The sequence below is a fragment of the Chenopodium quinoa genome, unplaced genomic scaffold, assembly GCF_001683475.1.
Source record: "Chenopodium quinoa cultivar QQ74 unplaced genomic scaffold, ASM168347v1, whole genome shotgun sequence".
Lineage (NCBI taxonomy): Eukaryota > Viridiplantae > Streptophyta > Magnoliopsida > Caryophyllales > Amaranthaceae > Chenopodium > Chenopodium quinoa.
Genome location: NW_018742733.1, coordinates 1,190,715 through 1,332,735, shown reverse-complemented (window position 1 = coordinate 1,332,735; position 142,021 = coordinate 1,190,715). Strand labels below are relative to the sequence as shown.

General features: G+C 35.4%; 18 protein-coding genes and 1 pseudogene across 20 annotated transcripts; 9 read left to right on the top strand and 10 right to left on the bottom strand.

Moving 5' to 3' along the window:
* Window positions 1-9,500: 9,500 nt before the first annotated feature.
* LOC110723756 (TBC1 domain family member 15-like) lies at window positions 9,501-20,624 on the top strand. The gene is made up of 11 exons (XM_021903124.1): window positions 9,501-10,086; window positions 10,698-10,793; window positions 11,322-11,425; window positions 12,726-12,979; window positions 14,202-14,324; window positions 15,752-15,840; window positions 16,154-16,259; window positions 16,610-16,707; window positions 18,798-19,055; window positions 19,358-19,441; window positions 20,318-20,624. The coding sequence occupies exons 1-11, from the start codon at window positions 9,991-9,993 to the stop codon at window positions 20,330-20,332; spliced, it is 1,323 nt and encodes a 440-aa protein (XP_021758816.1). The 5' UTR covers window positions 9,501-9,990; the 3' UTR covers window positions 20,333-20,624.
* Window positions 20,625-22,558: 1,934 nt separating this feature from the next.
* On the top strand, window positions 22,559-26,340 carry LOC110723754 (COBRA-like protein 10). The gene is made up of 3 exons (XM_021903121.1): window positions 22,559-23,737; window positions 24,213-24,832; window positions 25,093-26,340. Exons 1-3 carry the CDS (start codon window positions 23,080-23,082, stop codon window positions 25,885-25,887), a joined length of 2,073 nt encoding a protein of 690 aa, XP_021758813.1. The 5' UTR covers window positions 22,559-23,079; the 3' UTR covers window positions 25,888-26,340.
* Window positions 26,341-26,514: 174 nt separating this feature from the next.
* On the bottom strand, window positions 26,515-31,434 carry LOC110723755 (DDRGK domain-containing protein 1-like). 3 transcript variants are annotated; one of them, XR_002511756.1, is made up of 10 exons: window positions 31,250-31,434; window positions 30,890-31,025; window positions 30,549-30,651; window positions 30,218-30,321; window positions 29,755-29,856; window positions 29,515-29,673; window positions 29,147-29,203; window positions 28,564-28,600; window positions 27,727-28,008; window positions 26,515-26,953 (listed from the first exon to the last, which is right to left on the bottom strand). XR_002511756.1 is itself a non-coding variant. In XM_021903122.1 (9 exons), the coding sequence occupies exons 2-9, from the start codon at window positions 31,007-31,009 to the stop codon at window positions 27,806-27,808; spliced, it is 885 nt and encodes a 294-aa protein (XP_021758814.1). In that variant the 5' UTR covers window positions 31,010-31,025; window positions 31,250-31,434; the 3' UTR covers window positions 27,483-27,805. The 3 variants fall into 3 exon arrangements, 1 of the variants encoding a protein (XP_021758814.1); XR_002511755.1 differs by lacking the exon at window positions 26,515-26,953 and adding an exon at window positions 27,483-27,651; XM_021903122.1 differs by lacking the exon at window positions 26,515-26,953 and having other exon boundaries at window positions 27,483-28,008.
* A 1,020-nt stretch (window positions 31,435-32,454) lies between these two features.
* LOC110723753 (pectinesterase-like) lies at window positions 32,455-36,330 on the bottom strand. Its single transcript, XM_021903120.1, has 2 exons — window positions 34,974-36,330; window positions 32,455-33,502 (listed from the first exon to the last, which is right to left on the bottom strand). Exons 1-2 carry the CDS (start codon window positions 35,956-35,958, stop codon window positions 32,811-32,813), a joined length of 1,677 nt encoding a protein of 558 aa, XP_021758812.1. The 5' UTR covers window positions 35,959-36,330; the 3' UTR covers window positions 32,455-32,810.
* Window positions 36,331-45,018: 8,688 nt separating this feature from the next.
* Window positions 45,019-47,731, top strand: LOC110723751 (protein translation factor SUI1 homolog). The gene is made up of 4 exons (XM_021903119.1): window positions 45,019-45,172; window positions 46,747-46,849; window positions 46,999-47,258; window positions 47,358-47,731. Exons 2-4 carry the CDS (start codon window positions 46,813-46,815, stop codon window positions 47,400-47,402), a joined length of 342 nt encoding a protein of 113 aa, XP_021758811.1. The 5' UTR covers window positions 45,019-45,172; window positions 46,747-46,812; the 3' UTR covers window positions 47,403-47,731.
* Window positions 47,732-48,925: 1,194 nt separating this feature from the next.
* LOC110723500 lies at window positions 48,926-49,570 on the bottom strand. The gene has a single exon (XM_021902855.1). It carries the CDS (start codon window positions 49,568-49,570, stop codon window positions 48,926-48,928), a length of 645 nt encoding a protein of 214 aa, XP_021758547.1.
* A 3,351-nt stretch (window positions 49,571-52,921) lies between these two features.
* LOC110723750 (thiamine thiazole synthase, chloroplastic-like) lies at window positions 52,922-55,882 on the top strand. Its single transcript, XM_021903118.1, has 2 exons — window positions 52,922-53,914; window positions 55,299-55,882. The coding sequence occupies exons 1-2, from the start codon at window positions 53,006-53,008 to the stop codon at window positions 55,458-55,460; spliced, it is 1,071 nt and encodes a 356-aa protein (XP_021758810.1). The 5' UTR covers window positions 52,922-53,005; the 3' UTR covers window positions 55,461-55,882.
* A 7,929-nt stretch (window positions 55,883-63,811) lies between these two features.
* LOC110723499 lies at window positions 63,812-64,318 on the bottom strand. The gene has a single exon (XM_021902854.1). It carries the CDS (start codon window positions 64,316-64,318, stop codon window positions 63,812-63,814), a length of 507 nt encoding a protein of 168 aa, XP_021758546.1.
* Window positions 64,319-65,815: 1,497 nt separating this feature from the next.
* Window positions 65,816-66,628, top strand: LOC110723555 (2S albumin-like). Its single transcript, XM_021902904.1, has one exon. The coding sequence runs from the start codon at window positions 65,904-65,906 to the stop codon at window positions 66,330-66,332; it is 429 nt and encodes a 142-aa protein (XP_021758596.1). The 5' UTR covers window positions 65,816-65,903; the 3' UTR covers window positions 66,333-66,628.
* Window positions 66,629-68,822: 2,194 nt separating this feature from the next.
* LOC110723498 lies at window positions 68,823-69,263 on the top strand. The gene has a single exon (XM_021902853.1). It carries the CDS (start codon window positions 68,823-68,825, stop codon window positions 69,261-69,263), a length of 441 nt encoding a protein of 146 aa, XP_021758545.1.
* A 1,021-nt stretch (window positions 69,264-70,284) lies between these two features.
* Window positions 70,285-72,296, top strand: LOC110723497 (2S albumin-like). The gene is made up of 2 exons (XM_021902851.1): window positions 70,285-70,682; window positions 72,230-72,296. The coding sequence occupies exons 1-2, from the start codon at window positions 70,285-70,287 to the stop codon at window positions 72,294-72,296; spliced, it is 465 nt and encodes a 154-aa protein (XP_021758543.1).
* An 876-nt stretch (window positions 72,297-73,172) lies between these two features.
* LOC110723496 lies at window positions 73,173-74,075 on the bottom strand. The gene is made up of 3 exons (XM_021902850.1): window positions 73,929-74,075; window positions 73,679-73,763; window positions 73,173-73,420 (listed from the first exon to the last, which is right to left on the bottom strand). Exons 1-3 carry the CDS (start codon window positions 74,073-74,075, stop codon window positions 73,173-73,175), a joined length of 480 nt encoding a protein of 159 aa, XP_021758542.1.
* A 6,591-nt stretch (window positions 74,076-80,666) lies between these two features.
* LOC110723495 (protein SDA1 homolog) lies at window positions 80,667-83,841 on the bottom strand. The gene is made up of 10 exons (XM_021902849.1): window positions 83,529-83,841; window positions 83,296-83,431; window positions 82,992-83,141; window positions 82,828-82,890; window positions 82,514-82,609; window positions 82,373-82,432; window positions 82,169-82,246; window positions 81,877-81,930; window positions 81,513-81,614; window positions 80,667-81,428 (listed from the first exon to the last, which is right to left on the bottom strand). Exons 1-10 carry the CDS (start codon window positions 83,594-83,596, stop codon window positions 80,667-80,669), a joined length of 1,569 nt encoding a protein of 522 aa, XP_021758541.1. The 5' UTR covers window positions 83,597-83,841.
* A 45-nt stretch (window positions 83,842-83,886) lies between these two features.
* On the bottom strand, window positions 83,887-84,961 carry LOC110723749 (protein SDA1 homolog). The gene is made up of 2 exons (XM_021903117.1): window positions 84,244-84,961; window positions 83,887-84,151 (listed from the first exon to the last, which is right to left on the bottom strand). Exons 1-2 carry the CDS (start codon window positions 84,611-84,613, stop codon window positions 84,138-84,140), a joined length of 384 nt encoding a protein of 127 aa, XP_021758809.1. The 5' UTR covers window positions 84,614-84,961; the 3' UTR covers window positions 83,887-84,137.
* Window positions 84,962-88,021: 3,060 nt separating this feature from the next.
* LOC110723748 (putative F-box/kelch-repeat protein At1g15680) lies at window positions 88,022-92,610 on the bottom strand. The gene is made up of 4 exons (XM_021903116.1): window positions 91,008-92,610; window positions 88,955-89,307; window positions 88,733-88,801; window positions 88,022-88,343 (listed from the first exon to the last, which is right to left on the bottom strand). Exons 1-4 carry the CDS (start codon window positions 92,242-92,244, stop codon window positions 88,290-88,292), a joined length of 1,713 nt encoding a protein of 570 aa, XP_021758808.1. The 5' UTR covers window positions 92,245-92,610; the 3' UTR covers window positions 88,022-88,289.
* A 7,540-nt stretch (window positions 92,611-100,150) lies between these two features.
* LOC110723554 lies at window positions 100,151-101,967 on the top strand (annotated as a pseudogene).
* A 21,469-nt stretch (window positions 101,968-123,436) lies between these two features.
* Window positions 123,437-125,846, top strand: LOC110723553. The gene is made up of 2 exons (XM_021902903.1): window positions 123,437-124,775; window positions 125,340-125,846. Exons 1-2 carry the CDS (start codon window positions 123,873-123,875, stop codon window positions 125,598-125,600), a joined length of 1,164 nt encoding a protein of 387 aa, XP_021758595.1. The 5' UTR covers window positions 123,437-123,872; the 3' UTR covers window positions 125,601-125,846.
* A 640-nt stretch (window positions 125,847-126,486) lies between these two features.
* Window positions 126,487-129,701, bottom strand: LOC110723493 (protein FAR1-RELATED SEQUENCE 8-like). Its single transcript, XM_021902848.1, has 9 exons — window positions 129,251-129,701; window positions 128,428-129,208; window positions 128,118-128,288; window positions 127,759-128,033; window positions 127,292-127,615; window positions 127,110-127,210; window positions 126,984-127,019; window positions 126,793-126,942; window positions 126,487-126,582 (listed from the first exon to the last, which is right to left on the bottom strand). The coding sequence occupies exons 1-9, from the start codon at window positions 129,699-129,701 to the stop codon at window positions 126,487-126,489; spliced, it is 2,385 nt and encodes a 794-aa protein (XP_021758540.1).
* Window positions 129,702-133,250: 3,549 nt separating this feature from the next.
* LOC110723747 lies at window positions 133,251-138,547 on the bottom strand. Its single transcript, XM_021903115.1, has 2 exons — window positions 138,312-138,547; window positions 133,251-136,629 (listed from the first exon to the last, which is right to left on the bottom strand). The coding sequence occupies exon 2, from the start codon at window positions 135,878-135,880 to the stop codon at window positions 135,248-135,250; it is 633 nt and encodes a 210-aa protein (XP_021758807.1). The 5' UTR covers window positions 135,881-136,629; window positions 138,312-138,547; the 3' UTR covers window positions 133,251-135,247.
* Window positions 138,548-142,021: the final 3,474 nt, after the last annotated feature.

Sequence of the window (142,021 nt, the reverse complement as noted above, 5' to 3'; positions counted from 1 at the left end):
TAATTTCAACACTTATTCTTGCTCAAATCTAACTAAAAATTCATTTGTTTTTGTCAACAAAGAATTGTGGATATAGTGAGTTACACCACACAATAGCAAGGGAAAAAAAAAGACGACAAAAATAAGGAAATCAAGAAGGCATGGATTCGTGCAGCATGAACTAATAACACGAGCTTGTATTTTTCGATTTTGGATCGAAAATTCGTAACGTAGTGTATAATAAATATGTGTGGAATTGTGTTGTATATTTTAATATCCAATATGTTAATTTTTGGTGATATACAATTTCTATTTGATTTTAATAAGAAGGAAATAAACTTTCAATTATTGATCAAATTAAATCAAAAAACTTTCAGAACTTTACCTTTTAACTCCAAAGTCTACTAAACAACATCTATTCGATCATTTCTACCAAATTGTTTAAGGACCATGGCTACTACTTCCTTGACATTATTTTGTTTATATTGCTATAGTGCAGTACTTATTTAGTTCAATTTACTCATTATCTCAAATATCCGATCGGAGTACTATACACATACCAACTTTTAATTTATAAAATAATGTATAATTGAAAAGTAATTACCTTATAATCTTTATATACTCAATACTTTGCATTTTCAAATTTTGACTATTAAATTATTTTACCTTCATTATTAAATCTGAAAGACTAATTAATCGTGTATGTGATATTGAAAAAAAAAAAAAAAGTTTCTCCGTAATTTAGATTAAGGGCCTGTTCATATTTACTGAACTGAGCTGAACTGAATTGAACTGAACTGAACTGAACTGATTGGAGCTGAACTGAACTGAACTGAACTGAACTGAACTGATTGGAGCTGAACTGAACTGAACTGAACTAAAAATAAGGGCTTGTTCACATTTACTGAACTGAGATGAATCGAACTGAACTGAACTGATTGGAGCTGAACTGAACTGAATTGAGGTGAAATGAATATTTTATGAGAGAGGAAAATTAAGAGCTGAACTGAACTGAACTGATTGGAGCTGAACTGAACTGATTAGAGCTGAACTGAACTGAACTGAACTGAAATTAAGTAAATGTGAACAGGCCCTAAGTAAATATGAACAGGCCCTAACTCAAACATATTGTAAAGTACTAACTTTAGCTTGATCTCATTGGCTTCATGAGCACAATATTTATAATAATACAAAACCCAATTAGTTTCCTAAGCCTACACAACGTGTATGACAGGCTGACAGCCAAGGAAACCAAGATAAAAGATATGGCAATAATATCCTGTAAATATGGAAATAATATCTAGACTAAATATTTACCAGATAAACTAAATAATATTTCCTAAATATATCTTAACACCCCCCCTCAAGTTGGAGCATGAGATTCGAAAATGCCCAACTTGGAAAGAAGATAGTCAAATTGAGCCTTCCCGAGTGCTTTTGTGAATATATCCGCCAATTGTTCCTTAGTAGACACATGTGACGGTGAAATTAAACCTTCATTGATCGCATCACGAACAAAATGACAATCGACCTCTATGTGTTTCGTACGCTCATGAAAGACCGGGTTCTTCGCTATATGCAACGCAGACTGACTATCATAAAACAACTTGATTTCTTTTGGGTGTTGAATGCCCATACTCAACAATAAACCTTTGAGCCACTTTAATTCACAAAAATCTCCAGACATGGACCTGTATTCCGCCTTTGCAGAAGAAAAAGAAACTGTGGGTTGCTGTTTAGTTTTCCAAGAAATCGGAGATTTTCCTAGAAACACTAGCCATCCGGTCAATGAACGTCGTGTGAGGGGACACGCCACCCAATCTGAGTCACACCATCCCTCTAAAGTGAGCTCACTATCTAAACGCAACAAGATTCCTTGACCGGGAGTTCCTTTTAGATAACGAACGACCCTCAAAGCAGCTTCCCAATGTTCTATGCGAGGTGCTTGCATGAACTGTGATAAAATGTGAACAGAGTAAGCAAGGTCGGGTCGAGTAACCGCAAGGTATATGAGTCGTCCCACAAGATGGCGATATGCTTCGGGATTATGCAACAATTCGCCACTAGCATGAGCAAGTCTATGATTTTGTTCCATGGGAAACCCACTTGGCTTTGCTCCCAATAGACCTGTTTCAGAAATAATATCCAAAACATACTTTCGTTAGCACAAAAATAACCCGGATGTGCTACGAGCCACCTTAATGCCCAAAAATTATTTAAGAGAACCAAGATCTTTCATTTTAAAACAATCACTAAGATATGCCTTGAAAACCTTTAGTGCAGCGGAATCGTTCCCAGAAATAATAATATCATCCACATAAACTAAGACATTTATTTGAGTTTTGCCATTAGTATATGTGAATAAAGAGTAATCAGAGTAGGCTTGGAGAAAATCATACCGTTTCAAAGCCGACGCTAATTTTGCATACCAACACCTAGGAGCTTGTTTCAAGCCATATAAAGACTTGCGCAACCTACACACCAATGAAGGATCCGGGCTTTCAAACCCGGGGGGAAGCTTCATGTAAACTTCTTCTTTTAGGTCACCATGTAGAAAGGCGTTCTGAACATCCATTTGATGTAGTTCCCAATTTTTGCAAGCCGCTATTGCGAGAAAGGCACGGACAGTAGTCATTTTGGCAACCAGAGCAAAAGTTTCTTCATAGTCAATACCGACTTGTTGATGATTACCAAACACCACTAATCTTGATTTGAGTCTCTCAATATCACCATTGGACAAATATTTGGTCTTATAGACCCACTGACTGCCGAGTGCACGCTTCCCGGGAGGAAGACGTTCTAAAGTCCATGTACCATTATCTTCTAGAGCACGAATTTCTTCCTTCATAGATTGTCGCCACCCATCGTGTTTCATTGCTTCCTTGAAGGATTTTGGATCGTTACCCTTGATAATAGCTTCAAGAAATTTTTGATAATTGCTAGAAAAATTGTCACAATTTATGTAATGTGCTAAAGGATAAAGAGTACCTGAGGAGCGATCGAAAGAGGGGAGAGCGGACTATTAGCAAAAACCGTATGTGTCACAAAATCACGATGCTTAACATTTGGAAACTTTTGTCGAAATCCACGACCCATTTGTGGAGTATTAGAGCCGTCCAAATTCACCTGCACATCTTCAATAATTGGGGAAGTGGGCTGCCCAACAAGAGATGGCCCAGCGAACGATGGATTACCATCGTCCTCACCAGTAGCAGCGGTGGGCTCGTGGGGTGAATGCCCAGCAGGCGTTGGGTTTCCAATAACCTCATCAGAAGCCGAATTGGGCTCAAGGAGGGAGATGGGCTCGTGTGTTGGGCTGCATTGTTCATCAAAACCATCTCCAACATCTACTTCCTCTTCATAAATAATAGCAGAAAAATGCTCATGAATATTTTGAGCATCAAACTCATGATGTGAAATGTTCACAGCTTTGGGACTCTCAAACGGAAAGACCTCTTCAATAAATTTCACATCCCTTGAAACAAAAAATTCTTTTGTAGTCAAAACAAACAACCTCCACCCCTTTTTTCCAAACGGATATCCCATGAACACACACTTTCTACTACGTCTGGAAAACTTGTCTCCCTTAGTTTTCTGATTATGATCAAAGCATAGACACCCAAAGGTACGAATAGCATCAAAAGAGGGCGGTTTATCAAAGAGAATTTCAAAAAGTGTTTTACTGTGCAAGAGAGGAGTTGGAGTACGGTTTATCAAATGAGCGGCAGTGAGAACACATTCACCCCAAAAATAAATGGGCAATTTTTCTTGAAACCTTAAAGCTCGACTAACATTCAAAATATGTTTGTGTTTCCTCTCAACACGACCATTTTGTCGTGGGGTACCAACACAAGATGTTTGAAATAAAATTCCAGTGGCTCTAAAATACTCAAGTAAACAATTAAACTCAGTCCCATTATCACTTTGGATCACTTTAATTGTTTGAGAAAATTGTCGTTCAACCATTGCAACAAACGCCATAAACATTTGAAAAACTTCTAATTTATCAACCAACAAATAAAGCCAAACAACTCTTGAATAATCATCAACAATTGTTAAAAAATAACGAGCTCCACAAGACGAAAAATGTCGATATGGACCCCACAAATCACAATGAACTTTCTCAAATATGCGAGAAGCTTTATTATCACTTAAAGGAAATTTATCTCTCGGATGTTTAGCATGCATACACACTTCACACCCTATATTTAAATGATCTTTACTACTACTAACATGAGGAATTAACTTAACTACTTTTTCAGAAGGATGTCCGAGCCGACGATGCCACAACTCTAACTTTGATGTAGCTTCCACAGTAGACACAAATTCCGATTTGCTAAAATAATATAGTCCGTCCCTCCTAATTCCCGTTCCAATCTGCTCATTTGCTTGGTCCTGTATAGCACAAACATGTGAATCAAATTGGACAATAGAGTTAGAATCATCATTAAGTTGAGAGACAGAGAGCAAATTGAAATTCAAATTCGGTACATAAAGAACTCCGGTGAGAGTAATTTTATCCGACAATAAAACAGATCCCATCAAAGTAGCAATTACTTTTGCACCATTCGGCAAACCAACAGACAATTCAATTTTTTGAGTATCGAAAAGCCAAGAACTTTCTCCCATGACATGATGGGTTGCACCGGTATCAATGATCCAAGATGAGACATCAAACTTACCGGTCAATCTATTTTCAGGAATTTGAGCATTACCAACAACCCCCGCAATAGCCTTCCACTGTTCCAGGGTAAATAATTGCCCCAAAGCTGAAACAGTAGAAGAATTAGGTGAAGATGTACTACCAGTGGTTGCTGCATTGGCACGTGGTTGGCCACGACCTTGCTCCTGGCTTCTACTTCCCGGCCTTCCCACAAGGTCAAAACAGTGGCTCTCGGGGTGGCCTTTCTTTTTACAGTAGCCGCAAATAGTATCTCCCCAACAATTGGATGCTTCGTGACCTGTCTTGCGGCACCTAGTGCATATAGGTTTATCATTACCTCGACCCCGACCACGCAACACACCTGACGCATCTGTTCCTGCGCGCACAACAAACTCAATGGGCTCGGTTGGTGTGGACTCTACTGTTTGCTTTGATGATCGAACACGCTCCTCTTGAGTCACCAATTGGTAAGCTCTATCAAGACTCGGAAGCGGATCCTGAGATAAAATTTGTGTACGCAAGGCAGAGTAATAATCTGGGAATAAACCCATTAAACAATTGTGTAACCGGGCTTGTGCTCGTCGCGCTTCATGCAATTTTCCGGCTGTACACGAAGCACAACAGGAACAGGAAATCAAAGGCTCATGTCTATTTAATTCCTGCCACAAAGTATGTAATTTTCCATAATACACAGAGACCGGCATTAACTTAGTTTGTTCACACTTTGCAATCGAGGAACACAATTGTTGAATGCAAGGTCCGTTTGTCTGAGAAAAACGTTGTTTAAGATGATCCTAAAAGGATTTTGCTTCTCTAAATTTGTCAGGGTTGTTCTTAAATCAGGGTCAATTGTATTAGAAATCCAAGAAACAAGCATTGCATTTATCGTCGTCCAATCGGATTGCGTGTAAGGAGCAAATGGTGTAGTGATCGTGCCATCCAAGAACTCAAATTTCCTCCGAGCTTCTAGCGCCGTTTGAATGTCGGCAACCCAAGAGTCATAATTATCTATTGTGAGGCGTGTAGGTGTAATATAGTCCCCCGGTCGATCTTGTGATCCGAGGTAGTATAGAGAATTAGGCTCAATTTTGGCAGGAGGTGGTGGTGGGGAATCGTCACCGCCAGCCATTGTAATTTAGAGAAGAAAAAAAACTTTTGGCCTGATACCATGTAAAGTAATAACTTTAGCTTGATCTCATTAGCTTCATGAGCACAATCTAATATATATATATATATATATATATATATATATATATATATATATATATATATATATATATATATATATATATATATATATATATATATAAAGGGGAGTTTTTTCCCGAGTTTTTAGAGAGCCACGTAAGATTTAATTTTTTCAGCGCACCACGTAGGATAATAAATTTTAGTGGTAGCCAATTAAATACTTCGTATGAGATTATTAATTTCTTTTAGAATTAAATAATTTAACTGACACGTAAGCAAAATTGGTGAATCAGATAATCCAGTTTAAATTAATTAAATATAAAATATGAGTGTATTCCCGAGTTTTTAGAGAGCCACGTAGGATTTAATTTTTTCAGCGCGCCACGTAGGATAATAAATTTTAGTGGTAGACAATTAAATGTGAGATTATTAATTTATTTTAGAATTAAATAATTTAACTGACACGTAAGCAAAATAGGTGAATCAGATAATCCAGTTTAAATTAATTAAATATAAAATATTATCTTTTAATATCAGGAATTTTATCTAAACATTTAACAATTTTTAGCACATAAATATATATGTAAAAATATTATTTTAAAAAATTCAAACAAAAGCTTCATCTAGTATTTGTAATAATACAAAACCCAATTAGTTTCCTAAGCCTACACAACGTGTATGACAGCCAAGGAAACCAAGATAAAAGATATGGCAATAATATCCTATAAATATGGAAATAATATCTAGACTAAATATTTACCAAATAAACTGAATAATATTTCCTAAATATATCTTAACACATATCCATCCTCACAACCTAACTAACTGCCTACGAAGTAGTAACTACCAACGGATAACGCTTTCAAATAAAATATCTACAAGCCAACAATAGTCAACGGTCAATACTAGGATTAAACTCCCAAATTCTAACAAACCAATAATCCATTATTCTACTGACCACTACTACTATATATATACTCCTCTCCTCTTTAGTTAAACACAACTAACTAAACCAAATTAAAGCACCAAAATTTTGTGCATTCTTACAAGTTAAAACTCAAGCTTTAATTCTCAATCTTTGTTGATTATTTTTTCCAAGAAAGAACCCTTGAACATCATAAAAATGTACAACGCAAACGATCCCAAAAAACCGCCAATGTCGAATGACCAAACGGGCCGTAAGAGAGATACTCCGGAGGATAATCCGATGATTACACACGAAAGGCCGTCGAAGGTAATACGTCGTCGAGAACATCATACAGCACCATTCGAACACGATGGCTCGGCCTCGGCAACACTACCGTTATTTGGAAGTGGCTCACCAATAACATTTGGTAATAATGATGGGTCCGCAACATCAGGAAGTAATAATGGCTCAAGAGGCTTGCCTTCGATTGATCTTAATGAACCGATTGATATTAATGCCGCGGTGTTTGGGAATTATGACTTGTCTAATGTTGGACGACAACTTGACCCCGTGGTGCTATGAAATAATCTTGATTCGTCGCCACCCGTTGAACGTTACGCCTCGGCATCGTCATATGGACAGCTTGACACACATGGAGATCTTGGGTCATCGATTGATCTTAATGAAGTTGCCTCGGACACACATGGACATCATCTTGGGTCGGCATCGTCATTTAGACAGCTAATTGCCACGGAATCGAATGGGCATCATCTTGGGTCGGGGATGTACGAAAATCTTGGGTCATCGAGCTTTGAAAATGTTGTTTCGTCGTCGTCGTCGGCTAATGCTAGACATCTTGGGTCGGGAATGTACGAGAATCTTGGGTCATCGTCCTTTGAAAATATTGTGTCATCATCGATTGAACGTTTTGGGTATGGGATTGGATATGGCGAGGCAAGAAGGAGTACTGCTGAAGCTTATTTTCAGGGAATGATGGAGCATCTCAACACATACTTGAGCACCCTAAGAAAGCACTAAGCTAGTTTACACACTTTATGTCTACCGTTTTAATCTTCTTTAGTAAGTTTAGTTTTTTTACAAATAATAAGATTAGAGATTCTTCTATGTAATATGCTCATTCGGGTATGGTGGTCTCATAAATTTGTTCGTTCGTTGTAGTATTTCATTCATTCGTATTAATAAATAAATTACTATTGAATTTAGTATCATACATTTATACATTTTAATATCTGTTTGTCATAACAAAAGTAACAATAACCCTCCTTAACAAAAATTGTCAAATTAGCCTTATAATTTCAATTTATTGTGTATTAATTAAATTTTTTTGGTGCAAATGTATTAATCAAAGTTAAACTTATTGAAAAATGGGTTAGGTTAGTTGTTTGTTTGATAGATGTTAAAATTGGCTTATGGTGTGATTTTAACTATTTATTGCAATTCAATGTTGATTGTATAACAAAGGTCATGCAATTTAAGTCAAATCACAGTCTTTCTAAGAGCTAATTAATCTTGGCTAACTCGGCTTGCTTAGGTAGAGTTTGAGCAATCAATTTCCAAACTAAACTAGCTCGACTTGATATGCTAAGTGATCAATCTATGTGAATTGAGTGCGGGACATGTTTATGGTTTGACCTAAGCTAAATGCAATATTTGGATTTATTTTAAACTTTTCTTGTCCCATCACCCCTTTATTGGGCTAGTTTGGACAATCGAACCAAACAAAAAACAATTAGGGTTTGTGAGCCCTAATTTCGAACAAATTTAATGCAATTTGCAAGAAAATTAATTGATTGAAAAAGAAATTGAAGCCGAAAAATTCTCGAACAAACAATAAAATGCGGAATTAAATCAAGAACTAACCAAGATTGGAAAAAAAATATCTAATAATTAGAAAGGTCTGATACCATGTTAAACTCAAGGAAATATGGAGAAAAATGACTTAAGCTTTGTATTGATATTAAACACATATATATACACAATACATTAGGAAACCTAGTAAGCCTAAAACTCCTAATAAGAAAAACTTGACATAAATACAATAATATTAACATAAACAAACCAAACCGACTCTAATAGACAACGTAATTTTAAATAGTTGAATCAAGCTAAAACATGCTACATACTACATACCTTTATTGACGCATGAGTGACTCAACCTACTTATGAACATACAATTTACTCTTTACCAATGGTCAATTCAACTTATTTAAGCAATCATTTGCTTATCATATTATTAATTATCAACTTATTTTAATCAATTTATTTTTGTTTAAGTTCATACTTCGTATTTGATAAATTATGAAATTTTCAATTTTTTGTTATACCCAATAGTGCGAAATAATGATAACTCAGTTGATACGAGTAATATTTTATATAGCGTACAATTACGGTTACAACTTAATTAAATATGAAAATCAGAGCTAATAAACCAAACATAACCTTACGAGTTAGAGTAATTTAGAATTTAGCTAGTGATGTAATGCTAATTATATTGCTAATGCACACAAAAAAAAAAAAAAAAAAAAAAAAAAAAAAAAAAAAAAAAACAAGCAAATCTCCGCGAAAATGGCGAGTCAATGAGGGGTCTTAATATTCTGACGCCCAATGTAATTATCCTTCCTTGTCATCTTCTATAAAAATTAAAAGCAAAATTAGTTATAACCCAAAAAAATTACCATAAATTTGACTAACTCGAAAATCCAATACATAAATAAAAAAATGTAATAATAATAATAATATCTATCTATCAATCAATTAATTAATTAATTAGTAATACAGAGTTTCTGAGGAGAAAGTCACAGAGAAAGAGAGAAGTTGGTTGAGGACATCCTCCCATTTTTGTTTGACGAAGTACAGCCCACCATATCAACCCCTTAACAAGAAACATCCCAGAAATTATACCCAATTTTAAAGAATCATTTTTCCCATTTATAAAAATCAATTTTTTTCCCAAAATATGTAACAAAATTGATTTTCCTTGATTTATTGCCTTGAATTTTGTGATATTACCCAACTCCTGATCTGGGTTCCCCTAATTTTGTGAACCATTTTGTGGGATTTGAAGTTTTTTTTGCTTCTGATTGTTGGGGATTCCAAGCTCAGGGTGTTGTTGGGTTCAATCAAATTTTGTTTCAGCAGAATTTTCTGATTTTGGGTGTAACAGATTATAATTTTCTGGATTTGGGGGTGTTGAAGATCAAATTTTTTTTAATATTAAATCTTGATTTGATTCATGATGATGTGGAGGGATCCCGGGCAACCTGCAGATTCTTACTATGAAGTCAGACCTGAAATTACAGATGCTCCAAAAACCAAGTTTAGGATCAAGGTTTGTTGGGTTTTTTTTATTTCTTATTTATTGGCATTTATTTTCAGTTAATTATTTATTGAAATTGCTGATTTAATGCTGATTTTTTTTCACATGGACATTGCTTTGTGCTGAAAATATGTGATTTTATCAATTGCAATGGTTGCATAGAATGATAGAATTGTGGGTGTTTGGGGAAAATGTAGAATGCTTCTCGTTGGTTTGCTTGGTTGATGTGCTTGGTCATTGAGCCGGTTTTCGGCTTTAAAATCTGTTTTGCTGGAGATATGATGATTGAATTGGTAGGATCTTATATGTACTGACTATTGAATCGGTCAGCTAACATGCTGTTCGTATCCTCCTGAACTTTGATAGTACTCGAATGAGGTTTGTGAATAGTACTCGAAGTCCGAACAAGGTTTGTGAATGGAACTTTGGTAGGCAACAGATGCATTTCAGTTAAATGCAATAGGCATTGTTGATTTTCTTCTTTGAACATGATTTGTGCTTGTGGACTGCTGTCTTTATGGGCTGCAAGGCTGTTTGGTTTAGAAAGAAGTTATGTATCAGGTGGACTTGTTTTTGATAATTGATAAATATGGTCTGTGTTAAATGTCAATTTTCTTTTTCAGGCTGGTAAAACACTGAGTGTAAGGAAATGGCAATCAGCTTTTACTGCAGATGGCGAACTTGATATAAGCAAAACACTTGGTAGGATACATCGCGGGGTAAGTTTGGCTGAAAAGCTTTCATCAACTTTATGTACTCTGCTATTCTACTGTTCTACTCTTAGTTGCATTTTTAGCCCTAAGACTTGAATTGCTTTCAAAGATTGATCTCATTCTAATAAATGACAAGGTCATCTGTAAGTATCTTTGAGGCCTGCTGTCTGTCATTATTGCATATCTTTACAAATTATGTTTCTTCTGAAAGCTAGTATTATGTGTATATCTAAATTAATAAGCCATAACTTGTAATCAAACATTCCCATTTCAATATGAAGAATTTAAAACTTGCAAACTGTTAGTTTCAGTCTAGTCACATGGATCCATACATATCACAAGTTCCCATGGGTTTAAAATGTCTCTTTAACTTGTTGGCAATAATTTATTTAACAGGAATTGAGGAGCCGATTATGATAATGAGACCTAGGTCATCCTATGTTTAGCTCTTTGGTCTTCATTTTTGAAGATTTTTGGTTTTTAGAAACATTAATGTAGATTAGGGAGTCTTATGTTTGAATATCTTCTTATCAGGGGGTACATCCATCAATTAGGGGAGAGGTTTGGGAGTTCTTGCTTGGATGTTTTGACCCAAAGAGCACATTCGATGATCGATCACAAAAACGGCAACGGAGAAGGTAGTCATTCGAACTATGTTTTTAAATTCACTTCTTCTAATTTGAATACTACATCACCGTCTCTTGAAGAAAGTAGGAACTAGCAAATCTGTTGTGGGTAAAGAATTGGTGGTTTAAGAGTTTTGGAAATACAACATTATTAAATTCTACTTTACTAGTGTTGTGGGTAGTGGCCGTGAATATACAGGCTATATTATCTAAGTACAGAAAATTATCAGATGTGATCGGCATGTTGCTCAATCAACTATATCAAATTCAGGCACAAGAATTACAATCTGGTTTTGATACTCTAGATGTGATATGAAACTATGTCATAGTGATTATAATTGATACAAATTGTTATGAATAATGTGTAATCCATTGCACATGCCTGATTTATTGCAATTGGTCCTCCTTATTGTCTGGCCTTGTGGAAACAAGGCTTCACTGTTTGTTTGGTTTTTGGTTCTGTCTTTGGAGTCTTATGATTTGGGCTCTTTTCTGACTGTCCCATGACTCCAGTCAATGCTTTAATTTATTAGTTGCAATGATCTTTCTAAACCTTGTGGAATCTACTTCAAAATTGTTGGCCTATTAGAACTCACTTTTGCTAAAGTCTGTGCTTCTATGATGTCAACAAGTGCTTCAATATCATAATGTGAAAATCTTTATGTATCTTCTAGTGTCTTGCTGCTCATGGCTTCATTACTACAATACTACCGCCTTGTGTGGCTTTGAATATACTGATGCAGCTACTTTTGCAGGCCGCTGAACTTGTAATATGTTTTGGTTTTCAGTTTTTCAGTTTCCAACATGTTATATAATAGTCTAAGCCCTTGATTGGTAGAGAGAGTTTTGGCCAATATTTTAGAGGAATGGGGTACTTTAAGAGATACCTTTAACTGCACGTTTGGTTAGTGGTCATAAATAGCGGGAATGGTAATTGATTTGAAAGTAAATTTGCTAGGAAATCTAATATTCATTACCATATCATTGGAACTCTACCTCCAAATGTGTGTTTTTCTACATAAATTTCCATTAGCACATGATACCACCTGTAAAAAAGATAATGAAATTTTGTGAAGAAAAAGATTTATTTGAGGAGGGACTAGCATTTGGGTATTGGCTTCACAAACTTACTTATAAAATCATTACCATTACCACTGTTAATTACCACCTACCAAACAGGCTGTAATACTTGTGCTACGTAATTGGTTGCATGGAAAGGGTCACTGTGGTCTGTGGATATATATGTCAGATTAGCAAGATATAATTTTGTGGATTTTCTGTTTACTTATCAGCCGATTATGTGCATTTACAGGGTGCAATATGCTCAGTGGAAAGAGGAGTGCCGTCTGATGTTTCCCCTTATTGGCAGTGGTAGATTTATAACAGCTCCCATAATTAATGATCGTGGGGAGCCTATTCAGGATCCTTTGGTTCTCTTAGAAGCAGGTCTAGGAGATGGTGCTGGTGCAGGAGCTTCCAGCAGTCAAGGAACGGACAATGTAACAAAGAATAATGGTCCCATGTCCAAGAAAGAAATTCAGTGGAAGCTCACTTTGCATCAAATAGGTCAGTGTTTGGATAAACTATACTAATTTGTGAGATATATGTCAAATTGTTGGGTCAACTGTCATAGTCACTGGCAGGGTATTTGCTATTCCAATCTTATTCAGAAAACATCCTCTAAGTGGTGTCTGTGGTAACTGCTGTGGGTTTGACGCTTCTAGAAATCTAGAATTACATTTGGATGAGAATTTTAGCTTTAAGTTTTCTCATACCTCATTACCTTGTAATTTCAGTTTATTCAGAGCTTTCTATGTGTTGCAAAATACAGGTTTACTAGTGGCATTGATTATATAGTTCCATGCACTCACCATTACTTGTACCCCTTCTGTTTCATACTAATAGGTAATTAGGCACCCATACCTTTTGAGGTCAAACCTTTCCAAAATATTTTTTGACAGTATGTTGATGAAAGCTTATAATTACAATTTTGATAGTGATCGCTGAACTCTGTTACATGTCTATTGATACAAATAATTTCTATTCTTATGAATATATACTGAGCGAAAAAGTTTTTTTCTTTTCCTTTCTTTTCTCTCTCTCTCTCTCTCTCTCTCTCTCTCTCTTTTGTTGGAGGGGGTAGGGGGGGGGGTGTCTGAAATCTGAATTCAGATGTTGTGTCAACTATTAACTCCATCAATTCTCTTCTGCGAATGATATGCAAGTATAATTTCTGCCTGTTTGATATTCTTAGAAGCATTGGTTGTGGTAATGTCATATGTACCTGAAAGTCATTCAGATTAGAAAGCCTTGCTTACTTTTATTCTAATTGAAAGATTTCTCCCTTGTCATCCTGAAGTTTTGTTACCAGTATTATCTGCATTGCTTTCATCCCTGCTGCGGGTTAGCTCAGATGACATGTTGTGTTCCAAATGAAAAAGATTTTTTTTTCTTTTTCCATTTTCTGCCTTAGCGTTGGAAAAACTTCTCTTTAGCTTGATAAAATTTTAGGGTTCGTTTGGCATCGCTGTGGTTTTCTGTTTTTTGGTTTTTTGTTTTTTAAAAGTATATTATATATGTCACATAATGAATCAAAAAATATTTAGACATATTAAAATCATGATAATTTTGAAAACTGACAACAGAAAAGTGGAAACACCTTTTTCTTGTTTCCTGTTTTTGGTTTTTAGTTTTCAAAAAAAAAGGAAACTGAAAACAAAAAATGATGCCAAACTTTTTTGTTTTTCCTATGATTGTCGTAATTACTGGATAAATATTTTAATGGCAGGTCTTGACGTGAAACGCACTGACAGGGCTCTTGTCTTCTATGAGAAGCAAGAAAATCTAGCTAAACTTTGGGATATATTGGCTATTTATGCCTGGATAGATGGAGATGTTGGGTACTGCCAAGGTCAGTTATCATTTAACCCCCTTTTGTTTGAGCCTTGTTAATTTCAGATTAAGCATTATAGCTTTATGTTAAACTAGGTTCTTGTTAATAGTTTTATGTGGTGGCTAGACCTACATTGAAAAAGCCATTTTTAATCAGAAAGTTGGTTGGTAAAATTGCTTAAGCTGGATGAGTGAGAGAAGGATCTTCTGGATAAGTTGATGGAAAAAAAAATAAAAATAAAAAATAAAAGTTAAAAATAAAAAATCTTTGCATACCCTTTAAAAAATCTTTTTGCATACCTTGGAATGAGTTGTTTCTTATTGCTCCATTGTTTTTGAGATAAATGTCGATGATCTATCCATGAGCAATTGTCATAGTTTGACCTGAAGCTGTGTTATCTGCCATACCTCTTAAAATTATCACTATGGATTCGTGTACACTCATATCCAAGAGACTTATCGTACTCCTACTATTTCCAAATTTATGCATCGCTTATTTCAAATTTGGCCTTTTCTAAATAAGAGCAGCACTTCTACATATGGTATGATCCTACCATACTTTAGCATTTTTATAACCAGTTGCCCACTTTTACATTTTCGTATACTTTTCATGCCCCCATGTGCTCTAATGCCCTCACATTCTATTTTTCATACTCCACCCACAAATTCACATAATATTATGTGTAATACAAGTGATGCATCTATTTAGAATGGCAGTGTGTAGACTGAGTACTATATTGAGGGTTTTGGGGTGTTAGGTTGGTTTGGAATGAGAGCCAATCACATGTATGCTTTATTTATCTTACAGGATTAAATGATACCATCACAGGTAGTAAGAGGGCTGAGAATGATGAGAGGTGCTAAATACTTGTGTATCTTGTATTTGTGTAAAAGGTTTAGTAATTGAAATATATGATTTGGTTTTCTATTTTTGATGTGGAGGTGGGTGGAAAATTTTTATTAATAACCACCGTGTACCTATCAATGGGAAAAACCCTGTCCTGAAACAAAGTAATATACAACTGAAGCAGGGCATACCCTGTGAGCACGACACATAGTACACAACAGACAACACTTATCTTACATAAATTCTTTAAATCTGAGGACTAATAGAGTAACGCTTTGTTTGGATACCAAAGAAGGAAGGAAAGGAAGGGGAGGGAAAAAGGAGGAAGGGAAGGGAAAAGAAAGGGAGGGGGAGGTGAGCTCCATTTTCCCTCCAAATCTCTCCAAATTTGGAGGGATTATGCTTATTAAAGAGAGAGGGAAAATGGATCTCTCCCTCTCCTTTCTCTTCCTTCCCCCAATCCTTTACCCAAACAAGAGAGTTTGTCCCCCTCCCTTTCTCTTCCCTTCTTTTCCTTCCATTTCTTTCTATCCAAACAAAGAGTAATAGTCATGTGCCTGTTAGCTGTTCATTCTGAAGTATTGTTTATCTGAGTGCAGGAATGAGTGATCTTTGCTCTCCAATGATAATTCTCCTTGACAACGAAGCTGATGCCTTTTGGTGCTTTGAACGCCTTATGCGCAGATTGGTACCTTTTCTTCTGCTGTGTAGTGTTTGATCAATTTGTACTTGCTAAAACTGCAGAAAATTATTTTATTCTGACAATATGTCCAATCAGAAATCTGACACTCTAGTGTTCGGAATCTCTGGTTGAATTATCACTCTTTTCTCCTATCTTCCACCACTCCCCACCCCCTCCGCTCAAAAAAAAAAAAAAAAGAAGTTAAAATATTAAGAAAACATTTGTTTTTCATTTTCGAGTCTATGTGTTTTTCATTTCATTTGTCATGATATATTTGGTGCAGTTGCTTACAAATGTTCTGTAATTTGAAATTTTAAAGCGAGGAAATTTCAGATCCACTGGCAGATCTGTTGGGGTAGAGGCACAACTTAGTAACCTAGCAACAATTACGCAAGTTATTGATCCGAAACTTCATCAGCATTTAGGTACTGATTTTTTAAAAATTTTGTTATATTATATCTTCATTCATTAAACCAACACATTTGTTTTTTCTTTTTCAAAGTGGATTGTTTCAATTGTTGCCAAGTTTATATTGACAATATTTATTGTTAGCCCTTCTTCATTTCTCATGTAGAGAAATCTCAATTTATTGAAAATAAGGATGTGTAGAGGAATAACTCCCTAAATTAAAATTATTCAATGTTGTTTTGTTGTTTGAAAGTTTAATTTGCTCTCAGATTTTAAATTATGTTTTTTTTCCATTATAAATGCTTTGATGAAATGATTCCCAATGGTGATTGCGTGACATTAACTCCCTTTTGGTTTTGGAGAACAGAAACACTTGGTGGAGGTGACTATCTTTTTGCCATTCGAATGCTCATGGTTTTGTTTCGACGAGAATTTTCTTTTGGTGACTCTCTGTACCTTTGGGAGGTATGAATGAAACATCTTAAACTCTTTATTTCTTCATGGTCTGAGCTTACTTAGTGGAGTATACTAACCCACTAAATACCTCAAATGTTATGAATTATGATATCTTCACTGGATTCCTAAAGTAAAATCTGTTGTAACTTGTTAATAATATAATATGATGGTTTATTGGTACTTTTCCTTGTGATTGAGCACTTACTTTCTTGATTTCTCACATAAAGATACTAGAGAGAAGATATCATTTCCTTTTACCCATAATATTTTGTGTACATTAGTGGTAAAGAATTTAGTACTTTGTTTCTTCAAACCACACTGTAAACTCTACCTCAAATCTTAAGATATCGAAATTTCCTTTTTTAAGGTCATAATGTATATAAAGTATGAGCATGTTTGTATTTTCTTATACGTAGTATAATAATTCCGCTGTACCAGTGGCACCTAAATGTATGCTCATTATGTTGATGTGATCTGAAATGTTAATACTGAGTGTGAATTTATTCTCCGGAAATTGTTAGATTTTCTTGGTTGTGCTCCTTATGTACATTCCACAAGAAATCAAAACCCCTTTCCATTGCTTTCTAAAAATTTTCCTTGTATCCTTTACTCAATGATCTAATAAGTTGACTCTTTGGAAGCTCCAAATGCTTAGAATCAAGTATGAATTTAGAGCCTCCTTCTTTTCCTTCTCTTCATAGGAACAAGAAACTTTGAGCTATAGGTTATAACAACCAAAAAGAAATTCTGAGTCACTTCTTTATTGAATCAGGTAACTCCTGGATATGAACATGAGAAAAGCATATGAAGTTGTCCATCTTAATACTTGGTCTGACATCCCTCCTGCCCATAAAAGACTTAACTAGCTAAGCTATTTAGTCTATGATTCCCATGTATGTACTTCAAATGGAGTTGATTCTTCTTTGATTGAGTAGGGGAGGTGGATAGTGTATGTATGTGCCATGTTCCAAGCAACAACACTGGGACTCCAGAAAAAACGAGATACAAGTGTTCAGAGGTGTAGGTAGCCCTACCTCAATCCAACACACGCTTTCCACATCCCTTAATAGTCAATAGGAAAGGAGAGAGTAACAAAACACACAAACATATAATAAACTACTGGAAAGTCAATACTTTTCACCAAGCAAAACCCCCAAATGTCTATTGTTCACCTGCAGTTTGATTTTAGTGTTACAGTGATCAAGGCCTTTGAATCCTCCCAACACCATAGAAACAAATATTTGATTCAAAACATGGTAATGCAGACTAGACTTTATGTTGGAGCCTTGGAGGACTGGAATTCTTCGATTATTGTTGTCAAAATTTGACTTAGTAAACAGACGAACAGTTGTTTTAAGAATATATAACCTGCATAATTCTTTTTTTTTTTTTTTTTTTTTTTTTATTACTATTATTATATACACCTGCATAATTCATTTGCATACTGAGGAACCTAGTTCTATCGAATACATGAGTTCTTGCTTGAAAGGAGGAGAATCATATGCAGTTCTCTAATTTTCCAGAGATGTTCCAGTCTTGTATGTACAAGGGCTTTGTAGTTTTTGTCATTTCAGACTCTTGCCTTAACAAGTTAGTGGGAAGGAACAGAGAAACTTGTGGAGAGTGACAATAACATTGGGCTAGCTTCATGTCTTTTTATGTGTTATTTAACCATGAATTATCTTGTTTAGTTTAGGAATTTTTACTCTGATTTTTCAAAAAAAATTATTATATTTTTATTAATGTATATGCACATGTATGTATCCATGTACACGTTGGCTCTCTTTCTTACCAAAAATAATAAAAATCAACGAATCGTTTGTGGGATAAAGTAGAAAACATCGTATAGATTTATTGCACTTATTCACTGCATGCCTGCAGCATTATTACCCCATACTCTTGCAGTTTTGGTCTTGCTTTCTCACTTTATGTTTTCGAAGTCAAAAACTTTGTTATGTACTTTCCTAGTGTAATTATTCAACTGAAGATTAATGCTGCTGTTTTCCCTTTTATTATTTGTTTTAATTTCATATTTTTACATTTTCTTAGTAACTGAAACAGCTCTGATAAATTCAACTTTGTGTGAATTTGGTGGACAGATGATGTGGGCTTTAGAATACGATCCTGATCTTTTCTTAGTTTATGAAGAGCCCGATTCTGCTACTGAAAGTTCTGAGGGATCTAAAGGAAAACCGAAATCCATTCGCCATTACGGAAAGTATGAAAGAGAAATTTTGAGAAGTGGAGCAAAGGAAGACGCACCCCTCCCCATTTCTGTCTTCCTTGTTGCCAGTGTATTGAAAGAGAAGGGCCCAAAACTACTTAAGGAAGCTCGTGGTCTGGATGATGTTGTAAAGGTTTGTCTCAAGTCCTCAGAGTACTTTATGCAGTGGTAACCATTGTTGGCTTTAAGTGTCACTGTAAATTTACCAGCAAAATAAAGAAAGTATATTTTCTTAATTACATTGATAACTTAATATTGGATTATTGTCATTGATATTGGAAAGAAAGTTTCTTTGCAATTGTTTAATTGTTCAAACTGGAAAACATTAAATCATGCAGCAAGTTAGTACAGAAAAGCTGTAAGATGCTGACTCCATTATAGTATATGTGTTTTCAATCGTTCTTCCTGCTCATTTTCTTCGTCTTACATTTTCAGATTTTGAACGACATAGCTGGAGATCTGGATGCCAAGAAAGCTTGTGTCAATGCATTGAAGCTACATAAAAAGTATTTAAAACAGGTAGCTTTATTTCCTTGAAAACTCTTAGGTGTTGGATGGAGTAAAAGATGAAGAAGTATAAGAAAAAAGTGGATAAACTATGAGAGTAAATGGGAAGGTGTAAATACTGTGGGATATGGGCAGGTAAGATGGTTAAAGCCTTAAAGGTGTTCGCCAAAATTAGAACAAAGTAAAATTGGGTAGAACAAAATACGACATTAAAGATATAGTGTGATAACTGATAAGGAAACAAAATTAAAAGATTTGGTTTGGTCTAAAACATTATGGTTTGATTTGATTGTGTTTGCTTCTAAATAATAATGAGTAATATACATTTGAAATGGGATGAAGATTGAAGAGAACGTAAAGCAAACAGTGTTAACTCAGTGTTATGTTGAGATAAGAATCAGTGTTATGAAGAGAACATAAAGCAAACATTATGGTTGTATAGTCAAAGATGGATCAAGAGTCACCTCACAGCCTATCTACTTCAAAAGTTACCGCAATTCAACTAAAAGTCGTCATGTAGCTAGTTAAGTCATCTTTACAATTTCACAGTCACTCCTCAAGCCCAAGATACATCCTAACATACATACACACTTACCCTAGTAGTTCTGCATGAATAACAGCTTTGTAACTGTAAGGGCATGTCAATGTCATTGTTGAGAAATTTGTACCCAACAATGGGGATCTTGGTTGTATTTTTTGGTTTGCGTTCCGTGGAGAGACACTTAGAAAGGCCCTAGGCCAAGAGCTGCTAATTTCACTTTGGATGCATCCATGGCTTAGCAATTTAGTTGAATTCATTTTATAGATTGAGCTCCATCTTTGTATGCTGTTGTTGGAATGAGTTTATGTTGATCAATATATTTATGTATAGTTCTGTGTCATTTTCAGGCAAAGAAGGTATAGCACGAAAAATAGAGAAAGTTTTGTCAGTCGAGATTCAACCAATCAATACGGTGTATATCTTTTTGGGTGTACGGCAAAGAATTGTATCATAGAAATCTCTTGGCCAATTCAGCATTAATCCACATGTAATTTATAAAGGATTGATGCTTGTTGTACATCTTAAACATTCTTTGTACCAATTTTGCAAAATTTATGAATATATACAACCCACTGCTTGTGGGTTGCAACTTTGATTGTAAAAGTTCTTCAATATCGATCAATGGAGTTTTAATTCAAGTTCTTATCTTCTTCCTTTCTTTGTTTTTCTTTCCACTGTACTTCTAGCTGTCACAAATATTCTACATAATTTGCAATTGTTGTACATTTCAGCAATAATTTCATCGTAGAAAAAATATACATTGCATACAAAAAGTAAAATTGTTGCTTGTTTCCAAAAAAAAAATAAAAAAAATAAAAAATAAAATAAAAAAGTAAAATTGTTTCTGGGAGGTATAACATCACATTTATCATTACTTTCACACATTCAACTTATATGTTTATGTCTTGTTTTATTGTTGTTTTTGTTCCATCAATCCTAACACATCCAGCACTACCAAGTGAACTATTACAATGATCAAATTCTTATAATCCATATTAAAATTTTACACTTTTTTTAAAAAAAATATAGAATATTCTTTAGTTTTTACCCTTTTATTTTTATGGGCCAGTTTAAAAAAAAAAAAAAAAGTAAATCAAAGTTGTAAATGCTGTGAGGTAAAAGGGATAAGACGGAAAATGAGGTGTGGCTAGTATAATGCACAATGATAATAACATTATGAAACATATTCAAACTATTATAGCGATCGAGTGATACATGATTTATAAATTAAATTTATTAATTATTAATCCCATTGGAAAAAAAAATCCATTAATTACAAGGTAATTTACCTTGTATCATTGGCCAATTGACCATATTGGTATAAAAGTTAACACCCTTATGACAGATTGGTATAAAAGTTATTGCCGGCGACATATTGGTATAAAAATTAACATGTGGCGACATATTGGTATATAAGTCAACAAATTGCGACATTTACCCCTATTTTCTCGTCGGAGGATATGCGTATGATACACGCGCTTAATTTTAGTGCTAATAACTTTTATTTGACATTTTGTTTTTTGTACTTTTCTCTACTTTTTATATTAATTTAAAAAATTATGAAGTAAAAATCCCAAAAAAAAAAGTTGAAAGCCCAAAAGTGATGAGAAAGAAGCTAGGGGAAACGAATAGGAAAGCTTGAGCAAAGGATATAAGGTTGAATGTATTGAGGGCGATGGTCATTGAAGCATCACAAGGGTAGATTCTTCTTCTTCTTCTTTTTTTTTTTTAAAAAAAAAAACACTCATATATATATTTTTTCTTATTATATTGTTGATTTACAAAATTGTGGGTATAATACAAATGAAGTAATAATGAAAGTTAGCGTTTACTAGTAATTGGTTTTGAAATTAAATAACTAATATTGAGATTTTGTTTATTGTTTATTAGTTCTTTGGGGTTTTATCGTTTGATTGATTCATCAAAGTTATTGTATTGGAAGGGAAGAGGGAAAAATTATTATTTGGTGCTGAATAAGTATATTATGATAATAAATAAGATTGCAAAAGTAATTAAAACAAAATTTTGAAGTATACAACACGCTCTTTCATCCGAAGAAAAAATAGGGGTAAATGTCACAATTTGTTAATTTATTTACCAATATGTCGACACATGTTAATTTTTATACCAATATGTCGCCGGCAATAATTTATATACCAATATGTCATAAGGGTGTTAACTAATATACCAATATGGTCAATTGGCCTTGTATCATTCGTACATGAACAAGATCATATTACTCATATAGTAGGAAATGGAGCAATCCCTAGTGGAGAAACCAAACAGAATAGTGTAACAATATATAATTTTATAATATAGATAGGATTGTATATACTACGTCATATTAAATTATTTTGTACACATCGTGTCAAAATTTGACCTTGTCTTTCTTTTTTCAAGAAATTTTAATTACATATTGTTGATAATCTTAGGGCTCTAACGTAAAAACTTACACTTCAATAAAGTTTTCATATAATATGGAAATTTTTTCACTTCTTTGTAGTGTAGTTTTAGAAAAATTACTTGACTATGAATTGGGAGAGTAATGTACGTTCAAAAATTAGAAAAGTTGCACAAAAGCATGGAATATTTTCAAGACAACAAAGACTACAAGTTGGACTATTTAGAGACCATCAAACGGTCTTTATGATAACTAACAAATTTTCAACTTTATAGCATCATATCCCCTTCTTTCTCTTTACCAAAAAATTATAAACCAATAATAACCAAATTCCCTCCGAAAAGTTAGTTAAAAACTAGAGGAACATAAAAGGCTTAACTAAAATTTGACATTACAAGAATCCCAAGTGTCATATCCCTCCTTTTCTTCCTAGAAAAACCAATTCATCACCTTCATTTGGGGGGTTTCCTTTGAACTCCCCATTTTCACTATTTTCACCTCCCCCTAATTTTCTAACCCTATTTGTCCTTCCGGTGAGGTGTCGGCCTACGGTACACCATTCTCTCTTACTTTTTCCGTTACATTTTCTTTTTCTCTCATTTCATTGACGTCAAGGAATAAAATAATAAGAAATATATAATAGAACGAAAAGAGAAAAAAAAATCTTATATACACCCCCTAGGAGGCTTCATAGGAGGTGATAAGGCGATGAAAACGAGCCTTAGATCTTCCACGAAAATACCATGGAAGATACCATTATTTTTGGCGATTGTTATTATTGTGTTATGTTCATTAGTTGAGGTATGTAGAGCCCAAGACAAAGACGTCGATGAGTTTGGTGACCCTACAACAGGGTCCAATACCTTTGGAGGAGACTCCGGTGGCTCAGGAGGAGCCACCGGACCTCCAAAGATCCCCAAAGAAGTCAAAAGTTGTGATGGAATCTACATCTCCTATGACTTCTTAGGGCGCGAGAAGGAGTACCCCCATGTCAAGAACACAACAGCCCAATCATGGGCATTTAAGTCCCAATTGCAGCTTGTGAACATGGGTAATACCGAGCTTAAAACATGGAAGGTCTTCATCGGGTTTCAACATAGGGAGCTTTTGGTTTCGGTTGATGGAGCTGTTTTGGTGGATGGGGATGAGTTTCCGGCCCAAGTTGGTAACAATGGTACAACTATTGGAGGGTATCCACAAGCCGATCTCAAGACTGCTATTGATACAGCCGGGGATTTAACACAAATCGCGGTTAAGGTTGGCCTTAAGGGTACTCAATTTGGTGTTAAGCCTCCTGGAACACCAATGCCTAAGACAGTTAAGCTTCAAAATGATGGTTTTAAGTGCCCTGCTCCTTCTAAACGAAGTAAGTTACATTATGTTGCATTTTTATTAAATGAGAATGCAATTTTTGCAATATATGTCACATTTTATGAAATCATGTACAACTATACATTAAAATTGCAATGTAAAAGTGCACAACTATACATTGGAAATATATTAGAGGAAATCATACTAGCCCACATATCAATAATTCAATGCATCAAAATATAATTGTCTTATATTTTAAAGCTATTTACCTTAATTTTATAGTCATATTGCTATCCTTATTTCTATATTATTAGTGTATACTATTATATTTTTCTCAAGAATTAATGTTACATGTATAAAATAAGCTAGAAAATCATAGAGCAATAGAATGATAAGTTTGATTTATTTCACCAATAAGGTCTACAATATGAAAGATTACACTTTCCTTCAAAAATAGATGTAAGGCTTTAAAAAATTTCAGTACTTGTTCATGTTATAAACTAATAATGTCTTATAATGTGCTTCTACAGAGAGCAACATTTACTTGTGTTGTCGAAAGGACAAGAAATTCAAGGTAAACAACAAGCTGAAGTACTCAAGAAAGAAAACCGGTGATCTTAACATAATGTACGACGTCTTACAAACCAATGGTAACAACTACTTGGCACAAGTAACAATGGAGAACGATCACCCACTAGGCCGTCTAGACCACTGGAATCTAACATGGGAGTGGATGAGAGGCGAGTTTATCTCCACAATGCGAGGCGCCTTCACCCACCTTAAGGACCCGGCTCAGTGCATCTACGGTCCTGCAGGCCAATACTACCAAGACATGGACTTCACCCAAGTCATGAACTGTGAGAGGAAGCCTATTATGTCTGACTTGCCCGCCGAAAAGAAGGATGATGAGAAGGTTGGGAAACTGCCATTTTGCTGTAGGAATGGCACTGTGTTGCCTAAGACTATGAATGAGAGCGAATCGAAGTCAGTTTTTCAGTTGCAAGTGTTCAAGATTCCTCCTGATATGAACCGTACTGCTCTGTATCCACCACAAAATTGGAAACTCACTGGTGTTCTTAACCCTGACTACAAGTGTGGACCTCCTATGCGCGTCGAACCTTCAGAGTTTCCGGATCCTACTGGATTACAGGTACTTCAATTACAATACAACTGTGTATATCAAAGAAGTGTTATATACCTCCGTTTCTTTTTAGTTGCAACAAAAGAATTTTGTATGTCTCACAAATAATACCTCTCTGTTGCAACTAAAAAGAATCGGAGGTAGTAATAGCTAGAAATTAAAATGTCTTAGCAAGCTGAATGTTTTTAATTGTATCTAAAATTTGCATCCTAAGAAGTTTAATGGACATTGACTCTAATAACATCTCTAATTACTCTAATGTTTTGTAGGCGATGGTTTTGGCAGTAGCAAGCTGGCAAGTGGTATGCAACATAACTCGTCCAAAGGCGAAGCAAAATAGATGTTGTGCGTCATTCTCAACTTACTACAATGACTCAGTAGTGCCATGCAGAACATGCGCCTGTGGATGTAACAATCTTCCAGAAGAGGACCAGTGCAGCACAAAAGCCCCTGCAATGCTCCTTCCACCTGAGGCACTACTTGTGCCCTTTGAAAACCGGAGTGTCAAAGCGGTGGCGTGGTCAAAGATCAAGCACTATCATATCAATGATCCAATGCCCTGCCCCGACAACTGTGGAGTCAGCATCAACTGGCACGTTGATGCTGACTACAAAAACGGGTGGACTGCGCGTATGACCCTCTTCAACTGGGGTAGCAACGCCTTCGAGGATTGGTTTGTGGGGATTCAGATGGGGAAAGCATCAGAAGGGTTCGATAAAGCCTACTCTTTCAACGGAACATTGTTAAAGGACTTAAATAACACCATATTTGTACAAGGATTGAAGGGGTTGAATTACCTTATCGCCGAGACAAATGGGACTAAGCCTCGTGACCCAAGGGTGCCTGGGAAGCAGCAGTCTGTTCTTTCCTTCAACAAGAGACTAACTTGGCATCTGAACATCCCTGAAGGCGACGGGTTCCCGAAAAAGCTGCTCTTCAACGGGGAAGAATGTGCACTGCCTAGTTTCATTCCTGCCAAGAGTGGAGGCATTCGAATAAACTCGAAGAATTCTATCATTACTTTTATCTTCACTTGCATCATCACATTGTTTTTGGTAAGATAACTTCAGATGGGTTTCAATTTACTTCATGGATTGGAACAATTACTCGAAAATGTATGTTGATCGATGTTTGAGTAATATCATTATCCACTTCAACCAAGAGAAAGCTAGCATATACATATGTATATATATGCAGGGGAAAATGTTTTGTGAAGTTGGATTTCTGTAAGTCATACAAGTAATTAAGTGGAGTGGTAAATGTTTTAGGTGAATGAGATTGATAACTCTTTTAATGTTTGTAAGTAATTTGATTTAATTTCTACATGTAACACAAAAATTGCAACAGAAAAAAAATGGAGGAAAAACACATTGCACCTTGAAATTTTTGTAATAAGGGTAGATATATTATGTTACAATTTGCTCCTCTTAGTTACTTTTGTTGCCTTACAGGATGGATTTTGTACATTTTCGCCTGCAGGCTGCAGCTGTAATTGCTTGCATCTAAAATGGACTAGTGTAACCCTTTTTGGTATCAATTAGTAGTTAATTATTATCTTAACTGCTAGTTATAAACACGAAGTATATTCAACCAACAAAGTACTACATTTTAATCGGTACTACATGACTTCTTGTTGGTACCTAGATGAAACTGATTATCGATTAACCTTCAAAAGAAGAATGGTGCAACTATTTAATAACGGAGGAAGTATTATTTATACTAGTTCATCTTGAATACAGATCACTATAGGTATAAGTTTTCCCACCTCTATCAATTCTTTCTTTCTAAGCATGAAAAAATTACAAGTTTCAAAATTAACTCATCCCATAAAACCAAAATTGCGGTTTTGGCTAGAAATCTTTCCTATAAATCTGTTCTATTAATTGCAATGAATTCTTTTCTGGAAAATCGCCAGAATTACTTTATTGGACAATGATTCTAAATATTTCTCTCCTCGTCACGCTGGTCCCTTTTATATCTCTCCCCTCTCCTAGTCTCCTAAGGTAGCGCATATGTATAAAGGTATGTTGTTAACTGAAACCATAGTCTGTCGTACATGTGGAGCAGTTGTTGATGTTTGAGCTGGATGAGTTCAAGAACTTTGAAGTCGCAATCAAAGTAATTTGATATCTGTTGGATAAAAAAAATTTAGAAAAAAAAAGGAAGAAGATAACTCATAGCACCTTGAAAATCGGTAACATAATGATAAACTTGTGTTCCTACCAGTTTTGAAGCTTGAAGATGATTTGTGTGTGTGCGAGAGTGTGTTGGTAGAAAAGGTAACAAAGAGTAAATGATTTAGACGAGATTCAATTTAGGTCTTTTTTTTTTGGATAAGAGCCACAAGGCAATTAATTATCATTGAAGGATAAGCAATACTCTGCTGCAACTACATCAGAAATAGATACAGTACCTTCCCCAACCCACACTCCAGTAGAAAACTCAAGAGGAGCAAGGTGAGCCATTACATGTGCTGCCTTATTAGCCTCTCTAAAAACATGAACAAACTGAACAGAATGAAAGGTAGATACTAAAGCATAAATTTCATTCAGGTCTTTATCAACACTGTAAACACTTATTTTTACCTTCTTTCATTTATTTGTTTTTATGCCCAAAAAAAAAAAATCTAAGAGATTATAAGTAATAACAAGACTTAAAAGAAAGAAGATGGGGCAAGCAGCCAAGCAGTAAGTTTATCAAGCGGTATTATAGTACATTCAAGTGTAAAGTAAGGCTGTTTTTAACTAAAGCCCTTTTCTTTTCTTTTCAAACCTATCACTCCCCTTCCCTCTTCTTTTTCCCAGTGTAAATGTAGCCCAGTTTCATACCTGTGTCATGTGAATCACATAAAAACTACAGACAAGCAAAACTAAACACATAAACGAAGCAAGTTGGTAACGTACTTTCTTTCATATTTCCTGCTGCTCTTCTGCTATCATTGTAAGTCGGGCAATATGATTTTTCCATAAACTAAGTGCATAATCAAACAGCTAAAATCTCATCTACACTGGTGATTTCCTCATACTGGACTTTGGGCTCCAAGTCAATGAACTGGTTGGATTTGCTCGCCAAATGTGAGATGCTAACCCTGCCTTCTCGCTTTATATAATCAGCAACAGCTTTCATTTCTTCAAGTGAGATATATATGTACTTTCCCCTATCGTCCATGACTCCTGAAAGTCTTCCTGCAATTTTAGACCAAAACAACAAAGCACCAATCTTTTCATTTAGAAAATTGCACCACAAAGTAGTATTTCAAATTTCTATAATCCAGCCTATCAAAAAATAAAAAATATAAAATTCTATAATCCAGACAATTCACAATTTCAGAATTATCATATATTTTCCCTGAAGGGTTGAACTAAATGCAGCATAGTACTCCAAGAAACTGCCAGGATCATCTCAGTCAAGAAAAGTATCAGCTGTCAATACTCCAATATTATCTTGACAAACAAAACTATAGTAAAGTCTGATAAAAAGCTTAAAGAAGAGCACTAGCAGGGTAGAAGGGGAGTAGGGGGACCAAAGACCATACATGATGAAATACTACAAAATGGCTCGTATGAAATACTACAAAAGACCAGAGACCATACATGATGAATTACAGGGTAGAAGGGAATAGGGGGACCAAAGACCATACAAAATGATTCAGCCTCCATTCTAATAAACTATTAATCAAATCCCAAAGAAAATCCATATATAAAGCGGAAATAAAAGAAGATAATGATTCTAAGACGTACCCATATTTTCTAGAGCTGTGATACGATTGATACACTCCTGTATTGAACACAAGTGACTGAGTGAGCACATTAGCAAATTGAACATTAAATACCAATAGATACAAACAAATCGAAACTAGATAACAGATGGATACCCTAGTAAAACAAGGAATGCATGTATGAAAGATATAGTATATACTATATAGAACGTAATACTTTGACTCTTTATTTCACCTCAATAACCAGTGTCAAATTCTTAAAACTCCGACATGGATAAGGACACTGGATACTTAATTTTGGACTGGAAAGAAGGAATTTTTTTTAAAAAAAAAAAAAAAAAAAAAAAAGCAGACTCTAACACTTGAACACCTCACGTGTCCCACACAAGTACCCGAATCCAAGTAACATTGATATAGACAATCAAATGGTTACAAAAGGTTTAACTTGTGTTCAAACAATACTTGACTGTTCTAACAACTCTATGCTCGTAACTGAAGGAGTAAGAAACTATTCATAATTTTGTCATTTCAGTTAAGTAGCTGTGTTCTATTTTTGCTACTTTCCTTCTTCCATATGCCTAGAAGTGGAGAGTTGATTGATGTACCTGAGTCCTCAACCTAAACTCTGCAGCCAGGTCTTCCAGGGGTACACACTTCTGCTTCTGTAAAAAGGAACATAATATTAATAATGCTATGAAATGAAAGTATAAATACAGGCATATAGCTGTTAATAATAGATTGCATTCTTACAACACATGTTTTAAGATAACTAAACAAATCAACTGACAATCATTTGTGTAGCAACAAACAGACCATGACATCAAATGTTGCAAAAATGAGAAAACAGAAAAAGGGAAACATGGACAACGCTTAAAAAGGCACCAATTCAGAAATAATTTTCAGAGAGATGGATCTTCAAACTGCAATTAACTAGTCAAAATTTTATTTAGGAACTCAGACCTACAGCACCTACCTTAATGTATTCCACAAAGTCAGAAAGTAGATCCTGGTTCTCTTGAGCCTCATTTTCTGTGGTGCCTTCAGCATCAATTGAGAATGCCCCTTTCCACTTTTCAAACTCTAATGCAGCGGCAGCTTCTTCCTTAGCTTGCCGAGCCTTAGCTTCCTCTTCCTAAAAAAATGTGGAGTCACATTATTCAATAAGTAACCAACTCAGAAACAATCCAAATTGTTCAAGCAAAGCAAAGCATACCATTCGTCGCTCTTCTGCTTCACGTTCCTCATCTTTTCTTCTTCGCGATTCTGCATAACGATCTTGCTTGGCTAGCCTTGAGTCACGTGAAGCTTGTTCAGCCTTCAAGAAAGATAACAGTAAGAAAAAATGAACAAAGCAGAGATGAATGTATCAGTATTTTGATAGATAACTGAACAATACCAGATAATCAACAGATACTACAGTAATTCCTAGCGATCAAGGAAAATTGTCACAACCCTAAAATTCCTCCATTATTTTTAGTTGGTAAGAAAACATCATATTCCAGCAATATAGAGAAACAGACAAAGGTTGTAGCTCATACGAATGATATGTGATTGGTTAGGTAACAAAGGTCATATGTGTACAACAGAAAGCATGTTAGAATAAGAAAATGATTCTGAAGACACGACATATATACCAGTATATACTGATATACATAGTACATGAGGGAGTAAGTCACCTGTCTTTGTGCTTCACGTTCTTGTCGTTTCTTATCTTTTTTCCTTCCTCCCCGAGCTTCATTCTCAACCTCAGCATCTTCATCATCACTCTCATCACCTAATTCTGCGTATAGGTCATATATGAACCACAACATAGGCCATCACAAGTACTTACAATCACAAATAATAGAGTAGCAAATCACAGAAAACTTTTGTTGCACAATATGGAAACTTTACATAAATATAAACAGACTAATTCCTTAAAACTGGCCACATAACCTATTAATAACAAGTCTAACAACATACAAAGTTTAACCATATCACATAAACCTTGATCAGAAGAAAACCAACCTTCAACAGCTGCTGCAGCTGTAGATGTACTAGCCCTGGCTGCTGGCCTACGACGCATACGACGAGCCCCAGTAGCGCGAACCACATTTTCCCTTTGAGGAACCTGAAACATTTGCAATCCACCATCTTATTTTCACAAACATTCCCCCCCCCCCTTTCTCCAACACCCGCTAGACCTCAACTAATTTTAGAACTGCAAATACTTTTATAGTACATAATCACTCCAAATCATATCAAAATCAACTTCGCAGTCTCGCAAAGAGGTAACTTCCATGTTTTTTTTCGGGCGACTAAACATGTTGTATACAATAAAAGGCTCAGAGATTGAATGACCTGATTACCTGAGGCTCTTCTTCATGCCTATCGGCAGCTTTAGAATCCTGACGACGTTTCCATAAAAACAACGGAACTAAACCAAATATAAGTAGCATCGAAAGCACAGCTACCAAAATATCATCCATCTTTCAATTCTACAAACTGCCCAACAAAAATTACAATCACCCCATCAACAATTATTCAATATTTTGCTCAAACAATGCAAAATATCACAAATTCATTACAATATATAAAAGGGTTTATGATTTAACTTATTTTTTCGAGATTTAAGTCATCAATTGTTGAATTGTTCGGATAGATTAGGGGAATTGAATCGTTCGGCAATGATGAAAATTGACAATAATCGGAAATTCAATAGGAATTACCTGGAATTGGATTGAGAACTGGAAAAATTGAGTGATCGAATTACCAATTTGAGAGTCAAAGCCGTTTTCTTCAAAGTGTCGAGCTTATGTGCTTGAGCAGTATTTTTCAGACGGTTGAGGTCCGTGAAAGGCATCAAGCAAAACGACGTTGGGAGCAATTGTTGGGTTGCTACTTGCTAGGCTTGGCATAGTTGATCCAAACCGATTACCCGAACTGATTTACCCAAACCAAGACTAAAAAAAAAACTTGATCCGAATTCCGTTGATATTGACTTGATAGTCAAAATGACCCGAACTAATCCCAGATTATTAGATTAATACAGAGTAACAAAATTATAGTTTTTCATTGACTTTTGGCTTTAGCCTAAAAGCTGGGTTTTAAGCCGAAATAATAAGATGTTTAGAGTTGTTTTTCACTTACTTAAGTTGATAATGAAATCCAACAACTAATTTTACCAAACATATTTTTAAACAAATAAAAGTCAACCAGCCAATTCAGGGGCGGAGCCAAAGGGGGCTAGGGAGGGCCATGGCCTTTCCCTTGGCTCAAGATAAATATTAAATTTTGCTTATACTTGTTGTAGGTTGTAGTGTAGATGAGTTGGTTTTTACCATGTGATTGTGGCCAAGAGGTCAAGAGTTCAAACCTAACAGCTAATATTTTTGTGGTACTTTGTAATCAAAATAATTCAACACACAAATACTTTTGTAAAAAAAAAAAAAAAAAAAGGCTAACCACTCAAGCTAGTCCTCTTTAATCTTTGTTCCCTAAATTTATAATAAGAAGTAGGATGTTAGGCTTTGGGACTCTTTGATATACGCATTTGTTAATCACCTTCAATTCTATTGTGAGTCAATTAAAAATAAATAAATAAATAAATTTTAAAAAAAATATTAAGTTTAGATTATTGTCAAACTAAGCTTGATTTATTGGTAAAAACTACACTTTCAATATGAGATTGGGTCCAATTTCTATTAGGAGCATTTTGAGAATATGGTTCCCTTATCTTTTCTCCTCATGACTTTTAGAGTATCTAGCCTACTGACTTTAAGGTCAAATCATACGAGATTTTGGCTTGATAGAACTATTCTTTATCAATATAATAGTTTACTCAGCGGTAAGCTAATTGTTCTATTTCATTTCATTTATTGTTACTTCATCAAATCAATTCAACGATGCAATAAAAGTTGGAGACAAAATTGAGTGGAAAGTGAAAAAGGAATAAACAACTTCTACTACACAACAATACAAGCTAGCTCTCACATAAGTGATAGAAGTACAGATACAATACATCATAACATGAAGAACTAGTCATTCAGCAACACCCCTAGTAAATCAACTAGCGAGTGGTGGCCACACGGTACACTACAACAAGCATACATAACATCTCAACCAAAACTTATTTCGTACTAATGCTATTAAAATATTATCTCATTCTTTATTTAGTTGTGACATTACTAGTTCAATATAATATAGTACATCTACAAAACTAGAATGTAATTTATTCTAGATCGAGATGATAAAATGCATGTGTTCAACATCATATGTTGCCTTTTCCATTCACAACCCCTCAACATAAGTAACACCAGCTTCATCCAACCACTCTTGTCCTTGAATAAACACCCCAACAGTAAAATTCCTTGCCTCTTTTGGGTCAGTAATAACATTATAACCAGTCCAATTAACTCTCTTACTTGTATCAGCACCCAAACCATAGTTCATGTACTCAGCATAATACAATGTGTCCAATGCAAAATCTCCGTCCCACTCGAACCAACCCCTAGGATCAATATGATCACTAATGTTCGATTGCATAACAACAGTCCTAGAAAAGTTCTTCCAAGGTCGACCCAAGAAGGTTGGGAACTTGGCTTTGACCGGTGCTAGGTCCGAGCTAGCTACAATGTCACAATATTGAATCGAAGTGCCCGTGTTTTGGAATGGATCAGTCCTTCCTTGGGCAGTGACCATGTTTTTTTGGGATGCCATAGGTAGTCGTGCGACTAACTCACAATTTTGGAGCACAACAGCCGCGTTACCAAATATGAAGTCTACCGTGCCTGAAATATAAGAGTACGTGTAGAATTGTCTAAGGGAGTGTGCATAGAGCGTGTCTTGGTAGGCTTCGATTTTGCATCGGTTTATGACCGATTGATCGGCTCCAACGCGAAGGGCGACTGCTTGGTGCTTCTCTGGCCCGGCAGTGTTTCGGATGCATATGTCTTGGAGTATAAATCCATCACCAACGGCAGCTGCAATTGACCATTATATAAATGTGAGACAAATCAATTGGAATTTACATGTGTTAGGGTCTGTTCACATTTATTGAATTGAGCTGAATTGAACTAAACTGAAATGAGGTAAAATGAATATTTTATGAGAGAAGGAAATTAGGAGCTGAACTGAACTGAACTGATTGAAGCTGAACTGAACTGAACTGAAATTAAGTAAATGTGAACGGGCCCTTTGTATATAATATTCATTTCATCAAATAGTTCAATGAACAAACATAAGGTTGAGGAAGTGGAAAGTTAGCTCCAAATTATTAGCTACACCACAATTTGTTCACATAAATCATCATGTTGCCTATATATAAGGACTAAAACGCTATAAATATCTTAATTATGCATAGTATAAAGCATGTAAATATGTTATCATAACAATTATTTGTATTAAAACTTTTTAATGTTTTCATATATTTTAAGGTTGGCAAGTCTTCATCGTAATTAAAAGATGTCTAAAACCAATCAATGTCAATAAAGACATTAGTGAATAGTTTATAGGATGAGGAGACAGCCATTTGAAAATATGGTAAAGGCTAATAATTATAAGGGATAAGGATTAAAGAAATGTGAGGAAATACTCATTCTATTATTGTACAATGTATCAACAAAGTAAGATTTTTTTCTTTTTTAATTAAGGTCTAAATTTAATCATATAGAGCGGCCTAAACATCAGTTTATTTTCTCGTACACATTTTCTTTCTTTTTTTTTTTTGTTGGAGCAAAGTGTATGTATTCATAGTTTAATAATGTATTATGCATCCTTTAATTTTAAACAAAGTGGATGCCCCTTTATTCTGTTAAATTACAATCAAATGCCCTTTCTACCACTCCCACTTGTCCCAATTAAGCATGCTATAGCATGATTAGCATCTAAGTCTCACGATAATGAGAATAATTACCCGACGATTAAAGAAAATAAAGTAGTTCTATCCTATACTTCAAACAGGGGTGCTTGGAATAATAAAATGCCTACAATGGACACCATGTCATGATAAAAAGTGGTAGTTTATCAAATTAAAGTATGAAAAAAGCATCAAATATGAGTATTTATTCCCCTGAAATTCGTGAAAAGAGTAAAGTAAAGCTCACTTAAAAAAATCTAATATTAAATATGCATGTTTCGAGGATAATCTATTATCTCTTGTATTGTATAAGCATACATTGCATTGAGCAAACTAATACTTTTCTTGTAATGCCAAGAAAATTACACAAACATAAATTTGACACATTTGATAAACCTATTTAGGTGTTTGTGACTTTAACTTTGATTATTAGGGAGTCCTGACACCATATATAATAACGACATATTTGTCCTTATATCCTAAATTCCTAATAAAATCGATCAACTTAAGAGTTGAACAAGTGACTTAAGTGATAATATTAAACAAAGTCCAAAATATTTGAAATATAATTAAAGTAAAAGTGGTATTGATCTTACCCAAAGTAGCTGATCTAAAAGTGGTATTGCCATCAACAACATTAAGACTCCCACTAATGACAGTTAAGTTCATGCCATCCCCAACAATCATAACATTCTTCTTCTTCTTCCCTACTTCAACAATCTCTTCATACACCCCTTCCTTCACATATATCACGTACCGCTTCTTCCCCTTATCCGGAGCACTCGCCACCACCTCTGCCACCGTCGTAAAGTTCCCACTCCCATCTTTCGCCACCACCACATTCGCCTTGATTTCGCTCCCCGAAACTCTAAGGAGTTTACTATCACTCCTCCTAACCCATGAAGGGTACATCCTCCTAGTACCACTTCCTAGTAGAATCTCCTTGCTAGCATAAGAATTACTTGTATCTCCTAAAACATTAGCTTGGATTGCCAATATTATCCTTGAACTTGAGATTAATTTCTCTATTATAGACTTTAGCTCTAATAAATGTGAATAATCTTGGAGTTGGTCCAAGCATGTAACATAATTAGTTAACACGGCACTTAACCACGTATTAACATCATTAGTATTAGTTTTTCTTAATTTGTTAGAATTAACCAATACTTGGATAGAATTAGTAACCCGATCACGTGACAAGTCCATAAGCTCTAAGCAATCTTGTACAACCTGACCACCCGTTACAACATTGATACCTCTAGTAGTACCGATAGCCTTGTTAATATGCGATACATGTGCTAGTAACATGTCCACCAGCACGGACACATCCGTGCTGGTGGATGATAACGTCCATTGCAAGGATTTGTTAGAGATTGCCTCAGTGATTAACTCTAGACAATAGTCGCGGTCATGGGATTTATTGCAAATTGACGAGTGGTTATTAGTAAATGAGATTGTGAGGAAACAAAGGTATAATGAGATTAAGGTGATTGAGAGGAAGATGAAGAGTTTTATGTGGCTTGTTTTTTGGGTTGTTTTGGGATGGTTGATAAGAGATTGGTAGTGATTTGAAGTGCCCATTCTTTGGTGGAATATTTTGGTTTGATTGTAATTGGGGTTGATGTTGTGGTTTAAATAGAAATTATAAAATTATTTTTTTAGCCTAGGTGGGTTTAATACTTCGTATATCGTTACTTTTGGAATTTGTGGGGAAAAAAAATTCAAAAGCTAAAGCGTTGGAGGGTTGGTGGTAATTAATTAATGTTTTTTTTTGTGTTCATTTTTTTATTTTAATGCTAAGAGCTGATAACTTGATAACTAATGATTAGTTCTTTTAGTCTTCTTACGGAGTAGTCGTTTAGGTTATTTTTAACTATACATTGAAATTCATGTTTTTTAATAATAAACAAAATGCTTATGTTAATTGAACTGAGATTATTGTGGAGGAGAAAAATAAAAGACCCTGAGATTATTGTGGAAGAGAAAAATAAAAGACCCACATTCCTTAAATAAATCAACAATATGTTTTTTTAATAATAAACAAAATGCTTATGTTAATTGAACATTATCCTTTATTACAAAAACAAACATTTTATACGACTGAACATTTACTTTTATAAGAATGATTACCATACGACATGAAAATGAACATTATATTTTATAAAAATGAACATCATACTGCATGAAAATGAACATGTGATTATTGTGGAATACAAAATTATTGTAAAATATGTCCAGTTAGATATGTTCATTTTTACTATAGTAAATGTTCATTTTGGCAGCGACCTCAACCAGCACTAGCTGAGGTCGACCTCAGCCATTAACAATTGCGGATCTAGCCTACCCTTTTTAGAATAAACATGATAAGTGTAATACCCCATATTTTTATATGTATTTTAATTTAATTAAGTATTTTGTAAAGTATTTAAATAATTCAAAATGAATTATTTATGGCATTTTAATTATTTATTTAATAATTTTGGAAATACTTTATTTTATTATTCAAATTATAGTTTAGGGCATGTGGTTTTATAAAAGGAAATTTTTAAAGTCAAAGTCAAAAACAAGTTTGAATAGGAAAGGGATTAGGAACGGAATTTAAGTTTAAGGGAAATTCTAGAGAAAAGAGGTATAAATATTCAACACATGGCAAAATTGAATTCTGCCTAGAGTGGAGAATACCCAAAGGTAATTTTCTATCTCCCTTCTCTCTTATTTTTCTTTTTTAATTCCCCTTCCCTTTTTTTGTGTAACACACGGCCGGCACCACCACCACGCACTGCCGGTCGACCACCACAGCCACCAGCGCACATGCCAGCAGTCGCAACAACACTAGCGAGCACGACAACAACCCAGTCGCGTGTCGTGGCGTGCGTGGTTGTTGTTGCGTGTGGCTACCGAAATAAAAACTTTCTTGTTGCTTTAATCCTTAATCTAATTATTAATTATGGGTTTTGTGATGATATTCATGATATTTGATTATAAACATTATGCGAATTAATTTTTAGATTTGTTTTTGAATTAAAAAAGCCCCAAATTAAAAAGCCTAGGTTTCTAAATTATTGTATGATGATGGAATTTGATTATGGGTGGTTTAAATCTTTGATTTGGGTGTTTAAAACATATTTATAGCAAGGTTTAATGATTTAACAAAGCTCTAAATTTTATTAGTAAGCCATAATTAAGTTTCTTGAAGGGATCTTTGATTACACATTAACTAGGTTAGTCCCGTGCTATGCACAGTTTTAGCAATAAAATATTTGATCATATATATTACTCCGTAGAAGACATGGTGTTAAATATGCTAATTAAATTCATAATTAGAATAGAATTAAAAAAAATGATAGCATTAGTATTTAGTGGTTAATATAGGAGGAAAAAAGGAAAAATGAAAGAGCTACCACCAATTACGTATATGTAGTAATTTTTTCTGTATAAGAAAATTGTGTTGTTAAATTTAGTAAAAAAAAATTAAGTTTTTATGAAAATGTGTAATTAATTTAGCTTTATCTTGAAAAAAAAAACTTAAAAAGGATTATGTCACTTATAGTTTTGGAGGGATTTTTTTTTTAATAAAAAAGCTGACACATAGATAGCGGTGATGTCAGCGGTTTCTACTTTACTTATAGTTATAGATAGATTGGGATTAAAGTCAGGGGTTTAAAATTAATTTTCAGCTTGTTTTAAATAATTTATAAGTGATTTAAGGACTGCATATATTGCTGGAAATTTGTGTGGAGTAGATATTAATACCTCTTTATGATTTTGGATTGTAGGAGATTTCCATGTGAGTGATTTCGTATAGTCGTCGCGATTTTAAGATAATATTTAGTTCGCGTACTTGGTATTTAATTGATGATGTAGGAACATGCTAAGCTTTGAATAATTAATTCCAAATAGTATCATGATAGATTTTAATTGGAATTTATTATTTTGGTTGATGTTGGTGATTGAATTATAAAACATGGAATATTTGTGATGGATTAAACATTGGAAATAATTATTTTGGCATGTTATATATGAACCACACTTTTATTATTGGCATGATAGTGAACATGTTTAATTAAATAAAATATTTAATTTGGTTTGGAATATTAAAAAGGAATTTTATTGGGATTTTTTTTACTTTTACCACAAAAAAAAATCACAAATTTGTTTTTTACTATCAAAAATTTTAAAAATTTCATTTTACCACCAAAACATTTCTAAACATTGTTTTTTACTAGTAGTCAAGAAAACCGTTAAATTTAACGTTTTAAAAAATCGATTATCGTGCAAAATATGTTGTTCATAGGTTTTTGGGGGCATTTTGGTTCTACGGTTCCATTTTGAAGTCAAAATGGACAAAAAAATGATCGAAAAACCTCGTTTTGCGTGTTTCACACAAACCAAGGTCTATGCGCAAAAAGAAGCATTTCCGATCATTTTTGTCAATTATGACCTTAAATTGGATCCAAAGGACCAAAATGCCCCCAAAATCCCTAAAGATGATGTGTTTGGCACGAAAATCGAAGAATTTAGAATATTCTGTTAGGTTTTTTTACGGCAGGTGGTAAAAAAAATAAATTTTTTTTTGGTGGTAAAATAAAATTTTTAATAGTAAAAAAAAATTTTGCGATTTTTTGTGTGTTGTAAAAGTAAAAAAAAATCATTTTATTACGGTTCATATAATTTTTATTGATGTTATAATCATGAGGAAAGAGCTATTTAAGTGTCTATGTACACAAGGAATAAATTATATATTGATGCCTTAGTGCACTTAAGGTGTTTCTAACACCGAAGGATAGGAATTGTGGCACATTATGCGTTTAAAGTGTCTTTGACACCGAGGTAGATTTAAAAATGGTTCAACATTAAATATCATGTGGTCATTAATTATTCAAGAATTAAATTGGTATGTTAAATTGTTTGAATAATTATCATGGTTGATTGTGTTATGGTTTGAGAGTCATCACCTAGTCTATTAATATGTAAACAACGTAAAGTGAAAGAGATTACGCACCAAAACTCTTGGAACATATATACCTTGAGTATGGACATATGGGGGAGTTATATGGGGTTTTATATTTAACCAGAACTTCTACTAGGAGTACAGGATGCTGTATATTCCTTTTTATTATTATGCGCAAGAATTCCGCCACTTACAAGTGGTTCTTTTATACTGGCACGGTTAGCTCTCGTGTTAGTACCCTTTTATTGGGGACAGTTAGGGGGAAAACCCGTTCGATGCGTAATCAATGCTAAATGAATAAATTAGTTATTTATTTGAGGGTCTTGTTGTATGTTGTGTGCTTGAAAACAACTGCAACAAGAAAAATTGTATGATGATAGGGTGGAAGAATGTTAGTGTGTTTTATGCCAGAAATCTTATATTAGGGGGGCCAATCAAGATCAAATATGAAATGGTTGTTTATGATCCAACGAGAAATGGAAAATTGTATAATTTCTTCATACTACTATTCTACCAGCTAGTCATATAGCTTACGAATTAAATAATATAAAATGATACGTTAAAAAAAAAAAAAAAAACCTAGTATTTGTATTGAATATTACTACTGTACTGTATGTACAATGGGATCTTTTTTTCAAGCAAAAAAAATAATTAGATTCCCAAGATGTAGCAAGCCCCACTAGAAATAATGTAAGGGCTAAAAATAATGCAGCACCAAGAATCGAACTCTAGATGTGCGGATTTCTTAACTCATTTACTTAACCAATTGAGCTCTGAAGCAAAGAAGTGAATGTAAAAAATTATTCTTATACTGAATCAAGGAGGTGGCCATGGCCTACCCCAGCCCCCCTGATTCCGCCCGTGGTACTCGACATTGTTGATTGTGTGTTGTATGTTTGTTTAGCTTGTATTTACTTTGGCCCTACGATGACCCATTTTAAATGGAGAGTAGTGGGGACAAGTAGAGAGGAGCTTTTCATCAGGTGATGAAACATATTCATGGTGGCATGAGTGAAGAGCGAATCATGCTTACTTTAATTTCCATAAGATTATGATGTGATTTATTGCTTTGATTATTTTATTTTATGCTTGTGATACTAACGCAAAGGTTTTAAGTTGTTTGATTTTTAATAAGGGCCTACAATGGTTCTAAGTTGTACGTTTGATAACTTGCTATTTTATGCGGTTTTAGGGCGTATTTGAACCTAGTTTACCTGAACAAATTTGTGTTTTGGTTCACTTTTACCCTATTATTATGCAATTTTTGTGTATCCTATGCTTCACGGGTTGTTAGTGTTTTTGTTGAGATTTTAGGTCCAAAGACGACCAAATGAAGCCCATGGTTACCAAACCGAGGTTAGAAGCAAGGAAATGATGGAAAGAATCCAAGTACAAGAGCATCGTAGAAGAAAACATGAAGAAAAGGGCCCAGAAGACCCTGCACGGCCGTGCAAGATGTTGCACGTCCGTGCAGGAGTGCAGACCTGAAGCCATCTTTCTGCCAAGGCCTGCACGGACGTGCCAAATATTGCACGTCCGTGCAGATGATGCAGCACGGACGTGCTTCCGTGATTATGAGGCAGCACGGCCGTGCAAGATGTTGCACGTCCGTGCAGGAGTGCAGACCTGAAGCCATCTTTCTGCCAAGGCCTGCACGGACGTGCCAAATATTGCACGTCCGTGCATATGATGCAGCACGGACGTGCCAAAGGTGCACGCCCGTGCTGCAGCAGGTCGTCTTAAAACTGAGTTTCTGCCTTGGTCTGCACGGACGTGCCAACTTCAGCACGTCCGTGCAGACCTACAGTTTACCCGTTTCTTGTTTTCACCGTCCTCTTATTTGAGGGGGTAATATAAATAGCCCCTTTGGACCATTTTAGAGGGGTTCCCAATTTTTCCAGATTTTCATACTCCTCTTAGTTTGAAACACAAAAATCCTCAAATTAGCATAGATTTTAGTTCTTGTTTTGAAGTTTTTTCAATCCAATCATTGTAGAAGACAAGTTCCACCATTGTTAGTCAATTATTGAAGCTTCTAGTAATTTTTCTTACTCTTTCTTTCTCTCTTCTATCTTTAATTCTTGCTTTTTATTAATTGTTTGGTTGTTCTTTGCATGTTTAATTGTTAGATTCTACTTAATTCTTAGTTTTAATTTGTTCATGAATTCCTTGAAATCTTTAATTGCTTTAACCTCCATGGATTGTGAGTAGTCTAATTTCTAGGGTTTGGGTGAACCCTCAATGTAATCACCAACACTTGTTGCATGAACTAATTTGTTAATTGTGGGGTGTTAATTAGTTGAGTTTAAGAGGTTTCATTGTTAATTCTTGTAATTGGCCATTGCTTGAATTATTTATCTAGTTTCCTCAACGAAGGATCGAGAGATGAACTTGAGGAAGCTCCCTTATGCTTGATTGACTTGATTTGCCATGAGAATAGGAATTTCTAGTCAAGGGAATTTGCATGTTATCGTGAGGATGTTTTAACACTTGTTTCTTGCCCATAATCACGAGAGTAGGTTATGGTTTTGATGTCAAGTAATCCCTCTAGCTTGAGAGAGTAGTTGGGTGCATTTGATAACTTCCCCTAATTTATCCCCTAAATCACCATTTCTATGCATGCTACTTGTGGTCCGTGATGAAGTTTAGTGGTGAACCCATGCCCTAGGCCTTCTTAATATTGTTAATCACCTCTTAGAATTAGTTGATTTGAATTAGAATAGTGTGACGTAATACCAACTTAAAACCCCCGACTTAATCTAGCTTGTTTAAACAATAACATTTGGTGGTTGATTCAACGCCTCTCATGGGTTCGGCCCTTTCTTGCCCTTGCTACTAGTTGAGTAGGATCGAGTTAGGTCTTATTTCTTGATAGGTTGACGACGTCCTATCAACGTTGACTTCGTTTTATTTTGGTTTGAGTTTATTTTCGTTTGGTTGACTTTTAAAGTTGACTTGTTTTGAATGTTTTTAAAGATAATCTTCCGCTGTGTGTCTTTGATAATTGCCTTAGCCGTTTTCACGGTGGCGGTATTGTCTTAGATTTTCATATTTTGATTTTAAAAAGAGCAAAATAGGTATTTTTAAGGATAAGAATTTCTAGGGTGTTACAATAAGGTCTAGTCTTACCGTCACGGCACATGATGGAATGTGGGCTTGGACCGTGCATGGTCCGACCTTTTAAAAAAATTGACTCGAATCCTAGATAACCCTAAAGCACATGGATTCGGCACGACGCTCAGTTTTGCATGACCAACAACCATCTTTATTCAAAGTTTCATAATTCTATTGTTGCTAACGAACGCCACAAAGGAATAGATAGACATTTAAAATATAATCTAAAGTAGAATTAATTAAAGAATGCATGCCAAAATCACGCATCAACCAGTGTAATTAATATTCATTATAATTAATCAATATTCTAGTTTTAGTTATCCTATCCAACACTTGAGTCATTCATAAGATTTTGCCTTTTATTAATATGTAAGTAGAGACATTAATGTAATGATCAGAGTTATATATGTCTGTCAAATTGTTGTATTTAATCGAAAATGGAGGATAGGTTTTTTTTTTTTTTTGTTTTTTTTTATAACTTAATAAATAGTAATACTTATGTTAGCTACCTTATAGTCATGCAATAAAATAATATAAAGGCATATTTTTCTTACTTTTAATTTTATACCCACCCGGTTCATAATATGAGGTATATTTTACTTAATTCAAGTACAATTTATTACACCTCATAATTGTTTCATTGTATACTTCGTATTTATATTATTATACTACATACATAATTAAAATATCTCATGATACGTTTTAAAAATATATACTTCATTTCATATAAGTAGAACAGAGTAGAAATATTCAATTACAAACACCAAGCGAATGACATAATGAATTCTTCAATAAGATTTGTTTTTTTTTTTATTTTTTTTTTGTGAGAAAGTGTACCAAGCCAAGAACAAGAAAACAAAAGCAATACAAACAGAAAATAAAAAAGTAGAAAAACGAAAACAAACAGCAAGCTAAAACTAAGACACTAACTATGCTACTCATAGCTAAGTCTTTCCAGGCACCATCCTTGGACGAGAAGCACCCCAAATCCTCCAATAAAACGGTCTCAAGATCGTTCGGGACCGTCGAGAAGAAAGTTAGAGGTTGAGACGCTTCGACCCAAAATTGGCCAGCTAATCCGCAACTTTATTTTTTACTAAACATTGCAAAAGTGGGTTACATAATTTTAGTTGAGAACAAAAATGCATTGCATTTCGCTCGAGATTGTATTATTAGGTATATATTTTATGTTTTATTTGAATAAAACAATGAATGCAAAATCTTTATAAAATTTTGTGCCATGAAAATATTATATGATGATGATATTTGTAGTTTGATTATTTGTTTCACTTACTAATTTCCATATAATTGTGTGTTTTTTGTAAGTTGTAATACCCGTTTAAAAAGCATTATTGTATTCCATAGGTCATAACTTTTTCTAGTATATTCATAAGGCCTAATACTCGTTAGCAATCATTGGACATCTAGTCAAAGCTCTAAGTACTCTGTTAAGCTAAGTGAGTTATGATAAAGGTTAAATAACATAGCAAGAAAGAATGGTTAGGTCAATTTAAACATAGGGCAAAGTTTTTGAATGAGTTAGTTGGCTTGCATAAATGAATAGGAGTTTGGGATAACTTATTTATAAGCATCCAAGTCTCTCTATTGCTAAAATCTTTCTATTCTAGAAAATTTCTAATATAATAGAGAGTTCTACACACCTATTCTTCCTTTTTAAAATTGCACCACTACTTTTTTTTTTTTGGAAAGTTGCATATTAATTGCACCATTGTTTTGTATGTTTTTTTAAAACACTTTTCAGTAGTTTTTGACACACAAAATTGAATCATTGGTTTGGTTGAGTATTACATTATAAATATCTTGAAAGGATAAGCTGCTTGAAATGAAATTCACATTATATCGAGAAATTCACGTTATAAATTCACACACAGCTTCACTTTTTAGTTGTTTTCACACACAACCAAACCATCTTTTTGAGTAGATTGAGAACTTAAGATTAAATATCTTGAAATTCACATTATAAATTGTTTGTGCTTCATGCAAGGACATATACATATAGAACCTTAGCAAGGGCCTAACCCATTCCTAACACTTAATACTCCACACAAGTGGTGAGATGGACGAGATTTGAACCAACGATTTTTTTTTGTAACATTAACTCTTATTTCAAGTTAAAAGATCAAATCAACAAAAAAATTCAAGCTGATGGTTGAACCACATAATTGGTTTCACTCTCTATCATCAACTAACATCGATACGTAAAACATATAACTTCAACACCCAATCAACCCATCACATATCCGTATATCACTTCCTCCCTCTTTTCAACTATTTCTCTTTGCCTTCACTTTCTACCTATTTCTTAAATTCACTCGAAAACTCAAAACCCGCCATGTGTTAAGGTGACCCCAAGAACACCTATTGGGCTAATACCCTAGAAGTGTACCTCATCAATATACAACACACAAACAATATATATCAAATTATCAAGAATTGGTTTTTATGATACCCAAAAAATTGACCCATTAATAAGATGGGCTTAAATTAAAGGGCTCATTTTTTTTTTCTCTCTCAATCCATCGCATTCAAGAGAGTCGTGCAAAAACCGACCTAACCCCCCATAAACACCACTCCATATCAACTCATCATCGAATCACATTTCCATAAACATTGTCGGTTTATTAAATCCCCAATTTCTCTCTCCTTAACTTTGCTCAGACTTATCCGATCTAGGGTTCATACTTCTTGTTCCCTCTTTTATCGGATCAGGTACTCTCTCTCTCCTCAGATCTTTCTTTTCTTTCTTTAGCTTAATTCTTTTATTTTTAGTTTTTGTTGTTCTCTTCGATTCTTTTTGCTTTGTTTTCATTTCTTCCCGTTGAATTTGATTCTGTGACGAGGTATTTTGTTGATTTTTTTGGTTTTCTAATTTGAGATTTGATTGGTTTTTCTGGGTTTCGATTGATTTTTTTATGCTGTTTTGTAGATATGTTGTGAATGTTTTTAATTGTAGAGTTGGTCGGTTGTTTTTGACTTTTGAGTTTGAAAGATTAGGGTTTTAAATCATGGATGTCATTTCTTTTGATGTTTATCTTGTATGATTGATTGTATGCTGGTAGATCTTGTTCATTTTGTTGTAGATTGATTGAAATTTGTGTTATTTAATTGTAATTTTCAAATTCATCCGTTAATTCATGGTTTAAGGGTTAAAATTAGCTTTTACGATGGCACAGAAGCTATTTGGTAATAAGATTTGACCCCATTTGTTGATTAATACTCATTTGTGGCGAATTGCTTGGCAAGTATGTTCTTTGCACAAAAATTATTATCAAGCTTGTTTGTATACCTGTATGTTTGTAATTATGAATGTTTAGCTGTTTTTAATCATTTGTGGTTATGGTAGATGGGAAGAGCCATAGAGGGGTAGGAAACTGGGTGGGGGTGTGGGATAGTTTTAATTTGCCCTAGGCCGAGCGCTTCCCTCTTTAGTGAGGGGTGGCGTGGTATTCCACGAGAGAGGTTTTAATTCGTGGCGCACCTTGTGCGATGGGCATACAATAAATATTAATGGACTCCTTGGCCGCTTGACTGTTTTAGTTTCTGCAGTATGAGTGAGGGGATTATCCTACATGTGATTTTTGTTTGTTGGTGAATTGACCTTACTTTTTATCGAGATTGCCGGTGGCTGTCGACAGCCTTATAGTTGGCCTTTGTGCTAACAAAAATGGGAATCCAAATGTTCAGAGGGAGGCTGAACCTGATTGTAGCTGGTCTATACTTGCAATTTTTGTGTTTGGGGGCCTTTAGTGTGCCGTCTGTGTTTTTTAGAGCGTATCATAGTTTCAGAGTTGGTTACAGGATTGAATCTTATTATTGTTTGCCATTTTGTTGCAGTAGTTTTGTAGTATGAGCAAGGTTAATTGCCTGATTTTATCGCTCTATATTATAACTTTGGATCGCTAAATGTAACCATGTCATTAAGGTTTTAATGATGCAGCAGTTGTTTGTTTGGGAATTAAGTACCTTATATATTCTATGAAGTTTCAAGACTTCAATTTTCTTGTCATTTTTAAGTAGTGTTAATCAAAATAAATCATTTTATAACAATAAAATGAACTTGTTTCACTTTCATGTGGTTAGTGTGTGTGTGTGTGAGAAAGATGTGGTCTATACTGATGGCTGATGCTATTTTATATTCTCTCTGGTGAACCATTTCATTCCCTGTTTTCTTATTTGTGTTGCAATTGGTGTAATTTTTTCCTTAAATTATATGGATCTGTTCTGGACTAGTATCACATATTGGCTTTCTTAATTAATTTTTCCCTGTGTTCGCTGGATTGCAGGTCTGAGCATTTTATATCCACATCAACTCTCCGGTTCGCAGATCCTTAATCACAAGCCTAGTTTTCATGTCTGATATCGACGTTCAGATTCCTGCTGCTTTTGGTAAGTAGTCTAATTATTTTTGAATGTTTGGTTTTGATATTAGTCTGATTAGGTGGAAAATGTTTTTAGGAGTATGCACTCTATGTTCTGTGTATTGCATATGCATATGCCTCCATTGTTGACTAATTTTGGTCTATGTTGGTCTTTAGATCCTTTTGCTGATGCAAATGCTGAGAACTCTGGTGCTGGGTCAAAAGATTATGTGCACATCCGTGTACAACAGAGGAATGGTAGAAAGAGCCTGACAACAGTGCAAGGATTGAAGAAAGATTTCAGCTACAACAAGATTCTCAAGGACCTTAAGAAGGAGTTTTGCTGTAATGGTACTGTGGTTCAGGACCCAGAACTAGGCCAGGTTATCCAACTGCAAGGTGATCAACGAAAGAATGTGTCTACCTTCCTTGTTCAGGTACAGTTGATTGTGCAATTATTATTTTGTCACATCTTAGGGTTAAGTGGTGGTATAGATTTCCTAACTTGGGTTCTTTTAACTTTTGTTTGTTTACAGGCTGGAATTGTGAAGAAGGAACACATCAAAATACATGGTTTCTGAGTAACGGCGATCTTAGATCTGTACTTGTTCTTGTGCCTGTTCTGTGTCACGGTTCTATGGTAGCGACATTGTGGAAACCATAATTTTAATAATTCTGGTGACTGGCGTACATGTGTGTAGTAGTGTGTTATAATAACTCTGGTTGTTAGGATATATTTGTGTGGGCAGTGCTTCTGTTTCTGTGTCATGCAGAGCAGCACATGGAATATGAGACGGATGTTAATGTCTTTGACAATAATGGTCTATATTATGATGTAATGATGGAAGGTTTGCTTAATTCTGGTATTTGTCTAATGTAAAGATGTCTGTTCTACTGTTTGCCCGTGTTTCCTGCTGTGTCTTGGTTCTCTTATTGTTTGGTGCTGTTGTCCAATTTCCTTCCATTCCAGCTTGAGGTTTTCTGCACATCTGCCGTGCTCTCTTATTGTTTGCAATTTTTACCAGCTTTGTATTTTGGGTAGTTATTACAAGGACACCTGAGCTGGCTGCCCTTGTGTTGATTGGTACCGGCCTGTGGCCTGTGATGGTTAAGCTTCCCTTGTGTCGTTATTTATTTGCAAAGGCACTTGCCCGGCTTCTGTTGTCTTGATTGGCGCTGGCCCTAGCAGAGGTGCAATTTGCTAAACAAATAATAATAATGGTTATTGATTCACAATCTGACATGACGTATTATGGCATGACTGACATGTGGGCTTGCCCCTTCCATTATTTTAAATATACTCCGTACCATGGGCAAGTATGATGGTTGACAGCGATATTGTCATGTTCAAATTTAAAATCTAGAGTGAAATTTAGAACAATTTGTGCTACTTATTTTTTTATTTGAGGGGAATTTGTGCTACTTATTTGATTCACAAGTTTTGTGATATTTGATGGAGTAAAAGCCAAATACAATATGTCAGATAGACTCAATCGAGTACTATACTTCAAATGGTTATATTCTTGAAAAATAGTGAAATTCAACTGATGATAATTCAAATATGGAACATGATTACAAGAGTACATAAAAATATGAAGGAAATAAATTCTCAAGGGATAACTTTTTTTAATCGTTGAAATTCTTTACTCCGAAGTTCTTTTCACCTTGACTTTTTTGTCTCATAAAAAGATTTCAATTGAAGTAATTGTTATAGCAATTTACAAGATTAGTTGCTTACATATGCACATTGTGTGAATTATGGAAAACTATAGTTTTGTAAATAATACGGAGTACTACTACTATGTATATATAACGCAGTATGTACATATGCAAATACGGAGTATGATAAAAACAATTATTCTCTGTATACTACTATACTTACACATAAGAGGTACTCCTAATTATTTTCTGTAGACAATAACATCAATAAAGAAATGAACATTACACAAAGTCACCAAACATCATAATATCATACTACGTATTATAATTGAATATTATTGCACATTAAAATCATCATAATTTTTTTTTTCCTCACAGGGCTTGCCCCTAATCTGAAACAAAAAAAAAAAAAAAAAAAAAAAAAAAAAAAAAAAAAAATCTATTTCTAGCTTTTAGTAAGAGGAGTTACAATTGTATTGCGAGTGCTAGGGAAGCAAACAAACAGAAAACCACAAACAACTCCAACCACAATAGGAAACATAACAAGTCTTGCGTTAGTTTCTTCAGATGGTAATGGAAACAAACACTTGACAACATTTTGATCCAACAAAACAACGACCATAAATACTAGTATCCCCATCAATGCATGAACAAAATCAAGAACACGAATTCGATACTTGGATCCTTGTTCAGGGCTAAGAGTTAGAATACCATCAACAATCCATAAACCTTTAAACGTTGCGAATCCATAACGAATTTTGCCTCGTTCATCTCTCACACTATCTGTGAAAGACATGATAATACATGTTAAACCAAGGAGCGTTATGAAACATATTGCTAAGAGTTGTGCTTGTAACGTTTCACATTGGCCTTGATTTGTTATAGTGGGAGAAAATATCTCAAATATGAGGACTGATCCTGAGGGAAGGAGGCTAGATAAGCGGGATGTGCCTTTGAATGTCTTTCTGATGGCCTTTTGGGTTCGAGTTTTCGGTTCTTTTGTAGCCTTTGATTCATCTTCCAAAAGAGGTTGTCTTTGTTGTTGCTGTTGAATGTCTTGAAATTCTTCGCTTTCAATCTTGATATTCATGATAAAAACTAATATAGAATATGGTTTTAAAAAAAGGTTTTGAAGGGGCATGAAAATGAATTAGTATAGATTTACATAGTTGATCAAATTTATGTTTTCTTTGTACTATTAATGTTTAAGTGTTTGAATATTGTATATGTATTTGATAAATTAATGCTTAAATTAGAAACTCCCTCCTGGATTAATTAAAGGTTTTCATCACCTTAATGCACTGGGCTTAGTTAATGAGAGTTTTGTTAAATGTTCAAGCTGTCAATCTAGTTATTATGAGGTGTTTGATAGTAAGATATTGTCATTTTTAGACTAAAGTATTCATTTCTGGTTTAACATGACCCTTTTTTTTTTTTTTTTTTTTTCTTGACAAAGAGAATTTTATAATTACTTATGTGTATTATAGTTATGACATGTGAAATATACTAGACAAACGAGTATTAATCTAAACTGTTTATCTTACATAAAAGAAACGCTAAACTGTTCCCATGAAGTTTTAATCTAATTCTAATTTGATGATATAATGAATCACTATAATACATAAGTGAGGATTTGATGAGTTTGGTAAATGCCATTTTATTTTGTACTAATTGCCATCTTATTTTGTACTTTACTCCAATTAAAGAGGTATAGTTCTTCTAGATATAGAAGTAGCAATAAAAAGCAAATTGATGGAAAATGACATTGATATGTATAATAGTAATCGTCATAATGGCCGTCAAAAATCAATAATCACGAGAATTCCGAGCCACCTATTTCAAATATGGCAAAATCACCACTCAAGAAAATGCCAGAAGTGGCTATCAACCTCATTGCGCATATACGCGTTGGAGAGATATTTAATGGAACTTTACGTTGTACCAAAAATTTAAAAAAAAAAAAAATTATATAAATAAAAAAGGCATGATTGCTACGTACATTGCTACAAGTGAGTAGTCAAGTAGTCCATAGTTCCATAGGAGATATCCATCCTGTTTTTTGTAGATGCATTGGAAAAAAAAAAGAAAAAAAAAAGGTGTATCAATTTATTAATCAGTCGTTTTGTTAAATTAAGTATTAGTATAATTTAAAAAAAAACATTTTCTCTTATTTTTGTTTTTATTTTATTTATGGTCTCACTTCAACTTATTTTATTTTATGAGAAGACTAAGTAGCCTAGGTTGACAAGTTTCTAACAATGATAAACGTCCTATTTTGTTAATCCAATGACACTTAAGTAAGGGTCTGTTCACATTTACTGAATTGAGGTAAACTGATTGGAGATGAACTGAACTGATCGAACTAAACCGAATTGAACTGAGCTGAAATGAATATTTTATGAGAGAATTGAAGGAAATTAGGAGCTGAACTGAACTGAAATTAAGCTGAAGTGAATAGGCCCTAAATATTTTGCCTTGAATTTCGTGCATACAATAAGGGCATGTTCTCATTGACTGAACTCAGCTGAACTGAACTGAAATGAAATGAATATTTTATAAGAGAAGGAAATTAGGAGCTGAACTGAACTGATCTGAACTAAACTGAACTGAACTGAATATTTTATAAGAGAAGGAAATTAGGAGCTGAACTCAACTGAGCTGAACTGAACTGAACTGAATTTCAGCGTAAGAGAATAGGCCCTAATATTTCTTCTTTTTGCCGGTTATCCTCGAAGGCTTGTTTTTAATGTTCGTTTTTCCTGTCTAGCTTCTTCTTTCAAAGAAAAGAGAGAATGAGAAGACCCACCCTCTCTCTTTGTCAATGGAGGAATGAACAAAGCCAAAAAAAAGAAAGGAAAACTTTTGGTTTTCTTAATAATGACCCACACAATTCAGTACATATAAATACAATATAAGAGTTTTCATTGCATTAAATTGTGGTTTGGTTTGAATTTTTTTTTGAAACTACACTAAACCACGGTTTGGTCAAATTTGAAAACCGCACCGTAATTTTCAAACCGCACCAAACCGCAAAATTGCGGTAATTTTGCTGTTTGGTGCGGTCTAGACCGCACTCTGCACAACCCTAACCACCACCTCAGCTCCATCAACTCCACTTCAAAAGCATTCTCTCTCCTGTCTCATTAACTTCCACCATTAGACCTACAAGTCCAATCCGCCTCTATACTCAAACAAAAAGGTGGCAGTCTCAAACACAACCATTTAATTTCTGATGGATTTACCACATAATTTCATTAAATGAGAACTCTAAGAAAATAGTGAAACTATAAGGGTATGATTAATCCCTTAAAGATTGGAGTTTCCCTCCTTCACTGTTAATGAAAACAAACTAATGGTGAATATTCTGTTTAATTTTGTAAATTTACAAAATGCCCCTTAACAAAATTGAATGTACATCAATTATTGGTTGAACAATAATAAGTTAATAACACTTTTTTTTTTTTTGTAAAAAATTATAACACCTGTTAAAGTATAGGGAAACCTATTTTATAATAAAATAGGTTACGTTTTTGCAAAATTATATCAAAGTGAATTACATTATCACAAATTAAAGGGAAACCCTAAATTACATAATAATATTACATTGAAACGGTTCAAAATTTAATAGTGTGAACCAAAATTGTCTAAGAACACAACGCGAAATAATAACTCCGAATATCATATTTCAAATATTCAATGTCTCACATCAAAAATGTAGAAATTTATTAAGAATTAAATCAAAATATGAATTATACCATATTACAATAATATGATCTCGAGTATGTAATAAAAAATCAAGTTTAATGAATTATTGACAATTATGTAGAAAACTAAATTGAGATTCAAGTATTTTAATTCATTTACGTTTTAATTTTTCTTATTTATTGGTTTAAAAAATAAGTTGATATATGTTTTTTTTTTTCCAAAATATACATACATAATGATAAATTAAATACTTTAATAGATTTAATTTTTTTTTAAAAAACCCTTTAATTTAATAGATTAAATGATATAGCGTAATATTTTCTTTTAGATATCAACATTCGAAAATGCGGTGAAATAATTAAAATTTTAAAGTAAATTTAAAATAAAAAAAAATCTCGAAAATAAACTATTTTCATATTCACTATTTAAAAAATAATACCAATAATAATTGAAAGAAATATTTTTTATATTCTACATAATGTAAGTCTCTTAAAACAATGTTTGATGTAATAATTAATTCGATAAGGGATGGAAGAAAACCTTTATATCCTCATTCTCACACCACAAATTTTTAAGTGGTTAAAACCGGTCCATTGATTTTAATCAAATTAAATTAGAAAAAAAAATTAAAAATCAGTTAATATTTTTTAGGGTAATCACAGTCACATATGACACAACATCAAAGAAGATATTTTTCCTAATAACAACTTTACATTTCTATAAAATCCATCACTCCCTCACATTCACACTCACTCACTCACTACTAAAAATTTTACACCCAAATTAAAACAACCCTTTCTGTCTTTTGTAGCCCTAAAAAATGGCTTCAATGGCATCAGCTGCCCTTTCTTCCAAGCTAAACAAGCCAGCTTTCCTAGACTCACCCATCTATGGCACCCCTTTAACCACACCCATCAACAAAACCATCTCATACAAGCAACAACCGTCCAAATCTTCCATCTCGATGTCGGCCGCCCCGGCCCCTCCCCCGTACGACCTTAACAACTACAAATTCGACCCGATCCGTGAGTCAATCGTGTCTCGGGAAATGACCCGGCGTTACATGACCGACATGATCACGTACGCCGATACCGACGTGGTCGTGATCGGGGCCGGGTCAGCCGGGCTTAGCTGTGCTTACGAGCTCAGCAAGAACCCGGACATCAACGTCGCCCTTATCGAACAGTCGGTTAGCCCTGGCGGAGGAGCATGGCTCGGTGGCCAGCTCTTCTCCGCCATGGTTGTCCGTAAACCGGCTCATCGTTTCCTCGATGAGCTCGGTATCGAATACGATGAGCAGGACAACTACGTTGTCATCAAACACGCTGCTCTATTCACTTCCACCATCATGTCTAAGCTCTTGGCTAGACCCAATGTCAAGCTCTTCAATGCCGTGGCTGCCGAGGACTTGATCGTGAAATCGGGCCGTGTCGCGGGTGTTGTTACTAACTGGGCCTTAGTGTCCATGAACCACAACACCCAGAGTTGTATGGACCCGAATGTCATGGAGGCTAAAATTGTGGTTAGCTCATGTGGTCACGACGGTCCATTCGGCGCCACGGGTGTGAAAAGGTTACAAGACATTGGTATGATCAAGACTGTTCCTGGGATGAGTGCCTTGGACATGAACTCGGCCGAGGATGCTATTGTGAGATTGACTAGGGAAGTTGTTCCTGGTATGATTGTTACTGGTATGGAGGTTGCTGAGATTGATGGTGCTCCTCGAATGGTAACGCCCTTTGCCCTTTATCTTATTCGTGTCGTCTTTAAATTATATGCCACATTTCTTATTTATCTTATCCAATATACGGAGTATATGTTTTATGTGGTTGATCTTTCATATAAGGGACTTAAATCTAAATAGTTAATAAATCAAGGAAATTATAAATTATTTGAACTTATTTTGGAAATTTTTATTTAATTTGAGGTTATCTTTTGTAAATTGAATGTGTTCTGTTCTATATCTAGGATTAGATAAAACTGCCACATTTTTTTTTTTTGTTTAAGTTTGACTCGTATTATCGGGTTGATTTCTAAAATATAGACTTAAATTTGAACTATTCTACAATATCATCAACAAATTAATTCCTAAATAATGTATCAACGATAGTATATCATGAATTGTATTTTTTTTTTTAACGAATAAATTTTATTTAGTTTGTGATGGGGTAGGATGTTCTTATTTGATTTGGGGTTGTTTTGTGTAAAATGTAAATACAATACTTCAATGCAATTTGTTCTATCTAGAAGTTGGGAATAGAGTAATTGTCTAGTTTTTTGGTCCCTCTTTTACATAAAGTTAATGAAATTGTGAAGAGAGTTTTGCATGTAATTTAATTCGTTACTTATCTTACATACAAATAATGGCAATTCTTTATTATATTTATATAAAAGGAAAGAAATAAAAATCAACAAATCATTATAAACAAATGAAGGATATAAGGTTGAACCTAGATGCTTCTAAAGACATGAAGATTTACTATCTATTTAACATATTGTTAGTGTGATATGATTTTAGTGATTACCATCCATTTCATTTATTGTAATAAAAAAGAGATACCAATAATTACAAAAGATAATCGTGAAATGTCCTTACAAAAAGATGATTGTGAAAGAGATATGATGATAATCACTGTAACCATTAATTTGCTAGAGTATACGGAGTAATTGTAGGGTATATGCGAATATGGATGAAAATCACCCCTTTTTATTTTTATTTTTGAAACTATGAAATATGGATGAGATTAATCCTCATTTTGTAGTATCTTTAAAGAGATCCCCACAAAAGTAAAATGAGAGGTAGAAAACCTTAGTTCTAAAAAATATCTACTCTTCACATGAATGGACAATCATATATTGCTTGTTTGGGAAAATGATTTTGGCACTCTCTTATAGTGTGACAACACAACTTTTCGTGTCATGATCACATGAGTGCCAAATCTTTTTAAATTGTTTGATATTACAGAGTGTTTTTAAAGGTTTTATCAATTACTAAATTGATTAGTACATTTACTTGAAAAATAAAATTAACAATAATCTCAAAACTTTTTTTTTTTTTTTTAAATATTCTTAAAAATGAAAAAAATATTGACATACCAAATAATATTTTGCAGGGTCCAACTTTTGGGGCTATGATGATATCAGGACAAAAGGCAGCCCACTTAGCACTAAGAGCATTGGGCCTAGACAACGCTCTTGATGGGCCAGCAACCGAGAAGCTACAGCCCGAGTTTACATTGGCTTCTGCTGAATCTTCTGATGTTGTTGATGCTTAAAATCTTGAAGCCCAGCCCATTCCGGCCCATATTATGCCTAATGTTATGAGAGGGTGAAATTAAGCCTGTGTAATAATATAGGTGTTGTGAGCCAAGAGCTCTAACTCAACCCCTTTGGTCATTTTGTGTGTTTGGTCAAAATTTGGGTGTGTTGTACATGCAACTTCCTGTAGAACCTTTGGTTATTTCATAAATAGTACTCCGTAGTTTTTGGTTCACTTTAAGACCTAAAGCCGAGCAATCGGTCATGATCTATGCTTTGGTTCAGCTCAACTAGTGTTGCGTGACACACGATGAACTGATCGTGTTGGCAATCCACTGTTTTACCATGTCAATTGTGTACTTACGAAGATTTCTTGTATGTGTACAACATCAATTGTGTACCTACGAAGATTTGTCCTATATATATGCATATTATTTCATCTCACATCACACTCGAACAAATAGGTTAGAGGACGTTAGGCTATGCTAGACGCCTAGGCCATTCTCATGCCGTGCTTAAATCATACTCGGGTACTGGTGATATACCTAACAAACCAACATTATCAATGATCTAGTCAATAGATCCTTGTCATTATCTAATCAGAAAAGGTCGTAATGTTCAATTATTCTAAACTAGTGGTGAACATTGATTAAAATGACGTGCGTAAACATTACATAATTCAAAATGAGACACTTGCAAAAACTCCAAACTTGCAACACTTAAAAAAGCATAACCGACTAAAACAAGTGTAACACATAACACGGGTCCTCTTTGGGCCAAATTTCATGCTTTGGCACACTTTCTTGAGTCAACACAAGAAATCGTACCGTGAGCATGGCATTTGGCCCAACACGTAGTTCGGGTTTGGTTGTGCTTTGGTCCAGCTCATGTTGGGGCTTGGTAATGACATGTAGATATGTTATACAAAAGTACCATAATTTTTTTTTTCAAATGCAATTTTATTTCAATTATGATCCAACTAGCATGACTATTAATATAAACGCAAAAAATATATTTTACGTATATACTACCTCTATTTCTTTTTAGTTGACACGTATTTTATTTAGGAAATTCTTTTTTAGTTGACACGTTTTCTTTTGGGGTAACTTTTTTACCTTGCCGGTTCGAACAGGAGGAGTACGCCATGCTAATGTGCCTTGGATGATCCACATCAGTGGGTCTAAGGCTAATCTTTCTTGTCCGGTAAGCAAGCAAGGGAGCCTCTGGCTTCGCCCCTTCGTCTTGCCACAGCCACTCCACTTGCTTTTTCATTCTCTCTCACTCTCTCTCCTCTCCTTAATATATGTGCCTAAATCAAACGCGTCAACTAAATAGAAACGGAGGAAGTATATAATATATACTTCTTTCGTTTCTTTATTGTTATAACACTTTCCTAAAATGGAATGTCACAATAGTTACAACACACTATAAAAGGAAGATTTTTATAGTGAAAATTGTAATATTACCTTTATTTAAAGCACATGGCACACTTGATTATACTCCTTACAACCTATTAATCCCATTTTAAGTGTATTATATTATGTGAGGCCCACTTTTTTTAAATACCGTAATAAAGTGTGTGTTGTAACTAAAATAACGGAGGAAGTATATTTTAATTAGGAAAATTTGTCAAAAATAACACCACATTTGGGCGGTCTTCCTATAATAGCACCACCTTTTGATTATTCCAGAATAACACCACCTTTCACATGCATTTGCCAAAAATGAAACAAAAAACCGGTAACCTATTTTATAGGTAACCTTGGGACACATGTTCTAATTTGATTGGTCAATTTATTTTTATTTTTGATTTAAAAAAAAAACTAAAAACTAAAAAAAAAAAAACAAACCCCCTTCCCAGCCCTCTGCCCACCCCCTTTCACTGGCATCCACCACCCACACCAAGACCATCCACCTGAAACCACCCTTTCTCCGGCCCCTCCACTTCCCGACCCCATTTCCAGCACCCCTCCCTTTACCGACCCATTTTCGGCCCTTTCCCCTCTTCCCAAGCCATTCAAAAACCACCACAAGAATTTGGGGTTTAATGTTTCGTGTGGTGATTCGAGGGGTGAAGGGGTGGAGACGGTTGTCCTGAAGGGCGAAATTGGTTTGCCAGCATAGTGGAGGTGGTTTGGCGCCGACCGGTGGGGAGAGGAACGTTTTCAAGGGGAGGGAGGAGGATTTTCGAGAAGAATAATGAGGAGGGTTTTAGGAGGGGAGGAAGGTGGTTCAGTGGTTGGAGCTGGTGGTCGGAGTCTGGGTTAGAAGGGGTGCCGCCGACGCCGGAGTTGGGGCTCTGGTCGCCGGTGGTTACAAGGAGGCCTAGCGGTGGGGTTGGCTGCCCGGGAGGGAGAGGTTTTTTTTATTTTATTTTATTAATTTCAGTTTTTTTTAAAGATTTTTTTTTTATTTTAAGGTTTTTTTTTAAACAAAAAATAAAAAATTGACTAATGACATTGTGACACGTGTCATAGTAACCTTTTTAACAAGTTACCAACAGGTTGCGTTTCATTTTTGGCAGATGTGTATCAAATGTCGTTTTATTTTGAAATAACCTAAAGGTCTATCTATTCTTAGAAGACCGGTGAAAGGTGGTGTTATTTTTGACAAATTTTCCTTTTAATTATTATTCAACTAACTTGACTACAATAAAGTGATAGTTTTATTATGAGTGTTGTTATTTGTCGCTCCCATTTTACCGGGTAACGCTCCCTTTTTGTCTTGAAATTCCAATTTTACCACTAATATATAAATACGGTTTTTTCCTTCCCGACCAACATTTCTCACTTTCTTACTTCTCTCTCTAACTCTCTTACTCTCCAACTCTCTTACTCTCTAACTCTCTAAAACACTCTATTTAAAAAAAAAATTCAAAATTTTTTCTTCATTTTAAAAAAAAACAAAAATCATCATAAACACAAAAAAATGGGTGATTCAAGGCGGATTAGGCTGAGATTCGGAGGGAGGAGCTTCGGCAGCGCTGGTGGCAGCGGCGGCGATGGTGGCGAAGAGGTAATTTTTTTTTTTTTTTAATTTCGGATCCCAGGAACTTCCGCCCAAAATTCCGGAAGTTCCATGGACGATCCGCCTGGAAATTCCGGATCCTCCATGGAACATCCGGAATTTTTGGGCCGAAGTGACATCCGCCCAGAAATTCCGGATGTTCCATGGAGGATCCGGAAATTCCAGGCAGATCCTCCATGGAACTTCCGGAATTTTTGGGTGGAAGTTCCAATTTTTTTTTTTTTTTTGCCCGTTAATAAAATTGTTAATTTAATTTTTTTTTTCGGATTTTGTTTTTTTTTTGTTATTTAGAAGTGTTATGGTGATTATTGTTATTATTATTGTTGATATTATTATTATTGTTGTTGTTATTATTATGGTTAGTATATTTTGTAATGTAATTATTTTTAAAAATATGATAATTTTTATTATTTTGTTGATATTAGGTTTTTATTAATAATGTTAAGGTTATTGTTGTTGTTGATAATTTGTTTTTTTTTTTTGGATTTTGTTATTTTTGTTGTTATTTTGAAGTGTTATGGTTAGTATTATTATTATTATTGTTATTATTATTGTTGATATTATTATTATTATTATTATTATTATTATTATTATTGTTATTATTATTATTATTATTATTATTATTATTATTATTATTATTAGTGTTATTATTTTTAAAAATATGATTAGTATTATTATTAAACTAATTTGATATTAGGGTTTTTATGGTTATTGTTGTTGTTTAATTTTTTTTTTTGTTGTTGTTATAATAATATTATTATTATTGTTATTAGTATTATAGTTGTTGATATTAGTGTTATTATTATTGTTATTATGGTTATTGTTGTTGTTGTTAATTTGTATTTGTTGTTGTTGTTGTTGTTGTTGTTAAGTTTATTTGTTGTTGTTAATTTGTATTTGTTGTTGTTGTTGTTGTTGTTGTTGTTGTTGTTATTATTGTTATTATGGTTATTGTTGTTGTTGTTATAATAGTATTATTATTATTATTGTTATTATTATTATTATTACTAAAATCGGATTATTTTTTTATTTTATGTAGATCGAGGGTTCTGGTGCTCGACATGCAATATCACGACGTCTGAATGCGTCTGTTAGGAGACAGACATCTCGATCTTCACCGCTTCAGCCCGAGCAGCAGCAATACGGGTCTACTAGTGGTTGGTCGAGAGACCAACAGTCTGGTAGTAGTCGGCCCTTGTACTCTGCAAGTGAAGCACCCATATCTGACGAGGAAGAAGAATGTTCGGCTAGTCATGCTGGTGACCGGGATGAAGAACAGGACCCTCAGGATTTCCATATGGTATATAGGGGTCAGTCTGGGAGATTTGTTGGTAGTGGATCGAGTCAGCCTACTTCCAGCTTTGCAGAGGCATGGTTAGTGCAGGAACCGATGCCGGGTGGGCCTGAGAATGGGTCAGTTATCCCTAGTTTTGGCGGTCACGTGGCACGGTATATCCGGATGGAGCAGGAGCGTAGTGTTTTGCGCTGTTTGAGTAGGACAAAGTTATGTTCTGACTTGTTCACTTGGCGAGGTCGTCAATCTGTGGAGGACCTTGCGGCGATTGATGCTAGTTGGTTGTCTCACTTGCCCGGCCTGATGTTTAAGAGACTTGATTGGCCGTTGATTTCTGCTTTTGTTGATAGGTGGCAGCCAGATACGAACACCTTTCACATGCCATTTGGGGAGATTACGATCTTGCTGCACGACGTGTACAACATACTTGGGTTACGGGTTGCAGGCAATATGGTGACCACTACTCCTAGCACGGACGTGTTACGGGATGCGTGCTCGGTCACCATGGATATGACTCCAGATGATCTGTCTGAGGTTTGCGGCACAAAGACCATTTGGCAGGGTAGTCGGGTGTTGACTGATAAGATTTTTGAGTCGACATTGGCGGTTGACCGGGATTTTAGTGAGCAGCTTGATGCATACTTGTGGTTAGTGCTTGGAGGTACACTGTTTATAGACAAGAGTGGTAACCGTACGCATCCTTCCTTCCTCCACGAGCTATGTCACACGGATGTCCCTATTAACGAGTATGCTTGGGGAACAGCTGCACTGGCCTACTTGTATCGGCAACTGGGCACGGCATCACGGAAAGGTGCTGATTCGATTGGTGGTTGTCTCACGCTTCTGCAAGCGTGGATTTACGAGTACTTTCCGTGCTTTCGGCCACAGCAGGGTACCTTGACCCGGGACCTTCAAATGCCTCGTGCGTCTGCTTGGGATGTTGGAGCGGGATGTCCTAGCAAGAACCTGGAGCGCCTGTTAGCTTTTCGTACTAGGATTGATGCGCTTACTGACCGTGAGGTGAACTGGCTACCGTACGGAGCTGATCCTGCATTACGAGTGCCCCCCACTTTATTCATTGGCTGCATCCAGTACCGTAACATCATTGAGCCGTACATGCCTGATAGAGTGGTGCGCTAGCTTGGTTTCGTGCAAGGCATTCCCCGAGAGATCATCAGGCCAGAGAAGGCCAAGAGGCCGACTAACTTGATGATGTATTGGGTAGACTTCCCGACTGAGATGACAGCTGTGATGTGGAACAGGTTTGTCCCTGGGGTATCTCAGAGTGTTGTTTTAGGTGCCCTACCCAGGCTTAGTGTCGCAGCTCCTTCGGTTGTGCCTGGTTACATGCAGTGGATGTACAGGTTTTCTCACCCGCGGGTATCTCCAGGTGCAGGAGTTACAAGCAACCTGCATGAGCGGACTAACACTGATTACGTAAGTATTTATGCTTATTATTATATTAACAATGACTTCTATGAATTTTTGTGTTTATAATATGTTATTGTTTGATTTGCAGTGGATGGGTCGGTCCATGGAGATTCACCAAAGAGCACTAGCTGAGTATCCTGAAATGTCGAGTGAGACTCGAACAATGATTGAGCAGCTTGTATTTGATTGGAAGTCAAAAATGGGACTTTATATTATGTTGATTAGATGTTCTGTTAGTGGTTTTAATTATGTTATGAACTTATTTTTAATTTTTTTTAAATGTAATGTATAAACTGGACACTTATTTTATTTTATATTTGATGTTTTGTTGCATATCATGTTAGATTAAAAGCAAATACATTTAAAATTAATTTCATAATTCTAATTTTCTTACAAATGTTCAAAGTTAGTGAATGTACATTACAAACTACCTAACTAATGCATCCCACATGTCCCTTCTCAATTGATATGCTTGATCCCATCCATTGACACTATCCTCGTGGTGTTCCGTCCACCAACCGGCGATCGGCGGGAGTGGTGAATCGGGTACAAGGTCAAGACGGATAAAATGTGATCCACCAACTATAGCAATCACAAACTCTCGAGTCGGTGACCGAACCCCGTTGCGTGCCCTAAGCGGTAAGACTATGATGCATGGGTAGTAGCAAGTTGGTACTAGGCCTACTCCGAGACAAATCACCCTTGCGTTGAACCACGTAGCAATAGGAAATAAATCTTGAATTGTAACCATCCAATGCCGCTCCCCGACAACCCCACCATCCCATCGAATACGTACCACGTTCATCCAAAGTCGCCCAAGCCCGTAAATCCGTTCGTACAAATCAGGATGACCAGCGATCTCGTTCGCTATTGTTTCCCGAGCGTCAAACCACTGATTTTGATCGCCAAAGAAGAAGTCGGCGACACAACGAAAGCCACAGTTCCCATCACCGATGACATCCTTCCAAGACGTAATGTACGGCAACATTGGGGCTGGAAGCAAGTTCAAATACCTGCATTGACTAATGTCACTTGGATCTACAACACAAAATTAAAAGATAAATTATTAGTAAAGCTACAAGTATTAAGTTTACATATTTTTATATTAAATATAGAATTTTAGTATTACCTGGTTCTGGGTCACCACCACGTTGAGTGCGTTGACGGTTCACATGCTCGAAATAGCTACGATCACGCCTAGTGTTATTTCTCTTCGGTCGACCACGAGTGTTAAGGTTGATATGTGGTTTTTCAAGGTGTGAATGATCTGGATGTAGCTCCTCTTCAATGATTCGCGTTACATTTCAACGTACGGCCGGGTCACTTTCCATGACTTCGTCGATTAGGGACCGAAAATGTGCAGCCTCCTCGGTCAAATCATTTACCACTTCAGGAATGTTAACACCATCACCAATAACCAGTATCTTCCAGAAAGAATGAATTTGGCTGCTATACATCCTGTCTGTGCAACTATCGAATCATGTATCTGGCAAGCACATGGAAGACCATGGGTCACACGCATAGCACATCCGCACCGTTCATGGACCTGGTAACTCAAATCCCGCATCCTTTTTGTCTCCTTATCCAGAACTTTCAAGCAATGTTGAGACACTTTGCCATTTATACGTGACAGTGGCAACTGTCTGTACATCTGACCAATTTTACACCTTGATGCCTCCAACTCATTACGAATTTGTATGATGCGATTACCGATATGACAATGGACTCGGGCCCATACGGTATCCAAAGCACCTGCCAATGATTCTAATTAGTAAATTCAAATACAATTACAATTACGTAACAACGAGAACAACTAATAAAATAATACAACTAACCTGTGGATGATTCAAACCAAGTTTTCACTGCTGAATGTTGGCTCTCAACTCTGCAGTTGGTGGTGTTACCAAAATGAAGAATCTGGTTCGTCTAAAATTTCACAAATTTCTCCTTATGACAAAGCCATGTTCTCTGAACATACTGAATCACTTCCGGATATTTTCCCCACCTCACTTGCATGACAGTTAGAGCACGATCATACTCCGCCTGTGTTGTTGCATTCACGATTTTGAACCATCTCCCAGCTCTAAAACTGACACCAACTGTCTTGTTTCCAAACATCTTCGTCACCTTAGCCTCCACATCTCTGTTGATGTGCCATAGACAGAGTAAATGTGACGTCCCTGGAAAGACTTCTCTCAAAGCCGCACATAGCTCAAGATCACGGTCTGAAATAAATACAGATGGCTCTATATCAAACCCAATCAACTCCCTTAATCTCTGCAACACCCACCGATAGCTAGTCGTGCACTCGTCGCGCATGAAAACATATACAACTAGAAAATTCTGGTTTGTCGGTGTCACGCCTACTATCTCAAAGAAAGGCATGTTATATCGATTGGTCTTGTAAGTATAATCCATACCTATGACATGTGGGTATGTGCGGAGTATGTTGACCATGATCGGGTGCACCATAAATGCATGTTGCAAAACGTTGTGATCATCGTTCGTGACCCAGTAAATGTATTTACTCTCTCTCGCCAGATGAAGAAATTGCTGAACAACTCCTCTTCCTTCGGACATCTCCATCCTGAAGTCATTTCGACAATTGTAAATGTGTCAGATGTTTGGATGATCATCAGGAAATTGCTCGGCAATAGTGGACATGATGTTACAGGGAGCAACCTTGGACTTTATCATGTCCCGCACAACCTGTTTTGCACCCTGACTCAATCGGCTCACTTTACGGTGACCCTCTGGGTACACAATCATTGGGTGGTTATGTGTCCCGGTGTGATCATTTTTCGCAATGATCTTCCAACTTTCGGTGCTCACATCATAATATATCTTGATGTAGAATGGACAACCATTAGCTTTGGTTTTGATGTCCTTCCGTATCGCGTTCTCCAAATCTCTCGGCTTGCTCCTTCGTGACCGATCACATCGCAAATACCGATACGGCCGACCATCTCTGGTTTTTTTATAAGACGATTTCACCAATATAAATCCCAATTTTATGGAAACACCATCAGCCCATGTTACTGCATCGCCAAATGTAGGAAAAAACGTATCAGTGACAAAATTCCCACTATAATTCACACCGTCACCGCCTTCCTCAGATTCCATATCCTATACAAATTAAACAAAACATGCTTTATGTCAAAATAATAATAATAATAATAATAATTATTATTATTATAATTATAATAATAATAATAATAATAATAATAATAATAAAAACAATACTAATAATAATAATAATAACAATACTAATAACAATACTAATAATAATAACAACAAATACAAAACAATAACAATATTAATGATAATAAAAAATTATAATAACAACTACAAAACAATTTATAAGACCATAACATTAATTAATTAATAAATAATAATAATAATAATAATATTAAAATTATATTTCTACTAATTAATAATAACAATATCAACAACAACAGCAATAAAAATAACAGTAACAACAACAATAATAATATCAACTACAACAACAACAACAACAATAATATCAACAACAACAACTACGATAATAATAATAATAATAATAATAATAATAATAATAATAATAATAATAATAATAATAATAATATTTTCAATAATAATAATAATAATATAAGTAATAATAATAATAATGAAACAAAAAATAAACATATTACTAATAATCATATTAATACAACAAAATTACATTAATTATCAAATACTAAATCACAACAATAATCACAAGACCACGAAAAAAATACATAAAAAAAACTTAATAAACATAAAAAAAATTAAATAAACGTACTTAACATTTAAAAAAAATATGAATAGGGACATCCGCCTAAAATTTCTGGATGTCCCTTGGTACATCCGCCTAAAATTTCCGGATGTACCATGGAACATCCGGATTTTTTAGGCGGATCCCATCTTCCGCTTGAAATTTCCGGATGTTCCATGGTACATTCGGAAATTTTAGGCGGATGTACCTAGGACATCCGGAAATTTTAGGCGGATGTCCTAATTACCGAAAATAAAAAAAATAAAAAAAAACTTACAGAATGATCCGACGCATTCTCCGGCGTACGTATGTTCCACTCGCCGTCCATGACCCAAGAACCGTCGGAAAATTTCACGATTTTTAAAAATAGAAAATTTAGGTGGTCGTGGGGACCGATTTGGTTGCAAGGCCGTGGGGACCGATTTTAGGAGGCTCGGGACAGTAATGTCGTGAAGTGAGGGGACCGTTTCATGTATTGTGTCCAAATGGGGAACAATGTCCTTTTTATAACACAAATTGCATAAAGGGCATAGTGGTCCATTCAAGTCAAAAAGGGAGCGTTACTTGGTAAATTGGGAGCGACAAATAGCAGTTGAGTTTATTATTGTCAAGATCATGAGATCATATACCACATCAATAATCTTACCATTGTAAATTATTTTATTAAAGCAATTACAAATGGCGACCAACGAACCTTGCATACATTCTCCATGCAAAATAACACCATATGTCGTATAAATCCACATAAAAGCCAAGAAACAAAGCTTTGGTGGCTGTCACTTACTATCTTCACCAACCACGTTATCTCCATTGCATGCAATAACTATCCTTATTCATCTATAAATAATCCAATATTCTTATCCTCAAAACCAACATTCCCACAACAAACAACCAAATCCAAATAAAGAAACACAACTTATTAGTTCTAATAATCAAATGGCAATAACCAAGTTTGTGATACTAGCTGCCGTGATGGCAGCCTTGGTGGTAATGACTCATGCCACCATCATAACCACCGAAGTCGAGATTGAAGACGAGTTTGAGCAAGGGAGGGGGTCATCTAGCCAGTGTCGCCGCCAGCTAAGGTCGCAGTGGCCGAACCACTGCGAGCAGTACATGATGCAAGGGATGAGGAGGTACATGGGTCGTGATGAGGAGGATGATAACCAAGGAAGGGAGCAATACTTAGAGAAGTGTTGTGATGAGTTGAAGATGATGAGGCCACAATGTCAATGTGAAGCCATGAAGATGATGGTGGAAGATAAAGGGATGATGCATCAACAAAGAATGATGGAAAAAGCCATGAATATTCCTAGGATGTGTGGTACCATGCAACGCAAGTGCCGCATGTCTAAAATGGAGTAAGACGTACTAGCTACATCATGATGTGCATGCATGCATGTATGCATGCTAAGGGATGGTCATCATCATCATCATCATCATCATGTATGGTGGATGGTTATGATCATTGTCTTTTAAACGTCTTAGTTAATTAGTTAAGTCTAATTTGCTTAAGAGAGTGTTATAAGGGATAGTTTTAGGGTACATCATCGTGTACCTTGATGTTTTATTTTGGGCTTTGTTGTTCTTGTTTTTGGTTGTTTCCTTTGAGCTATGCACAATAAATAAAAGTTAATTAGCTCGTTCAGTGATATCTCGTATATAAGTTTTACTCCATCTGTTCCTATTTAGATCGATCACTCTTCTTTTTTTATTGTTCTAAGTAATTAGTTTGTCCATTATTGTATTTGGCTATGATATGCCTGTTTTTATGTTTAAATTTCTTATAATTACCATTAGCATGCATTAATCTTTCATGTGTGTTTATACTCTACTATGCACCCTAGCTTTTATTGGAGAAAACTAATATCTTAAGCTAGCCCAGAAATTGTAAACATGTCTTCTATAAAACTCCTTCAACTAACTAACCTAGCTTAGGTCCAAAATAGAGTGTTTTGGTGCATATTTGCTATGAATATTATAAAGGAAATGAAAGAGAAACTAATAAGAAGGATAATAAACTATAAAATAAAGGTTAACCATTATTTGTTTAGTTTACATATGGAAAGGAATCAAGGAGTCCCTTGTATCATCCCTTGTATCAAGTTGAGGATTGAAGATAGAAATATTTTTTATTACTAATGTTGGGAGAGGTAACAAATAAGGGATAATGATTATCTCTAGTATAGGAATCATGTATGTTATAACATTTTATCTGTTATTAGAGAATTTTTTTTTTTTTTTTTTTTTTTTTTTTTTTTTTACAATAATTACTTTTTTATTTGGGTAGTTTTTTTTTTTTTAATAAAATTTGTGATTTATTATATAGTTTCTAACAAAAAAATCGTATAAAAATTAACAAAAACAATACACAAAAAGCAAGAAATTATTGTATATAATCCTATGACCAGTTATTATTAGTTAGTTCTCTCAATTTTTTTTTGTTTATCAAACCATATCTTGCAACCCATCTTTTTCATGAAAGAATTTTCATTGAGGTTCATACGGCTCTGCACCCATTAGATATAAAGAATTTATTGCTTTGAATATAAATTTTAAAAGTTGTCACAATAGTTAAGTATCAACTAGAGTTTAATTTGAAGGTCAAATTTTGCACCCCTCTATTTTTTATTCCAAGATCCGCCATTCTTTCAAATAATGTGTTATTGTGGCATATACTTTAAGAAACTCAAAAGAAAGAATTTTTTATTTATTTTTGGAAATTTTGACAATTACCACCTTCTGTTTAGTCCATTTTAGCAATTACCACCTTGTATTTTTTTTTTTTGAAAATTACCACCTTCTATTTTCAAAAACATCAAAAGTTACCACCTTCTTGCCTCCCAACTACCACATGACGTCATTTTGGTCTCATTCTTTCCCTTTCCTCCCTATTTCCCTCACATTTCTCATTCCTAACTCGATTATCATCCCCCCTTTCACTTTTTTTCCCCCAAACAATCAAAAACACTTCAATTCACTCCTCCAAATCAAGATTGACGAACAATTATTGGTGGTTTGGGGGAAAAAAAGTGAAAGGGGAGATGAGAATCCAAATAAGAATGAGAAATGTGAGGGAAACAGGGAGGGAAGGGAAAGAATGAGCCCAAAATGACGTCATGTGGTAGTTGGGGGGCAAGAAGGTGGTAACTTTTGATGTTTTTGAAAGTAGAAGGTGGTAATTTTCAAAAAAAAAAAAATACAAGGTGGTAATTGCTAAAATGGACATAACAAAAGGTGGTAATTGTCAAAATTTCCTTTATTTTTTTGTTTTTTTTACTAGAGGTTGAAGGTCAAACTTTGGCCCTCTCTGCTTTTTGTTCCAAGGCATGTCATTCTTTACTACTACCTCCGTAACAGCTTATGACAACGATTTGACATAAAGCAAAGAATGAAAATATCTAATTGCTACACATAACCTGTAACGAAGGTCGGAGGTAGTATATATGTAATATATATTTTGGATTTGTGGCATATAAGAAACTCGAGGAATGAATTTAATTAGAGAAACAAAGAGAGTACTTGTTTACCTTAAGTATTAAAAAAACAAAAAATTAATTTCTGTAATTTTTACGACTTTTCCATGCATGTTATTTTCTATGAGAAGTCATTTGTACGTATACGCAAACTCAAATTATATCATAAATCCGGGCATCCGGCTTGCATCTTCAAATTCAAACCATATGTGACATTTCCGTATAATCATCTTTATAAGCCACGTTATTAACATGCATTTATACGTTTGTTATTCACTAATTCCTAATAAATAACTCTTAACTACCTCTCATAATCTCTAACTTTTATTAATTTCTAATCTCCTCAAATTAAAGATAGCAAAACCCAACTGATAATTTGATGAATTACAAGCTTGTGATTCTTGCAACCTTCATGGTGATCTTGGTGGCGCTGACCCACACCGCCACTCCTAGAACCACCAAGATCGACATTGAGGACGGTGTTGCCATCCCGGGTAAGGGCAATAAGTATGACGTAATTCGGGAGTGTCGCCACTATCTATCGACTAGTTGGCCAGACCACTGTGAACAATTTGTATCACAGAGTGGTGTTACGAGGTATTGGGATAATGTTAATGTGAAAAACGTTGTAGGGATTCAAGAGGAGCGGCCGTTCGATACGTGTTGTAGTGAGTTGAGAGTTATGATGGATCCGGTATGCCAATGTGAGGCCATGAAAATGATGGTGGAAAAGTTTAAGATTGGACCAGGTGAAAAATTGGATAAGGCAATGGAGCTACCTTTGAGGTGTGGCACCATGGAAACTAAGTGTACCATGTAATCAATGTGCACAATATCTTACTCTTGCTTGCATTTTTACCTAAAAAAAAAAAGAGGTTTTATTTGATAATCCAATTTATTATAATCAAGGCAAGCATAAATGAGAAATAAAAGATATAGATTGTAGACCCGTTTTTAGAATGTACCCCTTGCTTTTGATAAGTTGGGATTTAATCCTAAAAGAAGACAATCTTAGCTTTTGTTTACTTTATCAAAAAAATAAGAAAGTTGGGTATATCATTTCATTATTTGTCACATAATTAAATTTTTATATCAAGTAGTTTTAAAATTGGGACAATTTTATTTGTTTGAATTAATTTATAAAATTATATTGGATTAGTTTATACAATTTATATGGTTTATTTACATACGAAGTATAATATTATGTTACCCATCTCTCATTCTACCACAACCTCAACTCCTCGGGTATTTGATTAATATTAGCAGATCCATATGCATTTTTTGTATATAAATCCTTCAATTCTAGCTAAGAAACAATCTAAAAGAATGAGAAGTTTGAGGGATAATCTATCATACGATCCAATTGCACTCCTTTGTCCCAATTTAACATGCAACATTCAATCAACTAGTAACAATATGGTTACCAGTACCATATATTATAGGTACCCTTTAGTTGATACATAATGCGTAGTACGTTATGAAAAACCGAAAATGTCTTGATTATATGTCAAAGACCATGAACACTACAAATTTAAAAGTTCCGTTTAAATTAAGACAAAGTTGTAAGTAATACACCACAAATTAAATACGAAGTATTATTGAAAAATCACTCAAGTACAAACAAATACTAAGAGGTCTAAGACACGAAATATACAACACCACAACGTGTTAACTATCACAACATGCACATCCACACCACAACATCAAACATTATAAAGTTCAAAAGCCACGTATTTAACATGCAAATTAAGCATCTCATCAAAATCCTCTGTATAAAAGAAACAATTCTACTCTCCCAAATAACATCTCACATCAACTAAATCATCTAAGAAAAAGAAACAATGGCAAAAACACTCTCACTTCTCCTAGCAACCATAGCTACAACCCTCATAGTCATCTCCACCTTCAAAACAACTGGCGCCACCATAGCGAACGAGGCACGGCTAAGCTCACAATGCGAGCGACAAATACGGTGGGAGAAAATGGATCATTGTAGGCAGTACATGAGGAGTGAAATGGACGTGTTAATGTACCCAAATTCGGGGAATCAAGCATGTTGTCTTAGGGAGTGTTGCGAGATGCTCCAAGAGATGGACGAGGATTGCGTGTGTGAGGCACTCGAATGCGTGGCCGAGGAGGAGAAGGAGAGGATGATGAGGAGCCGAGAGGGGCGGCTAATGGGAAAGGTGGTGCTTAGGAAGGCCATGCAGCTCCCTGGAAGGTGTGGAATTAGTACAAGGTGTGAAGCTAGTGTTGATACCACCACCACGTACTAAAATTTAAGTTAATAGCTAGCTTAGTGTACATGTATCATATCAATGTCCGATATCATCATAGCACGTACATGATGTTACACGTACCGTGTGTATTAGTGCAACAACTAGTTTAGTTTGTAAAGTAATAAGTAGTACATTATCGTGTGCTTTTCTCAATCTCTAGTAAGTTTTTGTTCGATTGATCATGTTATGCTACGTGATGACAAAAATATTGTTTAGATCATTAACATCCATAACAATGACTACTCTTAAATTCCGACATAATAAGGATATAGAAATTTATAAAAACATTAAGGAGTGAAAGAAAAAAAAACAAGGTTTAATTTCATCTCTTACTTGATTAAAAAGTGAGATCTGACGTGGGATGAATTTCTTTGTAAACGAGGCCAGGCATAAATGCATAATGGAGGATTATTGACTTCTCTTAAGTATTTTCTATGAAAATTGTATCAAAAACTTGTGACACGGAACAAATTTTTCATTAAAAATCCGTACGAAATTAAATTGGGACTTGTTATGGACTTATGGCCTATGGAAGTATGGGAAGTTATTGCCACAAGAGGTACAATCTTGAAGATATTCATACGTAGTAATTTGTTTTTGGACATCCACTACTTGTATTACAAACTAAAAAGGAAATTTTGATTTTAATAATTATAACTTTAACCGATTTATTTTAAATAAATCCAACTTTCGATTATTCTGTAATAATCTCAACTTTAAAGTGTGTTTTTTAAAATAATCCCAGACCGGTCAACAAAAGTCTACAGTTTGTTATACTATATAACATGACATGTGTCAAGCCGTAATTAGTCCAAAAAATTTTATAAAAAAGTCTATAATTAAAATTAAATTTTAATTGTAGTTAAAATGTTGCCTCTTAATTGGACCCGATGTACAGTAAATTACTGTACACCGGATATATACAAAAGTATTCCCTCTGTTTTTAAATACTTGCTCCATTTCTCTTGGACACGCATGCCGATACTAATCTTTGATCACTAATATCTTTAATTATCAAAAAGTATAAATTCTAACAATTGAAAATTAATAATTTATTCATTGAGATGATTCTAACAAGTACCAACAAGACTATATTTTTTCTTATGTATAATTCACAAACATTAGTTAAAGTAGGACAAATGAATAGTGCAAAAAATAGAAATGGAGTAAGTATTTAAAAACGGAGGGAGTATGTTTTATTATAGAATCCCTTCCCATTTTCCATTTTGTTTTAATATTAGAAACCATTTTATAATCCTCTTCTTCCAAGTTCCAATTACTACCTCTGGTCCAAATTACTCGCAACTTTGGGGTATTATTTGTGAGATATAAAATATTTCAAAGTTGCTAGTAATTTAGACCGGAGATAGTACATACATCCCTTTCGCAACACAAAAATAGTACGTCACTTAGTTTTCCACTCAACCAGCTGCTGTTTCCATCGACGCCGCACCACAAATCGTTCCCTTTCTACAGGTTAGCTCAATCTTTAACTTCATTCTTCCAGTATGGAAACACAATTTCCTGAAAAAGCTGAAATTGATGATGGTTTGGCAGTTCTTGTGTTTGATTGAAAAAAAAAAAGATTCAGTAATGTAGTTTGATAATCTGTTAATTTTCGATGTTAAATAATGAATATGGATTTATTTTGTTGTTCTTGTGTTGGGTTATTTGATTCTTGTAATAAATTTGAATTGTTAGATTTCGGGAAAACTCCTCAGCTTGGAGTGTGTACCATTGATTCAAATATATAGAGGTTTACAAGAGTGGTAATCCTGTTATGATAAGGATACGAGATATGACAAAATATATACAAAATTATCCTAATCTGCGACAAATATTATTGTAAATATAATATCTATCATACCCTCGTAGTCGTAGCGGGAGGAGAGCGTACGCTAAGGCCGGACCTAAATTCCAGAAATAATTCTCGTGGTAGGCCTTTAGTGAAAATGTCGGCAAACTGATATCTAGAAGGAACATGTAGAATCCAAACTTGCCCCAAAGTAACCTTTTCTCGAACAAAATGAATATCCATCTCCACATGTTTGGTGCGTTGGTGATGTACCGGGTTTCAAGAAAGGTAGATATCACTGACATCATCACAATACACAATAGTATCCTGCCGCATAGGACAATGTAACTCAAGCAAAAGGTTGCAAAGACAACACGCCTCGGAGACAACATTTGCGACGCCTCGATATTCTGCTTCTGCACTCGACTTAGATAAAGTATGTTGCCGCTTAGATGACTAAAATACGAGGTTGTCCCCAAGGAAATAACAGTAGCCCGAAGTGGAACGTCGGGTGTCGGGACAACCTCCCCAGTCAGCGTCAGTGTAAGTAATCAGTCGATGAGAAACAATAGGATATAAATGTAGACCGTGATCAATGGTACCCTGAACATAACGCAGAATGCGTTTCAATGCCTCATAATGAGGTTCCCGATGATCATGCATAAAGAGACACACCTGTTGTACTGCATAGGAAATATCTGGTGAAAGTGAGGTACTGAAGAGCACCTGCTAAACTGCGATACAATGTATAATCCCGAAAAGGTGGCCCTGCATCTGCACTAAGTTTGGACTTAGTGTCAACTGGAGTGGCTGCAGGTTTACAAGAGGCCATCCCTGCACGCTCTAAAATTTCCTGTGCATACTTTTCCTGCGAAAGTAGCAAATAAGAAGGTTTTCGGGTTACTGCAATACCCAAAAAATAACTCAGAGGGCCCAAATCAGACATGGGAAACTCAGTTTGTAACTAGGAGATTATCCCTGTGCGCAACCTATCAGATGAGGTAGTTAAAATAATATCATCAACATATAAGAGCAAATATGTCATATCTTCTCCCTGTCGGAAAGTAAATAGAGAGTTGTCACTCTTAGCAATGACAAAACCCAATTTAATGAGAAAATTCACAAAACGTTGGTACCAAGCTCTGGGAGCTTGTTTCAAACCATAAAGAGCCTTGCGGAGCCGACAGACATGAGAAGGAGCCCTCCGATCAACAAAACCCGGAGGTTGATGCATGTAAACAGTTTCCTGCAGATCACCATGTAAAAAGGCATTTTTGACCTCTAACTGATGTATCGACCACTTTTTCGCCAGAGCTAGACTTAGAACAGTGCAAATAGTGGCCGGTTTAACTACCGGACTGAACGTCTCATCACAATCCACACCAATTTCCTATGACCTGCCATCACATACAAGACGAGTTTTGTGCCTTTCAAGGTCACCATTAAACTTGTATTTATGTTTAAATAGCCACATACAATTAACAATATTCACCCCCGCATGCCTAGGCACCAAATCCCAAGTCCCTGTTTTAATTAAAGCACTGTACTCATCATTCATCGACGCATTCTAATTATGGTCATTTAAAGCTTGTTTATATGATTTTGGAAGAGGGGATTTAAGATGAGGGGGACCCGAGTGTTGAACTGTGAGGTTACAATATTTCAGGTTAGGCTTAAAAATACCCCGTTGACTACGGGTGATACGAGGAAAGGGTGGAGGTGGCCGAGCGGGCTGAAATAGGGGTAGGCCACGCACGGGTGGCGGGGATTAAAGGGTGACAGGTGGTCTCGTTTGGTGTGGCAGGGGGGTGCGAGGAGATGAGTGGGCTGGTGAGGGAAGCCCGCATTGATGTTGCGGGGTGGGCTGCAATGGAGGGAGTGAAGAAGTGGGCTGCACGGTTTGGGAGTGTGGTGTGTGGCCCACTACAGCGTGTAAGGGCCTAGTTTGGGGGGAAGGAGGTGAGGTTGGGCCAGGGGAGTATAAGGGTTGGGCCTGCTGATGTAGAGGATATAGGCTAGTGTTGGTGAGCTGACTTCGTAGATATGGATGGGTGAGCAAAGGAGATTGGTCATCAAATCCAAGAAAATCATAATCTTTTAGCTTGAATTGAGCTAAATTTTTGTATGGGAAGGTAGACTCGTCAAACACTACATGTCGAGAAATAATAACTTTATTAGTGGGAAAGATCAAGACACTTATATCCACAATGATTAGAAGGGTACCCTTAGAAAACACAAGGAGTAGATTTTGGAGCTAGCTTATGAGGAGCAATGGAGGACAAATTTGGGAAACAAAGACACCCAAAAACCCAAAGGTGATCATAAGACGGGTTAGTGCGAAAGAGAGCCTGAGCCGGGGTCAAGTTCTTTAAAGACTTGGTTGGCAAAATATTTAATAAATATGTAGCGGTCTCTAAAGCATGTGCCCAAAATGTAGGGGGTAGAGAAGCATGAAAAAGTAAGGTGCGCTTGACATTGTTTATAGTCCGAATCATACGTTCGACTTTGCCATTTTGGGAAGATGTGTGAGGGCATGAGAATCTAAAAACCATACCGTTATCTAGACAAAATTGTTTAAAAGGGTCATTGTCGAATTCACAACCATGATCACTTTGAAAGGATTTTATGGGTCTTTTAAATTGAGTTAAAACATATTGTCGGAAAGATAGAAAACTTTGGTAGGCTTGAGATTGAGAAGCTAAAGGAATTGCCCAAACATAATGAGTAAAATCATCCAAAAGAACTAAATAATATTTGTGACCATTGCTACTACGAATAGGGGATGTCCACAAATCGGCATGAACAATATCAAAAGCATAATAAGAATCAGTATTCGAAAGATAAAATGGTAGTCTAACATGTTTCCCTAATTGACATGAATTGCAAAAATTGGAGTTTAGCTCCTTATTACAATTAATAAAATTATTGCTCCTAAGAAAGCTTAAAAAGGTGCTCCCGGGTGTCCTAGACGGTCGTGCCAAGTGGTAGGGGCAACTGTTGTGAGAGATGTGGCAAAACAAGTGCTTGGATCATTGGTGGTGATGGGATAGAGATCTCCCGAACTATTGCATCTGGTGACTACCCTCTCGTTCGAAGGTCCTTCACAGAAAAACCATTAGGGTCAAATTCAATAGAACCCGAATTATCAGAGGTAAATTTACGAACTGAAATAAGATTTTTAATAATTTGAGGGGCGAGTAAGACATCTCTAAGAGCAAGTTTGTTTGGGAATTTAGTATGACCATAACCATTAATTAGAATGCGATGACTGTTACTAACTAAAATATGATTATTAGTGCTTAATTTAAACAAGGGAAGAAGATTACCGGAATTATGAGTCATGTGGGTGGTAGCTCCCGAATCCATATACCATCCATTATCCGGTGTAGAGAGGCCCGGTGAAAAATAAGCACTAGCAAACTCTGTTGGTGACATGGGTGGACCGTACATACGCTGCCCAATATAATATGCTTACTGTTGTGGACCTTAAGAGGTGGGCCGTTGCTGAATTTGGCCCATGTTAGGGAATGGGGCTGGAGGAATGACCCATTAAGGCCAAGCCATTTGTTGTCCTTGGGCCCAAGGATGACGCGAAAAATATTATCGTAAATATAATATCTATCATGAATAAATAATCTCATTTCTAGTGTCATTGTTCAATTTACTTATCTTTTGGTATGTGTAAAATTTCTTGTGTTGGTTTGATTGATTCTTGAAATAAATTTGAATAAATAATCTCATTTCTAGTGTCATTGTTCAATTTACTATTCTTTTGGTATGTGTAAAAGTTACCCGGTGATTCAAAGCCTATTAAACTCCGACTAATCCGAGTTCGAACTGGGTATTGTAAAAGGGGGAAAGCTGCTTCTCGTTTGTCATTTTTCTTTTTGATGTGTTCTTATCTTATGTTTTTACTTTGGATGTAAAACTCATGTGTGATTATTGTGTTGTTTAGAAGATGGATGACAAAAAGGTGACAGATGAAAGAGAAATGGAACAGTTTCCTGATGAAATAGTATCTCAAATTTTGATCAGGTTACCTGTGAAATCAATTCACCGTTTCAAATGTGTTTTATATCATGGTCAGCAGATTCAAAAAACTTTATAGTAATCGATTATCTCTTAAATGAATCGTTGTTTTGTTTTTCGTCTGACACTAGGGATTGGGATTATATTCCGGCCAAATGTTTATTAAAAAGTCAGGTGTGTCGCTAGCATTTATATTATAACTATAATGGTTGTAATGACTTACAAAACAAATATAATTTAAGGAAAAACAACAATATATTTTCTATGAAAATAATTATGAGTACAATTTTGTTTTGCAAATTATTACTCAAGTTGTATATATATATATATATTCATATTATTAATATGGTAACTCTAATATATATACTAAATTTAAACTTATGCAATCCATCGGTATCATTGTTGAAATAAATTCAATTAAAAGAATAATATTAAAATTATTTATACATTAACAAATTAAGTGATATTATTCATAAAATAACAAATTACATGTAACTACGCAAATATTGTATCACACACAGTTAACTCATATATATACTTATGTCTATTAATACAATTTTTTATAATTTGCATATTATTATTCTCATATTAAATAATTTAATAATAAAAAAAATTTATTTTTTCATTTTATAAATATTTTTAGAAATAATTTATACTTGAAATTGGGTATATTGACTCGTTGTTTTTTCAAAATAATTATTTGATCAAGACGTGTACTAATAAGTTAACCTTTTTTTTTTATGAGATTAGAAAAATGTCTATAAAATGACTTTCCTCCTTAATGTGCAATATATAAACATGATAGTGCATATGGTTTTTGCTATAAATGTTTGAAATTAGGAAAATATAAAAGTAGTTGGATGATTTTGTTCTCTTATAAAACATATTTTATTTCAAAGTGTGATTATTTCAACAAGATGTTACTAATTTACTATATTTATTGTATGAGACAAGAAAAGTGTATCAGAAAGTGAATTTCCTCCTAAAGGTGCAACATAGTACATATGTAAGGATGGTACATATGATTTTGGTTGGTGCTGTTTGACATTCGGAAAATATGCAAGTAGTTGAATGCTTTTGTTTCTTTGTAAGACATATTCTACAACATTAAAACAAATTAGCTAATATGCCTGGTTCCTAAGTAAAAATATCAAGCTCAAAGTGTGCATTGAATCACCCAATATTTTATACGTTAATACGTTGTAGGTTTTATTGGCTAATCGTCAAATTTGGCATGAGTTTATATATTGATGATTTGCTGGATTCATGCTTTTGTTATATAATATGTTTTCTAGCTAGAAAGGGCTCTAGAGTTCGTTATATTGACGGATCCCACAATCACGATTGATAATTTAGGCTAATATATATATGTTTGATCCTTGGCATTTGATAGTTTGTTTATGTTTTCTCTTATCAAAAACCTTAATATAGGTCATTAGGGGATCAAATGAACAATTATGCAACATCTGTCATCTTTTAAACTATTATAATGCTAATAACATTAATTTAAAATGTTGAATTTAAATGATTGTGTCTTTTATGAATATTTCTCTTTACTTCCAATTTTCCTAAGTCTATTTAGTACTTACTCATGTGTAAATTTGAGCAAAAAATTAATAAAGTTGCTGTCTTTAAGTTAAGTTAAGATAAAAGTTTCCTTAAAAAAGCTAAGATAAAAGCAGCAAATTGATAGCTTGTAATTTTGTAAGATTTTAGAGTGGTTTTGAGCCTTAGAATTATGAGAAATCAATGTCTTGGTTCTCTAATTACTCTATTTTTATGCATTTTTTGTATATCTTATGCTTCACGAGGTTGTTAGTTTTTGGTGCATATTTAAGCATAAAGATGACACTTTGAAGCTTTTGGATTAAGAAGCAAAGAAATTGGAGGCAAGAAGAAGAAAGAAGGGAGAAATGGAATAATGATACAATAAAGAATGAAAGAAACAGGGAAAAATGTCTAATAGTTAAATAAGAGGATTTGGAAGGGTTTTGGAAGGGATTTTTCACTAAGGTCAACTTCAAATGACCATAAATTTTTTTCTACGTACTCAATATTTTGAAGTGATTCAAATTGGATATTAAAGTGCATCTCAAGAGCTTTCCAATGATTGATCACATGTTTATTTCGATAAGTAATGAAGAAGTTATGACCTTCCGAAACAAAGCTATTTCGCCATAAAAGGATGCATGTCCGTGCCAAAAAGTGGCACGCCCGTGCAAAGACCTGCACATCTGTGACAAGTAATGCACGTCCATGCAAGGTCATGCAGTAGCTACTGTACTTATTTTATCAAGTCTGCACACCCGTGCATCCTTTGGCACGTCTGTGTCGACCTGTAGACTGGTCGTTTCCTCGTTTTCTCCGTTATTTTACTTGGGGGCCATATAATACCCCCTTGACTTCATTTGTTGGGGCGATCTTCTTCTCTCTTAGTCTTCTAAGGCCCTTTCTCTTAGGTCACAATGTAGATTTTTAATTAATTAGTTATTTAGCTCAAAATCTCTCAAACTCAAGCATTGTAGAAGATAATTTCAAGCTTTATTCTCTTAATTTCAACATTTATCTTCAACTTAATTTAAAGCTTCAAGTAGTAATTTCTTCCTCTTTTCTTAATTTTCTGCTTTTATATGGTTTTGTGGATCTTCATTTTCTCTAAATCCTTGTTAATGTTCTTGCATGTTCAATGTTAGAATGTTACTCGTATCCATGATTTGTGAGTAATTACTTAGCTAGGGGTTGATTAATTTAGATTTATACATGTTGTTCTACTTTGGGTTGATAGTTGTTTGTGCTTGAATTGATTGTTGCATGTATATTTTGGTGGCCACTTTGTGCTCATGTGTTCATTCCCTCATTCACATTGAAATATAGGGTTTAATAGTAAGTTCTTTCTTGTGCAATTGGATTATTATGCCTCTTTCATGACTATGGATTAGTGTGATAATTTAGGTGATAAATCCCAATTATTTGTGCTTCATGCTATCTTGGGGCTAGCGATCGAAAGACAAACTCGAGTTAGTGTTATGGCTTTAAAAGAAGGCAACATTGAGTTTCGATCCCATTCTATCATCCAAGTACAATCCATGTTTCATTCATTTTATCGATTCATTGGTTTGATATGTGTTGAATCCCATTTATCCCCAGCACTTCTTTCCTTTGTCATTTCTTTAGTCTAAACTAGTTAGTCCATAAAATTCCAATCCTTGATTCGGTCTAACTTATTATAATTAACACTTGTCGGTGATTCCCTTTAGTCCCTATGGAAGAATGACCCTTACTTACCATTATTCTTAGGTTAGTGGTTAGTTAGCTACTTTGACTCTAGGGTGTTTGCCCAACGACCAAATATCCATTCTATCATAAATAAAGCTTGAGTCTTGATATTGTGGGAAATCCCAATATTGATTTTCTATTTCTGTAAATGTACACCTATTTAACCTGTAAATAACAAATTTTCACGATATATATTTGAAATATTCACGCCCCTGCTTTATTTAACCCCTATTTAACCCGAAATCGAGTGTACATACTACATACATGCTGCTTTATTTTATTAAGATATTTTATTATTGTACATACATGTGTAATAGTGCATATGTACTTAATTATGTGTACTCGTAAGTCATAAAGCAATTAAATCCAGCTAAGCTTGGTGGAAATAGTGTACTATAATTGGTTTTTATTATTGTACATACATGTGTAATAGTGCATATGTACTTAATTATGTGTACTCGTAATGCAATTAAATCCAGCTAAGCTTGGTGGAAATAGTGTACAATAATTGGTTTTTATTTTTTTATGGATTTTGCTCTTGCAACCCCTTAGCAATTTAGCATAATAAAATGAGTTAGGGCTTCCAAAGAGTTTCAAATTCCTTTTGATAGTCAAATTACTCCCAAGAGCATATAATTTAGGGACGGAGGGAGTAAAGTTTATTTAGAGCTAGTGAGGAAGCAGCAAATAAAAAAAAATAAGAAAATTATCAAGTTCTATAAAAATGTTTAATATATTCAAAGTACTTATTAAGATGAATTAATTAAGGGTAGTGTTATATGTAGCCCTAAGAGCTATATATAAACATCAAATATACTCTTGAAAATTGTATAAAATTAGAAATTCATGACAAAAACACGCATAAATCAGTATTATTAGTGTTTATATTTTGATGATTTCTTAACTTTTTACGATTTTCAACTATAAATTTAATGATTAAAACTTGATATTTGGTGGAGAATGTACAGAACATGAACCTTACCAGCAATTTTTTAATTTTTTGGAATTCTTTGTTAGAATAGAAGTGATCATCTGCTTCGGACAAGTGCTCCGACTTACGTACTGTCAATTTCTTCAGAGCTCTGAAATCAGACTCAGCAGCATCTAGTTGCTGGTCAAAATCAGCATATTTTCTCTTCCTGTCTCCAGAATCCTGTACATGACTAACATCAGATTCAATTAAACTACTAGATTCGCCTTCCATTTCCACATCATCTTCCTGAACCTCCTCACCAGCAGTAATCCTGTCATCACCCTCTACCTTGGACTCAACTTCAGCACAACATTCATTCACTGCACTAACCCCCAAGCACTTAAAAGACGTTACATCATCATCATCCTCTGCATCCTCATCACCAGCATCATCCTCTGCATCCTCATCACTATCATCACCCTCTGCATCCTCACCGCCATCATCATCATCCTCTGCATCATCATCATTCTCAACTTCGATACTGTCATAATCTTGATCATCATATTTTTTACCTAGCCGCAACAAATCAGCTCCAGGGACATCAGTTGCAACACTCGCCTCTCCAAACTGTTTAGGTTTAGCATTTGTAGCAAACCGTCCACGGTATTTTTTGGGAAGTTGTGAGGGATTAACCTAGGTAAGACATCATTGATATACAAACTGATGTCAGGGGCGAAAAAATATGCTCATGGATAGAGGATACAAGGCAGTGGTTACCTCTTTGAACAATTTGTGAAGGGAGTGGGAAGCAAGTGAAATTGCCTTTACTTTTTCTTTTTCATATAGCACAAGTTCTTGTAGCAAATCATCATTCATCAACTAAATCACACAAATTAAGAAAATGTTGTTAGAAGATGGACTTATAAAAGCAACTGAGAGAAAATTCATCTTATTATGCGACTGTGAAACAACAATTTAGGAAACTAGCTACATACTGAACAAACATATGATACAAAGATCAATAGAGGATGCAAGAATCAATTCCACTCCTCCCATTAACCAACCAAACACACACGTATACAGATCGAGTTGCAATTTTACATCTCAACAAAGGCTTGAAATCAGAAGAGAGATTGAGTACCCGAGGCATGCGTAAACATATTTCTCTGACCACATTCAATCCTACAGCAAATGCCTGTCAAGTTTCAGTAAGCAAAACTTTAGTCATTTCACCAAATTAAACAACTAAACAAGAAACTGAAGATAGAACGACATTAGAGAGGCAAATATTAACATTCCAAGAGTAATAAATTGACGGCACAAATCAGTTCTCAGAACATAGAAACATAAAACTAATGTACACAACATTTCTCCATCGCTTGGAGTCAATGGTCTTTCTAGATTTACAGTAATATTTATCATACAATCAATACCTCTGGTTGCGACGAACTGTTGTGTACAAAGTTATTCACGATCTGAAGAAATAGGGGCTTGACATCATCATCTGGAACCTAATACAGCCAAAAAAAACAACAAACCCCAATCAATAGAAATATTGTAAATGACCAAGGGAAGTAAATATACTGTAAAAAGTTGCTCCAGTAAAGAAAATAACTAAAAAGACGATGCAAACTGACATCAGCATGGAAGACATCAACAGCAGCAGCAAGTAGTTTAGTAATCTCCTTCACATGGGGCTGCATGACAGAGAGAAGCTGCAATTTAGATTACTATTATCCAAAAAATTATGAAAGGCAACAACGAGATGGAACACAAACCATCATATACTTTCCAAGGAAACAATAAAACTTTGGCTTGATCAATCGGTGAAGCCCAATTGTCCGAGCAATCACAATAATTGTCATCATGTTAACCTGCATACCACAATAGCTTGTTAATCGATCAAGGTTATCTCGTACTTATAAAACACATAATTTCCCATGAGTAACCCCTGAATTAGCTCTGTTGAGCTTAAATAATCAGTTTTATACATAAAAGCCAAGCTCCTAACAATAAAGCAGAGTGGAGGGATTTTTGTTGATCGAGTTGAATCAATTAATGATTCTCATCAGATGAAAGGCAAATCACTCACCTCAGAAAGTTGAACTCTTCTATTATCTCTATGAAGGTAAGAATACAGCTCATCCACAAATGCCTTTGAAAAAAAAAGTCGCAAAAAATTCATTAATAACTAAACAGCCATATAGCATAAATGACATATATACCAAATCATAAAGAAAGCAGCAGGATAGGTACATCTGCATCGTGCAAATCTGAAAGTGGCGAATAGTGATTTGAACCAGTTTTCTCAGAACTCAAGCGCTGCTGCCTTTTCATGCTACGAATCTCACGTTTCAACTTAGCCTTTTTTTTCTTTTTGCTTGATGTTGTGCCCTTATGGTGAGCCTAAAGTTATAACAATGTATTACGTTACTAATCATATCCAAACTAGAAATCAAACAATCAGAAAATTTAAGCTTTTAGATTATTTCATCTGCATATACCAACTTAGTCTAATATTAACAATTCGAGTATAGCCAAATGTAGAAATTGAATAGACCTTGTACACTTGCTCGCTATTGAGAACAACTTGTGTTTGTCGAGCACAGCCCTCATCTTCATTGGTTGAAGCATCAGTGTCGTCATCATCATCTTCAATAATCTGATAACTAAGAAGAAAGGAAAGAGCAGCTTGCCTGAATCCAGAATCATCAAAAACAAAATTCAGTCATCAGTTAGTCCATTTATGATTCATCTATACTTTAAGGTGATCGAGGTAGGTGTTGTAGATACCTTAATGTAGGATGATGACAAGCACGGCAAATTGCGTTTGAAATTAATTCATCAGACCATACATTCATCCGGTGTAGATTGCATAGCACGACAAGAGACCCCCTTGCTAATGCCTCCTCCCCACTCTGTCAACACCATAAGTTAGTTAATAATCACACTTTTCTATGTACTATTAGAGGTGTTAATTCCAGTCGAGTCTATTTTAAATTTGAGTTATGCTATTTACACATTACTGTGTCCATACAAATAGATATCAGAAATTGATTATTTTCAGGTCGAGTTCAGTCATGTCAATTTTTGACAGAAATTGATCATTTTCAGGTCAAGGTCGGTCAAGTCAGTTTTTGACACGACAGCCGATGAAATTCTTTACAAGCACGAACGAATATATACCAACTAAATAGAGAATAGTTACAGACCAGTAGCATATGGAGAATAATGTTCTGCAAAGTCTTATTCCTAGCATGATTATTCTTATGCTTCTTTATCGAAAGAATGACATGAGAATACGCCAATTTCTTCAAATTCCTATCATTAAGCGTCTGAAGTTTCATAAACAATGCTAACAACGTCGTCTTTGTCTTCAAGTTACAGATTTCGAACTCCTTATCAATCGACACAACCTGCAAAACCATTAATTACATCGAACTCAAATTTCTGCATCAAAAATTACCAAATTTCGAATCTCAATAAATTCCAAAGTGAATTAATGTACGTTTTTTATTAGTGAGAAGAATTAGTGATTGAGTGAGTTTGAAACGAAGTGATCTCAAAGAAGGCGACAGGATAACAGGAGTAACAACGCGATGAAGAAGATAAACGAGGCGGTCGGGGAAATCATAGAGATATCGAGGATAAACAGGACACAATTGAGCAAGGAAAAAGGCTTTATCGGCGAGTTCTTTGTCGGCGGTGGAATCGTTGGAGATGGCGGTGAAGCCGAAATCGGATTGTTGCTCAAAAGGTTGAACGCTGTCCTTGAAATTTCGGTATAATAATTGTAATTCAACTTCATAACTTTCTGGATCATTCTTCATCTCTGGTCGGAGCTTTTGGAAGCTCCAACCACGACCAAGGGTAGTCATGGCTGACAATTGGTGTCGAAACCTAGAAGCAAACAAAGGAAGGGGTTTTATAATGACCTTAGGCCCAGTTCATTCAATAATATTCCATTAAGTAGATAAAAAGCAGTCTAATATAATCTATGGTTTGCCAAAAAAAAAAATATACTCCATGGTTTGCCAAAAAATATACTCTATGGTTACAAAATTCTGATTTAAATACTCCCTTCGTTCCCTTTTGTTCTTGACGTTTGGAATTATACACGGTTATTATAAAATGTGTAAAATTGATGAAAATTGATATGAATTCAATCATTAAAAGTACAATTTAGTTAAAAAGGAATATTAAACATAGTGGCGGGGCAGGCCAAGGTCCCCAAAAAACAAGGGCCCTAAAAAAAAGTATTATATATATATATATAGCTAAACTTTTAGCCAGGGGACAAGATAGCGACACTTGGCGAAAAGTTAGTACGCCAAGTGTCGCGCCACGTAGGATAGAGTTATATATAATCATATAACTAATATATAAAGCTAAACTTTTAGTCAAGTCACGAGGCAGCGACACTTGGCGTTCTAACTTTTCGCCAAGTGTCGTGCCACGTTGGATAGATTTAAATAGACTTCATAAGATAGAATTTTTGGATAAAATTGTTGGTTTAGAGTTTTATTTTCGATAAAATACCAATATTTCAGACCTACAAATTGAATATAATTTTATTCAAAAAAATTATTAGATTATAATTCTAAAAAATTATCATATAATTTTTTTTTTTGTTTCATAATATTTTTTGGAACAAATGAAGTAGTTCAAAGCGTAAATCATTCATTTATAATATGTACTAATAAATTAAAATAACATATATACTTCACAATCTAATAAAATTTTATTACTATATAGACCTGTTAGGTCTGGTTATGAGTTAACTCGAACTATAACTTTATCTTAAAATTCAATAAACAACCTGGGCATCGCCGGGTACAAAACTAGTTCAAATATATAAAGCTAAACTTTTAGCCAGGGGACGAGATAGCGACACTTGGCGTTCCAACTTTTCGCCAAGTGTCGCACCACGTAGGATAGAGTTATATAGAATTCAATTTGTGGGATAATAAAGTTAATTTAAGAATTCTATTTTCAATCAAATTTGGATAGAATTTTAGGATAAAATTGTTAATTTAGAGTTTTATATTCGATAAAATATCAATATTTCATATGTACAAATTAAATTATAATTTTATTAAAAAAAAATTACAACACTCATAAATTATCATATAAATTTATTTTTTGTATCATAGTATTTTTTTTTGGAGCGAAGGAATTAACTCAAAATGCACCACATACATTATTTATAATATATTCTAATCAATTAAAACAATATACTTTACAATCTAATATAATTTTATTACTGTGTAGACCTGTCAATCGGGTCGGGTCACGAGTCATTTCGGACAGGGTCATTATTTCAGGTTACGGGTCAAGAAATGTTTTTCACCAATGTTATTATTATTAGTCATTACATGCCTACTATATAATTTAAATCATCTAATTTTGTATCAATGATATGTTTTAAAATTTGACATATAGATTAAAAATTTATCTTATTCAATAAACAACCCGGACATCGCACGGGCACAAAACTAGTGTATATATATATATATATATATATATATATATATATATAACACTAGTTGGATTAGTGGTTATGTTATATTTATGATAATCTCAAGATTAGGTTTTGTTTTTTTTTTTTTTTTTTTTTTTTGACGGGCTCAAGACTAGATTTCAAAACCCACTATTGTAGGCATTTTTAGCCCCTCACATGAAAAGTGGACAACAATTGAGTATTTAAAGGGAGGTGTTAAACACCGCCAACAATTTTTATCAACACCGCCAACATTTTAGATGAATGGACACCAATACCCTTACTACACCTCCCAATTTTCTTCCTCTTTATTTTTTTTCTATCTCATCACCCACAAGGCCACAACCACCACTTCTCTCACTGTGCTTTCTCTCTCGTCACCATTTCCCAACCACCATACCACCACAACAGTGGTTGTACGTCGGAGGTGAACAACAGCTACACATTGGAGGTGGAAGGGCAGCAATGACGACTGTCGATTGGTCGAAGATGACGAGCTGGTATTGCAGTGGTCGTCAAAACCAGATCTTCTTTTTTATAACCTCCGGCGCTCACTATCGGCGCTCAAAACCGGTTGACTCTACTGATAACCGGCGCTCAAAATCGGTGGTTACCCAGGCCAATCGGTTTTTGGCGCCGATTGTTGGCCACGGTCGACAGGTTTTGGGCACCGGTCGACAGTAAATCACAAAAATGCTGCTTGATTTTTAAGTTATAATTAAAATTATTCATTTGAGTTAAAGTAGCAGTGTAGTACAGGATCTTCGATTAGTTGTTATTATGATTTTATTATTAGTATTTGTTTGTTTGTCAAAAAAAGTACTCCATTTGTAATTGCGTGGCTAGTGGCATAGGTGGTGATGGCTTATGTGGTGGTTGAAGGTTGGGTTTGTCCCATAGGAGAGAGAAAATATGTGAGGATGAGTAAGGGTAAGGGTAATTTTGTCCTTTAATCACTTTTATTGGCGGTGTTGATAAAAAACGTTGGCGGTATTTAGCGATTCACTACTTGAATTGTAAAGCTAGAGTAATTTGTCTAAAATCAATGATTTTATAATGACTTTAAATTTTGATTATAATATGTAGTGCATATTTTTTTGTTCCCTTTTCATATATTCTATTCTGAGCAATTTTTTTTTTAACATTCTCTTTTATAAAGAGACTATACATAATACTACAACCATATGTATCCTTTTTTTTTCATTAAAATGGGGATTTTTTGCTTTCAAAAAAAAAAAATGGGGATTTAGGGTTTTAGAAGTCTAGTGAATAGGACCTTAATTTATTGGTTACATGAGGCTATGTATCACCCCTCATCATATTAGAAATAGAATAAACTCGATTAATAGTTTTGTTAATGCCGCACACTATACATTATTTAATTTACTACCTCCGTTAATTATTATGTGCAACAAAGGGGTATTAATTGTGAGACATAAAAAATTCCTTTGTTGCACATAATAATTAACGGAGGTAGTATTAGAATTTATACCTTAGGCAACTAGATTTATGAAATAAATATATAAATAAATTTTAAACTCAGTAGACCGCTAATGTGGTTACGGTGAAATAATGTTTGAATATGTTACTCTTATTTATACAAATTGTTATTTTGATATACAATTGTTAGCATAATTTTTATTTATTTTTTTTCAAAATTAAAATTTTATTACTTTGATTTGTAAACCGTACATGACACAGGCACTATACAAGTAAGATAGCATAACTTTGTTTTTTTTTTTTTTTTTTGGACAAAAGCATAATTTAGTTAAACAAAACACCTTCATAGTTCCTGTATGAAATATAGTAAAGTAAAAGGCATTCATGTACAGATTTAGCACAGGATATTTTCTGTCAAGTTGTTTCACCGCACCCTCAAAACATTGTCAACCTTCACAGTTTACTCTTTACACAACATTTAATATCTAGAAATACGTACTTGTTTATCTTCTTCAGGTTTAGTTTCATGGAATGTCTTACAGGAGACAACAAAGGCCCCAACACGTTCAACAACTTCGATTACAAATTACATCTGTGCCAATACAGTGCCATCCTTACACATCCTCTGTCGAACCTTCATGAACAAATACACTTTCCGAGCCATTTTCCTGGTGTTATACAAGAATAGAAACATAGCAAATTAGGATATGTCTCGATAAACTTTTCACACCCTTATAACATTATTGTTAAACAAAGGATTATAATCAAACATAATTGGTGGTAACAAAGAGTAAATTAGTGATAGTGATTCAACAATATAGCTTTTGCTCAATGAACAAAGTCAACCAATTTTCTTCTTTTAATCCATCTTATATTCATGACTAAGTCTTGTGTATATGTCAAGCACCATAACTTACTCTTATTAATATTATTTAATAAGAACATCTCTATATTTTTAAGGAATTATTGACTTTCTCAATCAGTAATTTTTCTGTATACTATTGCTTATGGAACAACTTTTAAATCAACCAGAGCTAGTTACTTTTGTAGGTAATACCTGCGCGGTAGATGAATCATTCTGAGCAGGTGGATCTGTTGGCACAGGTGCAGTTGCGGTTGTTTTGACCTGTAAATATTATCCGAATCGAGAGAAAATCTACCAAATTAACTCTTCACATCAACAGTTATAAATTTCATAAATGATTTATGGTTTAAAGCAATAACAACTCTGATTTAAAAGCATTAAAAGACGATAAATGTTTTGAACTATAGTTGTCACCTTGTCAATCAACGTCTTCACTTCAGCATACAGCTTCTTCATTTCTTGGTCATTAGGCTTCAACTTCAAGGCAAATTCCAAATCTTCGACATAACCTGTAAGATCACCAAGTTCTTTTCTGGCTACTGCTCGCCGTCCATATGCTTTGAAGTACTCGCCATCTAGCTTCAAGGCCTCAGTACAATCAGCTTCTGCCTCATGGTATCTATGAACCTTGATATTAGCCATACCCCTATTTGCATAGGCAAGGACGTTATCTGCCAGAGCAATGCTTCTTGTATAATAATTTATCGCTTCATTGAAGTTCTTGGCCTTAAAATATTTATTGCCCTGCTCTTTCAGAAAAGTAGCCTCTGCAGAGAAAGTGTGGTACACAAAGGTTTCACTGTAAAAATGGAGGGGTAACCAAGAGCAAGAAAAAAGCAACAAAAGAGCCTCGTATATTGAAATGATTCAACACATGCATGGTGCAACGGATGTGAGTTGGATAAAACTCAAGTTTACACAGTTCTTCGTAAGATGAGAGTGGTGTAAGAGATTCAGAGAGGCTAATCCTCAGTTTCAATTTGTACAAACTTGAGCATTTTACCCCTCTTATTACATAGCATCTTGTACTACACCATAAAACATGAGTGAAAGAGATACACATGAGGGCGAAACATGTAATTTAAATCAAGTTCTAGTCAGAGACATCATTATCTAAAAACCAATGCTACAAAAATCTATTGATCAAAGCAAAACAAAATAAACTAACACAATCAAAAGGGGTTATATTTGGATTTGGAAGGGTGGGAGCAGAGATATTAGTGTAAACCTTGCCTTGATGGATACTAATTATAAACCCAAGCAGTCATTAGTTCATTACAATAGCCATATGAATAGCAAAAAAGAGCTGCAATATATACATGATGAGGAGAGTCTAATCACGTTTATTTGACCATAAACAAAAAAATTCTTAATGTTCCAATGAAAGTTACCACACCAACAAGAAACTGCTTCAAAAGTATACTTGTATTGTTCAACTCGCACAGGTGAGAATAACAGAACTAAAAAACTTCAAAAGGAGAGATTAAAGATTTTAGAATCATGACTTCAAACAGTATAAAATTATCTCTTGAAGCAATCATCCAAACTTCCTGAAATGCAGTGTTTCAAATCTGAGAATAAACTCTAACCCTTACATATATATAAGTTACCACAACTCTGTTGTTTGAACTGCTGCTTCAGGAAACATCATAACCAACTCTAGTTACAGCTAGGAAATTAGGAAGAAAAAAGTGCCAGCTACTGTCTTAGATAACCATAAACTACACCTTCAAAAAATGAAGCTATTAAACAGCAGCACTCAGTTTTAGAAAATTCTGTTGTTAAGTAAATGCAGCTACTATTAAAATGGCTCAATGAACTGGCTTTTAGTTCTGCATAGCATTTTGAGTAAAATTTTCTAAGAGCCTAGTTATTCCTAGTAGAACCACCCAGCACATGAACCTTAAACTCTAGCGCCACACATGTCACATTAATATACTCAGATCGTCCCTCTCCCATAGGCCATAGTTAACCATGTAACACCAAGATCCTATACGATAGTTGGACTTTCACACTCTACTAAATCTTAGCAAGGATATAATGAAAGCCAATTAAAACCTTTATCTATATTAGAAAGTATGACAACGTTTTCCCAGAACCAAAAATTTACATGTGTAACACATTAACCATTTAATTAAGCATAAACTTGATCACATGATTCACATCCCAATCATACAATTGTAGAATGGCTCTGCAGTGTACTAAGGCTAAGACAAAATGATATTGGCCAACTCAATGGCAAAGATTGTATAATTCTCAAGTAATTGAATCAAGCTATAAGTAATTATCTTATACTTATACCCCTAATTATTTCCAAACAACATAACAATATCACAGATAATCCATATCAGATATAACATAGACAAATCAAAATGAATCAAATGGCATGCCTATGAACATTACAGCATCTTATAATTATGATAATATTGTAATCACAATACATGTAGTTAACGGTTAAATCACTTACTCAAGCTCGGAGAAAACGATAATGGAAAACTCGGCAGCTTAACTATGATGAAATAGATGTATTTACTCAAGCCAGAGTAACCACTACTACAACTCTCCACCTTCTTGGTACCAAAATTCAAGGAAAAAAGACGATCTCCCACCATGAAGTAAGCAATATCAGCCTCAAAAGGGTGCATCAGATAGCCGAGATAGGGGTTTGGCACTACTTTTTCAAGTCCATAAGCCAAATAACTCTCATCTGACCAAACATCCTTTAAAGAGAGCTTATGCACCAAACTCCATTCTCCACCTTCATAATCCTGTAACCTCCACAAACTAAGCTCTTTCTTTTTCTTCTTTGATAACTCTATAAATTGAATATGCCCACCACCAACATCGACTAACCGGTCATCACCCTCTGAACCTCTAGACTCTCTAGGAAAGGCGATAAATCGACAATGCACCTCGTTCTGTCCACTGAATGGTTCATCCCAAACTATGATCCCAAGTCTCGGATCAACCCAAACTAAATGCCCATCAAATTCAACTGTTCCATCACCACTCCACATATGCATAACAAGCATATAATTAGCAGAAATTTGTTCCCATTTACAAGTTTCAGACGAAAAACACATTATACTAGCAGTCTTAGACCCAATAATCGGCTGATACTCAGCAATTATAAACCTCTCTAAAACCCCAGATAAATTAACCTGTGTAATAAACCCAACAGAAGACTGATTGTTTATGAAATGAGGCGGTTTCGGAATCGAAACCCATTCACGAGTAATCGGACTAACCACAAACAAACTGTCTTCTTCACTAATCCAAGAGAAATAAGTTGCAGTTTTCTCCTTAAATGGGTCCCTCTCAATCTTGATAGAAAATAGGATAAACCCATTACTAGAAGCTAACAAAGTTGCAGGAAATTCATCACCCTCGATAACAATCTCAGTTGATTTATCAACTATTTTATGAGGATTAACAGAGAAAATACTCACATTTGGGGGTTTCTGCCATTGAAGGGTGAATTCAGAAGCAGCTAACTTGGGGTTAAATGGGATGAATCGGTCGAAGATTGCCCATGAAAGAGAAGACTTGGAAATGTAGGAGGACATGAAATGTGGGTTGCAGATCATCGAATACCAGCCTTTCGAAACGGATTTGAAACGGCAGATGGATTTGGCGGGTAAACGGGTCAGAATTTCAGAGATTATTTGATCTGGGAATATACCCGAATCAAAAAGATCCGACATTTTTCAGGGTGAATATTTCTGGGAAGTTGGGGTTTTTGAATTTTGGATAGAGGAATCACTCGAACAGTAATATTTGGGATTTGGGAAAGGGAAAATGAAGGTTTATATATCTAGGGTTTTGTTCTAAAGTGGATGAGGAGGTTAAAAACATAGGGCTTTGGATGGGCTGACATGACTATTTTATCGTGTCCGAATAGACTTAGGTCCGTTTTGTTCACCTTATTTTTTATTTTTATAAAAGAGGGAAAAAAGTTTAAAGTTTAAAAAATTCACACTAGCTACTATGCCTACAGGCTACTAGTATAAAATAAGGTCTGGAAGAATAAATTTAGATAAGTGTTACATTAATTTACGACTACAATTACAAGTTGTAATAAAATATACAGTACTCCGTAATAAGTTCAAATAAAGAGATAAAATCATATGCATAAATTAAACCTTTAATGTGCATAATTTTCCTTACCGTGTGACGACTGTGACATAAAGTCGATCTAGACACACTCAGGATTACTTGGAGACAACCAAAGAATTATCTATATCCTTTTTTTTTAGGAAAAAATATTATTATCATGTAATATATACTACATGTTTATAAAAATGAATAAAAACTTTATAAGGAAAAGTTGCTTTAAAAAAATTAAAAAAAAAAAAAAAAAGTTAACTAAAATCAAATTGTAGATTTATTAGTATATATATACTCCATATTTAGTTTTCACTCTTAAGAATCTACTACTACGAATATAAAGTAGATAATTGCATCAAAAAACATACGAAGTATAATTAAAGTGGATAAACCCTTTTAAATTTAGAGTATGTAAATTAATCTCATTAACTCGATAGTTTCCGTAATGTGTCGTATGGAGAACAAGAATAAGAGATGTGCCAAGTTAACTCCCCAAATTTTTGTTAATTTGGGGGTATAATCCTCTTTTCAATTAGTACATGTGTCTTACTCCGTATCATGTACTAATTGAGGGGTACATGTGTAATTTCCTCACCAAACAGTAAATGCAAGTTGTAAACAGTAATTGAATAGCTCACCAAAAGTACTTAATATATGACCATGTTTTTCAATATATTTACAGAAATGCTACCAGATTAAATAAAAATCGTTTATATGGCAGATAAACTAAGCTATGTATGTTCTTTTATATGGCAGACAAAAAATCGTTTATATGTGAGCTTAAATTGTTGTTCTTTTCAAAGCAAAGACAAAATCGATCTTTATTTTCAATATTAGAAAACTAAAAAAAAAGCCTCTCTCGTCCACAAAATTCAAGGGTTGAACGAATTTTAGTTCGATAAGTATGGAAGAAAAACAAACAATGGTAGATAGTGTTGAAACCCAGGCCATTGTAGCCCACTTATAAGTGTCCCACATTGGAGAAAGAGGAGAGATGATTTCACTTTATAAGATAGAGAAATACCTCATATTATTGCCAATTAGTTTTAGTATGGAAGATCCAAATCCTTGTTTGTGGACCTAACTCTCCTCCTCCTGTTCGGGTTGCCCAGGCCTATTTCACATTGTCTCGAAATTTTAACATGATATCAGAGCCCGGGTTGTGGGTCTCTTCTAAACTGGGTATTTAATCGCTATTGGATAAGGATTTACCTCGACAGGATGTCCAGCCCCTAAGAGGATTATTGATCTGGCCTTATCCATTTAGCTCTAAAGTTCTAAGGACACTCATAAGTGAGGGGGGAGAAAGAGGAGAGATAGTTTCACTTTGAGAAAATTGTGAAAAATGACCTTTTAAGTAGTCGACTTTTTGAAAAAGGACCTTTTAAGTGATATTTTGTTTGTATGGGGTACTAGGGTGAACTTGCATGGTGTTCAATGCCAGAGCTTCGGGTTAACTATCACGTATTAGTCACGAGTCTCTTTTTAAAATAAAAAAATAATCAATTTCCCTCATTTCTCGACCTAACTCCTTCATATAGTATTCTCACGGAAGTCGGGAAAGGGGAGAAAATTTGGGGAATTTTTAAATTTTTTTTTTGAAAAATAAGACACGTGACTAACATGTGATAGTTAACGCCGGAGCTTCGACGTTGACCACCTCGCAAACTTACCCAAATACACGGTACAAACAAAATACAACTTTAAAGGTCCTTTTTCACAAGTTTCCACTTAAAAGATCCTTTCTCAAAAAGCCGACCATTTAAAAGGTCCTTTTTCACAATTTTCTCTTTCACTTTATAAGATAGAGGAGTACCTCCTACTATTGCCAATTGGTTTTAGTATGGAAGCTCCAAAGCCTTGTTTGTGGACCTAACTCTCCTCCTCCTGTTCGGGTTGCCCAGGCCAATTTCACATTGTCTCGAAATTTTAACAGATAGGTTCCAATTATCTTTGTATTTTAATTCCTTTTAGACATGATTTGAATAATAATCGTACCATGTGTTCATCCTTCAAGAAACTCGAAGTTAGCCTTAATTTCGATTATTACGAGACCTTAGTTTATTACCATATGAACGGTCGAATGAAGATTAGTGAGAAAATGACGTACACCAACAAAGGATGGTCTCTCTATTAACCCATTTTGCCTTTTGTGTAGGAAAATTCTTTATAATTTATGAGAAGGTTTTGTGTCAGTCCGGACTGACAAAATGCACATTTTTAATATCCTCAATTGGCGAGATGATATCCTCTATTGGCTGGATGATATCCTCTACTAATTAGATGATATCCTTTATTGGCTTGATGATATTTCTACTGGCTAAATGCTATCCTCTATTAGCTAGATGATATTCTCTACTCACTGGATGATATCCTTTATTGTCTATATGATATCCTTTATTGGCTGGATGATATTTCTACTAGCTGGATGATATCATCTATTGGTTATATGATATCCTTTAATTTATTTATATGGCATCCTTTATTGACTCGATGATATTTCTACAAGCTAGATGATATCCTATATTGGCTAGATGATATCCTTTATTGGTTATTTGATATCGTATAGCTAAAAGAGGATATCATCCAGCCAATAAAGGATATTATAAACACAATCATAAATGATATATCATATAGCTACACTAGCAGAAAAAACTAAATGGGAAGCCCCAAATGGCAAGCGGTTTTTAAAATTCGCTTCGAAAAACCCACCCAAAAAAAAAAAAGACCTCAGATATGTAATGGCAAGCGGTTTTGGGTTGAACCGCTTGCCATTCTTTATAATGGCAAGCGGTTTTGGATTGAACCGCTTGCCATTATGTATAATGGCAAGCGGTTCAACCCAAAACCGCTTGCCATTCCTAAAAACCCTAAAACTAAATACGAGCCTCAATCATCCTCTCCTTCATTCTTTCACGCCTCCTCCTCTCATCCTCATATTCTCTTTTCTCTCTCCTCTCATCTCCTCCCTCCTTCACGATTCTCCATTCTCATCTCCTCTTTCTCACTCTCCTCGATCTCTTTCTCACTCTCTTCATTTCTCTATCAGTTTCTCACTCTTTTTCTGCGATCTATTTCTCACTCTCTGTCTCCCTCCTCTCCTCTCTCGGATCTCAAGTAAAATCGAGTAAAATCAAGTAAAATTTCGAGCAAATTCGAACCAAAAACCCCAATTCTAGGAGGCGGTGGTTCAGGCGTGTGGTTTTCAAGTTTTTTGGGTCAAATTCAACCATGAAAACTCTAGATCTAGAGTTTTCATGGTCGAATTTGACCTTTAAAACCATAGTTTCAAGCGAAAATCGACGTTTTCATGGCCGCGGGTCTGGTTTGGGTTGAGGTCGTGGTAGGTTAGTTGTTTTTTTTTTAAGGTCGTGGTGGGTTATATGGTGCTTGGTGGTGGTGGTGATACGGGATAAAGGCAGTTGTGGCGGGTGGGTTGTGGGTTTTGTTTGGGTGTGTTTAGCCGTTTAGGTGATAGATCTGGGTTAGGGTGGGTGGGTTAGGGGAGCTGGAGGTGGGGGTGGTGGATGGGTTCGGGTTAGGTGGGTAGAGGTTCTGGTGGTTGGGTACGCGTATGTTGGTGGGTGGGTTAGGTGGGTGAAGGTGGTTCTGGTGGGAAGGTACGGGTTAAAGAAGCTAGAGGTGGTGGCTGGTGGTGTGGGGTGGTGGTGGTGGTGGTGGTGGTTACAGGTGTTTGTTTATTAATTTATTTTTTTGTTAATTTATTTATTTTTGTTTAAAATTAGAAATTTGTAAAATTGGATTGATTAATGAAAATAATGTTGTTAATACATATGTTTTGTTTGTGTATTGATTTAACTGAAAAAAACCAAAAAAAAAAAAAATTTAATTTTTTTTAAGGCATAATGAGAAGCGGTTTGGCGCCAAAACCGCTTGCCATTCTCTACAAATGGCAAGTGGTTCTGAACCGCTTGCCTTTTAAAAGGCTAATGGCAAGCCCCCCAACAGCATGCGGTTCAAAACCGCTTGCCATTAGGGGGTTTGAACCGCTTGCCATTTAGTATTTTCTACTAGTGCTAATAAAGAATATCATCCAACCATGATATCATATAGCCAATAGAGGATATCATAGTCACAATCATTAATGATATCATATAGCTAATAAAGGATATCATCCAACCATGATATTATATAGTCAATAGAGGATATCATCCAGCCAATAGAGGATATCATCCAGCCAATGGAGGATATGTACAATTTGTTTGAAGATATGTATAATTTGTTTGATACTATGTATACCAATGGTGAAACCTCCATTGAAGTTCTCGTACTAAGGTCAATGGCATAACATAACTTGCTCATTTCTCAACCAAAATACATGCATATGTTATCAAAATGCTCACAATCCAACATACAATCATATGGGACAATCAATTTCAACAATTATACATCACATAAGAAAGCCCCCTATTCGATTTTTGGGCATTTTTCAAAAAAAAAACCGAGAACCTCAAGCTTTCTCTCTCTTCCGCCATGGATGAACTCGCTACTCTCCTATGCCGTAACCTCCACCAACTTGTCATCGGGTGAAAACTTGTTCTTCATCGCAAGAAGATAACGGTGATCTGATACTTTCTTGAGTCTCGACTGACGAAACATTGGGTGCGACTTGCCGCACCCAGTACTTTGTGATAATTTATATATGTTAATCTCTAATGGTAGCATTTGTGTTGATAATTGGTGGAAGAGAAAGTTGGACAGTTTAATCGGATCGATGAGATATGGAGAAAGTTGAATCTTTTAAGCAACAAGGCAGTGATGATGATAATCTGTGGCTGATTGTGTTTCGTGATAGGAAGGTCGTTCGACTTGCTCCTAATCGAATTTGCAATAAAGAGGAGTTTGAGGCGTGGGTTAAAACTGGAAACAAAGTCGATGAGAAGGAATAAAATACCAGCTATCGAGGGGTTGGAAAGGCTTGGTATAGATGATGGTGAGTTTATTATGAAAAGAGACAATGTGTGTGGTATATGTCTACAAAATTTGAAAACCACGGACATTAAGGAGGGCGAAGATCATAAGTCTACAAAAGATGTTGGTATATATGTTAACAAAGTGGTCGAACTCACTTGGAAAGTTGGGAAATTATCTTGCGGGCATATGTTTCATGAGCCTTGCTACTTGGCCGCTTCATAAAAATCATAATCATACTTGTCTGTTTTATCGGAAAATCGTTGGTGAACGATACGAAGTAGATGTTTTCCTTAGATTTACAAGATTTCAGAAGCGGTTTAGAATGTTTTAATTAATTCTATAATTGAGAGTGAGTGATAGCTCAAGTGGTTAGAGCTTCCCTTCCGATTTCAGGAGATTCACTTTGCTAGCTTCGTATGGAGTGCTTTGTATTAGTTCTGTAAAACAAAATGTGCTTCAGTAAGTCATTTCATCAATAAAAGAAACATGATACTACCATTAGAATTTTACAACTTTCTTCGTCCAGTTCTCAATTAATGCATCAAAATGGTAATTTAATACTATAAACAATGTAAATAGAGTATTTACATTACAAACTAGTTTTCGGCCCGGGCCATGCCCCGGGTCTTTGTTTGTAAATAAAAAAGAACTATTAATAGGTAGCAAATGTGATACAAGGTGCTTTCGCTGGTAGCAAATGTCAAATTTTCCTTTTTTTTCCCACTTCTCACTCTTCATTGTATTCCCCTTTTCATGCTTTTCTCACTCCTAGCTTCCATGGGGTTGATTGGTGCAACATACAAACAAATTCATGCAAGAAATTTAAACAAAAAACAAGTAATTTGAAAACCCTTAAGTTGGATTTTGGGGTTTTTACGTGCAATTTTTGGCAAAATTTTCAAGCAATTCCGCAACAAAAGCATAAAATGGGGTTGTAAGGTTTCTGGGTTGATTTGTGGAGTTGGGGTTGTTCGTCGTCGTCTTCAGAACCATTGGAGTAACTTCGAAGGAGATCCATTGAAGAAAAAGAAGATGAAGAAAAGGGGTTACTCGATCGGTTAGGGGTTTCTAGGTCGGTCAGAGATTACTTGGTGCGGGGTTACTTGTGTGTTAGTCTAGCCACACACAAAAATTGCTGCAAAATTAGTACTTCTTATAAATAATTATTTGGCTTCCACAAAAAATAAGGATATTTAAGGGTGCACATGTATATAGATTATATTACAAGAACGACGCAATCATTATAATACAACTAACTTCTACATACAATAAACTATATCGTTGTTAGTTGTAATAATAAATGCATTAGTAACAATCAACACTTAAATATTCTTGACTTTGTATTACAATTTGCATACAATAAAACAAAAAATATATATATTGGATTTGCATGATTACATTTTGCATATTAATACGAAAATGATTGGGAAGAAAAAGAGGATGAAGACATGAGGTACAACATTTCTATATACTATGGGAGCTAATGTGCACGCTATAGCTAGGCGTATACGGTATACATGGAGCTGTTAGCTAGGCCCTATATCATAACTTAAATTAGTGATATTTGATAGTATTAATAAGGGAAAATATATAAACATATATTTTAGAGTTATAATAATTCATACACTATTCGTAAGAGTTCAAAAAAGAGGTAATTAACATTTTTTTGAGGGGAAAGAGGTAATTAACATAATTATGGGAAAATAAATATATAAACATTTTAAAAGCATAATATACAAACATTTTAATAAGAATCATCCCAAACTTTTTAATAAAGTTAGAGATAATAATTTAATCAATTAAGTTTAAACATAAAAATAAAATAAAAAAATAGAGCAAATACATTTTTAGGGGAAATTTACCCCCACACACACCAAAAAAAATAAAATAAAATAAAAAATAAAACAAAACATTTTCAGGTGCATAATAGTCTCGACACTATTCATAATAATTTAGTCAAAATAATAATAATAATAATAATAATAATAATAATAATTATTATTATTATAATAATTATTATTATTATTATTATTATTATTATTATTATTGTTATTATTATTATTAGCGGGACAAGTATGGGGCGCGTTGCAGGGCTATTAGTTATGGTTTTCTTCCTTTCTCCTTTTCTTCATTGGGGGAATTAGAGAAGGATGTTGTTGCATTGGTGAAGCGGGTTCAGGTGTTCGATAAGACTCAGGATATTGGTGCTCGTGCAGTTGCTCACATTTTCAGCAGGATCGGCTTCGCTATAGCTAGAGGGGTGGGGGCCCAGATTGTATCTCGGCTCCCCACCAATTTCTTGTAAATTGATTGACTTTGTAAGTTTTTTGATATTTTTATAATAATAATAATAATAATAATAATAATAATAATAATAATAATAATAATAATAATAATAATAATAATAATAATAATAATAATAATAATAATAATAATAATAATAATAAAGAGAGAGAGATTAAGAAGATAAGGATGCTCGAACTACCATTGTTTAACAATCAAAAGAATGCTTGTATAATATCCCAAATTCCATAAGTTCTACTATATACTTTTCATATGCTTGAAAAATCTTGGTTTATATATTCTGTTTTTATAGAATAGGCATAATATATACAACTACTACAACACTATTATTTCTAGGAAGCTCAAATACTTTGCTTAAAAAATGGAGATTCTTGTTATCTTGATGATATTTGTGTCTTTTGTCTTCCTTTGCTACCTTTTTCGCAACAAAAATGGCATTCCTACTAATTGGCCTATAGTAGGGATATTGTTTGCCCTACTCGTAAACCTTCATCAAGTTCACGTTTGGGTAACCAAAGTGTTAGAGAAATCAGATATGAATTTCTTCTTTAAAGGTCCTTGGTTAGCCAACACGAAGATGTTTGTCACACTTGATCCTGCAAATGTGCACCACATTATGAGCAAGAACTTTACAAATTATCCTAAGGGAACCAAGTTTAATGAAATGTTCGACGTTTTTGGGGATGTCATCGTCAATGTAGACTCCGATATGTGGATGTTCCAAAGGAAAATGGCGCATACTTTCGTTAGCCACCCTAAATTTAAACCTTTTTTGCAAGATACGGTTTGGGAGAAGGTAGAGAAAGGTCTAATCCCGTTCCTTGATCATGTGTCAAAACAAGGGTTAGTAATTGATTTGCAAGATTTGTTTAGTAGATTTTCGCTTGACACTATTTGCACTCTAGTTACGGGGTGTGATTTAGGATCTTTATCTATAGATTGGCCCATGTTCCATTTGCAAACGCGTTAGATGATGCCGGGGAGGTTATAGTGTAGCGACATAATGTTCCTACGATAGTATGGAAGTTCTTTAGGTGGCTTGGGGTAGGATAAGAAAAGAAGTACAAAAAAGATTGGGAAATACTAGATGATTTCCTCTATAAATGCATTGCTAAAAAAAGAGAAGAGGAAAAACAAAAATCAATGAAGCCTCAAGTTGGTTTCGATTTATTGACATTATACATGGATGAAAGCCAAACTATAAACGTTACAAACGTTACAAGTGCTAGTGACAATTTTTTAAGAGACACTATACTAACTTTCTTGACAGCAGAACGAGACACAACTAGTACTGCTCTATCATGGTTCTTTTATCTCCTCTCTAAGAACCCGCGAGTAGAATCCAAGATCAGAGATGAATTGAGCACAATGGAGACGGTCCATGATTACCAAAAGTTAATTTATGTTCATGGTGCATTATGTGAGGCCTTAAGATTGTATCCTCCTGTGGCTTTTGAGGAAAAGGTCTCAATTGAGTCAGATATACTTCCAAGTGGCCACCAAGTTGATCCGAATATGCAAATTATATTCGACTTGTACGCGATGGGAAGGATGAAGGCCATATGGGGAGAAGATTGTTACGAGTTCAAGCCAGAGAGATGGATATCTGAACGAGGGAACATTCGACATGAACCATCTTACAAGTTCTTAGCCTTTAATGCAGGGCCAAGAACTTGCCTTGGGAAAAACATGTCTTTCTTCCAAATGAAGGTTGTCATTGCTACAATAATGAGAAACTACACGTTCCAAGCAGTTGAAGGACATCATGTTATTCCTAATATTTCTTTGACCCTTCGTATGAAACATGGATTCATGGTTAAGGTTTATCGTTCTCCATAAGGAAAACATCTTATTAGGTGTATGTATGCTTTCTCTTACATGCTGTATTATTGTGCTTTAGTTGTATGTTTAGGTCACCATTGAGAATTTGAGATAAGCTGAGTTGCTTTTATGTATGTGGCTTTGTTATTCATGTGTCTTTAAAGACTTATGCCTAGCTACTTAGCTAGGTGTTTATGATTGGAGAACTTGTTGGGTGTAGCCCAAATTTTATAGGCCCATTGTTTGTTGGGTTTTAATGCCTGTTCTAGAATTATCCAAAAAAAAATCAAGTAAAGTTAATTGTTGCTCATATTTTCTCTAGAATTATCTACTTAAACGTTTTAGAGAATTCTTGAACTTGGAAGTAATTAGAAGATATGATTCATGAATTTTCTAGAGCTAATTCAAGTTTATCAGAATGAGAAACAAATGTTGTTTACCAAGGGGTGGCGTCGTCATTTCGCGTCGGAAAGTAAGGGTAATTCGGACATTTGATCATAATCGTTGAAGACAGACGTTAGCTCTTGTTTTCGTTGACTATTAACCCAAATTTTGTTGACCCCCTAACGCTGTTACTCTGTTTACTTTCTCTCTCTTCAGTAATAATTCTCTCTCCTCAGTAAATTTGTGTCTCTCCCTCCTAAGGATTATCACCTTCATCAGTCGTCTTTGCACTTGTAAGAAATTGGAGTTGTTAGAACTTGAACCTGGATAATCCCCAATTGGAGCGTATTGCCGGTATGGTTTTGAGTTGATTTTTGGAGCCTTAAGAACTTCAACCTGGATAATCCCCAATTGGAGCTATTGCTGGTATGGTTTCCAATGCTAAGTTTGTTATTTACAGTTAGGGTTTTAGATTCAATTTTATTTTTTGATTGAATCAATTCTTTATTATTTGCTTCTACTTAGGGTTTCCGAATTCAAGTTATTATGTTATCCGAATCAATTTGTTACGAATGTAAGGACAATTAATGTTATTATTGCATTCGCTTGAATCAATTAGCTAGAAATATTGGGACAATTAATGTTATTTTTGTCGTTGATAGTTCTTGTAGTTATTAAAACTCGTTATTGTGTTTATTTCATCTGAGTTACGTCTGGAGAATCAATAGTTCTTGTAGTAATGTTCTTGTATTCCCTGAAGTATTTGGTGCTATTAGAGTTGTGTAAAGGTGTTATATTTATACGGTATGAAAATGTGCAGGTATATGTGTTGTTCCATCACATTTTACAGCAATGGATATTGCACATTTAAGAGAAGATTGTTCCTGTGTTGATCTTGAGTTGGTATATATTCTGACGTTTTTTGAATCTAAATTAGTTAGATTAATCTGTTAATTGATATAACTGTGAAAGATTACTTGTCTAGTTGTAGGAACTTGGTCGTTTTACCAAAAGGAAAAGGCATTTTGATTTTGATCAGGTATGTTGTATGTTCACCGAGTAACTATGCATAGTTGGGAATGACAGTTTACTTAAAATGAAATTGTGTGTGAAAAAGGTTGGCAGCGTCAGGTGTGGGAAGATTGGACAATTGCATCCAGAGATGTTTAAGGTAACCTGAGATTTATTAGGTTGTTTTTTTGCAGAGTTGTGTACATATTTAATTAATGGTGACCTTCTACTTGTTCATAGGATAACTTCCATACTGTTGGAGGGGCATTAAAAAGCAAGGGAAAAGTTTTGAAACAATTTGCTCATGGTAGATCTAAGGTTTGCTTGCTACTTTGTTAATTTATGCATCATATGTATGTGCCATAGCTTCTTCTGGTCATTGGGGTTGTAATATATCACCCGTTTGATGATGCACAGGCACCCAACTTGACATGCCGTATAGAGTCATTTGGTAGAATTTGTCAAAAGTTTGACGGAAGACGTTGGAGGTGGGTAACAGAAATGGGATTTGGTGGTTTACTGCATCTTGCCTCGTCAGGCATGCAATTACCCAGGCAATTGGCATATTGGTTGTTGACTCGTGTTGATCCAGTTAGTAAAATTTTGATATCTCCAGATGGTAAGGAATTTAGTCTGTCTCCTAATCAAGTGTATTGGGTTTTAGGAATTCCTAATGGTGGGAAGGCTTTCCCTACAAAGAAGAATATGACATCAGAGTTAAAAGATAAGGTAGAAGCAATATTGAATAAGTATGGGCAGTCGTGGGAAACTAGGTGTAATGGTTATGAGGGTAAGGTACATACTAGTAAGGGTATATCTGTGAATCATAGGCTGATGGAAAGACTGGAGGGTGATTGGATGGAGATGGAGGAAGTTGAATTCAAGACTCTATTCCTATTGTTGTCCCTCCACATGGTATTATGTCCAACCCAGTCTCCTAGACTTCAGCCGATCTTGTTCCTGCGTTGACATGTGCACATGATTGCATGGATTATGACCGATGTGGGTTGGTGGTGTCGAAGTTACTAGGCAGTGTATCATCCTTTGCACGTAAGTTTTATGCTAATGGTTATGCTGGAGGATCTGGAGGCTGCTTGTTATTCATTGTGGTAAGATATTCCTTCTAGTTAGTTATTAGCATAATTTGTCATATGTTGCTTGATTTGTATTGTGTATTAATTGTCTTAAGATTTGAACAGGTTATGTACTTGGACAGGCTGAATAGGGTGCCGCTAAGATGGGGTGTATTTCCCAGGATCAAAGTCTGGAATATGCAGGAAATTGGGTCAGTTGCAAGGCTTGATCGTCACTCCATTGATGGTGACTTTGGTAAAATGGGGGTGAGTGTAGCAATGGACCATGTTGTTTGGTGTTTTTAAAGGCTTTTTATGCTCTTATGTAAGTATGCTTATTATGTACGTATTTCAGATGATTGACGTTGCATATGGAGAGAGTCATCCTAAGGAGGCTAGGGATAGCAACGGACCAAGTTTGATTCAGGTTTGTTAAACAACACTGTTATAATTGAATCAGAAGTTAAGAGTAGTGAGGAATACTTGTTAATAAATGCTATCGTTCTGGAATGTACAGCCTAACGATGAGGTAATTCCATACATACTCAAAACTCCTAAGGCAAGGAGGATTAGATGTGCGACAAATCCTTGTTTTGTCCGGAATCCGGTACCTGATGAATCTGTTCAGTACATGGAGGTTAGCATGTGTAATAGTTATAAGGATTCATGTGCTCGTATGAGTTTTTTGGTGTTTGGTGCTCATATTATATTTCGTGGTGGACCAGGTTGGTGAAATGATATGCAATGTTCAACAACAAGAAGAGCAAGCCGATTGTGTCAACGTAGTTGTTCAACAAGGATACGATCGACAAAAGAGCAAGGCATATGATTTACAGTTTGTTAAGTGAGTTCATTCTTTGTACTGTACTAATAGCATTTAGATTGTATCATTGTAACTTTACACGGGAATAAACAATTACAAGATACACAATGTAATAATACTATTAATGTCATGATTGTTGTTTGTTAGCACAATAATAGCCAATAATATGTTTTCATAACTGATAAGTTGTACATCACAACAATACAAGCCAAGAACATAACTTAGTTGTTAGAACATATAAACCGTGGGCTACAAAACATTGTTGATACACATCCATTGCAACAACCTAGTACTCCATGCCACAATATCTACGAGTTCAGCGCCCCTTATTTACGAAATCACGACCATTCATCATGCCACAACAAGTGCACACACACGCGGTTATTGCAATGGTTATGCATATTAGTGTCTAATTAACAAGAGCGAATAGTTTTTTGGGCTTTTACCTGAATGAGACCCAGGACACCCTTGGTTGTTGTTCTGATTGGTAAGAAGGACAAGTACCTTGACATCCAGAGTATGAAAATTCCACCAGAGATGTCGTCGGGGTTCACCATCAACCACCCATTATATGGGAGTGCACGCACTATCTTTTCAGTGTCCGTCCTGCAAACTAGGTGTTCTGAAATAACCACCATGTGTGGATGGTGTTGGTTGATCAAGGCATTTATGTGCCTTCCGAAAGAGGCCCTTGCAATCCCTCTTGCATTCCAGTACAGAATGATAGTGTTAGGGATTGTTGGTGAGTACGGATATGCATGCACATCATCTTCATGAGTAACACCCGGTAGGAATTCAGTTTCCTGTCCAGTAGCAGGATCAATTAAAATGTAGTGCCATGGAACCACGGATAATTGAATATGTCTTTCTTCATCCGCTGCTCCATCCCAGTGTATGTTGAATTGAATTTGCCTTTCTCTTTGAACAGTGTTGAACAACAACACCGCGTTTGACCAACTGCTTGTATCCATTGTCGTTGCAACATACTGTACATGAATCATTTCAATTACACGTGGCAGGACGGGAGGAGGATCAAGAATGTAGGCGAATTCAGGTGGGATTACATCCCTTGAATCTTCTTGATTCAGTTTAGCCATCAACCAGAAAAAACACCCTCTTGACTGGCTCGGTGAGGAAAATCAGATCGGAAATGTTAGGGAGGTGGGTTGGGTGTAGATCTCCATCGTTCGACAGCATTTGCATTTCTTTCCACTCATCTGGTACCTCACCAGGGTTGCAAATTATCCGACAGAGTACGTTTCCAGGAACTATGTTGACATCTTCAATTTGTTGGATCTCCATCATAAATTCTACTTTGTTTGGGTTGAGGTCTGATATACCCATCGCTGGTGGTGCGAACTGAGACACATGAGACCTCCATGTGTGGATGACCTGCTCACTATACGGAGGTGTGTCCGGAGGTGTCTCCAATGGGTTGTGTCTGCTTGTTGGTGTATCAGGTGGGGAGGGTGTGCCAGGATTGTAAGTTTCATAGTTCGACACCATTGTCGTAAGCACAGTAAGCACAAAGTTGGAAGTAGGAAGGCTGGTTTGGGAAGAACAAACACTGATGGTGATATGGCCTTTAGGAACCCTTATTACTACTCTGTAAATGGGCCGAAAATGAGAAGGGTCGTAAATGAAAATATTTAGATGCGGCCCAAATGTTTTGAACAATAAGAATCGTGCATTAATAGCTGGCCCATGTTTTACGGCCCATGAAAATATTTAGATGCGGCCCAAAAGCCTACTATTGCTAATTACATGTTTTACGTTAAGCCTAATTTGTGGACCTTAGTTGTAGTGGTTCTTTGGGCCTTAAAATACCATAAATGGGCTGTATATGTGCTGCCTTATGTGTAGTGGGCCTAAACTTACAAGATACTACATCAACAAATGCAAGACCTGCTTAATTGAAGTGGGCCTTTTGGCCCTTAAAAGACCGGTTTTTTTTTTGTGTTATAGTTGGATGTTTTAAATTTTAACCCAACTTTGTGGAACTTAGTTGTAGTGGGCCTTTTAAGGCCTTAAAACCGAGAGGATACTACATCAACAAATGCCCGATGATATTGATAAACTTGAACTGTTAAATCACAACATAGTACAATTTCGCTAATGACAAATCAAACATCTACTATTGTCGAATCTGAACAATAACAAAAGTTAATAGTAAATGGCATTGCATTATATCTGTCAAAATATATATCTGCCAAAATACAATATACTTATGCCAATTGAGGATGTAAAACTGCAAAATATCAATTGGAAATATGTAACAACAATAGATAACAGTGAATAACATTAGATTAACATTTAACTTGTTATAATTTTCCATACATTCATCACCTGGTTCTCTTCGCTGCTCTGGATTCTGTGTCTCTTATCCCGGAAAATCAGGAAAACCCCTCCAATCACTTCATACTGTGAACGTCCCACCGAGCGGTAGAAGTTGACATTATTACAAATGAAGCGAGACATTTGAACAGAACATCTGGTCTCTGTTAACACAACCAAGTCGGGCATGTGTAGCTCATACAAGTGCTTGAATTGAGGGAGAAATGAGTTCCTCGCCATATCCCTACAATTCCAGACCATGATCCTTGTCCCAACGTCTTCACCGGTGGAACTATCTACGCTGAATTGTAGTGTCACTTTCCGTCCATCCAACACATTTCCGGATAACCAACTCCAGCTAGCTGACAATTATGTAAAAGTTTGTGAGCCGTTAATTGTAAAAACCTTCAAGTCGTCGGAGTAGCCGTTTATCTCCAACTGATGTCTTCCCACTTGAAGGGAGCACGATTCCATTAGAGTCGGCAGTATTGAACTTGGGTCTACAATATTTTCCACGCACTTTGGGATAACATGTTCTACCCCAATTCCATCTGCACCCCCGTATTTGATGATAATCCTTTGTATTGTTATTTTCAGTGGAACAGGTAATAGTGCCAAATCTGAAAGATCTGGAAGGTGAGCTGGGACAATGGAATTCTTTTTAAGAAGCAATATGTCACCAGCGGGTCGTCGTCCATGATATGGGCAATCCAATCAGCAACGGTTGCAGCAGTAACTAATTGCAGGTTGAGCTTCTGTTGTTCAACGCTTGATACGGACTTTACAACAGCCAATATCCCTTTACCCATTTGTAGGTATCCACCTACAGGTCGAGGAGGCCTGAATTTGACGGCAAGAGAAGTGGTTTCTACAACAGTCTCTGGAACCAACCTGTTCTTGTACACAACAAATTTGTTTTTACAACCATGGTTGATCCAAAAACCTCTCCCTTGCCTTCTCTTCAAGTCCCTAGCGCATATTTGGAGCCTATTAGTTTCATCTACAGGTATTTCGACTGGGGTTACCATTGGATTGTAGGGTGAATATAATTTTTGGGGTATGTCTGTTTGTAGTGATGTGTTGCTTGTATAGTATTGATTTCAAAAAAACGGGAATGAACAGTGGAAAGTATACTGTGATGTACTAAAATGGCGCAAATTTTACGCGCCCAAATTTTGACCCATTTGTAAATTGGTGCAATTTTACGCGCCCAATTCTTACCAAGCCACGCACGTGGTGGCCCACGTCCAACATTTATACCAAATGATACGTTTGGGCCACACTAAACAAGGGTGGAAGCATGCCTTACGCTATACTTGGCCCAACCAATGAGAACATTGTACAAGGGCTGTCATCAGAATATTATGGGCCTTTTAACAAAAAATTGAAGCGATTGGGCCACAGTGGTTGGAATTCGGCGACATTTTTAAGTAGGCCCAACGAATCACAATACCTTGATTTAGTATTTAGTATAAGCACAATATAATGGGCCTCCTACAACAAGATGGTCGTGGACTTGATTAAATTTGATTAAATTTTTTAATTACCGCAACTATAATGAACCTTAAAAACAAAAGTGTTATTACAACACGAATGAACGGAGATTAAAACACACAATGTTTGCCATTATACACATGAATTGAAATTACATAAATTAAGCATTATGATTGATAAATTATTACTCACAAACCCCCCTGCAGTAGGTCCCCCTTCCAATGTCATTCAATCGCTTGCTTGGCTGCGAGGCAAATGAAAATTTGTTTAATTGACTTAAATTTACTTGAATTAATCAATTAGTTGGGAGGATACTTACTATGATGTTTGCTGACAAAACCTCTCCGTAAAGGGTATTCTTCCTGCAAGAGAAGTATGGAGAAGCTCCTTTTGCCCAGAAACACATTACTCCTCCTAACCCACAATTTGGGCCAACTACCTCAACCCAGTAGTTTCCCTTGAGCTCACTTTGTACGAATTTTAGCATTGGCTTCCATGCCCTTGCCTCAGTGACAATAAGGAGGAGTGGTGAATATGAGTCGTGAATGATTCCGAAGTTTTCTGCAAAAGAGGGTCTGTGAACATCCCTAGCATTCCAAATCACAATTCTACTTCCCTTACTGAATGTAGATTGGCATGAAAACTTATTGGTTGTTTATGATTCTATTGTTGTTCTGAAGTACCTATTCCCCCAACGATTAGTTTGACGACTCCAGATTTTGAAGCTAATTTGGGATATTAACTAAGTAACCACCATAACGTGCACACCAGCATGATAAGCCCCCATGAAGATCTCACGAGGTGCGGTGGGGAGGGCGTAGTCGACGATATGATCCGGGTTTACATCAAATCGCAGATCGAATATGGGGATCACTTGTTCTGGAATGAGTTCCGGTTCAAGGGGACTTTGTTGAAGGCTCAACCATTTAATAAAGTGTCTAACCCCTTTATGTAAGTATCCATCCAAGTCAGATAGCAGGGGAATGTAAGCAGGCCTGTAATTCCCCTTAAACTTCATAATCCGGAATGGACTACCGTACGGTGTGTCGTTATGGTCGTTCATCCGCAACTCCTCCTTGAGGGTTTGTACATGGATCTTATTGAAATCACTATAATCAAATTGGTTGTGGTAGTAATCGGTGCCATTCACATCGATTTTGGCTTTGGTAGATGGATTGAAATGATTGAAATACATAACAGGATTTTTAGGATGGAATCTAATTCCCCTGCTCCTGGCCGTGATCTCAGATGTAGAAAGGTGAGAAACTATGGATTTACTCTTGGAGTTAAACATGTTTAGTTTGGAGTTTTTGGGTGATTTATGGTCAAACGTTGTCTTTATATCATTTACTCTATCAAGTGTTTACGAGGTACTGCGTATGCCGTTGGATTATTGCAAAAATCCCTCTTCTTTATTTTACAATTTTTGTTAAACTTATATTTGATCTATCCTCATTATTGAAGCTCGTGTCCAACAGCTCTCTACTCTTTCCCTGGAAGTATCACTTTATAGCTGATGGGACTACTCAATGTGTAGCCTTAGGTCTAGACTAGTAGCTGTTGCTTGTGGGCTGATAGAATAAGTCTAATTTGCGTGTAATTTGAGTATTAAACCATTAGGCAAATGCGTGTGTTTGTAACAAAATAAATACATATTTTCATTGTTACCCCCATTTGAATAGCAAGTTTTGTCATCAAATTCACATTATTCTAGTTAGGCCAATTCGATCCGAATTATAATTCGTTTTTATTTTTTAATCTGATCCGATCCGAATTGCTCTTCCAATCAAATCCGATCGAATCTGAATTAAAATTCGGTTATGTTGGATCCGATTCCAAATTAAACTAAGTTGATATACAACTTCTAATAAACTAGTACGATAACATAAAACATTATTCATGATTAACATAAATTGTTTAACATCAGGTCCGATTTAAAGTTTGGACCCAAACCGAATTTATAATTCGGTATGGACACCACTAAATTCTAGTGCCCTTCGAAGACTAAAGGTCTCAATTCGTACATTATTTCCTTTAAGTATTCGTTTTATAGGTCTCAAACGGGGTTTAAGTATTCATTATTCCATTATCTCCTATGCATTGTTTCACATAAGTCATATAAAATTGTTACGCGATTTGTAATCGTATATTTTTGGGACCAACGCATGCCGTACTACATTAACATTTGATTTATACCTTAGTGTTGGGTTTATATCAATTTCATTTTTAACCTCATATCACACATCATACGTAAGCTATTATTGTTTAAGCTAACCAATAATCCCACATGGGACAAATATATTTTTAAAGCTCACTAGATTCAGAATTATATTAGTCTTATGCTATTGTTGTAAGCCAAAGGAATCATATAAAACACGAAATCTACATCGTTAAGCAAAATCATTCAAGTTCAACAGGCAATAATTAATTACTACAAGCTCAAAATTGTAACACCGAAATTAATCCAATTAGACTAGCGATTAAGTTCACAATTACAGTCACAAATTCACAAAGCAGATATACTAAATAATCTGATTGACAAAAGGTCTTAACATAAAAGTTTAATCACAGTCCAGATAGATTAGGCTACAAATTAAAAGAGTATTTACAACAAAAACCCAAAATTCCAAATCAAAAAGTTTCATTGTCGACAATTACCATATTCTTCAACATATCTACTTTAAAAAACTTGATCAGACCTAAATTCTTAATTAATACTAAACCGTAACATACCTTGATTATTTAATCTGAATTGAATCCGTAAGCGCTATCATCACTTTGAGAGACTTCAGGGGAATGGAAATGGTAGGGGTACCCACCATCCTCCTCTGAATTGTCGTCACTCGTATGCTCCTGCTGTTGACCTTCCTCTTCTTCCTCCGATTGCTCATCCCCCGGATTCAACTGCTGCTGTTGCTGGCCCTGTTGCGCCGCATCATCTACCCCTATCGCAGAAGCATCCTGTACTTCTTCTTGCACTTCTTCTTCTTGTACTTCTTCTTCATCTTGGACAACTACATTTAAATCAATCACCGGTTTCATTTGACCCTGACCCTCATCGTCGCTGATGTCCATGTCAGCCTCCCCACCCTCAACCCCAACACCCGTATCCCCCTTATAACCACTAATTTGACCCCTTCTCTTCCTCACCGGTTCGTCATCACTATCACAACCAACTACAATTGGAGTGTGGATGTTGCTTCCAGGCTTACATTCTTCAACCTTGCTCTTGTTCTTCCTCACCTTCTCTTCCTCGTGTTTTTTGTTAGCCTTTGCATACGCTTCACACTTTGGTATTTGCTTGTCAAGGTCTTCCATTTCCTCATGAAGTGCGTCTAATTTTTTGGTTGCTTCCAGACGGAGCTCGGCGTTTGCCATAAACCGACCCCAAGCCTGTTGTTTCTGCCTCTGGAGAAATCTCCAATACCACTCATCATTCCATGGAGCGTTCTCGTCGTCACCGGCCATTTTTTTTTCCAGATTGGGACTGTGATTGGGAGAGTGTGAATGGGTTAGTGAAAGGGAAATGGAAAAAAACTTTTGGGGGGATGTGTTACTTTGAGAGGAGCGTTTCCTTTTGGGAATTCATCCTGCTTTTATTGAAGATCATCAAGCATTTGAAGAATTTGAAGAGTCGTACTGTTTCGAATGTAAAACACACGTTGTACGATGCCATAATTCGGATTATTGTCACAGATTAAGATATTGACCCGATCCAGGACCAGATATCCCAAATTAGATCCAATCCGATCCGAAATTAGATCTGTAACCCGAATTAGATCCAATCCGATCAAAAATTAACATGATATTTGACCCACCTTGCCGTCACCAAATAACCTTGTAAGTATTATCGAACTAAGTAAATTACCTTAACTCATTTATAAAAATAGTTAATCTTTCTTGCAATGTATTACCACAATTGGTAAAGTAAACATATAATAGATTTCCCTATTATAAAAACACAAGATTTTTTCGCATCGAAGGTTCGAATCTAGATCCCTATATTTATGAGTGGATTAGTACAACATGAATAGAGTTACGAATGACATGATAAATCGCCTAACATAATTAAACTTGTTTCATCAGTCGCCTATTACTCCTCCCTAACTTCAAATTATACTCGCAACAGTACCCTTGACTCTTGTATATGTCGTCTATATCTTTTTAAATAAGTTGTATATATTTATAAATGACGTAAAAAGGAAATATTAACAAACTACACATTAAAATAGAGTCAACAATATCTTACGTTACCTGGTTACTTTGACTTTTATATAATAGCTAAAAAGGATGGTCATAGTGGGATGTGTGAAAATCAACAATGCCCCTTATGACTCACCCAATTTAGATGTTGAAAGCCACATGCATCTACGGTGTGACTCTTTAAACAACCAAGTAGCCTAATACATCTTATACATGTCAGGCAACGCATTAGGTGTCTGTCATATATAGTCAACCACGACTACGGTGAAAACTAATTTGTTTAAGGCGAGTCGATATGTTTTCGAGCTACAGTGTACGGGTAGTACCTGACTCTGACATCTAATTTTAACCACCAATTAAGTCTGATTATAGGGATTCATGCATACGTAACGCATATGGCCAGTGCGCCACTTAAAGTTTTTAGGAATGATTTTTGATATATAAGTAGAATTGTAGATATAGATATGTACATTGATAAATTAATCTTTCCTTGATACTGAACTACTCGTACTACATTAGATTAGATACAAGTACCATATTAAGTAGCGGATGTGCTAAACCCCAATTCAACCCAATTTTTTACCACTAAATAGGTATAAGTTTTGTTGAATAAAAAATAAAAAAAAAAAAAAAAAAAAAAAAACACGCTTACATTTAATTTAATTGACGCATACAATCAGATAAGTAAGGTTGTCACAATGGCAAGGAAGTTGTTTGGGTATTAAAGCATGTCAGCAAGGCGCCTTGATCTTAGGTTCGAATCCTACAGCTCTTCGATTTACTCATGGCATGCATTTTTTTTTATTTTTTTTTTCAGTACACACCTATACTCCTATAAATTGTTACAACTTAATATGTTGCTATTTTTTAAAAAAAAAGTAACGGGTATTAAGATTAACATCCCCAAAAAAAATAAACATATATATAGAAAAAAAAAACAAATATACTCACGGATGTGTATGGTTGTAGATCATATATAGTTGTTTCCAAAATAAAGTGATGGATGCGTGTGGTTGTAAGTTATTTAGTTATGCTTATGTGTGACGTAAGCTAAGCTAGCTCCTTCATTTAGCAAAGGCCATGTTTGGGAGAAAGCTTATTGGGGGTATATTAGCTTATTTGACTAAATTAGCTGATTGACTAGTCAAACAAGCTAATACAAGTATTTGGTGGTAAACTTATTGAAAGAGCTTATTCCACAAATAAGTTTTTCTTAAATGACACTTACAACCTCATTTATTTTAAAATCCTATCTACACTACCTACCCCACAATTAGCTTATTGGTCATTTTACATACTCAATCACCTTTAATAAAATCAGTTAGTCAAATCAGTTAATAAAATCAGCTTGTCAAAATCAGTTAACTCAATCAGCTTCTGCTTTCAGCTATCAGCTTTCTCCCAAACAGGCCAAAATAAAATACGCTTTGCGTAACATTCTTACCCTAAACTTTTTTACACTTATAGGCCACCTTATCCATGTCACAAGTGACACATTCACCATTTAACCAAACTTATAGTAATGGTTTTTAAGTCAAATAATTTGATATATTCGTTCCTTGCATTTATTAAGTTAAAAAAAGATCAGATTATAAGATACATATGACACTTTACTTAAAAAAGTGACACCTAAGACAACGCCCAAACCACTATACACACTGACTACACAAACAATCGAACATAATTATTAAATTGAAAGAGTACACCAACTTGGGACAGCGGGCATCGCCGGGAGTACAAACTAGTTTCTAATTGTAAGAAGTTGTCAAAATTGTATTTGTTGTGGAGTTGAGATTTTTGCTTTATGTGTAATATTGATTTTGGCTTTATGTGTAATATAAATTTCCCACTCCCCTGGCCCGTGCACTTGTAAGTGGTCCACGTTGTTAAGCTATTTACTTGTTACGAAGTAATGTGTTGATATTAACCAACACATAACATGTAACTTTGTAATCCATTGTAATATTTAGTAGTAACAATTTATTTCACTTAATTGTTTGGGTTTATTTTGTAGTTAAAATGTTATGTTACAAATCAATTTATGTCCAATAACCTTTTTTAAAAAAAAATTATGATTTGACAAGCTAGCTTCACGCCTAAAATGCCCTTGACTATTTGACTTCTAAACCCCATACAAAGAAATTTAAAAAATAAAAAAAATTAACTGTCCTTTTCATTTACAATATCACTTTCACTTTCCTTTCCATATCATTACTCCGGTGAGTTTGAAGAATCCTTCAACTGTCATCTCAGATCGAAGCCGCAGTCAACATCACCACGGTGAGCATCTTTGTCTCTTGAATAAAGTCGAAAAATACGGTAAATCTCACCCCTTTATTAGCTTCAAATTTTTCAATTTTACGCCTCTAATTTGGCCAGATCTACATGTAACGAAATTCACAGGGTTCTTGTATTCTTAATTATAAAACTAGAATGTTTCATTCTCATATATAGTGCGCTATGTTAAAAATTGCTTTGAGATTTGGTCATGCATGTTCTAACTCGAGATTGTAGCTACGTATCTTATGTTGCTAAATTTGGCTGATCCTAGATTCGTGGTTGTGAATCGGTGCAATAATTCTTATATGTTAATGTGTTGTTTTTTTCGCATTATTATCTTGAAATAATTATCTTTTTAAATATAATTTTGTGCTCATGATGCCCCCTGTACAATTTCGGTTTTAAATAATTACTTTACCATAAATAATTATATTTTTTCCCCCAAATATATACCAAAATCTAGTGTTGGTCACTTTCAGCACTAAAAATTTGTTTTCTTTGTTGTGTATGATGTCAATTTTGAGGTTGTTTCCCTTTTATCTCCAAAAATCTTAGAATCTCGCACGTGTTAAAATGTGTTCTCAAATTACCTTTTCAGCAAATACAATGTGTAATTCTATTCAATTTGTAGCTATGTCAGAAGGAGGCCAGACTTGGTTCACCGTACGGATTAACGACGAGAAGATGTCTGAATTGGTGAGAAATTGTATCCTAACTTGAAAGTACATAAGTGTATTGAGAACAAGTCCTGACATAACCCTATAATTGTAACATGTGCTTTTTAAAATCTTATCTAGTTTGTTCCACATCGAATTAGCAAGCTCTTTCGGGGGAATAGGAAACGTGTTGTTAGGGTCTATAGAGGCATTAACACAAGGATTTATGATGTAAAGTGGGTGAAGGTTCGAACTGAATCAGGAGTAGAGATATATTTCAAGGAGGGGTGGTCTGATTTTGTGACGGGCAGCGGCATAGAGTATGGTGATATCCTTGATTTGATGTATATGGGTGATGGGGAATTTAAAGTAAGTCTCCGGCGAGGTGACAGATACATCCCATAGTTTATTGAGATATCTTCTGATTCATCGAACGACATGGCGCTAGGTGACATTGGTGCTGAAATGGAAGGGGCTAGCCACAACGATGCTGAAATAGAGGACAGTGATGTTGAGATAGAGGGGGCTAGCCACAGCGATCCTGAAATGGTTGAGGCTAGCCACAATGATGCTGGTTCAGAGGAGGATACAATCTTCTTGCCAGATTGTAGGTGGGACTGGATACCTGACTTTGAATTCAGTTATACTAGTGGTTACAGTGCAATGGGGAGGCTGGTATGTTGTGGTTTAATTTAATGTACATAATGGCATTTCAAACTATTTGTTTCTCTTCTAAGTTTGAAGGTTGTGGCCCATAAAATTTTTACTAATTATGTTGGTGTGATACTGATGCAGAATGTGCCCCTGAAGTTTGCAAGGATCCACTTTAGTTTCTTTAGATACGAGAACCCTGCTGATATCTGGGACAATAACAATAAAAAATGGAAAGCAAAATTGTTTGTGAAGCGAGATCCAAGAGGAAAATCGTTTTGTGCAACATCAGAGAAGGGGTGAAGAAGATGATGCGTGGTGTGAGGGTTATGCCTGGCCAGAAGCTCGTTGTGCAGTTGCTTCGAAAGAATCTGCTTGCCTTCAAGGTGTCAATCCAGTAATACCAATGTCAACAACAGCAACTATTTAGTTTACATATTGCCTTCAAAGTGAAATGTGTTTGGTCATATTTTGGGATGTTTGAAAATATTTCCGTCTGGTTTATGTGTATCACGTTTGCCTTTGTTTTGTATTTATTCACCTTTGAACATTTTCATGTGGTTACCTTTGGAGATATTTTGGGGTTGTTTAGTTTTGAAAATGCCAAATCATTTAGGTGATTATTACTACGATATTCAATCAAATGTTCAATGTTCATTTCTAAAGAGTGAAATATTTGGATATTCAAATATTTGCAATTGGTTAGCGTATGGATTGCCATGGATGTGGGTCGGGTGATGAATCGGGTGGATCCATCCGTCATCCATTGATGAATCGGGTGGATCGGGTGATAATTCGGGTGAAATATATATATAAATAAGACTTTGCACTTTAAATTAATAATTAATTAAAATTGAGATTTGAAAAAAAAAAATGATCTAAACTTTGAAACATCCTTCTAATACTCGTTCCTTTTTACTAAATTTAAAACTAATGTGAATTCCTACATTAGACATAAATTTATTTTAAAAATTATTTAGTTTTATTTAGTTATATATATTTTTAACGGGTGATGGATCGGGTGATGGGTTCGATGTAGAGCTGTCAATTCGGGTAAATGGGTCGGGTTTGAGTTGGGTTAGTATGGGTCGGGTCATCTCGGATCGGGTCAGTACGGGTTAATGTCGGGACCTATGCGGGTTGGGTTCGGGTTGGGTCATGCTTGAGTCACGTCGGGTCATACATCTTATCGGGTTTGGGTCGGGTTTAAGTCGGGTTATATTCGGGTCGGGTGAAAAACAGGTTGGGTTACATTCGGGTTTTTACGGGTTTAAACGAGTTAGGGTTATGTTCGGGTTCGGTTCAAGTCAATTATTTACGGGTTATAATCAGGTCAGGTCATTATCGGGTTCGAGTCGCGCGGGTTCGGTTCAAGTCAATTGCGGGTTATAATCAAGTCGGATCATTCTTGGGTTCGAGTCGGGTTCGATTCAAGTCAATACATTTTTTAATTCTTTTTTTTAAATCTCCAAATCAAATTGCATAATTTAAAACATTTTAATAAAATATTAAAAAAAAAATATAAGTAGTTATATGGAAGTTTATTTTGACGTTTATTTACGGGTTATAATCTTATGTATTTGTTGACGTCGAATCTTTATTGTAAATGTCGTATCTTTTAATTAATGAAATGTTTTTGCTATTAAAAAAAAAGTTTATTTATATTAAGATTCATTCTTTTTTTTTTTTTGGTTGTTGTCCAGTTCAGTTTTTCTTTGACGAGAGATAAGTCAAGTAAGATGAGAAAGGCACTTTTGTTTTATAATTGGAATCCATGTTAATAATTTGAAAAAAAAGCCTGAAACTCAATAGTCAATACGGAGTACTCTTTTTATCCTAACAACTCCTAAATCCTAAACTTCGGGTTAGTAATAGGTCGAGTTTCAATTCGGGTCAGGTCAATAAGAAGTCGGGTTGAATTTGGGTCGGGTCAATAACAAGTCAGGTTGATTTCGGGTTGGGTTTGTAACAGGTCGGGTTTAAATTCGAGCCGGGTTAGGAACGGCTCGGGTTGACCTCGGGTCGGGTTAGTAACAGGTCGGGTTGAATTCGGGTTTTGACGGGTTAAATCGCGTTTGGGTCAATAATAATAATTTACGAGTCACATTCGGGTCGGTTCATCTCTGGTTGGGTCATGGTCAGGTTCGGGTCTCAAATGGGTCAACTCGGGTCTAGGGTTGGTTTCAGGTCGGGTTAGTTCGGGTTAATGTCACCATTTTTTTCGGGTTCAGACGGGTTAGGGTTAGGGTCGGGTTAGGTCGGTATTTCGGGTCGGGTCACGCTTTTGACAGCTCTAGTTGGATGTACCATCATCCGTGTCCGACACGATCCGTAACCCAACCCATCCACCATCTATCCATCATCCGCTTAAGTTTGGGTTATCCATCGGGTTTGGACGATATTGCCACCCTTGAATTAAAGTGGTAATAAGTATAACGTGACTAGTTGAATATAGTGTGCGTGAACTTAAAAAACAAGTAATATAAACAACACATTAAAGGATTAATCAAACACATACAAGAAATATTTAAGAAGCCATATTTTAGAAGCCGAGTCATTTTAAATGGCTATTTGACATACGTCATACGTAGACGTTCATTACCAATTAAATTGTTTTAGCCAAAAGAGGAATAAAATAACATACGGTATTACAATAAACTACAGTCCATACATTGACCAAATCTGAAATAAAAAGTACAAAAAATAAATCCAGGGCAATGAGTCTGATTTAGTTGGGAAGATTTGTGCCTCCAGTGCTTGTAACCCCTGCCATGTGACACAAATTTTGGAAACATAATTAGCACATCCAATTACACTACATTTTGTTAATTAAATTAAACTCTAAAATTGATTCATTATAAGGCAATTAGAATTATAATCACCCTGCATAAACACATTGAGCACTGAATCAGGGAAGATGGTTGGACGATGCTCAATCATTACTGCACCCGGAACCCATAGGACAGCCACACCTCCATCGAATGAATTCACCGGTGTCGTCAAGTGATGGTACCTCCCCCTTACCTGATTGATCATAGCAGCCACATTCTCCCCCGCGTGCCTGATCTCTAACAAAATGACTATCGTTGGGTTGTGGACATCGCATAAGATGTTGAAGTTCGCTACAAAGGAAGGTCTCGTGATTCCACGAACACTCCAACAAGCTATGCGTGTCTGAGGGCTAAGGGGAGTATATCCCGGCTGAAATGGTTGACAAACTAGTGGATCCATGATCACCGTGTGGAAAGGTGCTTTGTAATAGGGGAAATTATTTCCATGGTGTGACACCTTCAAGCCTAATTACAGAGTAGTGAAGCGGTGCATCGACAACCTGTAGAGCATCAGAGTAGGTTGCCATACATAGATAAAGCTTTTCGTACATCAGCTTAAAACTTGGTGTCCCAAAATTGTGTTGGGGTTTTGGGTGAAGTAATTTAAGAAGGTGGGGAGGAATGGCGTGATAATTCTGGAGGTACCATTTAATCGCATTTTGGAAACTGGTGGGAAGGGGGTGGCAATCACGGATGCTTGGGAGGTGGGCAGGTTGTACAGCACTATCCACGTCGCATGTTTTCATCTTCAAGTTTCGCAATGGGTATGAGGAATTTTGAGGCATAAGGATAAAGCTGGAAATGATTTCTTTCGACACAGTGGGTTGCCGGCTATTGCCTGCGACACCGGAGTGTAGGTAAGTGGTTTTGTTGATGTCCAGCTCATAGTCAACATCACCACCGCCGGGAGGTTTGAAAAAACAAATGATGGGATTTCGGCGAATTTCGAAGGAAAAGGGGGGAGGCATGGTTGCAAACACTGTGATTTTAGATTTTTTTTTTTTAATTTTGGTTTTTGAAGACACTGTGAGTTCAGACTTAGAAGATGAATGGGAAAACAGTGTGATTGAAGTGAAGCGCTGTGTTAAATGGTGGTCGTACACGTAGGACCAATCCTAGCAAACACTCCGAATTCATCATTATGTTAATTTTCGGTTTTGGTTTAAGTAGCAAATATAATTTTTAAAAAATTATAAATACATAACAATAATATAATTGCTTTTAAAAAATTTTGAAAAAACAAATATTAATATAGTAAAAAACAAAAAAATTAGTAAGGACATTATTATTATTATTGTTACACTTTTTGTTTTAAAATAAAGAGTTCTATATTGTACATAATTCCCTTTCCAATTTTGGTGTTTATAATGTAATTTTCTTTCAGTTATGGTGATTATTTGAAGTCCTGCGAAGGTGTTTATAATTCTGTAATGCATAGAATTTTGTTTCAACTCATATGAGTTGTGATGCTTGAACACGTATAATAATGCCATACACCTTGCAGCTCAACCATTTGTTGGACTTAAGAAATTACCTATTATTACCTTAAAATAATTTAGTTTCAATTATTACCTATAGTTAGCTTGATCAAGTAACCGCCAACGGTACAATTACGTCCCATTTACGTTTTTTGCTTACATTTGGGCGGTTTAACTTGGGGTTTATAGTTGTAGGGATTTAAGGTTTAAGAGTTTTGAAGGGATACAAGAAACGATAGAGTTTGCAGTTGTACGGTGTTTGAATTTGAGAGTTTAGAAGGTACAATGGCATGGGCTCAATAGGTTTACATTTGTACTGTGTTAGGAATGAAAGGTATAGAGGGGTTACAGGGGTATGGAATCGTTAGGAATTAGGGTTAATTAGGGTTAGGATATTTTAGGGTTTACTATAAGGGTTTATTAGGGTTTGGAATTAGGGTTTACTGTAAGGGTTTATTAGGGTTTGGATTTACGGTCTACGGTTAAGGTTTAAGTAGGGTTTGAACTATAGGGTTTAGGGTAAAGGGTTTACAAGGGTTTGGAATTAAGGATTAGTGTTAAGGGTTAAGTAGGGTTAATTAGGATTTTTTAGGGTTTACTGTAAGGGTTTATTAGGGTTTGGATTTACGGTCTACGGTTAAGGTTTAAGTAGGGTTTGAACTTTAGGGTTTAGGGTAAAGGGTTTACAAGGGTTTGGAATTAAGGATTAGTGTTAAAAGTTAAGTAGGGTTAATTAGGGTTAGGATTTTTTAGGGTTTACTGTAAGGGTTTATTAGGGTTTGGAATTAGGGTTTACTGTAAGGGTTTATTAGGGTTTGGATTTACGATCTACGGTTAAGGTTTAAGTAGGGTTTGAACTTTGGGGTTTAGGGTAAAGGGTTTACAAGGGTTTGGAATTAAGGATTAGTGGGGTTAAGTAGGGTTTGGAATTCAGGATTAGTGTTAAGGGTTAAGTAGGGTTTGGACTTTAGGGTTTAAGGTGGTTTGGACTTTAAGGTTTAAGAAGGGTTAAAATGGTTAGGGTTTAGGGTAAAGGTGTCGATTTGGCTTTATTGGGGACTAGGACCCACCAATTTAAAAAAAAATAAACTTGAAAAAAGGGCCTTTGTCTTGGGCTTTATATGGCGGTAGGAGTAGAGTACTGCAAAAAAAAAGAGTACAGTCAAAATATAATGAAAAAGGGGATAGTAAAATGGGGGAAAGTGATGGCTGACAAGACAATTCAAAGCTAGTAGTTTAATAGAGTTAAAGCATTTGTCTTGTCATACATTAGTAGGGTACTAGTTTTAATAATTAAAGAGGAAAAGTTGTACAAGTTGGAGGAAAACCGATAAAGCATATGGAAGAAAGTATAATATCTTTTAGCAATTTTGTAAGAGTAACTAGAGTACAGTAAAAAACGACGTGGGTCGTGGAAAATGAAACCCCTTGACGATGAACAGTGACAACCCCATGTGATAAAGTACATACTTGAAGTAGATCCCAATTAAAAATATAATTTTCCAGTACGGTAATTGTGACTCTTAAATTCGGGCCGGATATACTACAAAGGCCCGGTATATTAGACAAACTTTTCCCAAGTGGCTTTACAAATAATACTCCATGTATATACTACGGACCACAAATAACGGCAAATTAACAACGGCGTTAACATGGACTTCAGTAAATATGTAATTAGAGCCCAAGTTATTAGTTTATAACCTGTAAGTTGATAACCCGTCGATGCTACGGGTTATGAGTTTAAAACCCGGCGAAGCCCCGTGAATTTGATAACCCGTCGATGCGCTACGGGTTATGAGTTTAAAACCATGGTGCACCTATTTCTAGGTTCTACGGGATATGAGTTTAAAACCATGGTGCACCTATTTCTAGGTTCTACGGGATATGAGTTTAAAACCATGGTGCACCTATTTCTAGGTGCACGCCTATACTTTTGAACAATCAGTAAAAAAATCTGAACAATTGCAAATTTTGAACATGTAGTAAAAACATCTGAACATTGCAAATTTTGAACATTTAGTTATTAAATCTGAACAATTGCAATGCATCATGCCTATACTTTTGAACATTTAGTAAAAGAAATCTGAACAATCAAGAATTTTGAACATTTAGTTAAAAAAATCTGAACATCACAATTTTGAACATTTAGTAAAAAAAAATCTGAACAATCGCAATGCACCACGCCTATAATTTTGAAATTTTATTTAAAAAAATATGAACAATAAAATATTTTGAACATTTAGTAAAAAAATCTAGTTAATCGCAACTTTTGAATTATTACGAGTCAGACAAATTTTGAACTAACTCGTAATAATTCAATAGTTTTGTAATATAAACTGAACATTTAATGTATACAAAATGAACATTTCTTAATAAAATATGAACATTAAAATTGCATGTTTATGTTCAATTTTTGTGACGTGTTCATATTCTTTTTACTAAATGTTCATTTTTTGTAAAATGTTCAATTTCTTTTACTAAATGTTCAAAAGTATAGTCGTGGTGGTACCTATTTCTATGTGCACCATGGTGCACATAATACTAATTGTATTTTTAAATCTGGAGGGTCATTTTATTAGAGCCCGGGTTATTAACATATGTTGTTGTACATATACGTTGTTAACCAAATAAAAATATTCGAATTATCCAATTTTTTCATTTTTTTTTTGTAGGTACTTTAGTTGTATTGTATGTAGTTCTTAACGACTAGCTGAGTTGGATGTATTAGTAAAGATATTAACTGGATTGGATATTAACTGGATTGGATGTTCTTAGTAACGTCTATTTAATTATTAAAAAAGATGTTGCGTAAGATGTTAACAATGTATAATTAGGTTATATGCAAAATTGGTCTTAGAAGTATTACCCTTACCCAACTCAGAAGCAAAATTGGTCTAAATAAGTATATAATGTGGGACTTAGAAGCATAACCCTTACCCCTCTAAATATGCTCCTATATAAAGGCGTGTTGTATAGGCTCCCTCACCACCAGCCTCCTAAGCAACCGACATACAAAATGCCTTCCTCCTCGAAAGCTGATGTGATCTCCCAAGGTATTAGTGACAACATGAGTGATGATGCTGCTTCTCCGAGCAAACCAAGAGAGAAGATAGCTAGTCTCTCCTCCAGTCAGGAAGATAGGGCCAAAGTGAAAAAGAGCTTACCATTTGAGAGTGCAGACAAGGGAAAGGTCGTTGCCCTCACCCCTTCTGACGCCTTACCCCCAGTTGTTGGTAAGGGAAAACGCAAGTCACTTGCCTTATCCCCAACCAAAGGAGATAAGGGTAAGGGAAAGGATGAAGAAGGTATATGCAAAGATAAGAAAGGGAAGGGGGTAATGTCATCCAAAAAGGCTAGAAGGTCATCCCGAAAGAAAAGGAAGCTGGAGTCGAAGAAAGCTTCCTCAATGTTTGGTGAGGGTGAGGTGCATCCTTACTATAGGAAAGAGGTGCTGAATCCATGTGTGAAAAGCAAGATGCTGGCTCAACTGAGGACGTTTTTTGTCCAGGGGAATGATGACTCCTCCGGTAGTGACTCCTCCAGCTGCACTGAAGATGAATCTGAAGTGCGGCCCACTGTGAGAGAGTCCTCCAATGCAGGCAACGCGAATGCTGGTGAAGAGTTTGGGGTGATTGTGAGGAGCTTATCACCTGGAGACATAGGTGTGATGTACACTATCACCCTAGATCAAACCTTTGATGACATCTACAACGTCTATGGTGCTAAACTTGGTTGCCAGCCCACATCCTTTTGGCTGTCAAAGGAAACAAATGGTGTGCCTATTTATGCGAAAGACACCGCTCGACAAGCTTCAATTAGGAATAGATCAATTTTAAGCGCCAATGGGAAGGTACTTGTATTCTAATGTAGCTTTGGTTCTTGTTTTTAACTCACCCATGTTAGTAAATAAATAAAAGATGGATGGTGGTTGTGTTGTTTTTAACTATGGTGCTTGTGTTGTAAAATAAATCCAACTAACATAGTTCTAATTATCTTTGTTTTTATCTTTTAATTGTATTTATGTTGTTCTAATTATCTTGTTATGATAAATCCTGTGGATGGAATGTAATATATTTTTTTCAATAAATCTAATTTAGTTTGGGTCCTAACTAACATCTAATTTATCTTATTTGTAATTGTTTGAACTCAGTTTTGTTAAATGTAAAATATTTTGTTTGTAATAGTTTGAGCTTAGTTTTGATAAATCTAATATAATTTGTTTTAAATTTTTTTTTATTTTATTTATTAAGTCTAACATATTTTGTTAGTAATTAGTTGCTCTTGTTAATTTGTAAGATTAGTATGAAATATGCTTGAAAAGGTATTTGTAGCGTTATGATAAATTCACTTGGTGATATTTGTCTTATCTTATTTGGGTTAACTTTGTGATATTTGTCTTAACTTGGGGATTAAGGATCCAAAAGACAACATGAATACATCAATGAGGAGGTTCTATCTTGCTGATGTCAGTGGGTCTTCCAAGAAGATGAAGGTCCAAGCACAACTCCATGTCAAAATCAAAAAAATCTACCACATGGTTGCTGATATTTTCAAGGTTGATGTTAGTCGCATTGTTCTGTTGCACAAGAACATGATCTTAACACCGCAGCACACGGTTCAGAGCGCGGGTATCAGGAACCGCAAGCGTGTGTATATCCTTCCCATGAAGTGGTAGGAGGTGGAGCGGTGTTCGCCGTTGTTACGGTACTATCACCTAAATAATATGGACTAGACTTGGTGGCTGAAATGGTTTCATGTAGTAAGTTGTTGGATGATATTCTAAATTGTTGAACTGGATTTGTTATGGAATTGTAGGACTATATTCATGTGTTAATGGTATTGTGTATTGTTATGGGCTACACTTGTTGTGGTAATGTATTGTCTGTATTTTATTTTCAATATATGTTTGAAATGGAATAGGGCCCACAACCTAACTCTCCCTGGTTACAACATATGTTGATTAACAAATTTTAAGAAAGTCCAACTAGGTAGATGTGTTTCCATAACTAATATGTTTGTAATGGAATTGGGCCCACATAAACCATTTTGAAAAATCCCATGCTTAAACTTTTGGTATAGGCCCAATTGCCCAATTTCAACATATGCTGATTGCCAAATTTTAGAAAGTCCAACTATTAAGATGTGTTTCAATTAGATAATGTGTTTGTAATGGAATAGGGCCCATTATCCATTTTCAAAAACCAATCTCCATGCTTAAACATTTGGTATAGGCCCAATTGCCAAATTTCAAAAACATTTTCAACATATTCAACATATTCTGATTGCCCAATTGCTTAGGCCCAATAAATTGGTATGATACATTGATATAACATAACCCATACGACAATATTGTATACATGGGTTGGGCCATGTATGACATCCCCAGTATATGATTAATATATTTTTTTTAAATAGAAAAGGAGCTTAATTAATTAATAATGATGATCAAAGTACACAAAATTGGGCAGCTAAACACAAGCACGCTTAAGGCTACACTAATCAAGTTCCAATACTTAACAACGACAGTAATCTCGACCAACAAGCCATACTTAAGGCTGCACCTAGATGCTACCAGCACAGTCATCCTCATACACATCCAATAAGTAAGTTGTGGTCATAACAGGCATTCCCTTGTTTATATAATTCATCACCGAAATCTGAAAGTATCACAACTCAGTTACTAGATTTTACTAAAATTACTACTTAACATTACAAACTACAGAACACAATATTCGCAGCAGGTACAAATTGAAAGGGTGGAGTACTACATGGATAGCCTCAAAACGCTTCAGAACTACCTTTGGTCCATTCCATGTTGTTCGTGTCCATCACCAAGTCAGCATCATCAACAAGGCTTACACTATCACCATGTTGGGAGTTTCATACATCAGCATCATCAGCACTACCATATTGGGTGTTGCAAACATCAACCTCACTGGATCCAAGTCCTGGTTAGTATAATTAAATAGACCCACATTAGAGTTCGCATAACAACACAAGTCACGAGCACTTAAGGCCTGCTTAATAAACAAATTGATGCAACAACAACACAATATACCTGCAACTCTCCCAACTCATCATTCTGATTCGCCCCCTGTTCAACAAAGTCAAGATAAATGAGTTCACACCAAACATCATAGCCGCATGACCTTCACAAGCCATAGTGAAATGACTCAAAAATTACCTTAGTTTTCCTGGTCTTAGGTGGTTTATAACCTGTCTCAGAATATGATTTATTCCGAGAACCTTTAGGCCTGCCCCGAGGTCGCTTCTTAATTGGCGGATCTAAAATTGTAGCCTGTACATTAGAAGAAGATGGTTGACATGAACTGTGGATACCTAACTCTGACTAGGGTGGACACGAACTGTTGGAGTCTATCTCTGACTGGGGTGGAGGTTCACTAGACGGTGGGTTTTTTGTAGCCATTAACTCCATGTATTTCTTTCTCCTCTCCTTGACTTCGATATGGAGTTTAGATAATGCTTTCACCACTATGTCCACTGTTTCATCATCAGCAACTGCAGCATCATCACATATCGGCTCAAACACATTCATCATGTTGTTGAACTTCTTAACTTTTGGGGTCTGCGTGGGATCATGGTACGCAACCCTCACTCTAGTGTGCTTCCGAACAATATCTTTACGCCACCTATCGACGATGTATTTGTCGGGAATCTTACCACCTTGTTCTTATCCAACACACGTATGCAGTTCTTTCATAGGATGCCATGAGTTTCAAACCTTCTACAATCACATGAAACCTCCTTTGTCACATGATTGAAGATGACAGAGTAGTTACGTCATCGATCAGTGATTACTTCCTCGTTTTCACCTTCCGGTACAATCCAAACCCTATCATCAATCACATACCGAGTCGTACTTTCATCAATGACAGTTACCTCACCATCATAACAGTACATCATTCGGGTAAGTTCTCTTTGAATTTCCTGAAACTTAGCATCGGTGTATAACTTCTGAAATAATTTCTCATGTTTGAACCCACTCACAAGGCGTCTGATGTATTTGGTAGCCTTTGAGTCGGCTTCGTTCTCGTCTGAAAACCTCTTCTTCATTGCCCTTGTGTAGCGTACAGGGAATTCACACAACCTGGTTTTCCGATTAACAAACCCATCAAAGAAACTATTTATGCTCTCCACACGTTGCGTGGTTTTCATCCCCGCTTAGAAATACTCCCGCATATAAGCTGGAATCCACATATGTCTCTCCTTAAACAAGCCATCCAACCACTCATTCTTCTCCAACTTGTATTTTTTAATGCACTCGTGCCACCTTCTTTCAAACTCTTCCGCAGTAAAACTCTCATATATTATGGCCTTCAAGGGGCTCTTAAACTCTTTGTACCTATTGTGACACATATAATTTCATTATAAAAGCACCATCAGTTTACAATGCAAGCATTGAGTAAATCAATACGCAAAACAACCACAATCACACAGTGACAACCAATAATATACAATCAGCAAAACAAGCAATCACTTACTTGTCGCACTTTCCTAGTTTGTCACCAAACTTCCTGACAATATGCCATATACACCAGCGATGCCTGGAGCTGGGCATTGTTTGTACCAAGGCCTTCCTCATGGATGTTGCTTGATTAGTCAGAATAGCTAAAGGAGGTCTGTTGCCCATGGAAGCAAGCCACTGTCGAAAAACCCATGTGTATGTTTCAGCATCTTCTCGTGAAACTAGTGCACAACCCAATAGGATGGACTGCCCATGATGATTCACACCCACGAAATTTGAAAATGGAAGTTCATATCGATTAGTTAAATAGGTAGCATCAAAGCATACTACATCCCCAAAATACTCATATGCAGCCCGACTCCTGGCATCCACCCATAACACATCCTTCAACCGACCATGTGTGTCTAATCGGTGACAATGGAAAAAATTCTGATTGTCCGCTTGCATCCGGTCAAAATAAGCCATCATGGTTGTTGCATCACCACCCTCCATTTTCAGTCTCCTAGCTTTATAAACCTCATGTTCCATATCTTTCAAAGAAGGCAAGACCTCCTTCGTATGTGACATACCATTACGAATTTTGGAAACAGATACACCCTCTTCATAAAAATTAATCAGAGTCTTTCTCACATTTGAGGTGTAGTTCTGCATCCTATATTCTTTAACTAAGACTGCATCACTGGGCTTTTGGTCATGATTGTGCTCATTACAAACCTTCCTTAACTCCCACTCCTCATGTTCATTAACCCCGGCATATATCTTAACAGGGCAGTAACATTTTTTGGACTTTCTCTTGCCTTGGGCATGCTCTTGCACTCCTATGACTCAATTAAAATTACCTCCACACCCACCAACATCCATCGCCTTTGCCCTCTTCTTCGCCTCCCTTTGAGCCCTCATGTTAGGGGCACCCCAACACTCACACTTCCATGTCATGCATTTACGCTCATTGGTAACTTTAGATTTCGTTCCTTGCACCCTCGTAACCCCAAACCCCTCCAGCTCCCCATACTTTTTGTAATAAATCTCTATATCCTCCCATCTTCTAAAAACCATGCCAACTTTAGGGGATTCAACAACAGGACCAGGACTCCTCCTATTAGTTGAAACTACTGTCTCTATAGTCTGCACTGTATGAATGGGAGAACGGTATTCAACAACTTTAACAGATTGTTCTTCGCGGATGGGGGACATCGGAGGCATAAGATCAATGTCATCCATGTCATCTGCATAGTCAGACCAACACCCTTCACCAGCCACGTCGTCCATAGCATCACAGTCACCATCCATAATATCAACAAAGGTCAATAATTAATAGTTAGTTCCCTGTATCACAACCCGCATTGAGATTATACATTAACACTGATGAATATAACTAGTAAACCAACGTTTTTACATTGAAATTGCATTACATTTACATAATAACAACTAGTAACCTATTTGAAATCACAAATTCTACAATAAAGGCAAGATAATCTGAATTTGCTGAATTCCGCGCTATTAAACAATTCAATTCAATTAAACAATTCAATTAAACAATTCGGGTAAACAATTCAATTAAACAATTCAATTAAACAATTCAATTAAACAATTCAATTAAACAATTCGGGTAAACAATTCAATTAAACAATTCGATTAAAGCTAATAAAAAACAATCAATTACACCATTTAACTTAGCATTAAATATACAGAATATCAGCGGATAATTTTGCAAAGCCAAAACCAAGTAATCAGGATGGATAATTTCAAATGACTTCCTCTCAACGAGATTACTAGTTGGTCAAAAGCTAATTTATCGGAATCAAATCCCGCAATTATCAACAACTATTAACAAATAAAAACACCCCTTGCACAAATCTACGATATAAATTACCTCAATTAGATAGCAGAATTATAATGGCCTTCTCGATCGATCTAGTTGTTAATGTTGAATTTCGTTTGCTTTCTCCATTGTTCAATTTCAAGCTCCTTTTCCATTATTCTCTCTCCTCTCTCTTCTGACAGAGTTACTCAATTCACTTTCTCTCTCATGGTAAAAAACAAACGTTGAGTACTCACGGTTCATTTTTTTCCGTTTCAAACACCGTTAACTCCGCTTCTCTCTTCAAACGTTACCGCCAGCTGTCTTAGTTGCACATGGGCTTTTTAAACAATTGTTCACGGATTTCAATCCTCAGTATTTACGCTATTGCCATTTGATTAACCAAATTCGTTTCTCATTTTGAGAAACCGGGGCTCCCTCAATTTTCTAGATAATCATTGATACATACAATCAAGAAATTAATGATGGGCATTCAATTAAGATACATACAAATAAGATACATACTCAAGATCGAGAAGCCACATACTAGCTATTAGCCTTCCTACGTAATACACCTCCTTGTAATATCCACCTTCGCTCTCTGAATCCACTATTCCTATTTTTTGTACTTCAAAGGGGTCCTTGTACTCTCCTACTTTCATATAGTGTATTATTTTGGTGCTCGTCGTTTGTGAGTTTTTTTTTAAAAAAAATTCTACAAATATTGTGTGTCCATTTTTTTATAATTATTTTGCCTTTATTTTTCTAACCTACACACAAAAGATATCATCCAAACAATGAATGATATCATATATCTACCCAATTAATCCTATTATCTAACCTATACACACTAAATTATATACCTACATAATAGATGATATCATCTAGCCTAGACAATTTTATTTATTTTTTGATCTATTAATATCGTCAAAATAATCAATCAAATTGGTAAGGCGACGAAAGGCTACTTCAATCTAGGAAACTGCCGGAAACTCGAGAGGGTCGCCTCACCGACTTCTAATATTAGCCACATAATGAATTATATCATCCAAACAATTAACCATGTCAGTATAACCATACTAGCATTTCCTTTCTTGATAGGAAGATCGTTCGACTTGCTAGTTGCTACTGATCGAGTTTGCAATGAAGAGGAGTTTGAGGCGTGGGTTAAAGTCGGAAACAAAGTCAATGAGGAGGAAATACCAACTATCGAGGGGTTGGAAAGGCTTGGTATAGATGATGACGGTGGTGAGTGTATGAAAAGAGAATGTGTGTGGTATATGTCTACAAAAATTGAAAACCACGGACATTAAGTAGGGCGAAGATCATAAGTAGATGACTTTCTAAAAACCATAATCATGATTGTCATGTCGGAATTCCGTTGGTAAATGATACGAAGTATGGAGTACTAAATGTTTTCAATAGATTTACAAGATTTGTGAAACAGACACGTCCCAAGAGGGTAAGGCGATGGGATTTGTACCTAATGAGAATCGAACCTCAAGGATGCGAGGCGACCTCTTGGCCACTGTTCCAAGAGGTCTTTCTCAATTAATTAATTCTATGATTGGTTTATACTCAAGCTTAGTTTTTTCAATACAACTTTTTTTTATTATATTACTATAATAATGATAAAGGTTGAATTTGATATTAATTTTCACATGTACTTGTGACGTAGATCTCTCAAGACTCTCACAAGGCTCGCAGGCTATAATAACATTGCATCTTCCATCTTCGGATTTTAATAAGAACTAAAGAAACTACACGAAAATTAAAAGGATAGTACTCTGATTCTCGCAGGAATAGAGGGTCTCTTCCTAGTCGCAACTAGAAGATGATCACAAGTCGCAACAAGTGATGTTTTTGATTAACAATCAAACGAGCAATGCTCAAAGGATTAATTCCCATAACAAAACTCTCTTATTCTTGAACTATTATTGAGATACACCCATATTTATAGGGTGACAAATTGTACAAAGATAAGATAGGAAACTAATAATTATCCTAAAATAACAAAAAATATTAAGAATCCTAATCCTAATATATCTACTAATCATATTTTAACCAACTACTAAATCTTAAAATTCCATGAATTTTCAAGAATAACCATATTGGCCTATTGCTCCCGCATCAACTTGGCCTGGGTTAGTGAGTAAGAGTACATAATATAGTATCTGCATAGGCTAGGACCTTTGGTGACAATTGACAAGGCAATGCTTCTCAAATACTTTGAAGCAATTACTTGCTTCTTTGAAGTTCTTGGCATTGAAAAATTCATTGCCATACTGCTTCAGGAAAATTCTGCAAATAGCATAGAATACAGAGTTGTTAATATGTTTCTCTAAAATTGTGAGTCGTGAGACTAACAATAACAAGCAATTAAATGCATATACAAGAAAGCCCAAATCATTTTAAAACTAAGACTTTGTTGTTATTTATACAAAGAAACCTGAGGAGACAATAATAAAATGACCTCCGCGATGTAATGTACTTGCAAAGCAACAAATGTGAGTAGATCAAACTAAAGTTCAAAGAAAGTTTTGCGCACTGCTGCAAATGATATCGAAGACACAAATCAGACCCGGCTATAAGGAGGTTTTTCCTCACACACGTAATAGGGCCCCAAAAAATCAGGGGCCCGCAATTTAAAAAAAAAATCGTTGACTTAAAAAAAATTACTTCACCTATTCATCTTCTTCCTCGTAAAAACCTCCATTTTGAAACCAAAACCCAAAAAATCTTCCTATAAAAAATTCATTCTCTTTTGTCTTTTGATTTCCAAAACAAAATTACATTCACTCAATAATTATCACTCATAAACGCCTAATTTGCCTAATTATCTCCAATTCACTTAATTTTTTCTTTATTTATTTGGCAAAATTGAACAATTTATACTCTTATCAAAATCAATGACGATGCAATAGATATTAACGGTCAAAATTTTATTAATTTATACTAATTTCTAAATCAAGCAATACCCACAAAATATTACAATTCAGTTTTCTTTCAATTTTAACTCAATTCAAAAGGTGGAAAAAACGTTAATGGAAGCACTCAATATTCTGGCGAACTGTTCTTGTTTGGTGGATCTGGAGTGGGCAGAGGTTGATTACTTGATTAAAGAGCAGGTTGTATCTATCTATATATATTTGTTATCTTAATTTATGCATAATTTGTTTATTTCTGAAATATAAATTGTTGTTTTTTTTTAATTATGGCTCCTAAAATTAGGCAATATGATTCTGGTTGTGAAAAACGTCAAAAAAAAATTGAAGAATTGACTCAATCTAGAAATATGATTCTTGTTGTGAAAAACCAAAAAAAAAATCATTTTATAATAATAATATTTTAAACTTTTTATAAATAGTCCTTTAAAAATTTAAGGGCCCAATTTTTATAATTAGAACAGGGCCACCAAATTGCCGGAGACGGCCCTGACACAAATTAAAGAGCTGTAACAGAACGACATAACTTGATAGCCAAATGTAATCACAAACACAGCCTTAGTCTTAGATAACCATACACTACAATTTCAAGTTTCAACATTAGAGGGGGAGGGGGATGCAACTATGGAAATATAGAAGCTGCCTTTGAGGCTGTTATGCAGCTTGAAAACAGACAGAACCAATGATTATCTTTATCACTTGTGCGTCAACTCAGATTTTGTTAAAATTAAATCTTGTGTTTCTGTTTCATGCCAGAAGAAAGCAGATTGAAAACTTTGGAATTACTCCGTCAGTCCATCTTCAAGTTAAATGCTAATACTGAGTAGAAGGATTCAGCTTGTATTCATCATTTCATCGACACCAATGAGCAGCCTACGAAGTGATTAGACCCATGAGTTACAGAAACTGAAAATGACAAAGAAACAACAAATTCTCACACATTAAAAGACTGAAGATCCATATTTTTAAAGCAACGCAGCCACGAGTTCAAAGAAGCCAAAAATACTATAAAAATAAAATTTGCAATTTACACTTTAAAATGATCTCTCCCAACCCATGAATTGAGAGTTGAGACTAGAAATTGGGATTGACATAGCCAATAAAATCAGGTTCAAAATTAAGAAATTAGGAGCAAAAATTATACATTCTTCAGGAATCAATAAACTGCAAGTCTACAAACAAAGGAAAGGTCCTCAGTCTAAACAGGGTAAAAGTAAAACCAACTACAACATACAAACAGATGCAATATTACAAATTGCGGCAAATTTTTTTCCAGGCAACCTTAAAAATTTACTTCGTATGTGGCTAGTATTTCTAGACGTAGGGAGAATCACATAGCAGTATTTACTATTTAGATTATCCAACATAAGAGATAACTTGTGATAAATCGGAAGACACGCATGAATATTAGAGAGGATATCTTCTAAAGGTTGATTACTCTCATTTAGAAAGTTATATCATAAAACTTTACACCTTACACTTAGCTCAAGTGACAAGTTAACAACTCTTCTTCAAGCCTTCCTCAATTCCTGTTCAACATAAAAGTCTCACTACATTGTTAACCCAGCTCACATACCACTTTAGAAGCAGAGCCTAAAATGCTGCCATTGTTAATTTACTTGATCATACCGAGTCAAAGACAGGCATGCTAAAAATTGTCCTGTAAGTATAAACACTTTGGCATACCTTCTTTTTAAGGTATTTCATTGCACCCCCTTGGAACCTTTATAAACCTTTTAAAGAGGCATCCTCACACTTTTTACAATTTCAATTTCAAAGGTAATAAGACTAATAGCAGAAGCAGCCAACTACTTGAGGTAGTCCAGGTATCATCATCTTCCACTGCAAAATCATAAGCATGTCCTGTGATGCTCCTCAATGAGCCTTCAGCATTTAGCCAGGTCTCACACAAAGAAAATGACAGCAGTAAAGATATAAAGATAATTAGTCAAGCAACACAGCTACGCAAGATAGTATTCACTTGCTAATACAAAGAGAGCTCATTTCACAAATCATGTACACCAAATGTCAAACACCAGAGCCTATTCCTGTTCTTATCATTTTCAATAGTATGTATACTGTCTAGGTGGCTAGCATGGGTAGTCACGACTCTCACGAACCAAGGTGGCTGGAATGGCCTGATACACTGATATATTGCGTAGAGTGTGAGTGTCAGGGTGGATAGTCCAAAAAGGTCCTTTTCTTAGTTTCTTTGCATTTCTCTCTTTATAGAGCATGTTGTAGTGGAAAGTAAGGTCAGCTTGAGCATGAAGGTCAGGAAGGTCTTCAAATGCATTAGCAGCATTAAAACTCAGGGTAGCATCATGCTGTAAAATATAGTGTCCAAACTGGTTAGTGTTCCCATGCTCATGGATATTGTACTCTCCTTGAGCAGGACTCCATTCTGCACATTTAAAAATGCTTGACCCTCTAATAGCATATAAGCGGACAGCTCCAGCAGCTGAACCTTCAGGTGAACAGTCACTCAGCGGGCAAGAGCCACGCCAGAATTTACAATACTTGCCCATCATAACTACTAACGTAGTAAACCAGTTCGGACTGTGATCAAATCGCAGAAAAGAAGTCCAGGAATTTGGGACCTCATTATCCTGCTGAGTCAGATCAAGGTTTGGGGGTATGTCTATAGAGTCAAGCATATCTGCAGCATGTTGCCACAACCTCAGGTTTCCTGCATAAGCTAGAGAGGCACCAGGGGTTGACATGATGTGCCGCTCAGATTTATTGTTGTCGCAGTTTGCTTGGAAAGCCCTAGGTTTCTCGGGCCATTAACATCTCTTGAAAACTGGGCCTGATTAATATTGGCTTGGGAGGCAACTTCACAAATGGAGTTAAGCCTAGAGATGAAAACACTGATGTTAGGAAGGTGGGAAGCAAAAGTCCGCCTCATACCAAACCCTTTCTTTCTACTCCATCCAGGAGCTACGGGTAAAGCAGGGGTAACCTTCCCAAACCTACCTGTAACGGTAGGATTGAAACAAGCCAAATTCTTAAAGCATGGAACCAAGGGCCCTGGGATCCATAAACTCTCAATAGGGTAAAACAATAGCAGATTCTGAAACTCAGAATTTATAGTGCAAGCACCAGCAGCCTCCATTGCACGCGTGGTCTGCAAGTACAACAGAACAGAGATATAGATCTGTGAGTAGGGGGGAACCCAACCCATGCAATTGTCGGTCCATCCTTTAGTGGATGCCATAAGCTTATCCATCTCATTCAGATAATAAATAGGGGACTGAAAACAAGGGACAAAGGTCGAAACTGAAGGAAAAGTAACCGTCCGCATGGGATAGTTGGCAGCGGCAGTGAACATTGCTGCCTCAGTTGCAGAATTGTCAGTAGCCCTAGCTGGACCCATAGTAGCCCTACTAGTTTGAAAGCAGGTCATCTGTGCATCAGCAGCCTCTCACCTCCGCCTCACGTTCTTGAACAAAATTCCAGGCATAGTCGTTTCCTAAAGAGTCAAGTTCAGCAAGATTCCGTTAGCATTCAAGTTGGGAACAACATAATGTCAGTGTAACCCGGATAAAAGCCTTTCAATGGTCAAAGGAAAAAAAAAAAGACCCAGAATTCCAAATGAAATTGAACAGAGTGGTCCTTTGTTGTATTTACATAGTGTTTGTAGTCACCTACATGATAGATGGTAGTAGTACATTCTGGGCAAAAATGAATGGACTTTGGAAAATCAAAAATAAAATTGAGGTATGCAAACAATCATCTTGAAGAAAAAAAATTAAGTGAAGTATTAATTTAGATTCTTATACCTCAATTCCCTTTCTGATTATCCAAAGTCCATTCATTTTTGTCTTCACAAATTACACTTCTACTGTACTCACTTGCTTAGTCACTAAGTCACTAGTCATCAACTGGACATACTTCATGCTTTAGCCACTTGTTTCCCCACTTTTTCATCCTTTCTTTTCTTGCATTGTTTAGTGCGCAACTAGTGACCATAAAGAACATTAAAGAACAGAAGTAGTAATGATCAAGAAAACTACTCGAACCTCAATTATATATTTTGAACTCTAATACCACACATATCACAATACCATACATCAAATCACCATTATTCAACCTAGCTAACAGACATAAGAGAGAATTTGCAATGAATCTACCAAGAGGCATACCGACAAACATTAACTTAACAAGAAGCTTGTGTGATAATATAGAGATCATTATAAATACAGCATTCATACAAACTGAAAATGCTTTAAAAAAACATTCTCAATCTCAAAGGAAATTATGCTGGCCAGCAAAGGGTTAAAAAGCATGCCATCAATCAAACTAGAGTGACTATCACCGCAGCACCAATATTTATCTACCTTGGACCGTGCTACTCCAAACATATTGAGACAATATAAAGTTTCCCACCATGAAGAAAACGATATTAGCTTCAAAAAGTCTAAGCCTAATAGCTCTCCTTCAACAAAACATCAATGAAACACAACTAGTCCGGCATTCGTTTTCAGATTTGAAGAATCAAACACCAACTGTGTAACACAACTAATTTCTGAGATAAAAATATCCGCCACATATATCTTAATCTACTTCTAATACTATTGTCCGATTAGTATAAACAACCAATATAGCTTATTCATTTCTAATTTTCGAAACGATTTAGCTTATCCATTTCTAATTCTAGCAACAATTAATTTTTTTTACTTTAATATAGCAAGCCAAAAAAGGATGTTATCAATTACATCGTTAAAACCCGGCAATTCCCCAATCCCCTTAAGATATTGAAATTATGCCTGTAATTGTAAATCTTTGATTAAAACCTTCAAATTGACAAATTCGTTCATTACATATGAGCAGAAAATCATAGTTACTAAATCCGACCTTATTCGAACCTAATTGGAACATATGAGCAGAAAATCATAGCCCAGATTCTAAAAATTAAAAACCCTAGCACTTTAATCTGAACTTCAAGGTCAGGAATCAGGATTAATAGCCTTAATCAAAGAACAGTCGTAAAGAAATCACACCAAATGATGATACTCTAGCAAAATTTCCAGACTTATGCAAAAAGAAATTTCAAAAAATAATAATAATAAAACTATAATTTGAACAAAAAAACCGCAAATTATCAAAAAAAAAATGTATAATTAGAGGATAAATTGAATGCATACGGCATACCAGAAGATGTTTATGAGCTATACTAGACGACGATAATCTGCCGAAACGAGGAGCCGGCGATGGCGGTGAGAAAGAGCAGAAATGGAGTTCTAGTGGAAAAACAGGAGAGTTGAGAAGACAGAGAAGCGCCAATTTTATTTTCTCTGAGCGCCAAAATGAAAATGCATATTAAGGATTCCGTAATCCGTATGGACATTTTAAAATTGAACGGAATTAACAAAATATGGTGCATTGGTGCGTTTTATTCGCCTAGTTTTTAGTTATATGATCTTATTAGAACTATTTTTAGTTATAAATTGAATTTGGGTACCCTTGATTAACCCTTGTTACAACTTATCTAAATTAATTTATCCTGAATTTATCTTTTCTAAATTGATCTTATCTGAACTTATTAACCCTGATCTGAACTTATTTTTCCTTAATAAGTGAAAATAAGGTGAATAGAACAGGGTCTTAGTTTCAGCCTTTATTCCAGTCTGGTTAAAACTCTTATATAAATAATTATATAAAAATTATTATTGGTATATACAAACATAATGTGTAAGTACATTTTTCTCATTTATGTGTGAAATATTTTACATGGTATATTCTTTTTTCAAAAAATTTATTTTGTTGGCATTTTTTGCAGATTTTAATGTAATATTGTTATATGTATATGGATTTGATTCCTCTATTCGGATGATCCCCATGAAAGTCGTTCCAATGTTCAACATTCACCAATTCTAGATTCTTCCACAAATCTCCGTCAATTTCTCAACATACTAAAATTTTCGAGAAATTTTTAGTCCTTAAAACCTAATTTATTGGGCTTATGCAATTAGGGCACTTCATTGGTGATACGCACAAGAGAAGCCACTTGTCTTAGCTTCCTACCTATTACACCTCTTTGTACTATTCACCTTCTATTTGTAAATTTTCTATTTCTAATTTTGTACTACTCCCTCATAAGTTCATATAGTGAGAGTTTTCTTATACTACTTATCATTTCAAGGTTCTTATATTCTCTTATTTTCATATAGTGGATTATTTGAGATAATTTTGTACACCACATTATCATATAGTGGATTATTTCGATGCTCGTCGTTTGTGGATTTTTTTGGTCTTAGTTGAGACTTTTTCCGATGTTAAATATTGTGTGTCTATTTGTATTTACCATTTATCTTATTATATAGTATATACTACTATTCAATCTCTACACCTTAAATATGTTTTTGCTACGCACTTATTAACCCTAACAAGTGATATTAGAGTCAAGGTTGATTATTTGAGTGTCTGCACATTAAAGATGTCTTCACTTACGAAGTTCAAGATTGATAAGTTTGATGCAAGATTAGTTTCAACATTTGGAGAGTCCAAATAAAGGTCTTTCTCACACATAATGAATAAAAACGGGTACTTTATGGCAAGTCAAAAAAACCCATATAAGCTATGATGGACAAACAATGTCAATAGTTGGATGAAAAAGCATTGTCCACGATCCAACTATGTTTAATGAAAGAGGTTTTACGCGAGTCACAAAGAGACAGTAGTCGGTTTATGGTTAAAGTAGATAGGAGTCTCTCTACATGACTAAAAGTCTCGCCAACAAACTTCGTCTCAATGAAAGGCTTTATATAACTTGGATGGGCGAAGACATGTACTTATGTTCAATCTCATCTCAAATAATTAAATTCTATTATAATTGGTCCGGAAAATCTAGATGTTTAGATTGAATATTAGGATAAGGTTGTATTGTGTTGTTAATTGCCTCTAGCTTTCGCCTTCATAAAATACCTTCAAGGATATCATGTTACATGGTAGCAATGATTCTTTTCCTTTTAAGGCTGCTAAATCAAATTCACGCTTGAAAGAAAAATTTGACCTTGAAGTAGATTATGATGAAAATAAATGAGGTTATATGTATGGTAAGAGGGAGATTACACGAAAAAATAGTACCAATAATCAGGCCATATCTAATGGGCATATAAATCCAAGGATTTGAGGCATGGGCGCAATGTTTTTAATTGCCGAAAGTTAAAGAAAAAGCTCGAAAGAGAATAAAATGAGAAGAATGCCAAGGATTAGCATTCTTCTCATTTTCTGATGATGTTCTCTTGGCTACTTCTCTACAAAGAAGTAAGACTTTTTACGGGGTACTTGATTCCGGCTGTGCCTACCATATATGTGTCGACTTTATTGACAACCGACTAGTAAAGAACATATCTGTTTCTACGGGAAATAGGTCTAGTCGCAAAGTTCATGGCACCGGCTTTGTGCGGATCAAGACATTGATGGTAAGATCAGGACTTATCTAATGCTCAACATGTTCCTAATTTAAATCTTAGACTTAATAAAGGAAAACATATTTAATGTGTAAACACTCTAATTAATCTTGGCTCTGATATCACTTGTGTAGGGTTGGTGAATGCACACCAAAAGCAAATTAAAAATCGAGAAAGTGAAAAGTATAATTAGGGAATTAAACAAAGGCAAAATAAATAGTAGAAGAAAAATGGGCGTGGTAACAAGGATATGCACCTTGTAAATTCGTTCCCTTTGAACCTTGTAAAAACCACACCATATAAATGTCTTACTAGTTCAATGAATATCACCCACCATCCATCTAAGATTGATATCAATAACTTTTTCCTCCCCGAGCATCCTGACCAAAAAAAAGTAGAGTATGAGTTAGATACCAATCACATGCAATCCATTGCGACATTGGGTCTTGGGTATATATAATTCCGTCAATCCATTAGTAGCTCAAGTTAGTTACCAATTGTTAGGGTTTATATTAAAGTACACTACAAGATGTTGGTAAAATACATGTCGATTCCAATAACAAAATAAAGAAAATGAGAGGGAAAATACTTGATTGAAAATCTCAATAATATAGTTGTGTCGCAGAACAAAATCTACTACATTAGAAGTGAAATTCACCACCGCTAGTACATGTTTCCAGATGACGCCCGCCCCCCCAATGTTAGCACAACTCTCCCCGTAATTCATGTACCCGAACCCAAAGAGTGGAGTTATTCAAGAATTGTTCAGATCTCAAAGGGGATAGGTTTGTGTTTAGGGTTTCATAGTTAACAAAATTGTATGTCCCAATTTTGGGTTAAGAGGGTATATATATATTAGTAAACAAGAAAAGGAAATAAAAGAAATATCTTTTTCTCATACTCCACGCGCACACGAGCAACCGACTTATCGCTCGCATGATAGATTGGCCCTTACGTACACACACATACACCTGAGCTATAGCTCGGCCTTGCCGCAACTTTTTGTGCAATTGACCTATCGCTAGCTCATCTGCGAGCTATAGCTCGACCTTGTTCTCGTGTGTCATCACCAAGAGAACGATAACTCTAGGTAGCGCGGTGATAACTTATTCCAATTTGCATTATACTTGTCATTACTCCAACACAACATGATAAACAATTTGCTGCTCATTAGCTAAGTAATGTTCAATCGCAAAAATAAAGTAACAATTATTGGAGTAGTAACCAGTGTTTGAAAAAGTGAGCGCAAGACGATATGGGGTAAGCACCTTTTTTGGCCCTGGCGAGGCAGATTTAATGAGGCACGCATGAGGCGCACCTGAAGAAAAACTCTGCCAGTTTTTACCAACTGTTAATATATATATAGTGCACCTCACTTCAAAGAGGCGCTGCATAACCCTTATCGCGTCAGTGTGCCTTGAGCTTTTTTTTATACATTGATAGTAACTC

What these genes read in the sequence shown, in the direction of transcription:
- LOC110723756 (XM_021903124.1), top strand. Translation starts at nt 9,991, where the DNA reads ATGATGATGTGGAGGGATCCCGGGCAACCTGCAGATTCTTACTATGAA. An exon ending in AGATGTTGGGTACTGCCAAG is followed by an intron (nt 14,325 to 15,751) that starts GTCAGTTATCAT and finishes ATCTGAGTGCAG; the next exon opens with GAATGAGTGATCTTTGCTCT. An exon ending in ACTCTCTGTACCTTTGGGAG is followed by an intron (nt 16,708 to 18,797) that starts GTATGAATGAAA and finishes TTTGGTGGACAG; the next exon opens with ATGATGTGGGCTTTAGAATA.
- LOC110723754 (XM_021903121.1), top strand. Translation starts at nt 23,080, where the DNA reads ATGAAAACGAGCCTTAGATCTTCCACGAAAATACCATGGAAGATACCA. An exon ending in CCCTGCTCCTTCTAAACGAA is followed by an intron (nt 23,738 to 24,212) that starts GTAAGTTACATT and finishes GTGCTTCTACAG; the next exon opens with AGAGCAACATTTACTTGTGT. An exon ending in CGGATCCTACTGGATTACAG is followed by an intron (nt 24,833 to 25,092) that starts GTACTTCAATTA and finishes AATGTTTTGTAG; the next exon opens with GCGATGGTTTTGGCAGTAGC.
- LOC110723755 (XM_021903122.1), bottom strand. Translation starts at nt 31,009, where the DNA reads ATGGATGATATTTTGGTAGCTGTGCTTTCGATGCTACTTATATTTGGT. An exon ending in AGCTGCAGCAGCTGTTGAAG is followed by an intron (nt 30,322 to 30,548) that starts GTTGGTTTTCTT and finishes ACCTATACGCAG; the next exon opens with AATTAGGTGATGAGAGTGAT. An exon ending in AACGTGAAGCACAAAGACAG is followed by an intron (nt 29,857 to 30,217) that starts GTGACTTACTCC and finishes TCTTTCTTGAAG; the next exon opens with GCTGAACAAGCTTCACGTGA.
- LOC110723753 (XM_021903120.1), bottom strand. Translation starts at nt 35,958, where the DNA reads ATGGGCACTTCAAATCACTACCAATCTCTTATCAACCATCCCAAAACA. An exon ending in TTTTAGATCAGCTACTTTGG is followed by an intron (nt 33,503 to 34,973) that starts GTAAGATCAATA and finishes GGTCAATTGCAG; the next exon opens with CTGCCGTTGGTGATGGATTT.
- LOC110723751 (XM_021903119.1), top strand. Translation starts at nt 46,813, where the DNA reads ATGTCTGATATCGACGTTCAGATTCCTGCTGCTTTTG. An exon ending in TCAGATTCCTGCTGCTTTTG is followed by an intron (nt 46,850 to 46,998) that starts GTAAGTAGTCTA and finishes GTTGGTCTTTAG; the next exon opens with ATCCTTTTGCTGATGCAAAT. An exon ending in TGTCTACCTTCCTTGTTCAG is followed by an intron (nt 47,259 to 47,357) that starts GTACAGTTGATT and finishes GTTTGTTTACAG; the next exon opens with GCTGGAATTGTGAAGAAGGA.
- LOC110723500 (XM_021902855.1), bottom strand. Translation starts at nt 49,570, where the DNA reads ATGAATATCAAGATTGAAAGCGAAGAATTTCAAGACATTCAACAGCAA.
- LOC110723750 (XM_021903118.1), top strand. Translation starts at nt 53,006, where the DNA reads ATGGCTTCAATGGCATCAGCTGCCCTTTCTTCCAAGCTAAACAAGCCA. An exon ending in TTGATGGTGCTCCTCGAATG is followed by an intron (nt 53,915 to 55,298) that starts GTAACGCCCTTT and finishes AATATTTTGCAG; the next exon opens with GGTCCAACTTTTGGGGCTAT.
- LOC110723499 (XM_021902854.1), bottom strand. Translation starts at nt 64,318, where the DNA reads ATGGAATCTGAGGAAGGCGGTGACGGTGTGAATTATAGTGGGAATTTT.
- LOC110723555 (XM_021902904.1), top strand. Translation starts at nt 65,904, where the DNA reads ATGGCAATAACCAAGTTTGTGATACTAGCTGCCGTGATGGCAGCCTTG.
- LOC110723498 (XM_021902853.1), top strand. Translation starts at nt 68,823, where the DNA reads ATGAATTACAAGCTTGTGATTCTTGCAACCTTCATGGTGATCTTGGTG.
- LOC110723497 (XM_021902851.1), top strand. Translation starts at nt 70,285, where the DNA reads ATGGCAAAAACACTCTCACTTCTCCTAGCAACCATAGCTACAACCCTC. An exon ending in AGGTGTGGAATTAGTACAAG is followed by an intron (nt 70,683 to 72,229) that starts GTGTGAAGCTAG and finishes TCATTCTTCCAG; the next exon opens with TATGGAAACACAATTTCCTG.
- LOC110723496 (XM_021902850.1), bottom strand. Translation starts at nt 74,075, where the DNA reads ATGAATGATGAGTACAGTGCTTTAATTAAAACAGGGACTTGGGATTTG. An exon ending in AAAGGCACAAAACTCGTCTT is followed by an intron (nt 73,764 to 73,928) that starts GTATGTGATGGC and finishes GGTGATCTGCAG; the next exon opens with GAAACTGTTTACATGCATCA. An exon ending in GCTCCGCAAGGCTCTTTATG is followed by an intron (nt 73,421 to 73,678) that starts GTTTGAAACAAG and finishes TGGGTATTGCAG; the next exon opens with TAACCCGAAAACCTTCTTAT.
- LOC110723495 (XM_021902849.1), bottom strand. Translation starts at nt 83,596, where the DNA reads ATGAATGTATGGTCTGATGAATTAATTTCAAACGCAATTTGCCGTGCT. An exon ending in TCCTTGGAAAGTATATGATG is followed by an intron (nt 82,433 to 82,513) that starts GTTTGTGTTCCA and finishes TCTGTCATGCAG; the next exon opens with CCCCATGTGAAGGAGATTAC. An exon ending in TTCACAAATTGTTCAAAGAG is followed by an intron (nt 81,429 to 81,512) that starts GTAACCACTGCC and finishes TGTCTTACCTAG; the next exon opens with GTTAATCCCTCACAACTTCC.
- LOC110723749 (XM_021903117.1), bottom strand. Translation starts at nt 84,613, where the DNA reads ATGACTACCCTTGGTCGTGGTTGGAGCTTCCAAAAGCTCCGACCAGAG.
- LOC110723748 (XM_021903116.1), bottom strand. Translation starts at nt 92,244, where the DNA reads ATGTCGGATCTTTTTGATTCGGGTATATTCCCAGATCAAATAATCTCT. An exon ending in TGAAGACGTTGATTGACAAG is followed by an intron (nt 88,802 to 88,954) that starts GTGACAACTATA and finishes TAATATTTACAG; the next exon opens with GTCAAAACAACCGCAACTGC. An exon ending in ATGATTCATCTACCGCGCAG is followed by an intron (nt 88,344 to 88,732) that starts GTATTACCTACA and finishes GTATAACACCAG; the next exon opens with GAAAATGGCTCGGAAAGTGT.
- LOC110723553 (XM_021902903.1), top strand. Translation starts at nt 123,873, where the DNA reads ATGCTCCTATATAAAGGCGTGTTGTATAGGCTCCCTCACCACCAGCCT. An exon ending in TTTTAAGCGCCAATGGGAAG is followed by an intron (nt 124,776 to 125,339) that starts GTACTTGTATTC and finishes TTGGGGATTAAG; the next exon opens with GATCCAAAAGACAACATGAA.
- LOC110723493 (XM_021902848.1), bottom strand. Translation starts at nt 129,701, where the DNA reads ATGGATGGTGACTGTGATGCTATGGACGACGTGGCTGGTGAAGGGTGT. An exon ending in ATTCCAGCTTATATGCGGGA is followed by an intron (nt 128,034 to 128,117) that starts GTATTTCTAAGC and finishes TCGGAAAACCAG; the next exon opens with GTTGTGTGAATTCCCTGTAC. An exon ending in GGTTTGGATTGTACCGGAAG is followed by an intron (nt 127,616 to 127,758) that starts GTGAAAACGAGG and finishes GTGTTGGATAAG; the next exon opens with AACAAGGTGGTAAGATTCCC.
- LOC110723747 (XM_021903115.1), bottom strand. Translation starts at nt 135,880, where the DNA reads ATGTCAACCCCTGGTGCCTCTCTAGCTTATGCAGGAAACCTGAGGTTG.